At 41.4% G+C, this 121,560-nt stretch overlaps 3 protein-coding genes across 5 annotated transcripts; 1 reads left to right on the top strand and 2 right to left on the bottom strand.

The window, feature by feature from the left end:
* Positions 1-808: 808 nt before the first annotated feature.
* LOC128838984 (survival of motor neuron protein-like) lies at positions 809-14,591 on the bottom strand. 2 transcript variants are annotated; one of them, XM_054031570.1, is made up of 9 exons: positions 14,476-14,591; positions 14,089-14,160; positions 10,770-10,895; positions 10,185-10,385; positions 5,960-6,100; positions 4,991-5,062; positions 3,282-3,392; positions 2,243-2,328; positions 809-1,405 (listed from the first exon to the last, which is right to left on the bottom strand). In XM_054031570.1, exons 1-8 carry the CDS (start codon positions 14,527-14,529, stop codon positions 2,272-2,274), a joined length of 834 nt encoding a protein of 277 aa, XP_053887545.1. In that variant the 5' UTR covers positions 14,530-14,591; the 3' UTR covers positions 809-1,405; positions 2,243-2,271. The 2 variants fall into 2 exon arrangements, with proteins under 2 accessions (XP_053887545.1, XP_053887544.1); XM_054031569.1 differs by having other exon boundaries at positions 809-1,409.
* Positions 14,592-17,261: 2,670 nt separating this feature from the next.
* SERF1B (small EDRK-rich factor 1B) lies at positions 17,262-22,404 on the bottom strand. The gene is made up of 3 exons (XM_054032827.1): positions 22,285-22,404; positions 20,172-20,280; positions 17,262-17,526 (listed from the first exon to the last, which is right to left on the bottom strand). The coding sequence occupies exons 1-3, from the start codon at positions 22,289-22,291 to the stop codon at positions 17,454-17,456; spliced, it is 189 nt and encodes a 62-aa protein (XP_053888802.1). The 5' UTR covers positions 22,292-22,404; the 3' UTR covers positions 17,262-17,453.
* A 3,452-nt stretch (positions 22,405-25,856) lies between these two features.
* Positions 25,857-116,492, top strand: BDP1 (B double prime 1, subunit of RNA polymerase III transcription initiation factor IIIB). 2 transcript variants are annotated; one of them, XM_054032392.1, is made up of 42 exons: positions 25,857-26,245; positions 28,385-28,940; positions 30,142-30,251; positions 31,825-31,884; positions 32,476-32,616; positions 34,338-34,471; positions 41,335-41,429; positions 42,023-42,077; positions 43,044-43,187; positions 45,270-45,551; positions 47,249-47,420; positions 48,544-48,700; positions 50,262-50,344; positions 52,243-52,405; positions 57,655-57,755; positions 58,565-58,715; positions 59,254-59,339; positions 60,493-60,724; positions 61,230-61,426; positions 62,971-63,181; positions 66,243-66,436; positions 72,440-72,659; positions 73,605-73,741; positions 75,637-75,844; positions 76,644-76,828; positions 78,327-78,546; positions 81,130-81,347; positions 82,024-82,408; positions 86,470-86,595; positions 86,926-86,962; positions 88,360-88,443; positions 90,135-90,363; positions 91,533-91,696; positions 92,799-92,922; positions 93,673-93,856; positions 101,255-101,315; positions 102,887-103,085; positions 105,815-106,031; positions 106,938-106,980; positions 108,875-109,157; positions 110,752-110,998; positions 113,470-116,492. In XM_054032392.1, exons 1-42 carry the CDS (start codon positions 26,022-26,024, stop codon positions 113,593-113,595), a joined length of 7,245 nt encoding a protein of 2,414 aa, XP_053888367.1. In that variant the 5' UTR covers positions 25,857-26,021; the 3' UTR covers positions 113,596-116,492. The 2 variants fall into 2 exon arrangements, with proteins under 2 accessions (XP_053888367.1, XP_053888368.1); XM_054032393.1 differs by having other exon boundaries at positions 59,257-59,339.
* Positions 116,493-121,560: the final 5,068 nt, after the last annotated feature.

The raw sequence follows: 121,560 nt of genomic DNA on the forward strand, positions 1-121,560 counted from the left end.
TATATCAGCAACAGAATGATGTAATTATAACCTTGGCAAATCAAAGGAAGGCAATACATTTGCCCAAGAAATGGGAGCAGAGTTGGTTACTGACAGTTAAGTGACATTTTAAACATTTCACTACTCCAAACATGTAAAAGGAGTGTGTTACAAGTAGCTACACCATCTACTCTGACTGCATTTTGGTAGGCCTCTAACACGTTGCAAACGAAGGTGAGTACATGCTACTCAGTGAGAATTCTGCACCCCTGTGCACAGGCAGAATCCATGTTCCCCCCAGCAAAATTTTGTTTCCTTTGCAGAACATAGATTCTGCTGCAGTTATACCTTTCACCCACCAGGGTGGCTGTGGCACCAGAAGAGAGGGCACTCCTCAGTCAGGCCAGGTGAGAAGGCAGTGGCCAGACAGAGCAGGGCACAGGGGGCTGTTATGATCTAGATCAGGGGTCAGCAACCTTTCAGAAGTGATGTGCCGAGTTGTCATTCTCTGATTTAAGGTTTCGCATGCCAGTAACACTAACATTTTTAGAAGGTCTCTTTCTATAAGTCTGTAATATAACTACAACATTTGAAAAATCTTATTTACTTTACATACAACAATAGTTAAGTTTCATTTAAAATTAAAATGCAAAGCCCCCCAGACCAGTGCCACTGAAAATCAGCTCATGTGCTGCCTTTGGCACACGTGTTATAGGTTGTCTACCCCTGATCTAGATGGTATGTCTTTCCTTTATACATATGCCATCTAAAACATAAAAAAACCCATAACATTTAAGAAGCAAAATTTGTTAAAGTTTAAAAAAGCAAATTCAAAGTCTGAATAAATTTTATTTACAAACATGCAAAATAGTATAACAACTCATAAGTGAGCCTTCCCCAGCTCATCTGCTTTATGTTCAAGGTTCTGATCCTACTCATAGGATATTTAACGTTTAACATTTTCTATGTCACTAACTCCCACCAACAGTCACAATTACGTACATCACTGCCTATTTGTATCTAGGTTAAATATTTTGTACTTCTCAGTTCTGATCAAAATTACTTGGATTATAATTCAAATTACAAATTTAAAAATGTAAGATGCTACAACAATGCAGAGAGATCAGCATGTATATAACAACCACTTGTTTCGAAAGGGATCTGTACAGTATTTTTAAAATCCATAATATTAGCTTTTAATTGGGCAGGTGTCATTTTATTACTGCAGTGCTTTAAAGGCTGGTTGCCTTTAAAGTAGCAAAATAGTCATTCATACATTCTTAAGTCTGCTGTTGCACTAATTCATTCAGTTCACTATGAAAATGCAAGGGTTAAGTTAAGCCCAGTTAGTCTTCGTGATTTAAAAAAAATCAGATCTTCATATCAGCCAATGTACAAGTGACATCTCTCCCAGGGATATTTGTACCTGGCTTAAAAGAGAAACAACTGTTATTGTATAGGTGTATGCACATACTAATTTTTTTAAACAAGTATCACCTGCAAGTCACTATAAATCCTACTTGCCCTTTAAAGACAAGTCTGTCAGAGAAACAAGTAAAAAGGAACAGATGGCAGAGTACATGTTTTGCACTGCAATAAAGTGATTAATACTTAAGGGAGATCCTAAGCAAAAAGTTATTTCAAACCAAAGTGCCGATACTCAGCAATAAGGGGGGAGGGAATAAAATAAAAAAAAAAACAAAACCCACACACACAACAGGACAGAAAAACTCGAACTGAGCTAGATGTTAGTCCTGTCTTGAAAACCAAACTCAAGCACACTCTCTCCTACTCTACATGTATAAGCAAGCAATTGTTTCTAAAAATGTGTGTAGTGTCACAAAAGTCAGATTTGATCACAAACTCAACAGGTCTTCTGTGTCCAGGACTGATTAAGTTAGCAGCCCTTCAAATCATAGTGGAAGTTGTCAACAACATGGACTTAAATTAATTTTTAGTAAAAGCAGCCACATTGATTTCTCAATCACAAATCCCACCTTGGAAAGTACTGTAAGAGCCTATTCCAGCTCTCACCCACTATGTCTGGTGGCAAGTCACTTGCTATATTTTGACAGTGCCAGAGATTTTCTTCACTGATGGCCAAGATGACTAGAGGTCTTGGAACCCAAAGTTGCCCTTTTCTTTAAGGGACACTCTCCACAGCTAGGATGCAAGCTGCAATTCCAAACTGAGAAACTCAGTTTGGTCACAGACTGCCCACTGATTGCAACATTAAAACTTTAAGCACAAATACAATACTTACAATTGCTCAAGATAGTAAGTGATATTCAATTATTTAGGGTGAGGACATCTCTCCAAGGCAGCTTCCATTCGGCTCTGTTTTAAACCCTATGGGACACAGGATAGCACGAGTTTGTTATTCAAGTGTGAAGACAAAATAAAAATGAAGCTTTGCTCATCATGGTAAAATATTTTGGGCCAAATCCTTCTAATCTCTCTCATGGAAAGCAGATTTGGTTCTTTATAGATTACAGACTGAAGACAAACAACCAACATATAATATATTGAGATCAGGAACTAAAACTTAACTATTTGCTATTGTCTTGATCTGTGTCCCTGCCGAACAGCTTGAGAAATTTTTGCTGTTAAACCGAAAGTAAATAATGGAAACCGAAAGTACCAATTCCCAAATTCTGTTTGTTTAGACTTCAGTCCACATTTGAATATTAACAAGAATTAATCATCAAAGCTTGAAAAGTCAAATCCTTTCTACATTTTTTTTCTTCCTTTGCAATTATGCAAAAAGCAGCCCTCCACAACCATGGATTTTTCATCAGTGTGGCGTTCCAGCATGAGCTATCCATGTACCACAAACCCACCCTTCCCACAGGTCAGTAATGAAGTATGTTGATGGGGAGGGGGAAGGGGAGGGTTAGAGAATAAATTATCCAGTAGTAGTTAGAAAATAAAAGTCTTCACAAAACTAAATAGTGAACAAGTCCAGATTTACTCCAACCACACAATCTTTTCTTCCATTATGACAAACTGTGCATGCTAGGAGACTCCACTGGACTGGAAAGCTGCAACTGTTGATCTCAAATTATTTTTATATAATATATTTAAATGTGCAAATGTAAAACATAGCAAGTTCTCATTAGTTAAGTGGACTGATCTGCTTTTGCTCACAGAGAGACGGGAACACTTAAACAGAATGCCTTACAAGCTAGGTTCTCAAATTAGAGTAAAAGCTCCATAGAGAAAAAGAAACACCTACTTTTCTTAAACAACAGTAGAACCCAAAGCTAAACTACACATGCAACATTTCAACAGGAGTCACTTACCAGATAGTAGCCGGTGTGATAACCACTCATATACCAGGCTATTAACATACTTCCCAAAGCTTCCTCATCTTCAGGAGAATCTGGACCCATGGGTGGTGGAGGAGGAATCAACTAGGAGATTGCAACAAAACACTGTGAACTGGCTTTATTTAATTGGTGTTTATCTTACAGACAGGGGAAGTGAATGACAACAACCAACTCTGAAATTGACAAATAAATGAAAGAATAGAAATGCATTCTTGCACACGCTTCGAAATAAGATAGTTTGTATTTGTAAAGTAAACACCTTATTTACAAAGGCACATGTACCACTCCTCTGTATTTAGCTCCTATGATCAGCGTATCCACTGAGAGAGAAAGGGAAAAAAAACTTATTTTCCAAAATTCATAACACACTCAGGGCTTTTCTACATACAAAAGCTTTGACTGTACCCATACAGTTAAAACACTATAAATACACTAATGCAGATGCAGTTGTATTAGTATCATTATTCCCATAAGGGAAGGGAAATAAGATGCGTCAGTATAAGGGAACGTCGTATCTGTTGGAATTATTAATAAAATGTTGAATTAATATGGGAATTCAACAAACACCAATTTAACCATAAACTCCTTTATTAAATCCACAGGCCAAATGCCACTATATGTAGTTGCTCTAAACATGCCTAAAAAGCCTAACTAATAAGCAATTTATTACATCCAAAACAGTAACAACATTATAAGCATTTGAGCAAGATACTTACAAATGGGCTAAACCCAGGGTACTCAGACCCATATTGGTCAGCTCCAAAATAGGCAGATATTAAAGAGTTCATTGTTAAGAGTTTACTTTTTTATACACTTTAACTGAAGTTGGTAATTGGCAATGACGTCACTTGTTTGTTAAAGACCAATCTGAGACAATTCACCCTTATTTTGTCTTAATCAAGTAAGATTTACAAACTCCTTTCTTCCCAAGAGTTTTCCACCTCTCCTCTTTGCTGTCCAGTAGTTTTCCCATTGCACCTGGGTTCAGATGGGCTTTAACCCTGGTGCGTGGGTTGGGGAAGGGCTATGTTGGCTCATTTTAAGACACTTTTTTTTTTTTTTTTTTTTTTTAAATTTAAAACCATCTGTAGTCACCCCTCTCAGTCAGAGACCTTCTTTTTAGAAAGTTCCCCTAATATTATTAGCTATTCATTGAACCAGACATCCTCAATACTTTATTCCTTCTGGCCTTACCACTTATTATTTTCAAGGCCTTCCTTCTACTTGCTATTCAGGGCCTTTCTTTGCAACATAAACATTTCCTTTACCAAACTTAAGATAAGTATAAAATTAAAGAATTAAAGTTACTTATTCTACAATATCAGTGTAACTATTTCAGTAAAAAAAAAAGTCGACATCTAACTGAAATAGTTACACCAGTACAAAAATTCTGTATAAGATCTTATAACAGATCTTAATCCTTCTATCCTTATAAACTCCAGAATAGAAATTTACTCCCTGTGATCCTGAATACAAACCCCAGAAGCTGGGAGGAAATTTATAATTGGAACATTAAGATGGGCTTAACTGGAACACTGCTACTGGGCACATACACAGTACTGAATAGGTATTCATTTCAATTTAAAAGCAGGTATGTGCATACAGGTGACCAAGAAAGTCAGTTAGAAAAGTGGAGATCACAAATATTTGCCTTTAATCACTATTTTCCATATACCACTTACCGGTGGTCCTGTTGGGAATGGTGGGAGGCAGCTTGATAAGAAGGGTGGTGGTCCACTAAATTTTGGTCCAGGCTACAGTGAAATAATTGAATAGGAAACAAAATTTGGAATTAAAAAGGGGAAAGAAACCTTCTGCCTTAAAATATTATTATGCAACAGATCACAAAATTGCTCAAGCAAAGGTAGCAAGTCCCAATGACTTAATGAATCAACAGTATAGGAAAATGGGCCAGCTATAAATGATTCTTGCCAGTATTCTCTGATGTGAGCATCAGCAAGCCTAGCAAAAAGAGACAGTGACTTTCTTTATAGATATCACAAAAAGACAGGCTTGACGTTTTAATAGTAGTAATTTTTAAAACGCCTTTTAAAGGGAATCTGAAGTTGGGTGCGGCCATTAAAAAACTATTCATTACATCTAATATTCCTCTATCCAAGATATAACTAATCATATCTGGTCTAGGATACAAGCTAAGTTCACTCTGTTTTTGAATACTAAATTTACCATACCACACATTTTTACTACAATCACACTGTATCTATGCTCGTATTTAAAGATGAAATGATAGGCTCTTATCTTAATTTATGCTAGTTCTTCACATATGAAATTTTCTGGTCATCTTCCACTTATATTGCAATGTTCCTAAAATAAAGCCAATTGTTTTTATTTCAATTGCATTTCATATAGAATCTATTCTAGATTGTAAATACATAGGGTGACAATTTGACCCCAAAGAAGTCAATGGGAAAACTCCGACTACCAGGGTGTCTGGATTTCACTCCTACGGTTTACCACAGGGATATACATTAAAGTTCAAGAGTTGTTGTAAGAGCTTAACACCATGCCAATGTTGGAATTTAATGTCTAGAAGAGTGGTAAATACATTATTTTCTCAAAGCTGTGAAATAAATCATGTCTGAAGATCCTGCTCTGCTTCAGGCCACTATCACAGCTAGGGCTATGCTTACCCTTCCCAGGCCTGGTGGTGGTGGAGGTGGAAAATGGGAGTTCCAGTGAGAGGATTTTAATTTTGTAGAGTTGTATTTGTTTCCAGGTGACTGGGAGCACTTTTCACTTTCATCTGTTGAATACTGAGTTTCATTTTCATTCTAGAAGGAAAATTGTATTTTTAATTAAAACTCTGGTAGACGTGTTCCCAGGTTACACCTCCCATGTGTCTAGAGCAAATGTTAAACCAAATTCAGTATGAAACTTTTCACTAGGAAAGTCTTGTCCACATCCTCATCTTCCATCTTGATTTTTGCACCTTCCTATACTCTGCCACTGCTGATTCAAAAATGTACCTGCTAAGATCATCTTCCTGTTCTTTCATTTTGACCATGTAATCCCTTCTCTTTTTGAATCTCTCCACTGTCTCCTCCCTTTCTACCACATCAAGTTCAATCTTCTTGTCTTCACATCCAGGGCCCTTTACAGTTCTGCTCCTCCCCTAATTATTTGCTCATTCCTTAAGAACGGCCATACTGGGTCAGACCAAAGGAGAGTGACCAGACAGCAAGTGTGAAAAATCGGGACGAGGGTGGGGGTAAATAGGCACCTATACAAGATAAAGTCCCAAATATCGGGACTGTCCCTATAAAATCTGGACATCTGGTCACCCCTAGACCAAAGATCCATCTAACTCTGTATCCTGTCTTCCAACAGTGGCCAATGCCAAGTGTCCCAGAGGGAATGAACAGAACAGCTAATCATCAAGAGATCCATCCCGTTGTCCATTCCTAGCTTCTGGCAAACAGAGGCTAGGGAAACCATCCCTATCCATCTTGGCTAACAACCATTGATGAACCTATCCTCCATGAATTTATCTAGTTATTGAATTTATCTAGTTATTTTGTTAGTCCTGGCCTTCACAACATCCTCTGGCAAGGAGTTCCACAGGTTGACCGTGCGTTGTGTGAAAAAATACTTTCTTTTGTTTGCTTTAAACCTGATGCCTATTAATTTCATTTGGTGACCCCTAGTTCGTGTGTTATGAGGAGGAGTAAATAACACTTCCTTCTGTACTTTCTCCACACCAATCATGATTTAATAGACCTCTATCATATCACCCCTTAGTCATCTCTTCTTCTAGCTGGAAAGTCCCAGTCTTATTAATCTCTCCTTGGCAGCTGTTCCATACCCCTAATAATTTTTGTTGCCTTTTCTGAATCTTTTCCAATATATCTTTTTTGAGATGGAGCGATCACATCTGCACATAGTATTCAAGCTGTGGGTGTACTATGGATTTATATAGCAGCAATATGATATTTTCTGTCTTATTATCTATCCCTTTCTTAATGATTTCCATCATTCTGTTTGCTTTTTTGATTGGCGCTGCACAATGAGTGGATATTTTCACAGAACTATTCACAATAACTCCAAGATCTCTTTCTTGAGTGGTAACAGCTAATTTAGACCCCATCATTTTATATGGATAGCTGAGATTATGTTTTCCAATGTGCATTACTTTGCATTTATCAACATTGAATTTCATCTGCCATTTTGTTGCCCAGTCACCCAGTTTTGAGAGATCCTTTTGTAGCTCTTCACAGTCTGCCTGGGACTTAACTATCTTGAGTAGTTTTGCATCTGCAAGTTTTGCCACCTCACTGTTTACCCCTTTTTCCAGATCATATATGAATATATTGAAAAGGACTGGGCCCAGTCCAGACCCCTGGGGGGCACTATTTACCTCCCTCCATTCTGAAAATTGATCTTTTAACCAGTTACGAATCCATGAGAGGACCTTCATTCTTATCTTATGACTGCTTACTTTGCTTAAGAGCCTTTGGTGAGGGACCTTGTCAAAGGCTTTCTGAAAATCTAAGTACACTATACCCACTGGATCCCCCTTTGTCCACATGCTTGTTGACCCCCTCAAAGAATCCTAGTAGGTTGATGAGGTAGGATTTCCCTTTAAAGAAGACATGTTGACTCTTCCCCAACAAATTATGCTCATCTACATGTCTGACCATTTTATTCTTTAGTTTATACTATAATTTCAACCAGTTTGCCTGGTACTGAAGTCAGGCTTACCAGCCTGTAATTGCCGGGATCACCTCTGGAGCCCTTTTTAAAAATTGGCATTACATTAGCTATCCTCCAGTCATTTGGTACAGAAGCTGATTTAAATGACAGGTTACAGACTACAGTTAGTAGTTCTGTAATTTCACATCCGAGTTCCTTCAGAACTCTTGGGTGAATGCCATCTGGTCCTGTTACTTGCTTGTTGCATTGCTCCCTCATCCCCAGCACTGCCACCAGTTGTCAGCCTTAACAACCCAACTGTCCAGTTCTCCCACTCTTACCACCTTTTTCTAGTTTCATATACATCTTGGGAAGATTAATTTTGGTCATCTAAAATTCAGAAAGTGACTAAGACATTTTAATGCTGGGGCTATTTCTTAGCACATACACACACAAAAAGATCACTCTCTAATCTCATATGAAATCCTCCACATTTAACACTGAGCCCAGCATCAGCAAAAATAGTAGATTGTTTATGTTTTCTTGTAGAAAGGGCCAAAAGTCTGCAGTGTACAGAGAAAAAAAGACAACTGTTTCAGTCCTGACATGTCTAGTACCCCCCTAACAGAACTTCTTGATGTCCAACACTGCTGATTAGTAACTGAAACAGTATATTGATGTGTGTCTGGAAAGACAACATCTCCCTTCATTAAATGATTATTAAGTGAATCATTAAGGAAAAGCAGGGTTTTGCAGCAATCCTGCAGGTGAGAATTATAGTTTTGTGCAAGAATCATAGGGCCATATACAGTCATGGTATGGTAATAGTAATGCTACTACTACTCAGCACTTCTAAAACACTTTTCATCCAAAGCTCACAGAATACAGTAACTCCTCACTTAAAGTTGTCCCAGTTAACGTTGTTACGTTGCTGATCAATTAGAGAACATGCTCATTTAAAGTTGTGCAATGCTCCCTTATAACGTTGTTTGGCAGCTGCCTGCTTTGTCCACTCCTTGCAGAAAGAGCAGCCCATTGGAGCTAGCTGGTGGGGGCTTGGAACCAGGTTGGACCTGCAGCCCCCCTATCAGTTCCCTGCTCCCTTAAGTTCCCTGTGCAGCAGCCTCCCAGCAGGCTATCAATTGCCAGCCAGTTCAGCTGTCCCTCCCCACACTGCCATGTGCTGCTCCTGCCCTCTGCCTTGGAGCTGCTCCCGGGAGCCTCCTGCTTGCTGTGCAAGGTGGGTGGCGGGGGGGAGTGGTGCTAATGTCGGGGTGTTCCCTTCCTCCCGCTCCTGCCCCCCATCTCCATAGAGCATGGGGGGACACGACAGGGCTCAGGATGGAGGGAGCTTGCTGGCAGCAGCTGCTGTCTCTTGCTGATCTACTTAAAAAGGCAATGTACTTAGAGTGGGGTCAATGTACTTAAAGGGGCAATGTGCGTCACACACACACACACACACACACTGTGTGTCTTCGTCTCTCTCTGCCATGCCATCTCCCCTCCCTCCATTCGTGCTGCCTTGTAGCGTGTAAGGCTACATTAACAATGTATTCACCCTTGAGGGCTCAGCAGAGTGCTAGTTCAACATTTAGCAGTAAGGCATTCCCTGGGACTCTCTGACTTCACCACCTCAAACAAGCTTCACAGCAATGATCATTGCTATGTACAGTATTCAACTGTTTGTTTAAAACTTATACTGTGTATGTGTGTGTACACACACAGTCTTTTGTCTGGCAAAAATTTTTCCCCTGGAACCTAATCCCCCCCGCATTTACATTAATTGTTATGTGGAAATTGGATTCGCTTAACATCATTTTGCTTAAAGTAGCATTTTTCAGGAACATAACTACACCGTTAAGCAAGGAGTTACTGTACTCTACAAAAAAGGTTAGTATCACTATCCCCATTTTACAGATGAAAAAATTAAGTCCAGGAAAGAAAGCCACTAGCCCAAGGTCACCCAGCAAAGGAGTGGCAGAGCTGGGAATTGAAGTCAGGTCTCCAGAATCTCAGTCCAATGCCCAATCCATGAGGCCACACTACCAAACAGGCACCATATACCCTTACTTTCAATAGATTCATGACCATTTATACAAAGGATCACTTTTGGTTCACATACTCTTCTCCTCCTTCAGTTCTACAAGGGCAACAGTAATAGAACAAAAGTTAAAAGATTTTGCTTATTTTTAGTAGAATAGTAATTGTTTATATTTGCCGTCTCACCTCCCCGGCATTCTGCTCCTCGTTTTCTTTTTCAACCGTGTTGGGAAGAAGTAGATCAGATAGATTGTGCTCTTCCCTATTTCCATACCCAGTGTAAACAGCAACACAGGTTCCTCTCTTCTGATTGATCGAGGCAATAGTTGCCAGGTACACATTACCATCCTCAGACCAAACTGCATTACAGGCATCACCAACTCTCCACTGCAACAAAAGCAAGAAAGTCAAATCAACAGCTATATTTGTGATCCTTGAAAAATGTTTTCTCCAAGTGTAACTTTTCTCATCCTCAAGTGTTTCAAACATCTAAATGTTAACATATCCATCTACTATGCATACAAACTTTTGAACTAAATACTGCATGATGTGCCTCTCCTCACTAGATTATTCTTTGTATCCAATTAATCTGTTTCTAAAGTGGCCCCAGCAGAGCAAGAATTTATAAATCTTATTTACAATCTCATTGAGGTCAATAACTAAAATCTTCCCTTGATAACCAAATAAACCTCATGTTTTAAAACTGACTATGAATACGTGCAATACAAAAATTAACAACATTTAGTTTTGGTATTCAGTTTTTAAGATGACCTGCTTCAATGGTGCTGCGTTGCTTTTCTTCCTACTTCTGTTCTTTTTATTATTTTTTCTCTTTGTCCCTGAGCATTGTTCTTGTTTGTCTGAAGGCTCTGAACACTCACCATTCTTTAGAGCATTCTATAAAAGAAAAAAAAGATTCTATGAATTATATCCCAACATCTCAACTATGACGTGTACTCCCATCCCCCATCACAATAGCATCCAGAGCTAAATAGAGGATGCAGATAGCAAATTTCTCCAGTTCTGATCAATGGCATAATGGTAAGGGTGCATGTATTTATTTTGTCTATATTTCATGTTGTTGTAAAAAGGTCCACTAAACTTACATGTGTGTCTATAAGACAGATTTTAGCCCAATGTGATATTTGCACTCCTATGAGCAGTTTTCTACAATTCTACTTTTGAAAGAATATTCTTAACGAGATAGACTTCTCTACACTATGGGTGCTTCAGCAGCACAGCTATGGCGGTATAGCTGTGCCGCTGTAGTGCTGTCGTGTAGACACTTCCTACAGCAACTGGGAAAGGGTTTTTCCATCACTGTGGATCATCAACCTCCTCAAGTGGTGGTTACTCCGTGAACAGAAGCATTCTTCTAGCAACCCAGCCATGTCTATGCCAGGAATTAGGCTGGTGCAGCTATAGTGCCGACATGTGAATTTTTCATACACCTAAGCCAGAGGTGGGCAAACTACGGCCCGCGGGACCCTCCTGCCTGGCCCCTGAGCTCCTGCCCCAGGAGGCTAGCCCCCGGCCCCTCCCCTGCTGTTTCCCCTCCCCTTTGGTTTCCCCTCCCCTGCAGCCTCAGCTCCTCCTGCCGCCAGTGCAATGCTCTGGATGGCGGGGCTGCAAGCTCCTGGGGGAGCGCAGCTGCAGAGCCAGGGCCTGACCTAATGCTCTGTGCTGCACTGTGGCTTGGCTGGCTCTAGCCGGGCACCCTGGCTGTAGCACCACCAGTGCTCCAGGCAGCGCAGTAAGGAAGTGAGGTGTGGTGGTGGTGGTGTTGGGTTGGATAGAGGTAGGGTGACCAGACGTCCCGATTTTATCGGGACTGTCCCGATATTTCCTTGTTTGTCCCGCATCCCGACCGACGTGCGGTCGGGACACTGGACAAACAAGGAAATGCGCCGGAGCCTGGAAGTGCTCGCACCCCCTCCCCTGCCCCGACTTCACCCCCTCCTCCCCCGATTGGCTCCCTCCCCGAATCCCCACCTCTTCCCCGGGCTCACCATTCCCCCTCCCTCCACAAGCGCTGGAAGGAGGCCCGGGAGACTCAGAGGGAGCGCGGGGCCGGGGTGAGTAAGAGTCCGGCCTGGCCCAGTGCAGGCAGGACTCAGTTGGGTGGTAGTGAGAGGAGGGGGGCAGCCCACGGGGCCAGGCGGCGGCTGTTGTTCTCCCCCCCGGGCAGCGGGACTCGGGAGCAGCCTCTGCTGCAGCTCCCACTGCCGCGGGGGAGGAAGCGGCTATGGCGCTCCGCGGCTGCGGCGCCCCCGAACCCCCCCGAGCCGGGGCCTGCTGCAGGGACCCAGCAGCGCGCACGCTGCGCCCAGCCCCTGGCCAGTCGCGTCTGGGCTGCTGCCCAGCTGGTACTATCCTGCGGCGGCCCCGGGGCGGAGGCATCGGCAACCCAGCCCCGTTCGTTCCCCTGCGGGACCCGAGCGGGACGGGGGGGCTGGGGCCTGCTGCCCCCACTCCGGGGCCGCCGCAGGATAGCACCAGCTGGGCAGCAGCCCAGACGCGACTGGCCAGGGGCTGGGCCCAGCGTGCGCGCTGCTGGGTCCCCGCAGCAGGCCCCGGCTCGGGGGGTTCGGGCCCGAGCGCCAGAGCCGCAGCCGCCAAGCGCCATGGCCGCTTCCTCCCCCCGCGGCAGTGGGAGCTGCAGCAGAGGCTGCTCCCGAGTCCCGCTGCCCGGGGGTGAGAACAGACGCCGCCTGGCCCCGCGGGCCGCCCCCCTCCTCGCCCTACCACCCAACTGAGTCCTGCCTGCTCGGGGCCAGGCTGGACTCTTACTCACCCCGGCCCCGCGCTTCCCCTGAGTCTCCCGGGCCTCCCTCCAGCGCTTGCGGAGGAAGGGTTGTTTTTTTTTTTTGGCCCCGCCCCCTGTCACGCCCCCACCCCCCCCGCGTACCGATATTTGTCTTGGGTGATCTGGTCACCCTAGATAGAGGGCACAGGAGTTCGGGGCAGTGGTCGGGGGTGTGGATAGGGGTTGGGGTGGTCAGAGGGCAGGGAATGGGGGGGGGTGAATGGGGGCAGGGGTCCCCAGGAGAGGAGGGGTTCGATGGGGTGGCGGGGGGCAGTCAGGGGCGGGGGTTCCAGGGGCTGTCAGGGGACAGGGATCTGGGGTGTTGGATGGGGCAGGACTCCCAGGGGGGCCGTCAAGGGGCAAGAAGCAGGAGGGGTCGGATAGGGGGCAGGCCACGCCTGGCTGTTTGGGGAGGCACAGCCTCCCCTAACCGGCCCTCCATACAATTTTGGGAACTGTAGAGGACCCTTTGGCCCCGATCCTGCATGGAGGCACCTCCCCCCGACACATAGGGTTGCCAGGCATCCAGTTTTCAAGTGTAATGCCCAGTCAAAAAGGGACCCTGGCAGCACCAACCGGGCTGTTAAAAGTTCAGGCATCAGAGGCCAGGGCTAAGGTAGGCTCCCTGCCTGCTCTGGCTTCGTGCCAGTCCCAGAAGCGGCCACTAGGTCCTGTGGCCCCTAGGCACATGGGTGACCAGGGAGGCTCCGCATGCTGCCCCCACCCCCAGCGCTGGCTCCGCAGCTCCCATTGGCCAGGAACAGCAACCAACGGAAGCTGTGCCTGTGGGTGCGAGGGCAGCACACGGAACCGCCCATGCACCTAGGGGCCACAGGGCCTGGGAGCCACAGTAAGCACCGCCAGGACCCTGCACCCCGACCCCTCTCACACACCCAACCCCCTGTCCCAGCCCCAAGTCCCCTCCCACACCCAAACACTCTTCTGGAGCCCACACCCCAACCCCTGCCCCCTCAACCCCACATCCGCAGCCCCATTGCAGAGCCCGCACCCCCAGCCAGGTGAATGAGTGAGGGTGGAGAAGACCGAGTAACAGAGGGAGCGGGCGTGGAGCGAGGGGGCCGTGGTAAAGGTGTTTGGTTTTGTTTGTGCCATTAGAAAGTTGGCAACCAACCCTAGACGGGGGGAGTGGGAGCTGCCCCCGCGAGATTCCCCGCAGGCTCTGGGCCATACAGCGCACACGTAAGAAGTTTTTGGAGCAGGGGAAACGCATCATGGGGGTTCTGGTGGAACGGCTGCTAGCACAGCGCGGGAGAGCCGCATTACCTTAAATGACGCCACCGCTCTATCGTACGCCTTTATCAGGGCGGTGTCATCCCAGATGTCCGAATCGTCGCTCTGCGGGGGGGGGAGAAGCGGGGACAGGAAGTGTTACCACCACGTGCAGCACGCGCACGGCGCCGCCGCCGCCCCCGGCCGGGTCAGGCCGCGGCGGCGGTCACGGGGGCTAGGTTGTGGGGAGGGCGGACAGAGCACGGGGTAAAAACGCGCCCACCCCGCACGGCCGCTAACGGTCCACGGGGAGCAACCCCCGCCGCCAGGCCTGGCCCAGCCACGCGGCCCCGGCCTCACCTTGGGGATAACACGCCCAGTCCCTGCCCCAAGCACCGCGACCCCTGCCCAGGACGAGACCCGCTCGCCTCCCTCCAGTACCTGCCCGGCGCCGCGTTTAAACAGCACCGTCTCGGCCCCGCCGTGGCCTGCCATAGCAAAAGTTGGACGGGCCGGTGGCCTCCACCACTCAGCCAGCGCGCGTGCGCACCCCTTCACACTCCCGCCCCGTAGAGGGGTGGAGCTTGATTGGTTGCGGCAGCTGCCTACCATCGGCACGTCCCTTTACCAGTGATCCACCCCCTTGCTAGAGAGGAAGCGGACTGCCTGCTGCCCCCTCCCAGCCGCTCCCTTCTCCGCACGAAGAGCTACAGCCGCTTCCCCCAACCCAATCCCCTTGTCCCACAGCAGGGGACCTCCAAGGGGATGGAGTTTAAGAAGGGGGCCTCCAAGGCTCTTATCACCCCTTCCCTCATCCCCCACTTTGTGCCAGATCCTCTGCACCAAATGTGTAGGGGTAACCTGTTCATTTCCTATTTAAATGAACGTGGTTTCCCAAAAGGAGGCAGGAGTACAGACAAATTCACCCAGTAGGCTGACCAGACAGCAAATGTGAAAAATCGGGACGGGGTGGGGGGTAATAGGAGCCTATATAAGAAAAAGACCCAAAAATTGGGACTGTCCCTATAAAATCGGGACATCTAGTCACCCTATCACCTAGTGTCCAACTGCTCTTGTGCAGGACATTTTATTTTCTTCTAGAAGAACAGACTAAAGGCATTATTACCATAATGGAGTGCTCAAAGTGTATGATTTTAAACAGGGATAAGAGAGATGGAAAGGAAATGTAGGACAGTCTGAGGTATTCCCCCCCCCCCCCCCAATGTCAATAGAGCAAGATAGACATCTTAGCGCAAGAATCAGAGTCCAAAATTCAGGTTTCAGAGTAACAGCCGTGTTAGTCTGTATCTGCAAAAAGAACAGGAGTACTTGTGGCACCTTAGAGACTATAAATTTGTTAGTCTCTAAGGTGCCACAAGTACTCCTGTTCTTCTTTTAGTCCAAAATTCAGGAGATCAAGACAGTTCAGAAAATTCTGAGTGAAAGTTATGTAAGGAAATATCAGGTTTTGTAATTATGTAGAGATAAACTGCTTATATAAACCACTTAATGAGTGCTGTGGCTTGATAATGCCTGTTTTACTCCTACAAACATTTCCAGTTCTGAATTTTGCATCTGGCATGGTAGAAGAGACCTAAAATGAGTACTAACCCTATTTGTTTAGAATATGGGTTAATATTAATTTTACTGAGCATGCTTGTGCTATTAGTACTGCTGTCAACACTGCCACCCTTGCAAGCAGTCCTGAACTAAGCAAGTTTCGTTACACCATTTTTGCAGTTTGCAATGAAGATAGGGAACACTACCTCTCTGTATAAGGATGATAGCATGTGTACAGCTTTTTGTTGATACTACTTTGATAACACAAGGTCTTGGCCAATTATTGGCCTTTCTTTTATTGCCTCCCAGAAGAAATGTAAGAACAGTGGCAGAACAGGTGCAGATTATGCTATCAAGCAGTTGGATGCATGCAACTCCAACACAAATTACTGGGACCTGCACTGTCCTCATACCATTTGTTTATATTTATGCAGGGAAGAGGGAGTTTATTCAGATCTAGCACTTTTAAATGAAGCTAAACTTGTCTGAATTGACAGTTATCCTTAATAGAAGATCTGACAGATTGTGGAGAGCAAGACCTGAAATTAAGCTAACTGGTAGTTCAGACTACTTCTGATTTATTAATGTACTACATAGGAACCAAAAGGAAACTAGAGTTTGTATCATCTTTGAGGCACGCATCAAAGGCTGAAGGAGTGAAAAGTGAAAGTGGCATGACAATGAATAATTTTGCCTCCCCCACTGCATGCATAAATATATGGGTAAAAGTTAGTTTAAGCTCCTTGAAACCTACCTTACCTGCTCCCAAGAAAAGCCAGTTTGCCCTGCTAGTGTTTACCACAAAATCAGTTCATTGTCCCCAACAGACTCTGCCTTGCCTATGAAAGGAATCCCTGTTTAAGCTAATTTACCTTATTGTACATATCTACATTTCATCTGCATTTTGCATGGAGAATTGACAGTTAAAAATGCAGGTTTAAAAAAATTTGCCCTCCCATGATTTTTCTAAACAAATCTCAATCTCATTTTAATAAAAAAAAAAGGACTAGTTTTCAGATTTTTCTGAGCAGTAGTGGTTCTCCTGGACTTTCAGTTGAGGGTGCTCAGAAACTTCAAGAGGTTAGGCCATAGATCTGTGGTTATGAGGTTGCTGCCCTTCCCACCCAGACAATATTTTAACTAGGTGAGGCTAAACTAAAAGTTTACAGGCAGATCTACTGTGGAAAAGATTACAGTATAAGATTAAACAAGTCATGCCAGTTTTTAGTCTCCTGAAAGTTACTGTTTTGAAAAATTAATTTTGATAAATCTGCACTGTAAGATAGCTTTTAATTCAAGCCCAGTAAAAGGTTATCCGCTGTACCCCATTTCAGATTAAACAATACTTCATGCAACATTTTATTGTAAAAATAATTTAAAATGAGATTTACAGTTCAGACCTTTACAAGTTTGAATGCATTGTACAAAGGTATTGGGCTTTTAAAGTAGTGTTCCACTGTGAATGATTGTTATACTTTAAGGGTCATGAAGAGGGTAACCTGGTCTAACTGTGGCTTTAATAGTGTAGTCACGTAAGCCATTCAGTGAAGTCAACATTGTTAATAATGAAAGGTGCAGTTAAGCTATTGCGACCATTACTTAAACTACGCTTATTTGCATGCCTATAAGAGCGCTTGCAATTTTTTTGAAATAATTATTCCAGGTAACTTAATGAAGTCTTGGTTTATTCAGCCTATACTAACCAAAAATTCTAAATAAGTGCAAATTGAATAAGTCTGCAAGTATAAGATAAACATTTACCATTTAATGGTAGGCCACTTTTACAAACAAGTCTGATATTTTAGGCCCTATAACTTGGTGTACTGTAACATTTTAGGTCATTTATGTAGCCACACAGTTTATTTTGCTTCTGCCTGAAGAGTCTTCTTCTCATTAGCTGCTTTCTGCTTTTGCTGCATGATTTCAGAGTCTCTGTAAAAAGACAGACATTTATTTAGAAAAATACTGAGCTACTGAAAATATTCCTTGATTGTTACTATTAGGCTTCATCTTACTTCAATTCTTGGTTTTCAACCAATGGAACAAAACCAAATGCAACAGCATACAGTGGATCAAGACATTAAGCTTAAAAATGATCAGGACAATAGGTTGATAGTATCTGGGCTGATCCTCTGCAGGGCTAAGTTACCTGCCTGCATTTTACTACAATGAAAGAACTATTGATTTTTTTTATGTACCTGTCAACATTCCATTCTGGATGAACAGATATTTCCAAGGTAGCACTGAAGTTCTAGTCTGATACTTCTTCAGCAGAAGATGCATACAATAGAGGAATCCAAGCTCCAATATTTAAACCCAACTTGAGGTACTGATAATTTTGAGTTTGCCAATACTTGGCAGAAAATGGAAACCAAAGCCCTTTGGTATAGATATTCCAAAATCCAATTCACAGATTATGCTGTTCAGTCACATGAAATAAAGATATAGATATATAGCAAGCCCCAACAAAGATCACAAATCCTGTCTCATATGTTCTAATGAAAGTCAGGAGTCCGACAGCTTTTTACCTGGTTGTAACACACAGGGAAAGCATCTTTCAAACTGTAACCTTTATGTCAAGAGGATGTGTCTCTAATTTGACTGGCTCTGAAGCCAGCTATTTACTGGATCAGTTTAAATTTGAAAGTGTATTTGGAGGCAGTTGCTATTCAATTAAAGGCTGATTGCACACTTGATAGTTCTATAGTACAAGGTAGTACATTAAAGTACTATCATTCAAGAACACTGTTGTGGCCTTGAGTCATGTTGTGACCAGATTTCACACTTAATTGCCTGGATCTTAGTTTTTAGTACAGATTGTGTTTAGTGTGATGCTTCCCCAGGGTTCTCAGGATCATGAAGCACCTCACCACTAGCATGAAATAGTCTGGTCTGTACCTGCTGTCAATCATCTCCCTGACGACAACAGCCTCTGGCAGCACAAGCACTATCTTCCAGGCCTCTGCAGATCTTGCTCTCCATTCAGGTAGAGAGGCACATATGAATCCCTGAATACTTGGGAGTGTTCCCTGTAGTGTTCAACCCCTGATCCACTGAACACTTACAGAATTACCAGCACTGCTATTCTCAAAGGAACAGTACACACTAACATCTAAGATTCAACTGACGACCATCACTTTGCTTAACACCACAGCACTTAGATATAGCTACAAACAATACGTTTTTCAAAGACTATAGTAAAGTGGCAGTAAGTATTGGAAACAAAACAAAAACAATTAGGGCTGTCAATTAATTGCAGTTAACTCATGCATTTAAAAAATTAACTGCAATTAATTGCACTGTTAACCAATAGAATACCAACTGAAATTTATTAAATTGTTTTGGATGTTTCTACATTTTCAAATATATTGATTTCTATTACAACAGAACAGAAAGTGTACAATGCAAATATTTATAATACATAGTATTTTTCAATTCACCTCATACAAATACTGTAGTGCAATCTCTATCATGAAATTTTAACTTACAAATTTAGATGTACAAAAAAACTGCATTCAAAAACAAAATAATGTAAAACTTTAGAGCCTACAAGTCCACTCAGTCCTACTTCTTGTTCAGCCAATTGCTAAGACAAGACACTTTGTATTATATGTTGTAACTGAAATCAATACATTTGAAAAATGTGAAAAACATCCAAAAATATGTATAATATTTATATAAATAGTATTCTAGTCTATTATTTTACAGCACAATTAATCACAATTTTTTTAATCGCTTGATAGCCCTAAAAATTATATGCTTTTAAAAAACTAAATTTAAGTTATTCTTTAAAAAGACCCACACCCAAAGTAGTCCAGTATTTTCAACCAAACGCGGTTGAAACCCCTTTTTCCATGAAGGAAAAAGCACTCTCCTTTTACTCCCTCAATGAAGGATGCCTGGGCATCCCTTCTGTCTCCTCAAATATACTCAAGCAAACCTTTGATATGCACCTCACATAAAGGTTCTCTTCCCCCCCCTGTTTTTCTTCCTATTAGTTTCATCTTACAATCCTTCATTTGTATTCAGTTCAGATGAATGGTAGGGGGACCCACTGTGAATGAGGCAATACTCAATTTATAGATGAACAAATATTTCCTGTCTGTCTACTAGGTCAAGCTGCTTTTCAGATTGAAATGGCTAATTCCTTGTTTAGATAAGAAGAGTATCCAGGGTTTGGACTGTGCTGGTACACTGATTTATTGTCTGAACTACATGCTTAAAAAAAGTCTCAAAGCATGCAAGAGGGAAGGAAAATATTAAGAACGGCACAATCTGAATGTTTTGTTTTGACACCTTAAGTGAGTGGCTCGGGAGGTAGTACCACTTCCCTCCCAACAAGGAGGAAAAACCAAAGGACTACAGTAGAACCCACAAGGGCATTTGAGGCCCATCCAAAACAGATTCAAGCTCAAGAAATACTATGGGGAAGCCAAGTCTGAGTAACCTAAAATATGTGCAGATGTTCAAAATATAAATCAGTCTATTAGTATCAAGTAGGTACAGTTTATTTTCATGAGCAGAGCTTCTAGAATACCACTCACCCTCCTCTCTGACACCTGTGTACTAGAGCTTACCTTTGTTTTCTCTGAGAAGCAGACAAACTATCCTCTTTCCTTTTCCCCTTGAGGACCTCCTGGGTTTTCTTCATGTTTTTCTGGCGGGCAAGTTCACGCTGGTTCCCACCTACATAATATTCAAGTTTATATATGTGCTGTAATTTCCCTTCCTTACCTCCACTCTAAGGTTGTATTCTGACAGTAATTTGGTACCTTAAGACCAAAACCAGTGAAAAGCGTTACTAAAACTACCCATGGAGGTTTTCCTCTCAAAGTTTGGATCCAAAAGACAAATTTTGCAAGGCAAAACAGCAACTCTGGTGTAAAGCAAGGAGGTGCTAGAGCGTCCCAAATTTAACAGCTAAGAGAATTTAACATTTTCCCCTAACCTTGCTCTGAGAAACAGCTACATGTTTTTTGTTGAAGTGTTCCTAGGAACTTCAGTTTGAGGCAGATGTGGCATGGAAAAGTTCTGCCAAATATAAGCAGTTCAAGCTAAGTTACAAATAAGCTTGGAAGGATCAGATTTTTATTGGTGTCAGTAAATGTCAGTCTCACCACATGTATAAAGTGACAAACGTATTTCCAATGAGAATAATCAAAGATTAGGTGTGTAGTCTGATGATCATGTACTACAAGTTTTACATGTACCAGGATGCTAACCCTGGAAGTTCACTATATAATGAAAATGAGGACTGGTCAGTGTAGCAGAAAGATCTCAAAGCCTGCTCTGCCTCTTCAATTACTATTTTGAAATAGATAAGGGGGAAGTGTACCAATGCCCATGTTCATGTATTAGCAAATACTTTTGCTTTGAGGATGTCAGGGGTACAGAACACATCATCCATGCCCCTTTTTGACCTCAAGTTGTGCATACTATACAGTACCTCTTCATAAGTAGATTGAGACAGCTGTATCACTGATTGCATAAGCCTGCAACTTCCCTTTCAGGCTGGAGGGCACTTGTGTGAGGAAGTTGAGTTCTTAATTACCCAGTTCTTCCTTGAATGTGGATCACTACAGTGAATTTCAGCTGTATGTTTAGAAACTCTAAGCTGAGCTTAGACCATCTCCCAAATTAAGCTACAAAAACAGACAACTTCAGTAATGCTGAAGATTAGTTTGTTGCCAGGAGAAATGAAGAAGCTGCTCTAGAGTTTGAGAAAACTGTAGTAATGAACATCTCTGACTACTACTGTGATGTTGCCTCTATTAATTTTTTGCCATTAATATAGTCAAGTGGCATTAAACCCCCATCATCGGACTTTGAGCAACATGGGCGCCTGCAACACCTCACTGTACTGCAGCAGTTAACGTTATTGGCTTATTTTTTAGTTATTTCCATAAATAGGGAGGGCACAGTCTGGCAGTGGTAAATTCAGTATGGTGGGATTAGATGTTCAGGGGCCATTTAAGGGCATTTTATTTGTAGCCTGACAGCAACAATGAAACGTTGAGCTGCCGACCTGACTGATCAGCAACTCATCACAAACAGCCCTGCGAAGACTACCCAGGAGACTCTGCTTTGTTCCGAGTTGCCCACGTTTTTAAGGCTGGCTTTAGGGCCACCCTTTGGGGACCCGGCTCAAAACAGGGCCCATGTTTATAGCCACTGAGGTTTCGCTCCAGAAATACCCAGTTCTACAGGCAAGAAAAGGAGTCACCAAGGAGCGAGGTGGCAGGAAGACTGCCCGAGATACCCGAGTCCCGCCCGCCGCGTTAATCCCCCGCCGGGCCCCTTCCTGGGGGGCGCTCCGCACAACCGCTCGTTACCCTGGGGGCCGCTCCTGCAGTCAGAGGCCGGGTGGGGCCACTATGGCGCCGGCTCGTAGGAAGCCTGCAAGGCTCACGGGCCCCGGGGCCTGCCCAGCTCGGCAGGGAGGCGGCGCTGCCGGGCCGGGTGCGGCGATCGGAGCGGAAAAGAGGCGCCTGGAGCCTGAATTACCGGGACCAGCCACCATCATGCACGAACCGGGCCCGACCCAGAGCCAGCGAGAAGGGGGCATGCGCCGCTCTCACAGCCCTCCGCGGGGGCCGCGGCTCTAGCACCTAGGCCCGACAGCGGCCAGCGACGGCGCGGAGCCGGCAGAGCCGTTCCCGACAGGGCGGGGACACTCAGGTTGATACTCACGGGCCATAGCGAGACAATATCCCGGGCGGGACGCACCAAACCTGAGCCGCGACTACTTCCCCAAGCGCTCCAGCAACTGCCAGAACCTTCTTCTACCTCCCCCTCGGCGCCCCCACCCCAGACGTGGTTTATATGCTGACCGTCTCTGTGACGTCACAAATATGCAGGCGTCACCAAACCACCCCCACCAAGATTAGAATTAGTCGGAGCCTCTGAGCGGGGGGGGTCGTCAACATTGCGCATGCTCAGTTAGCAGCATGTCCGGGCTGCTGTGACTCTGAAGCTCTGGTCAAGTGAAAATTTCTCTAAGTTATATCTGTTTCCCTCCGGTTGTGGAAATCAGCGTTCTCACGATATTTAAGGCTGCGTCGAAGTTTCAGAATATTTGGTGTGGTTTCTTACCCCTTCCTCCAAATTCCGGGAGGCAGTAACGTCACATGACTATCTGAAAGCCACAACTTTTCTGTTTTGGATGCAGGTTTTTGTCCTGCCTGATGGCATAGAAAAGCGTGAAAATATGATCCCAGCACCCTAAATTCTCAAAAACCAGAAAGCAAATAGAGCTGTTTTGCGCCTTTTAGGGAACACTTGGGTCCTCTTTTCAAATTTTTCTCTTCAACCATGAAGGCTTTTAAAAAAATTAAAACTGTGATTCTTCATATAATCACAGAATTCCAGGTACGCAGGCTTAAAAAACACACTAAATATTGCAATAGTCAAGATAAAATGGTGAGTGATGGTAAATCTCTAAAATGTAAACTGGAAGTGACCAATATTTACTCTTCTTGCAATGTAGAAAATTATGGTGCTGTAACAGTGCCAGGTCCGGTCCTCACATGCTAAATGAGAACTCACAGCCAGGAATTCAGAGTTTCAGAGGAGGTCATTTTTGTTAAATTTGAGAAAAACAATATTTTAAAATCACATTTAATCCTTAAAAAGGTAATATAATTTATCTAAAACTAAATAGCAAAGGCCAAAAAACTAAACTTCATAAACCAGAAGCCCCACTTACATCATTGCAAATTATAATGTCTCTCTGGGCTGAACTGTCATCTGCTTGATTCTCAGCTCTTGGATTTATCATTATTAGAAATTTAGTACAAAATTAATTAAGCTGTTTTTGAATTATTAAAATATGAAAAACTGCGGTCCTCACCTTGTAATCACATCTGTGCAGGCAGATCCTTAAAACTATGCAGCACCCCTTTGGTTTCTGTGCACAGGCAGAAGGGTCTGTCATTCCTACACAGATTTAATTGTAAAGTTGGTACTTTAGGTCCCAAATGTATAAACATTTAGGCACATGATTAATTTCACTAATGTGAGTAGTCTCAATCAAAGCAATGGGACTGCTCACATGAGTAAAATTAAATAAATAAGTGCTTAAGCATTTGCAGGATTAACATCTATGCTGTTCAATGAGCTTTGCACCAGCAGATACTTGTTACTAACTGAAATCATGAAGGCAATGGGGCTCTGCATGGACACAAGAGACTGCCTGCATGGATCTTATTGCAAGCTCAAGATGTAAAATTATAAAGTATTTGGGTGCAGGGACTATCTCTTATTATGGCCCCGATGAACTCTGTGTAGTTGCCAGAGTATGTCCATGCAGAGTTCATAGCAAGAAAGAGGCCTATATGTGCAGAATGCCTGTCACAATGGTACCCTGAACCTGACTGAGGCCTGTGTACATGACTGTAATACAAATAAATAAAAGTAATTCCAAACTACAGAAAATCTTATTTATTGACTGCAGTATTAAGACTGTCACAACAATTATGGTCCTCAAGCAGCAAAAAGTTCCACGTGGGTGCAGGACTTTACTTATATGCAGGGCCGGTGTAACCACTAGTTGAACTAGGCGGCCGCCTAGGGCACCAAAAAGTGATGCCCCCCAATTTTTTTTACACTATTGCTCCCAGCGGGGAGAATGGGCCACTTGCAGCCGCATTAGCACCTACCTCTGCGGGCGTCCTGCAACTGTGGGCACGCAGAATTCATGCCCTGCAGATTTCTTTGCTTCCCCACAGAAAAAATGACTTTCTCATGTGGAAGCAAAGGGAAGCCACAAGAGCGGTCATGCGCCCACCCTCTCCCCACCCCCAGCAACACAGGCACATTGTTTTGGGTGCTCAGAGCAGCCAGCAGAGAGGTAAATGGCAGGGAGTGGGGAGCGTTGGAGATGGCCCAGCCAGTGGCTCCTACCCTGCACTGGGTTCAGGTGCTAGTCCTGGATGGGCTGGGGTTGAGGCCAGCCAAGACTTTCTCTTCCCCTGCAAAGAGCAGCTGGAGCTGAGTTACCCCCAGCCCCAGGAACCTCCCCTGGCTGCAGAACGCTCTGCACCCTCCCCATCTTCGCTTCCTGCCCCCATCACTCCTCAGCCGTGGGAGTAGGTGCTTCCCCATCCGTCCAACCCCATGCATCTGGACCCCACCATGCCCAGCCCCCCCAGCACCTGAACCCCCACCCTGCCGAGCCTCTCTCCCTGCATCCAGAGCCTCCATGTACCTAGATCCCCCTACGAGTCCCCCCTGCTGAGCTCCCTCTGCACCTCAATCCCACCCCTGCATCCAGACCAACTCTCACTGAGCCCTCCGCACCTGGACCCCCATCCCATTAAGCCCTCCCACCAGCACCCAGACTCCCCATCTCAGCCCCCAAAGCCACTTCCCCTGCTGAGCCCCAACCACCTTCACCTGGACTCCCTCTGCAAATGGAATCCCCCAACAAGGCCATGTGCATCCAGATTCACCCCCCCCATCTAGATCCCCTCATGCTAAACCTGTCCACACTTGCATCCTGGTGGACTTAGACTGACTCCCCATTCCTGGTGTGCATGGTGCAGAGCCCCCAGGATGTTTCTGGGGCAGGCCCAGCCCTTGTGCTGTCAGGTTCAGGTGCAGGCTCATCACTAAATCCATGTCAAGGAGGGGCGGGGGGCTGCAGGGTGATGTCCCACCTCCATGCAGCCAGTGGCCTGTGCTTTCTACTGCCACACCGGAGCCTCCACATTTACTGATGAATAAAATTTGCAGGACTTTAGAATATTGTGCACAGAATTTTTATTTTTTTTGGCACAGAATTCCCTCAGGAATAAGGTCAACTGCAAGAACTTGAAAACCCTGAATAAGAACCCCCTCCCTCCTCCCAAAATCAGAAGACTTGCTTACAAACGAGATTTAAAACAATATGCATTTTGGAAGCGCTATTTGCTTTCTTGTATGAGCTTTTTCAACTCTGTAAACACAAAGGCTAGAAACATAACATTTTGAAAGGAAAACTCAGATTCTCACATCAATCACAGACCCCCAGGCACTTGGTGGGGGGGGGGGGGGGGGGGAGAGGCTGTAACAAACAGCCCACACCCTGTGAGCCGTGAACTCGCGATACACAGCACTCTACGTCCCCTCCGGCTCTCCGTCACTTTGGCCGCAATCTCCGCTAGTTACCCCGCCTTCTGATGCGTCACGTGTGAACGTGTTTCCCCGCTGCGACCGGTCGCAGGCTGATGACGTTTGGCCGCACCAGACCCTGGGCACGGCGGGGAGGGGGACCCGAACCCGAACCCGGTGTGCGGCAAGTGACATGAGGCGGCGGCGCCGGAGGCGGGACACTCGGCTCTAGCGCTTCCCTGGCCGCGCGGGAGTGACCCCCCCGCCGCTCCCAGGGGCCGGACCGAGCTCTTTCCTCCCCCGCCTGAGCGAGGGGAACGGGGGAGCAGCCCGGCAACATGTTCCGCCGAGCCAGGCTCAGCGTGAAGCCCAATGTGAGGCCCGTGGGTAGGGGCGGCGGCCCGAGCGCCCCGGCGGCCCCGGAGCCGCAGCGCGGCCAGGATTCTGCCTCCCTGCCGGCAAGGCAAGAGCCGCAGCCCAACGCGACAGCCTCTCCCGGAGCTGCTGCCGGTCCCCGCCCGGACCCCCCGCCCCAGCCAGAGGGGGGACAGCAGGGGAACAGGTGAGTCCCGCAGCTCGCGATCTGTACTGGGCTCTGCGCGGCTCTAGCCCCACTAAGCCGCCGCTGGGCAAGTCTCGCTGTCAGGAGCAGCCCCAGCTCCGTGCAACCTGGGGGAGCAGGACCAGCAACCGCCGGGAGGGCGCTGCTTGGAGGTCTCAGTCCTGTACAGGTTCTCAGGTGCCTGGAAAGCTTTGGGAGCTGTCTGGTTACCATCATGGCCAGCAGCCTACCTGCCCTTGCGCTCTGCACTGTCCCTCACACCGCAGCTGCACGCACCGTGCTTGGAAGCTGTCAGGTGTCCAACGCCTTCTCCGTGCCTGTCTCCCTTTTTTTCAGGAGGTATTTTTCCAGTCTGAGGATTGTTCCCTCGTTGGCTTGGGTTTGCCGTGTTTGAAGTTGCGAAGTACATATTACTGCAGGATGAGAGGGCACTATTTGCTAGATCTAAGATAACCAAGAATGCAACGAGTGCCAGCCCTTGGTTTAGAAATAAATGGCTATATAGGTATTTTTTGTACATAATTATTCTTATTTTGTTATAGTCCCCAATCCTGCAATAAGCCTCACGTGGAGGAGCCTCCATTGAAATAAATTGATCCCTGCCTAGGGGCAGGGGTTCTTCTAGGTGGAAAACAATTCTGGATCGGGCCATACGTTTAATATTTATGGTTGAAGTTAGTACTTGGAAGTTTAGTATTGATTTCCCTAGGACTGAATAATTTTTTTATCAGTGCAGACCTTTTTCTATTATTATTAATCTACTATTTTATTGCAGTAGCACCTAGGAAGTTGTCATATCTGGTTTTCTGTAACACCTTAGGTCACTAGAGGAAATAATAAGAAAAACCATTATAATAATGATTCACTTTGGGACCAGATATTACCTTGATTTGCACAGTTCTCATTGAAATCAATGGTGGAGGTCTTCAGAACACAACTCAAGGAAAGTATACCACTCCTAGTTGTGTAACACTGACATTTGAGGGGTGCCATTAAAAAAACAGCAGCAGCAAACAGGTTTTTTTGTTGTTGTTTTTGGTACCAAAGTTTGGGTGGATATCTATTAATTAGAATGGGCAACACTTTCTTGGATTTACACCTAGAATTAAAGAAACAGTCCAGATTAAAATCATTAAATGTCACTTAGTACTGTGTCCATTTTAAAATGTCTACTTGACTTTACCACAGAGCTTGAAAAATATACCTGACATTTTGTGGGGTTTTATTTTATTCAGACTTGACATTCCTGATACTTTGAAAGTTAAAACTACAACCAGGGACTGACTTTCCAGGCCTTTTTTATATATCATGCAGAACCAAAAAAAAAAAGCACAATCCTCATTTTTAAAAAAATCTTTGCAGTTCCCCTCTGCTGTATCTTGACCAAGCAATGATCAGCAGTTGAGGCACTGGAGTGGCCTGCAGAGTTAGGAAGACAACAGTGCATTGGTTTGCACTAGGTTCATGTTGGGAATATTGTCTTTGCAACCTTAATTGTTAAAACCTTAGTTTCATTTTAAACCAAGATTGACATCCTATAGAAACTAATAGTACTGTACTCACCTAGGAAAGGGCTGCTGACTTTTTGTACACTTAGCATAGATCGTGAAACTTTTGTCAGTTTCACTCTGGGTTTTAAGGAGTTACACATACTTGAGGAATTTTTGAGTTGCAAATACTTAAGAGGAATTTAAATTAAGCCTTTTTCCTGACATCTTCCTGACACATTGTTGTTGCATCTGAGTTTATTAAATATTTTTATAGAATTTTAATTTTATGCATAAACTATTTTATTATCTGGTGATATATGAGTGTGCGTTGAGATTGAAGGTAAAGAGCATTTCATTAAAAAAACAAAAAACAGTCTGAATACTTAAATGTTAGTAACTATTGCTAAAAACTTGTTAACATTTTGATTTTTGGATATAAGAATCAATATTTTACGTAATTTACAAGGCACCATTCAATATGTCTTGGTTTGGTTAAGTATGGGTTCTTGAATAAGGTTCTCGGAGTAATACACTTTTTTTAGTACTATATTTAGGCTTTAGATGTGCTCCCCTCAATGCAATTTTAAAAGTAGCAAAACTGTCATTGTAAGGGATTTCAGGGTAAGATATTTGTTTTAATTTTCCACAGAGATGAAAGGACTGGTTGTGCAAATGATGATGGAGAAGCTAGGAAACCTGCAGATACACCTTTACAGAGAAGAAAACGAATATCCACTATGCCTAATCTGGCAAAACCCAGAGTTACACTTCCATCTGCACAACGTTCAGTATCAAAGTCTTCTCAAAAACTAGTACCTCAGTCTGTTACTAATGGTAACTCTTCACTTCAGAAGGAATCCTATCCATCAGAGAAGATTAATACAGAAAGCTCCCCAAAGTCTCCGATACTGCCTGAAAAGAAAACACCTGTCCCACAAGTGCCACAGTTTTCCCCACTTAAAAAATCAGTGAGCAAAGAGCCAAATGTGGGTGTAACTGCTCTCAAAAATGATGAAATCCTCCAGAAGAACACACTCTGCCCTCTCAAGGAGAGACCCACCCAAGGAAGACCCACACAAGAGGAAATGCCACATAAAAAATCCCCGCTAACAAAAGATAAACAAAAATGCTCAGACCGTGAAAGAATCCTCAAAGCTCAGAAGTTAAGAGAGATGCTCAAAGAAGAGCTTAAGAAAGAGAGGATGGTAAGGTCCTGCTTTGGGAATTTTGGGCAGAGAGGACACAAAAAGGGGAATCAACATTTGCCTGATCCCTGTGGGTCAATTCCAGTATGTAATCTACGGTAACTGATGTCAGCAGCATTGTGCTGGCAGCCTATGATGGGGTTTAGTAGCTCTTGTCCTATCACAGGAGTGAGTGTTCTTTTGTATAAAAAGGATTTACTTATTTATTTTTGGTCGTGGTGTGATTCTACTAGTGGACCTTTATGTGACATAATAATACTCCTGCTAACATGCCAGCCAGAATGCTTATTATTTTAACTATGTATTTTTATCATTGGTAAATACAGTGGGGGAGCTGAGAGTTGGGACAATTGTGTTCTGTACTCAGCTTTGTTATTGACTCAGTTCTGTTACCTTGGACAGCTCACTTCACTATATTATTCTGTTAACCAATATCCACCATTTTATAGTTGAGCAATCTTATAGGGATGTTAAAACACTTAACTATTAAACCTCATGAGATTCTAATGAAAATTGAATTCAGCAGCACAATGTAAGAGATTTGTATATATCAATAGAGAAGGTACATATGAGAAGGAAAAGAGGCAACAGCTTTCCTTTCGGTGGATAAGTCAACTTGAAAATTAGTCAATTTAAAAAAAAAAAAAGTGGTTTCATGTACTATAACAGGTCCTTAATCTCCCTGCCAACAACAATAATACTACTTTTAAAAAAGCCACACAAAATGGCAGGGAGTTCAGGAGCATTCATAGTGTCTGAAACTATTTTTATCTATTTTTAATTGACGGTGTTCATTTTTAGAAGTTGAATTCATCATTTATATGAAAACCCAACAGTTGCAATCCTGTGCAAGTTCACTATTTGTTTTATTTTGAATTAGGCAAAGATAAAATATCTAAAGTGTCTCACGCTCCTTGGTTTGACACACCTCAGTCCTTTTAGCTCTGATACTAGACCATGCATCCAGTGTGTCTTGGCTTCTGGGTCTACACATTCATACTCACACAGAGCATTGAGGTCTCTTGAAAACCCAGATCAATTAAGGTTGATGATGTCTTTGAGAAAAATGTACATTGTAAAAATCAAAAAGCTACTATAATGTTAGAGAAAAATTAGGCCAGGCACATATAAAAATAAATATTTATTTTTATGTAGTGTGTGAGTAAAGAAAAAGCTAAATAAACGTATCTTTGGTATGTAGAAAAGATGGAAAAATAGACCAACAGTAATTGAAGGGAAAACTCCACCAGATCATTCCAAAATGACTATGAGAGACTTGATATACTACCTGCCAGAAAACAATCCTATGAAGTAAGTACAGTTCTTTTAACAGTAAATTGTTTTTGTCTGTGTATACTAATTTTAATCCTTGTGAAATGTATTATATTGACAGCCCTGGATATGGAAGTCCTGTTTATCCATAGAACAGGTAAAGCATGGACAGTGGCAGTGTAAGCTTCTGAATGCTGTATCACTATTACTTGGTATTTGTATTGCAATTGGGATTAGAGTCTCATGTTAAGTTCTGTACAAACATATGGAGACACAGTCCATACCCTGAAGTATTTCAATGTATATAGACAAGTAATAAGTGAAGTATGATATAATCAAATCTGTGTGTATACATGAACATACACTTGAATTTTTCCCAATTGTAGATTAAATATTAGCTGCTCTTCAATGTAGCCATCGTAAGTTGGCTGACTTTTTTAATAGGCATCATGGCGGAGGTGTGTCTTGAGAGGGTAGTGACCGTATGCTATCAACTTATCATAAGTAAGGTTAAGATTTTGTCATGGTTATTTTTAGTAAAAGTCACATACAAGTCGTGAGCAATAAACAAAAATTTATGGGAGCCCTGATCTGTCCATATCCTTTACTAAAAATAATGGGGGGGAAAGAGGGCTGGGCGAGGAGGGGAAGGAATGACACCTGGATTCCCATTGTGGGGACTAACAGCTCTAGCCCCACCATCGTGGGGGCACAGCTCCCAGCTCCAAACCCTGCTGAAGCCGTGGGGTGGGTACATGCAACAATGCCTCTGGAATCTGTTGAAGCCGAAGGGGTTGGGCACACTGCCCTGGCTCCGGCCATGGGGGACGGAGTAGGGTGCACGCCTCCGGCCGCGCTGCTGACAGCTAAGCCGAAGTCGTGGCAGTCCAGTGAAGTCACAGAATCCATGACCTCCATGACTAAATTGTATCCTTAATCATGTGTAGTGTGGAACAAGGCACAAAAATAATGTGTCAAACCTCTGGCAATATAATCCCTACCTGGAAGGACTAGCTTTAGGAGTAGTAGGGTAGGTAGTTCATTTTCTGTGTCCATTGGAAGTTTGGCATTTCTGCTTGCCTTGCTAACATTGTTGCCAATTGTGTTGGTAGCAGTGGCACTGTTAGCTGTCCACTGGTAACTGGGCTGAGATCAAAGAACTCATGGTATCTCTTCATGGAGCAGCAGTGTGTGCTACATGGATATGGTTTCTAATGCTCACTAACAAGTTCCACAGTAATAGGTCTATATAGATCTTGCTAGCACGAACTAAAAATACCCTATTGCATTTTAGCATAGTACTACGATATTATGTAATGGATTCGGACAGATGATGTAAAGTCAGGTGATGTGAAGTGACAACAGGTTCTCTATCCCATTACTAATTCTCCTGAACTATTCATTTCTAGAACCTTAAGTTGCTCAAGTCACTTAGCAGTATATACAGATTGTGAAATTAGATGATGCACTAGCATGATATAAAGAGAGTGCCCTAGCAAAGATGGTTTGCCTTCAGATTTAGAACAGATTTTGGGGGTGTTGGTTTTTTTTTTCTGTTAGTGTAAATCTATGTATCAGTGAATATTGTCATATCTCTAATATTCATTAATAGGTCTTCGCTGGCAGAAGAAAAGAAAACTGAGAAGACTTCTACACTGGTCCAAATGAAAGAGTAAGTCTTTGTGTCTCTGATACTTAACGTCAAAATGCCTTTTGTTGGAAAAGAAGTACATTTTATGTATATGTAATGCAGAAGGGTTTGTCTGGTTCCTAACTTACTGTTGTGATAAATTTATTCCTTTGTTTTAAATGAATTATTTTAGATAGCGGGAAGATGGAGGAGAAATGGTAGTCATTAGATAAATTGTCCAGGAGCAGAATGTAGAAATCAATCTGTTCACTCAGATTTCTTGAGACAGGTTAGCTGTGATGAGTATCTTGTTATTCATGGTAATAGGTTGATCATGTTACATTTGTGTTTTTTTAATCTTTATTATGACAGGGAGTACTTGTAATTCAAGGAAAGTTATTGTTGCAGCCAGTTAACATCATGTTTGGTGTTAATTTTACATGCATCCAGCCAATTGACATTTTCATATATCAAAATATAACTGATAAAACATTAATCTGAAGATCTATAAAATTGTGGGGTTTTTAGCTAGGTGACTGAATAATGTAGGGGGTAATCTAGCAGATACGTAGCAACCAGAAGAAAATGTTACTTGTGTGTATGTGCTGAAGTGTTAATCTTTCACAATTGTAGACCAGAAGAGATACGTGCTCCTGATCATGAAGATGAGGAGGCTGAGACTGAGCCAGAGGAAGGGGAGGAGAATGATGGTCCTCTTCTAGTTCCTCGAGTGAAAGTAGCAGAAGATGGTACAATTATTCTGGATGAAGAAAGGTAACTGATATTCTGCAACTGACTCCTGTACTATGTGTGTCTGATGAATTACTATCTGGTTTCCAGAGTGGTTAACAATGTAACTCCTGCTAATCGAGTTAACTATCTGGCTTCATAATTTTACATAATACCTTAGAATTTAGTTCAGAGGTGGGCAAACTGTGGCCCACAGGACTGTCCTGCCCAGCCCTTGAGCTCCTGGCTGGGGAGGCTAGCCTCTGGCACCTCCCCTGCTGTTCCTCCTCCCCTGTAGCCCCCGTGCCACCAGCACTCTGGGTGACAGGGCTGCAAGCTTCTGCCGGCAGCGCGGCAGCATGGCTGGCTCCGACTGGGCGGCGCGGCTGCCAGTCCTGATACTCTGAGCAGCATGGTAAGGGGGCAGAGAGAGGGGGTTTGGATAAGGGGCATGGGGTCCCGGGGGGCGGTCAGGGGACAGGGAGTAGGGAGTGGTTGGATGGGGCGAAGGTTCTGGGGACGGGGAACGGGACGGTTGGATAGGCGTGAAAGTCCCGGGCGGCCTGTCAGGGTGTGGGGGCATGGATAGAGGTCAGGGCAGTCAGGGGACACGGAGTAGGGGGGATTGGGGTGAGGTCCGGAGAGGGGCAGTTAGGGGCAGGAGTTCCCAGGAGGGGGTGGTCAGGGGACAAGGAGCAGAGAGGGTTGGATGGGTCGGGGATTCTGAGGGGGGCAGTTGGGGTGGATAGGGGGTGGGGGCCAGGCTGTTTGGGGAGGCACAGCCTTCCCTACCCGGCCCTCCATACAGTTTTGGAACCCCAGTGTCGCCCTCAGGCCAAAAAGTTGGCCCACCCCTGATTTAATTCCGTGTTGGATAGCAAATTAGGGCTATACACAATGCATCATTACAGGGTCAGGATTTGAGTTATTACGGGAGCTTAGGGATGTCCTGGAAGTGGAATTTGGAACAGTAAAAAAGAAATGAAGAATTTCCCATACGTGACCTTGCAAAAGTGTTTTCTTGTAAAGTTTAAGACTAATTGGACAAACAAAAATTGAGACATTGGACTCTTCATTACATTTTACTTAATGTATATGTGTTCCATATTTCTAAAATGTTAGAGTGAATGTAATTACAGTAGAACCTCGGAGTTATGAACCCCTTGGGAATGGAGGTTGTTCGTAACTCTGAAATGTTCATAACTCTGAACAAAACGTTGTGGTTGTTTTTTCAAAAGTTTACAACTGAACGTTGATTAATACAGCTTTGAAACTTTACTGCAGAAGAACAATGCTGCTTTTAACCATTTTAATTTAAATTAAACAAGCACAAACAGTTTCCTTACCTTGTCAAGTCTTTTTTAAACTTTCCCTTTATTTTTTTAATAGTTTACATTTAATGCAGTACTGTACTGTATTTGCTTTTTTTTGTTTGTTGGTCTCTGCTGCCTGATTATGTACTTCTGGTTCTAAATGAGGGGTCTGGTTGACTGGTCAGTTTGTTTGACTGCTGTTCGTAACTCTGAGGTTCTACTGTATGTAATTTAACTAGGTTAATATCAATTCCCAATATTCTCTAATTCATATATAAGAGAGATATTGGCATGGTAGTGAAACATAGTTAAATTGATGGGAACTTGCAGTATGGCAGGAAGAGTCTTAATTCTCAGGTTCTCAACAGACATAAAATGTGGTTCTCCAGGTTTTTATTGCCCCAATGACATTTCTGATGTCTGACCATTCCTGGGTTGCTTTCTTCTTTTCAGTTTAACTGTAGAAGTTTTAAGAACAAAGGGGTCATGTGTCGTAGAAGAAAATGATCCGATCTTTGAGCGTGGCTCCACAACTACCTATTCCAGCTTTAGGAAAAGTTTTTATACCAAGCCGTGGTCAAATAAAGGTAGGTAGATTTTAGTGTCAAGTTTTGAATCTGTAGAAGACTAAGCCCTGATCCTGCAGACACTTGCATACATATATTACTTTACACATGTGAGTAGTCCCATTGACCTCAATGGATCTATTCATGTGTAAAGTTAATCACTTATTTAATAGCTGTAGGAGAGGGACCTTAATGAGCAGAATTCTAGTTTGTGCTGAACATAGGCATACTCAAGAAACCCACACCCAGTGAGATAATGGGCTGGAAGCTGGTTGCCACTCCAGAAGTGGAAATGCCACTCCAATGTGCCTCTGACAGGAGAGTCTTTATGGGACTAGGGACCAGGTTGTATAAACTGCATATTAAATCACGTGTGCTTCCTAATCCGGCAGCAGTTATACACACAGCCCTTCCAGCATGGTTTAGAATAGATGGTGTGAGGAATCTGTGCATCGGGCTGCTTTTTGCAGTGTATATGTGCACTTATGTTTTGTGGGTGCAGAACACTATGCTTATGTCTACCAGAATTTGGCCATTATTATTTGCCGGCATTACAATGTGGTAGAGATCACTGTGTGTGAGAACACTTCTCAAATCTTTAGGTGGAAGATTGTGGAGTTTCATTCCTGATTCTCTCATGAATTCTTTGGAATACTGCTACTCTGTGTAAATAAAGAGCAGTTAAAAAATACAATGTTTTGTTATATTTTGTGGTTGCATTCATAAAGAATAAGATGAGAATTAAAATTCATTAATTAATGTTGATCTAGTGTTCTTGGCAGAATTAGTGAGATTAGTGTTTGCTTATTTTAAAAATCTAGATTGTTTTTTGTTGACAATTGATATAATAGTAGTAATAAAGGTATTTAAGAAAGTAACACACAGCATAACTTAAACCCAAAATGTAACAATTCTTAGTATTCTTTTAATCTGAGAACTCTAAAAATAACATATTTCCTAAGGATTAATTCTCCATTGATACTGAGACATAAACAAAAATAAGCTTGTTAATTGAAAATGAAGGAAACTTCTAAATGTTTGTGAAATGCAAGAGAACAAAATTGTTAGGGGAAAAGCTGTATTTTTAATTAAACATAGTATTATCAATACTCCCGTGTGTGTACAAAATACAACTATAAAATCTCAATAGTGATTGTAAGTAATTACATATAAAATAAGCTAAACCTCAGGAGAAAAATATTTTCAACAAATGTGCTAATGAGTGGTTATTCAAAGGCCTGGTCTACACTATGACTTTGATTCGGATTTGGCAGCGTTAATTCAAATTAACCCTGCACCCGTCCACACAACGGAGCCATTTATTTCGAAATCAAGGGCTCTTAAAGTCGATTTCTGTACTCCACCCCGACGAGCAGAGTAGCGCTAAAATCGATTTTGTCAATTCAAATTAGGGTTAGTGTGGCCGCAATTTGATGGTATTGGCTTCTGGGAGCTGTCCCAGAGTGCACCATTGTGACCGCTCTGGACAGCAATCTTAATTCGCATGCACTGGCCAGGTAGACAGGAAAAGCCCCAGGAAAATTTGAATTTCATTTCCTGTTTGTCCAGCGTGGAGAGCACAGGTGACCACAGATAGCTCAGCTCATCAGCACAGGTAACCTTGCAGGCCGATAATCGAAAAAGAGCACCAGCATGGACCGTACGGGAGGTACTGGATCTGATCGCTATATGGGGAGAGGATTCAGTGCTAGCAGAACTTAGTTCGAAAAGACGGAATGCCAAAACTTTTGAAAAAATCTCCAAGGGCATGATGGAGAGAGGCCACAATAGGGACTCAGATCAGTGCCGTGTGAAAGTCAAGGAACTCAGACAAGCCTATCAAAAAACAAAGGAGGCAAACGGTCGCTCCGGGTCAGAGCCGCGGACATACCGCTTCTACGCCAAGCTGCATGCAATTCTAGGGGGGGCCGCCACCACTACCCCACCTGTGACCGTGGATTCCGGGTCAGGGATAGTCTCATCAGCTACACCTGAGGATTCTGCAGATGGGGAAGAGGAGGAGGAGGACGAGCTTGCAGAGAGCACCCAGCATTCCGTTCTCCCCAACAGCCAGGATCTTTTTCTCAGCCTGACTGAAGTACCCTCCCAAGCCAGTATCCAAGACCATGACCCCATGGAAGGGACCTCAGGTGAGTTTACCTTTTAAAATATAAAACTTGTTTTAAAAGCAAGCGTTTTTTAATGATTACTTTGCCCTGAGGTCTTGGGATGCATTCGCGGCCAGTACAGCTACTGGAAAAGTCTGTTAACGTGTCTGGGGATGGAGCGGAAATTCTCCAGGGACATCTCCATGAAGCTCTCCTGGAGGTACTCCAAAAGCCTTGCCACAAGGTTTCTGGGCAGTGCAGCCTTATTCCGTCCTCCATGGTAGGACACTTGACCACGCCATGCTTGCAGCAAGTAATCTGGTATCATTGCCTGACAAAGCCTGGCAGCGTATGGTCCCGGTGTTTGCTGGCATTCAAGCAACATCCGTTCTTTATCTTGCTGTGTAATCCTCAGGAGAGTGATATCGCTCATGGTAACCTGGTTGAAATTCGGGGGCTTAATTAAGGGGACAGAGGTGGCCATTCCTACTGGGCTGTTTGCCTGTTGCTGAAAAGAAATCCTTCCCTGCAGTTAGCCAAGCGCAGGGGGGGGAATTGGCCCTGAGCTTTTCGCGTTTGGCTAACAGGGATCTTCCCTGTTACCAGCCACGCGGTGGGGGGAGGGATAAAGCGATCATCCCAGAGAATCGGGATAAAATCACGGACCCAGGGTCTGAATCACTTGTCCCAAAGCTGCAGGTTTACCTGAAAACCGCTCACAGTAGTGTGCTTGTCTTTAGCACTCAGATGCCCAACTCCCAACGGGGTCTAAACCCAGATAAATCCGTTTTACCCTGCATAAAGCTTATGCAGGGCAAACTCATAAATTGTTCGCCCTCTATAACACTGATAGAGAGATGCACAGCTGTTTGCTCCCCCAGGTATCAAGGCTGTATCCCCACTTTGAACTTTAGGGTACAAATGTGGGGGCCTGCATGAAAACTTCTAAGCTTAACTACCAGCTTAGCTCTGGCCCGCTGCCACCATCCCAAAGCTAATTCCCTTCCCTGGATAGCCTTGAGAGACCTTCACCAATTCCCTGGTGAATACAGATCCAAACCCCTTGGATCTTAAAACAAGGAAAAATCAATCAGGTTCTTAAAAAGAAGGCTTTTAATTAAAGAAAAGGGTAAAAATCATCTCTGTAAAATCAGTATGGAAATGGGGGGGGGGTGTTAGTTTGTTTTCTGCTGCTGAAGGTTAACAGGAAAACCGCAGCAGTCAACGGGCTTTGCTTCGTATGTGGGAAAGGAGGGCGCAGAAGCCGAAAGACAATGGCTTACCATGGCTGCATGCAAGCTGAATTCTGTTGCCCGGACCTGCGTCTGTGATCTCTAGCACCAAAGCCACAGGCACTCAATATTAAGATGGAAAATGCGACCTTGTACTGAAATCACATGTGCTATGTAATGTGAATATTGTTTTTCACTATGAAAGAGCATAAGCATTGTTCTGTAAAATGTATCATTTTAAAAAATTCTCTCCTTTTTTTTCAACCCTCCCTTCAGCAGCTGCAAATTTTTCAAGCCTCCCTCCTCCGTCCCGAAGGCTATCTCAGATAAGGCGGCGTAGAAAGAGGACGCGAGACGACATGTTCACGGAAATAATGGAATGCACCCGCAATCAAAGAGCTCATTTGAATGAGTGGAAGGACACTGTATCTAAATTTAGGAAAGATGACAGTGAACGTGAGGTGATGAGGGACGCTCGAGATAAGAGGTGGCAGGCTGCAACGCTGGGGCTGCTGCGTGAGCAAACGGACATGCTCCGGCGTCTGGTGGAGCTTCAGGAACGGCAGCAGGATGACAGAGTGCCGCTGCAGCAGCTGTATAACCTCCCTCCCCCCTCACCATGTTCCATATCCTCCTCACCCAGACGTGTTAGAACGTGGGGGGGGGGGGGGGGGGGGAGAGGCTCCGTGCACCCTCCAACTCCACCCCAGTGGACAGCCCAACCAAAAGGCTGTCATTATATTGGATTTGTTCAATGGCCTTTTACTTCCCTCCTATCCTCCTCCCAAACCTCACCCAGATTACCTTGTTGGTTCTCTCCCTATGTTCATAATCACTTAATAAAGAATACATGATTTTTAAACGATAGTGACTTTATTTCCTTTGAAAGAAAGCTGGGGGAATGGGGAGGGTGGGTTCCTTACAGAGAATGAATGAGTCAATAAAGGGGGCGGGTTTTCATGAAGGAGAAACAAACAGAAATTTCACACTGTAGCCTGGCCAGTCATGAAACTGGTTTTCAAAGCTTCTCTGATGCACAGCGCTTCCTGGTGTGCTCTTCTAATCGCCCTGGTGTCTGGCTGCGCGTAATCAGCAGCCAGGCGATTTGCCTCAGCCTCCCACCCTGCCATAAAGGTCTCCCCCTTACTTTCACAGAGATTGTGGAGCACACAGCAAGCAGAAATAACAATGGGGAGATTTCTTTGGCTGAGGTCAGAGCGAGTCAGTAGCGATCGCCAGCGACCTTTTAAACGGCCAAATGCACATTCTACCACCATTCTGCACTTGCTCAGCCTGTAGTTAAACAGCTCCTGACTCCTGTCCAGGCTGCCTGTGTATGGCTTCATGAGCCATGGCATTAAGGGGTAGGCTGGGTCCCCAAGAATAACTATTGGCATTTCAACATCCCCAACGGTTATTTTCTGGTCCGGGAAGTAAGTCCCTTGCTGCAGCCCTTTAAACAGAGTAGTGTTCCTGAAGATGCGAGTGTCATGAACCCTTCCCGGCCAGCCCACGTTGATGTTGGTGAAATGTCCCTTGTGATCCACAAGTGCTTGCAGCACCATTGAAAAGTACCCCTTGCGGTTTATGTACTGGGTACCCTGGTGCTCCGGTGCCAAGATAGGGATGTGGGTTCCATCTATTGCCCCACCACAGTTAGGGAATCCCATTGCAGCAAAGCCATTCACTATGACCTACACATCTCCCAGAGTCACTAGCTTTCGTAGCAGCACCTGAGTGATTGCTTTGGCTACTTGCATCACAGCAGCCCCCACAGTAGATTTGCCCACTCCAAATTGATTCCCGACTGACCGGTAGCTGTCTGGCGTTGCAAGCTTCCACAGGGCTATTGCCACTCGCTTCTCAACTGTGAGGGCTGCTCTCATCTTGGTATTCTGGCGCTTCAGGGCGGGGGAAAGCAAGTCACAAAGTTCCAAGAAAGTGCCCTTACGCATGCGAAAGTTTCGCCGCCACTGGGAATCGTCCCACACCTGCAACACTATGTGGTCGCACCAGTTTGTGCTTGTTTCCCGGGCCCAGAATCGGCGTTCCACGGCTATAACCTGCCCCATTAACAGCATGATCTCCAAATCACCGGGTCCCGCGGTTCGATAGAATTCCATGTCCATATCCTCATCACTCTCGTCGCCGTGCTGCCGTAGCCTGCTCCTCGCCGCCTGGTTTTCCAGGTTCTTGTTCAGCATAAACTGCACGATAAGGTGCGAGGTATTTACAATGTTCATGACCGCTGTCTTGAGCTGAGCGGGCTCCAGGCTTGCCGTGGTATGGCGTCTGCACTGTTCACCCAGGAAAAAGGCGCGAAAACGGTTGTCTGCCGTTGCTTCCTGGAGATGGGGGAGGATATACCCAGAACCACCCGCGACAATGTTTTTGGCCCCATCAGGCATTGGGATCTCAACCCAGAATTCCAATGGACGGAGGAGACTGCGGGAACTATGGGATAGCTATGGGATAGCTACCCACAGTGCAACACTCCGGAAATCGAAGCTAGCCCCGGTACATGGACGCACACCGCCAAATTAATGTGCTTAGTGTGGCTGCATACATTCGACTTTATACAATCTGTTTTCCAAATTCGAATTATATAAATTCGGATTAATCCCGTAGTGTAGACATACCCATAGTCAAAAAATGGTATGATCTGCAGAAGCTAAATTATTGGTTTAGAACATGCATTATTTAACTTCAAAGTATACTGTTCACAAAGGCATAGTATAGAGGGAATTGATTTTCCAGGTGGTTAAAAGCTGGTGTGAATGTGAAGCGCTTGATAACCACAGAAGCAACTTATTTTGAGTAAGCTCTTAGAACATGAACTTTATTCCTGATACATGATGATCATTTTTAATTACTTCAGTGTTTATCTTCCTGACTTAATAGCTTACTTTTTGACAAAATTACATTGTTTAAATTTTAGAGAAGAAATCTTCTCCAAACTGCTCTTTACTGGAGTGAATAGTGTTAGTAGTACCTGAATCACCTCTCCCTTCTTCTTAAGTCATGACATGAGGAAAATATTTTTCAGGAGGCATGCTGTTATTTAGTGTATTCCACTGTGAAGGGTGGGGAATCAGAATAATTTAAAGCTTATTGGATATATATTCACTTATAGTAATTAGCTTGATATGTTTTCCATGTTGCTAGATGCTCAGAAGCTACACTGATGCCGTAAGTACCCAGAGAAACATTTATTCAGCATTCCTCAGTAGTATCAAGATGCTTTACAATGTGATGAGCAGAAAAAGTATAAAATAAAGCAAACTCAAATAAAAATAACTTTGAATACAGGGGTAGTTGGGTGAAATGTAACGGCCTGTGGTTTACAGAAGTTCAGATGATCCCTTATGGCCTTAAACTCTGTGAAACTATGAACTGGAATAATGGTCTGGTTTGGAATTTAGCTCTGTCTGAATATATTGGGTATACATATTTTTTTTACTCTTAAATGTAAAGATTTTGGTTCATGTAGTAAAAAGGATGATGGCATTCAATACTTACTTGTGTATGTCTATTTTTGTTACAGAAACTGACATGTTCTTCTTAGCTATTAGCATGGTAGGAACAGACTTCTCTCTCATTGGTCAGCTGTTTCCTCACAGAGCAAGAACAGAGATTAAGGTAAGTAAAGCAGAGAATGATATTACCAGTGCAATTGTCAGCATTTACTTTTGTTCTCAACCTCTTGCATGCTGTTTAAACAGTATTTTAGTATTAATAACTTTTGATGGTATATGGTTCGGGGGTAAAGTTTGTGGTAACAGTACATTTTCAGAATGTAGTTAATATCCAGAGTAATATGTCTGAAATGGATAAGGTGCTTCTTGATCTGATACAAATTAGTTAAACTTCCCAATTTGAAGTAGATACATTTGTAACTCAAACCAGTGTGTTACACCTCTACCCCGATATAACACTAATTCAGATATAACGCAGTAAAGCAGTGCTCCGGGGGGGCAGGGCTGCGCACTCTGGCAGATCAAAGCAAGTTCGATATAATGCAGTTTCACCTATAACACGTTAAGATTTTTTGGCTCCCGAGGACAGCGTTATATCAGGGTAGAGGTGTAGTAACAACTTTATGTCCTTGTGGGCAATGTTTTCACTAACTAAAGGAGTATTTTATCCTAATTTGCTACCTTTTATATCTGTAGTACTGTAACATTTGCTTAGTGGAGAAGGATTAATATAATTTACAATATACATTTTTTCAGAACAAGTTTAAACGTGAGGAAAAAGCAAATGGATGGAGGATAGATAAAGCGTTCAGTAAGTTTTTACTTAACACCTAATCAGAAAAATTTAGTTATGAATATGTAATTTTTTTTGCTTTAGTTTGTTTGATCCAATAAATTAATTCTACAACAGGGTGTTTGTTTGTAATACTTAACATTTAGAGGTTAATGTAGTGGTTAAAGTACAAGACTGAAAGTAAAATTTTTAGCTTTTAGTCACAGCTCTGTTGTTGATTTGGTGTCTAATTTGGGCTAAGCATATACTTTCTCTGTGCCTCAGAGTCTTTCTGTGAAATGGGAAGTAATATTTAACTATCTCACATGTAGGATCCATTAGTTACTAATTGTAGAGCACTCTGAGAATCTTGAATGACAAGTGCTGTATAGGTACTATTGTTACTTTCATGAAATGTCAGGGTCTACTTCATTTAGCACAGTGATATTGTGATGCAACCTGAATATTTGTTGTTTTTTCAGAATTTTCCAAGCGATTATGTGAAACTCTCTCTTGAGCTGTGTCTACACTGCCTCTTTCAGCACTAAAACTTTAGTCGTTCAGGGGTGTGAAAAAACACACCCTTGAGTGACAAAAGTTTTAGCGCTGAAAAGTGCTAGTATAGATAGCTCTTTATTGCCAGGAGCTGCACTCCCGGCGATAAAGCTACCACTGCTTGTTCAGGGTTCGTTTTTTATTGCTGGGAGAGCTTTCCCATGGTGATATAGCATGTCTGCACAGCTCACGTCACAACCTTTGTTTTAAAACTAAACTTCTGCACGCCTAATATGTTACCTCTGGTCTCTGCAAGCTTTCTGAAAGCTTGCAGAGACCAGAGGTAACATATTAAAAATAAACTGACTAGTCATTAAACGTGCAGTATGGAAAGTGGTGGTTGGGCATGGAAATCATAAATGAACTATTTGTTTTAAGAAAGCAGAAGTTTGAATAACTTTATTAACTGTGAAATATTACCTTTTATATTTCACTCTTTTAATTGGACAGAGGAAAAGCGACCATTTGACTTTGAATTCTTTGCCCAGTTGCTTGAGGAGGTACTGGCAGATGAGAAAAAGAGGAAGCAAAAAGCTACTAAAAGACAAAGTTCAAAAGAGAAGAAGCCACACAAATCTCGGAAAAAGCAAAAAGGTACTTAATTTAAAATTTTCTGTTCAAGATAGTAATATGGAACAATACTGTTCTAGTGCTTCACTATTGGGTCATTGAACAAGAAAAAAAATCCTCTAAGAAATGTCATACTTCACTGTTCTGAACAGATTTCTTTCAGGCAATGGGAGACTTGGGTGACATCATTGGATTCCTAAAAGGACTTTTTTCAGTTCTTAATTTGCTCATTTAGAGGATAGTATTAGCCAATTTCTAGAGAGGTATCTTGTATGAAATAAAATTGTACTCCTTATCCAGGTTACAGTTGGTTTGGAATCTTGTATTTCTGTTTTGGAGTATTTCAACTTGATCTGTTAATAAATATCTTCATAGGGTGCTCACAAATTCACTTTAAGGCTTTGCCACAGGCATTGAAAGCCCTTCATATTGATACACTCTTATTTAGGTGATTTTGATTTCTCTAGATCCAATTTCTCATGTTGCTATAGTTTTGACTTGCCCTCACCCACTATAAATTTGCAAGTATAATTCTCTTTAGTGAGATTCATATAGCTGGCTCACTTTCTCAGTTTAAAATATAGCGTAAGATTTATTTTCTTGTTACTCTTAATCTTTTAATTTTTTATAAAGTACTTCAGTGCTTGTGAAAAGAATTTCATTAATTTTTATGCATGTTTTGCTTTAGCAGTAGTGTAAAACTATTTATAGTTTTTAAATGTAATTTTGTGACTCTCTGAACTGTCAAAAGCTGTTTCAGGAAAAATGACATTGAGAACAATATGTGAAAAGTTTTTACAAAGGTGAGACTGTCTAGGAAGTAGCAGCCAAAAAAAGTAATTCTTAAAGACCATTGTTGTCTTTAGAAATTTACTTGCCTGAAATTACTAGATAAGATTATGAATATGAGTTAATGGAAATCATGCTGTCTTTTCCTACCTGGTGGATTTCACACCACATGTAAAATGTTAAGTTTTTAGTTGTGGGCTAAAAAATAAACCTATTTTGTACTTAACGTAGTATAAAAGGCATGTTTCTTTACTCTTGTGTTGCACTTTGGATTTGTCACTTATACTGGTGGGGAGGGGAATGGCAAAAATTAGTGTAAAAATATTAAAATGCAAAGTAAAAACGGGTTTCAGAGTAGCAGCCGTGTTAGTCTGTATCTGCAAAAAGAACAGGAGTACTTGTGGCACCTTAGAGACTAACAAATTTATTTGAGTATAAGCTTTCGTAGTGGGCTGTAGCCCACGAAAACTTATGCTCAAATTTGTTAGTCTCTAAGGTGCCAAAAGTAAAAACAGTTACTCATGGTGTTTAGCACTGTATACAAATCAATATTTTTGCAGTGATTGACTATTGGTATTTCAGAATGTTTTAAAAAGAAAAAAGTAATTGTCATTTTTAGAAGCTATTTCCCAAAACCAGAAAACAATCTGCCTAGAAAGTTTAGGTTCCTAATACTTCTGAGTACTGTAGTATATAGTAAAAGTAATTAGATAAATTCTTTGAACTACCATAGCATAATATGCCATATGTAGCCACAAATTAAGCTCTACCCATGATAGTAGGATTTTTTTCCCCAGGAAGACAAGTACACCTCTACCCCAATATAATGATGTCCTTCGGAGCCAAAAAATTTTACTGCGTTATAGGTAAAACCGCGTTATATCAAACTTGCTTTGATCCGCTGGAACGCGCAGCCCTGCCCCCTGGAGCACTGTTTTACCACATTATATCTGAATTCATGTTATATCGGGGTTAGAGATGTATCTACTTTTCATGTTGTAGTAAAGTCAGTGTAACTACCCAACTTAAAAACCACAAGGACAAAGCGATGTGCATTGAGTACAGAATGACATTTTTAACAGTTTCAGATTCAAGGACTGTCCCCCAAATGTGTGTTGCAGCATCAGTTAACTGGTGCTGAGACTTGATTGCTTCTGGTTGGTTGTTTGCCAAAACATTTCTTTAGGACTCTATTGCTATATCTGACAGCATATTGCCATGGATAGATGAATGCACCAGACATTGATAATGGAAAGACCTTTGAGATTCCTAGTTTATAATGCTAGTATTTACCTGGAACTGTACTGTCTTTGATAGCTAAAGTCAGTGAAGAAGCAGATAATGACCTGGAAGATCCTCAGGGTATCAGAATTTCTGATGCAGAAACAGAAGTGGATGCTGGGACAGCTGAGAAGGAGAATGAAGAATCTCTGAGTGTCTCTGAACAGACAGAAGAACAGATTATATTGGAGCCAGTGACAACCAAGAAGAAGAGGAAAAAGAAGAAAAAAGATGATTCTGAACTGGAAGTGGAGAATCTGGCTGAAGAGGGAGCTGCCCCCACAAAACCAGCTAAGGGGGGGAAATCCGGCAATAAAAGTAAGATTAAAATGCTTAACCATAATCCATCCTTCTGCTGTTGGCATTGTCCCAGTTTGTTGTGCGTTAGCTACCCCGTCGGATTATAAGCCTCAAATTTTAGCCTATAGAAGTACTTGATGTGTTCTCTTTGGGCCTTTGTATGGTATAAAAAATAACATGTAGGTACTATTGTTGGTTTGGAAAGGATGGTAATTGTTTTCATTCAACTTGAGTCTAACAGTTACCATCCTCTCTTAGTTTACCTGTACCCTCTTTAATCCACCTCCTTCTCGGAAGCCTGGGAGAATACACAGTCTTTGCAGTGTGCTCTGAAGATCAACAGACCATTGGGGGAGAAAAGCCCTCAACTAAAGCTCATTTCTCAAAAAATGCCTGGCAGCCAGTCCCCTCTCTTTTTAAACAGGAAGGCGCTTAGCTTCAGTACCTTGGTTGATATCAAGTGCCATTTACTTCATATGGAGAGAGTTCATCTCTTTGGTACCCAGGACTCCAAACCATTTAAGGTTTTGAAGTGAAAACAGATTGAATGACATATGGAAACAAATTGGATCTTTCATTGCAGACCTTGAAGCACAGACATAATTTATGAAGCACCTCTAATCAAGAGCGCTACCACTTTCTGGACTACCTGACGTTTCATGGTGGTCTTTAGATATAACTTCTGATATCACATTACAGCAATCCAATCTATTATGGAATATTGTTTGGTTTAAACCACTGTGGTCGCACAGGTGAGATCTCAGCTATGTTAATAAACAGTATGGATCACCCTCGAAAATGTAGTTGGGAAAAATATATCATGAATTCATAAACCTTTTGGTGAAAATTTTATGTCCTGTTTCATTTTAAAGGGCACTGTCAGGTAGTTTTGGCCCCAAATCTAAAAAATTTTAAACACATCTTCAAACAGCCCCCATTAAAATATTTTATTTTTAAAAAATCCACCTAGTTTTTGTTGAGATGTAGAAATTTTCCTTAGAAGTGTTTAAAACTTTGCAGCATTATTATGTGAAAATTGGATGGTGAAACTGCCTAGAAGTTCCAAACTGAATGGGGTGCAAACCAGTAAATTAAATCTAAATTTTTTTAAACCTCTTTGACTGTTGATTAATGTAGGTAAAGAAAATGTTTAAAATTTTAACCTGAATTCCTTTTCAATTTACTATAAATTACAGTATAACCTTTATAATTACATAAGCCTACAACTTGTCATGGAAAAGGTAGCGTCATTTTTGGTAACGGACAAGTGACATCTGTTCAATTACGCAACCATTATTTAAAACAAAATCTCCAAACGCAATATTGTTTTCTTTGTAGACTTCAAATTTTTCTCAGTTGGAAGAAAGTGACTTTCTTTTTCCTGATTGTAGCAACAAATCTGAATTTAGCCCAAAGTTTCAAACTTTAGCTATCTATACCCATAAGTCTGAACTTTCATAGTGAAATGATTTTTTTTTTTTGGTTGCCTTAATTTTTGAGGTTCCCAGTCAGAAACACTTTAAATGCTAGATTTTTCTGAAATTCAGGTCCCTCTCGGGTGTCTCAAATTGGTTCTCAAAATAACTTCTAAAATTGAAGCCCTATTTTTGTTGTGTGTATTGGTGTTTTCTCTTGTGGATGTTTTGGAATCTGTACCTAACATTACCAGGCATTTTCTGGAAATACATATTAAACACTTAACAATTTGCTAACAGAAAAAAATGCAGTGTCTGGTATGAACAGTGCTAATCGTACTGAATGTGGGGAGGAACTGGATGTTCATAATCAAGAAAATGTGGATGAGACTCCTGTCCTGGTGGAGCAAGAATCACATTCCTGCTTACAACTGAATGATAAAACAGAAGAAAATGATCTCAATTTAGCCAGGTAACTTTTGCTACAAACACAGCAAGAAATGGTTTGATTTTTAAAATTAGTTTTGTTTTGTTACCATCACATTCATTGGTGAAGATGGACAGGATCTTTGGTTTCCATGTGTTGTCAAGCTTTTCCCTCAAGGGTGGTGGACTCACTTGCTTTAATTTTATACCTGCAACATGATCCTTCCCCTGAAAGCCTCCTCTTAACTTAATACAAATTAATGCTAAACCCCCATTTAGTGATTTTTTAAATCCAAAATTTCTCTCATTTTTTGGGATGTACGTCAAGACCAGTGACTTATTCCAAACCTTTCCCTAAAGCTTTAAGAAAAATGTGATGGTACCACGAAAATAGAGCTTAGTAACATTACCGTTGTACTTTGTGGCGGGTGTGGGGAGAAGGGGCGGGTTCTGTACACTTTTTACTATAAAATGTGTCTTCTGTAACACTTGTGGGGAAACAAAACTATACTTAGTTTCATACTGAGTTGAAACAACCAGGTTTTCTGCAAAGATGCAATTGTTTTTGGTCATGAACTTTGAGAAACTTTTTTACAGTATATAGCACTTCACTTTGTGTCACTAATTTCCATGTTTACTAAGGAGATTTTCTTATCACCGTTACACAGATATTTTTGATGTTTTGTAAATGATGAGATATTTGTGGGAGAACTATAACACTTTTAATAAGTCTCTGGGTTGAAGTACAACTTCATTGTGTTGATGAAGCTCTTCTTGATATTCTCTGTTCCATATTAGATTTTCTCCATAAAATGAGAGAGTTCCTGTAGCCAATTCAGAATATTCAAAAGCTTTTTTGCTTTTAAAAGAATTCTTCATCTGTAGTGCTTAAAAGACATTTTATTAAGATTAAACCAAAGCTTTTCAGAGCTTCTGTATTTGGTTGCAAGAACTTTTATATAGACAAAGAGAATGAAGTTGGCAGTCATAAAATTTGGCAGGTTCAATAGAATGCTTAAAATTTCTGCACATTGTCCGGTTGGGCAAATGCACAGTAATAGCACTGTATATTTAATAACTCCATAGTGCAATTTGATCCTGCAGCCCTGATTAACTTGTGTGTGGAAAAAGTACTGATGTTACATTTTCTCTGAATGCCTTATTTTCAGCTTTCAAGATACTAGTGCTGGATTAATAGAAACTGAATCTTCTGAACCAGAAACTCCAGATATCATCTCTGGGTCACAGGATTGGCAACCTTCAAAATCTCAAGCTTCAGGTACCAGAAATGAAAAAGGAAATGGTGAAGAGACCAGTGAAGCAAAGGTACCTTTTGTTGTTATGGATCTTTTTGGTCTCCAGTAATCCTTCTCACATTACTAGTAGCATTCACATAAAATAAAGATTTCTTTGATAAATATCTCATAACATACTCATATACAGCTCAGCACACAAAGTCATTAAACCTGGAAATATCACCAGAAGTTAAATTAGTTGCCAGTCAGTGGGATAAATTATTTTTATTGGTTTTATTTTAGTAGACCAAAGTGATTCAAGGAATATCATGTTTGGATTGGGTTTATCTCATAGTGCAAAAATTTAAAGGTGCTGTTTAAACTGTTCATTAGCTTTCCAAAACAAAGACTATGAAGGAGAAAATTCCACTATTAAAATTCAATGTTTTCCGTTGTCTTGGAGCCCAGTCCTGCAGGGACTTGGTACCATGTGCTTGCTAGAATAACTAGGAATGCCTGTCTGAAGGAGTCCTTTAATATTTTAATCGTTCTAAGACAAATAATGGTCTTGTGGCTGAAGCCTGGGAGGGGTCAGGAGATACTACCTATGCTACCTTGGGGAAGTCGCTTAAACTCTTGACCCTCAATTTCACCATTCATTTATATTTAAAAAATAAGTAAACTTCCCCATTTTTACTGGGAGGTTGGCTAATTCTAATCTTTGTGAAGCACCTTGAATTCCTTGAGTAGGAAGAAATACAACACTCTTCTGCCTCAGAAGAATTGAAGTGGACAGAATAGCCTAGACTCTGTAATGTGCCTCAGTCCTGCCTACAAACCAGAACTAAGCAGATATGTTTTCAGCAGGGCCGGCTCTGGCTTTTTTGCCGCCCCAGGCAAAAAAGCCTCCCCCGGCCCCCCGGCGGGGAGCGCAGCAGGGGAGGGCGCCAAGCCTGGCCACGGCCCCGCTCTCCCCGGGTGAGCGCTGCCCCCTCTAGGTGCCGCCCCAAGCACATGCTTGGAGGGCTGGTGCCTGGAGCCGGCCCTGGTTTTCAGGCCAACTAGCTATGACAATATATTGCTATTGTAACAGGAAGGACAGCCTTAAGAAAAGCCTGGAGTCTCAAGTCATCACAATCAGAATGCTTATGTTACGATCAGTAATGTTTTTACGTTGTAGATTACATGTGCTGTGGTTAAGTGAATTTAATTTGATGCATAATGAATCTCCTTTGCAATCTGAAAATGTCAAACCATTCAGTATAGGAAATACACCCCTTTGAGGATATTTATGTGATGAAACAACTGTAGATAAAAGGAGAAAAATAATTTTATGTAGCAGAAATGCTTTTGTTCTTATATAATAGGTAGATTTTATATTTTGCTATATCTGTTGATCAAGAATAATTCCCTTTATCATTCTTGCTTTTTGCAATAATGCCTAGTGATCTCTGGTGGAAAGATTATTTAAAGCCTACAGCCAACATAGTTAAAATTGGTACTAGAATCTCACTCATTTGATTTAACTGAAAGATGAAAGAGAAGCCTTGTTTTCACTTTCATTTGACACCAATATTTAACGGTCTTGTAGCAAGAGTTTCTTCACTATTGCAGGAATCAGGAATTCTAAATATTACTTTGTTTCCACATAGAACAATGAAGTATGTGATTTATATAAACCGGATGAAAAGGAAAGTACAGCAGGAAAAAGCCATGATTCTAAATCTGAAACAATGTAAGTAGTTATTCTGCCTAGCAGTAATATTCTACTGAGAGTTAAATCTATATTTCTCTAATTTGGGGGTGGGGTAGGTATGTGTGTTATAAAATCTGTTCACATGGCACAACAGGTGGTCTTTTGTTCCTCTTTATTTTAAAAATACTTCAAATAGAACTAAGTTTCTGTTGCCAAAGAATGGTGCTTATAGTAAACTTCAAAATGTTGCATAGGGACAAGTAAGTTATTTTGGTTTTAATGAGAGTTACGGCTTGTGCAACTTAGGCCTGGTCTACATGAGGGGTGTGTGTGTGGGGGGGAATCGATCTAAGTCACACAACTTCAGCTACGTGAATGAAGTCGACGTACTTAGATCTACTCACCGCGGTGTCTTCACTGCGGTGAGTTGCTCTCCTGTCTACTCCACCTGCGCCTCTCGCTCCGGTGGAGTACCGGAGTCGACGGGAGTGCACTCGGTGGTTGATTTATCGCATCTATACTAGACGTGATAAATCGACCCCTGGTGGAGCGATTGCTGCCCGCCGATCCTCCGGGTAGTATAGACGAGCCCTTAGTATACCAAGACCTTGGGGGTTCATTGTCAGGATAATAGCGCTGAATGAGTAAGGGGTGAGGATTGAATTAATCTAGTATGTAGTAGTGTACTATTCAGATCTTCTGATCATTATGCCATACTACAGCATACTAACTTCCTTCTGCTGTCTCCAACCTAGGGCCTGATCTACACTAACCCCCCAATTCGAACTAAGATACGCAACTTCAGCTTCGTGAATAACGTAGCTGAAGTCGACGTACCTTAGTTCGAACTTACCACGGTCCAGACGCGGCAGGCAGGCTCCCCTGTCGACTCCGCGTACTCCTCGCACCGAGCAGGATTACCGGAGTCGACGGGGAGCACTTCTGGGTTCGATTTATCGCGTCCAGACAAGATGAGATAAATTGAACCCAGAAGTTCGATTGCCTGCCGCCGAACCAGCGCGTAAGTATAGACAAGCCCTAGGACTACTGCCTTTTTCGTGTTTTGTGTCAAGCTGCATTAGGATTGTAACTGGAATTTAATCAAACACACAACAGTATACAAAACTTATTTTTATTAAACAGCGCAACCTTAAATGCTTTGATAAGAGAAGTTTATGTATCCAGAACATGTTTCAAATTTACAACTAAAGTATTTATTAAAGGAATAGAGGAATTAACTGTAGTCAATTAAACTGATTATTTCAGGTAAGCCTGAGAAAATTTTCAAATATGCCTAAGTGAAAGTCTTGTCTAAGTCTCCTGAAAATGAGAGAGTCTCCTAAATTACTTAGGCTGACCTATTGTGCTATATTTATAAAGCTTGACCTCAAAAGTTAAATGTTTTCCACCTGATTCTTTCTTTATATAGGAAAGCAGCCTTTAATTCTGAGTTTTTAATAGAGGTTCATGGATTCAGCATATTTTTTACTTAAATGTTTTAAGAGATTATGAGTTTAGGCCTTAACATATTTTGTGTTAAATTCCGATTTCATTTTAAATAGGTTTATTTTTAAAAAGAAAACTTATTATAATTCAAATAACCATAAAAATAATTTTTTACTTTTCAAAAAAAATATTTTTTTATCCACCCTGGAACTGTTACATTTTCTAATATTCTCTTTGAAGGTGTGGCCCCATACAGTGCAGAAAACTAGTAAACTTATGAAGAGTGTCCTTACACACTTACAAAAGATTCTGTACTTTCAAGAAATAAAGCATACTCACAAATGGCATAGAACACAGTAATGATTTCTGTCAGTTACTGTTTTATTGTATGTAATATGTAGATAACATGTTTTTGGAGGATATATTTGATCATATAAAGTACTGAATTTCTTTGCTGTGAATATTATAAGCTATTGTTTTTGTATCTTAAGGGAAACTGAAAAAGCTGCTGCTGGAAAGCCATCCGTGAGAGGACGCCTGCAGAGACCTAAACCCAACTTAGCAAGGGCATCTGGAAAGACAGAAGCAGCAGTCCAAGAGAAATCTGAGGTCAAGAATTCTTCTTCAGAGCCTACAGAAGGGGCTGAAAAAATGGTGGGGAGCAGCAATGTTAATTGCAAATGCTAACAATTTCGTGTTATATCCACTTGTAAAAGTTGATCTCCTAAACCTTGGTGACCTATTCTGTGGCTCATCTGACTACTTGTATAGCAATTGCTTATACATAGATGATCAAGTCAAGCATGTTGGTTTTAGTGATTAGCAGCATATCTGATTACTTCATATCTGAAGCAGTTGAGCTTTATCCAAAGAGGGCATGGAATGTCAAAACCAGGGGATGGACTTAGTGGATCTCTCACAAGATAGGCTATGTTTGAAGCTTGTTCTTGGCACCTGGATGTGAAATTGAGGTTCCTTAGCGGAATTGTCCCAAAGCGGTGACTTGAACTGAGATGATGGCTCGGTAGATTAAACACATTTTTGAATAGGGGTAGATGTGACATGTCTTGCACCTTAAGGAGCAGATTCTGCAAGGTGACTTGTCACCTAATGTCAGGAGGGTTGATATTGGACAGAACAGGCAGCCAGGCCAGGTTAGTTGGTTAATGGTACCTATTATATGCATGGTTTCATGTAGCTGAGTGTCTGTTAGTCCTGTATGAAAAGAGCTTACTGGAGAGTAATACTCTGCTACAAAATAGCATAAGGCGAAGCCCAGAGTTTGTGTTTGTACATTAGCTCTCAAGGTAGAACCAGCTAATTTGCTGATATGGTTGTTGGCTGTTTTTATTTTCAGCAACATCTTAGTAAGGCATTCCTGGGAAATCAAGATGTGATCCAGTGTGACACCCAGATACACTGGCTTTGGGTCATTGTCCAGCCTGTGTCCATTCGGGAAGATATTGAGCTGTTTGTTGGCCTTTGTGTGGTATAGAGGAAAGCAACTGAATGCCGTCTTTGTTGGTGATAGGTTTAAATCTCCATCTTTTATAATAGTGAGCCATACCTTTCATATTAGCATTCGGGACTTCTTCTGTGTGACTGAAATCCTGGTTCTTTACTGCCAGGCAGATTAGTGTGAATCTAAAATGCAGTGATTGGGAAGGTTCTTTCAAGTAATTTGTACATACAACTTAGTAAAGTGATGGGGAAGTAGTAATTTTGCAAGTCACTGGGCATTTTCAGGTTTTGGCAGGACTATTACTTTTGCTCTCTGCTAGATCTTGGGTATTTTATTCTTGTGGGTGACGTGAGTTAGAAACATGGGTAGCCATTGTCTGCTAGTTTTCCCTTATTCTTCAGCAACTTGGTGGAGTTGTTATCAAGGCCACAGGCTTTACCTGTTTTCAGTGTTTTGATTGCCCATTCTATTTCATCTGTAGTGAAAGGCTGGAAGTCTTTTCAGTATCAGGTATACCCTCTTTGTATTGCACCATTTGTTCTTTATCTCTCCTTCAAACTTTCTGTCCTTCATCCATTTCTGCGGAATTTGTCTGGGGGATAACAATACTATGTGGAGAGACTGAACAATGGCATTGTGCTGGAGGCTTCTGAGCAGCACCAAGTTTTCTGATTAGTGCCCAGGCTTTGCTGTTGTCTCTTGATATGTTTAGTTCCATGGTAGATTGCTCCCATCTTGCTCTTATAGAAGTGTTCAAGCTGTCTAAAAGATGTGTGGTGATGTCTGGATTGCCACGTCTTCAGGTTGCTTGAGGAGTTCTGCAAACTTGTCATCTAGGCAGGGAATATAGGTCTTATAACTCAGGCCGTACTTCATTTGCGATATTGCTAAAATTGCGGATCCTGCAATATTAGGCCTCCATCACAATTTTGATTTTAATTAGCTTACTTTGCACAGTCTACAATTTTGCATACATTTTGAGTATGCAGTTAGTATTGTACTTATTGAGGTTGCAGGAACAAACCATCCCGATGTGTAGAAAGAATAGTAAATATGGCAGGCGACCAGCTTGGCTAAACAGTGAAATCCTTGCTGATCTTAAACGCAAAAAAGAAGCTTACAAGAAGTGGAAGATTGGACAAATGACCAGGGAGGAGTATAAAAATATTGCTCAGGCGTGCAGGAGTGAAATCAGGAAGGCCAAATCACACTTGCAGTTAGCAAGAGATGTTAAGAGTAACAAGAAGGGTTTCTTCAGGTATGTTAGCAACAAGAAGAAAATCAAGGAAAGTGTGGGCCCCTTACTGAATGAGGGAGGCAACCTAGTGACCGAGGATGTGGAAAAAGCTAATGTACTCAATGATTTTTTTGCCTCTGTCTTCACGCACAAGGTCAGCTCCCAGATTGCTGCACTGGGCAGTACAGCATGGGGAGAAGGTGACCAACCCTCTGTGGAGAAAGAAGTGGTTCGGGACTATTTAGAAAAACTGGACGTGCACAAGTCCATGGGGCCGGATGCGCTGCATCCGAGGGTGCTAAAGGAGTTGGCGGGTGAGATTGCAGAGCCATTAGCCATTATTTTTGAAAACTCATGGCGATCGGGGGAGGTCCCAGATGACTGGAAAAAGGCTAATGTAGTGCCCATCTTTAAAAAAGGGAAGAAGGAGGATCCGGGGAACTACAGGCCAGTCAGCCTCACCTCAGTCCCTGGAAAAATCATGGAGCAGGTCCTCAAGGAATCAATTATGAAACATTTAGAGGAGAGGAAAGTGATCAGGAACAGTCAGCATGGATTCACGAAAGGGAAGTTGTGCCTGACTAACCTAATTGCCTTCTATGATGAGATAACTGGCTCTGTGGATGAGGGGAAAGCAGTGGATGTGTTATTCCTTGACTTTAGCAAAGCTTTTGATACGGTCTCCCACAGTATTCTTGCCGCCAAGTTAAAGAAGTATGGGCTGGATGAATGGACTGTAAGGTGGATAGAAAGCTGGCTAGATCGTTGGGCTCAACGGGTAGTGATCAATGGCTCCATGTCTAGTTGGCAGCCGGTTTCAAGTGGAGTGCCCCAAGGGTCGGTCCTGGGGCCGGTTTTGTTTAATATCTTTATTAATGATCTGGAGGATGGTGTGGACTGCACTCTCAGCAAGTTTGCAGATGACACTAAACTAGGAGGTGTGGTAGATACACTAGAGGGTAGGGATCGGATACAGAGAGACCTAGACAAATTAGAGGATTGGGCTGAAAAAAACCTGATGAGGTTCAACAAGGACAAGTGCAGAGTCCTGCACTTAGGACGGAAGAATCCCATGCACTGCTACAGACTAGGGACCGAATGGCTAGGTAGCAGTTTTGCAGAAAAGGACCTAGGGGTCACAGTGGACGAGAAGCTGGCTATGAGTCAACAGTGTGCTCTTGTTGCCAAGAAGGCTAACGGCATTTTGGGCTGTATAAGTAGGGGCATTGCCAGCAGATCGAGGAACGTGATCGTTCCCCTTTATTTGACATTGGTGAGGCCTCATCTGGAATACTGTGTCCAGTTTTGGTCCCCACACTACAAGAAGGATGTGGAAAAATTGGAAAGAGTCCAGCGGAGGGCAACAAAAATGATTAGGGGTCTGGAGCACATGACTTATGAGGAGAGGCTGAGGGAACTGGGATTGTTTAGTCTCCAGAAGAGAAGAATGAGGTGGGATTTGATAGCAGCCTTCAACTACCTGAAGGGGGGTTCCAAAGAGGATGGAGCTCGGCTGTTCTCAGTGGTGGCAGACGACAGAACAAGGAGCAATGGTCTCAAGTTGCAGTGGGGGAGGTCCAGGTTGGATATCAGGAAAAACTATTTCACTAGGAGGGTGGTGAAACACTGGAATGCGTTACCTAGGGAGGTGGTGGAGTCTCCTTCCTTGGAGGTTTTTAAGGCCCGGCTTGACAAAGCCCTGGCTGGGATGATTTAGCTGGGAATTGGTCCTGCTTTGAGCAGGGGGTTGGACTAGATGACCTCTTGAGGTCCCTTCCAACTCTGATATTCTATGATTCTATGATTCTACTAACATTCAATGGCTGTAAAAAGCTAACGTGACTGGACTTGATTTCTATAGCAGTTGTGTTTAAGACTTTGTCTTCTGAATTTTATATTGTACCAGTTCCCTTTTTTTTTTTTTTTTTTTTTTTTTTTTAATGAATGTAATATAGTTGTAGCAAAATGTCTGGCTATCAAAAAAAATGAGCAGGCATAACACAATACTTGAGTGTTTATATTGTTCCAGCAATTTTTTTAAACAAATAAGTCTACTCTTGCTTTTTCCAAATTACCACTATTAATAAAGGTCCATTATTATTTTTCTTCTACGATTTTCCATGCAGCTCAGCTGCAATTGTTTGAAGATCATCCTGCAATTCATGTAGGGCCTTACAACAACCTCTTGGAATTTACTGCATGTAAGTTGCTTCAGTAGAGATGTTGTGTGGGATACAAGCTTTGTGAATTGTGTGAAGCTGGGCCAGGTTGCTTTCTGATCGTTTCAGCAAGGGTTAATATTGATACTTACGACAGGTATGGTTACTTCAACTTTGGTAAAAATCAGACTATGCTGACTATGTGGGAAGTTTTTCATTATGCTGCTTATAGCTTAAAGTAGGTGATGGCTTGTGCTGGTGATCCAGATGAGGTCAGGGGAGTAGTCTTGCTTCCATCTGGGAGAATGAAAAGTACTCTGTTTGAATTATGGATGAGGTGAAGACCATAGACTGAAACCCAGTCCGAAAGGTCGACTCCATTTTGATCTGACTCTATATCTCCAGGTATTGTGTTGGCTTTTAAAACCTGTCAAGCTGTGGGAGCTTAGGAATAATATTTGGGGGAGGGCAGGGTTGGTTAGCGTGCATGTACCCTTTTGCCATTCTGAAATGATACTCTCTCAACATCAGAGGTCTGAATTAGATTGGAGTGGTTCCATGCCAGCAAGATCTGCTCTAACATAGGTAGCGTGGCCCCATTTGCTATACAAAGGGTAACTCACGAGGTCATAACCTGTGGTGTTAAGGCAGCTGGCAGAAAGTGAGTTGATGTGTCTCCTGAAGACAGATTACGTCCATTTATGTTTGGAGGCTAGGGACTGGAGAATAGAACATTCAGCAGATAAGACCTTCAGCATTTAGCTGAAGGATTTTCAGGGATGGGACAATGACCAAAGCTTCTTGATCATGGTTAAGATCTCTGAGATCACTTGAAAGTCCATGCTGGCCAGGATCTGACATGTTTAGTTGGTGCTTTGGTTTCTGTTAACGAAGCAGGATACTTCTGGGGTATACAGTGGGAATGTAGCTGCATTATACCCCATCTGACCACTGACTTTGCAAATCAAATTTGACTCAAATGCTCTATCTCTCATCTCTCTGTCCTCTATATAAAAAAACAAATATTTTTTTTATTTTAATTCAGTGTACCATGGAAGCTGGTAACACAGCTGAAGGTAACACAGCTGAAATCACCAGAGATGAAACCACAGGAAGAGAAATCAAAGCCTTAGAGACTGAATCCCAGTGAGTATTCAGAGATCAGTTTATCATATCGTCTTTGCTTTAACTCTTAACTGTTTACTGCAGTGTCTTCTAGTTTATTGCATACAATGGTCTGTTGTAGTCCTTCCATAGGCTGGTCTGATGAACTATGATGGAAGTGCAAACTGAGGAGACAAGTGTGAATCCTTAACTTGGCTTCTAGATTTCCTAGGACAATATGGAATGACAATATCATGGAAGTGTTGCACTCCTCTCCTGGGAGGCTGAAGAGAGCCAGACTTCATACAATACCAAACCATTCTTTTTAATTCAGAAGTTTTATCAATGATGATTTGAACCTTACTGGGGGGGGAAGGGAGGAGGAATTCAGTGATAAGATGTCCAGGGAGGAGGAGTTGAAACTACACAGGGATTAAAAATAGACTTTCATAAAGGTATATACTTTGATTCTTCCCCACATTCCACAGCTTGATGCCTAGCTTCTGAAGATTGGAGCAGGAACTATAGAGAGTAAGCCACATAACTCTGTTACAGAGTTTGGAAGACCTAATGCTAGTGGAAGGGGCCAAAAGACTGACTACAAATATTTCAACAAGTGGATCATAGGATTTTCTATAGTGTTTCAGATAAAAGCGGCTTCTGCACGTCAAAGAAATGTACAAACAGATGCAAAAAAACCAATACCCCAAAGGATGTGTATTTAAGATCCTTTTTTAATAGAGAAAATTGTGCAGGTCATTGAAAATCATCTTTCTTATGTCCGAGATGACATTAATAGGCTTGATGGCACAAATGCTGATTCTGAATGCCATACTTTTTTTCTTGTTTAGAGAAAAAGCTGTTACTGAAAAAGCAGCAATGAGAGGGCGTCGGCAGCGATTTAAACCTAATGTAGTAGGAGCATCTGGGAAAAAAGAAGCTCCTGTCCAAGGTGAAGGAAAGAACAAAACTCCTCAAGAGCCTGAGGGAGCAATTGAAAAGGTATTTAACAGAATAAAACTAACTGGAAATGATAAACATTTGTATTTTGTCAAGTGGCTAGAAAAATAAGCCTCTATACCTAATCATGTTGTTGTTTGTCCTTTTGTTGCTGAGTGTAACCAGAAGTCTCAGTCAACAAGCCGTGTAATGGATTTTTGTTCTACGTTTATCGCTTATATTGTGGTAGAACCTGGAGGCCAAAATCCGGTTGCGAGCTTGATTGTGCTAGGCACTGTACAAACTTACAGTAAGTGACGGTCCCTGCTCCAAAGAGCATACCATCTAAAAGGGTAGATGTTGGCCTGTTGGACATAGTTCCCATTAGCTTTCACAGTGCAGTGGCCTCAAGATGTCTTCTGTGACTGATATGAAGACATCTCTAAGGTCCTCTGCTGTGTAGGACATATCCATACCTTAACCTACAAACCTGGTATCTTTTAGGCTCAGCTATTATCAGTTCTAACACGATTGTTTATTACATCTTTTATATAGCTATGACAAAGTTTAAATTTCTTCATTTTAATTTTCTACTCTTCAGCAGAGTACTGACCAAGGTCACACACCTGACAGTACCAGAGGGGAAACTACAGAAAAAGATGGGAGGATCTCAGAGACTGAATCTCAGTAAGTTTGTACAGAGCAGGGAGACGTATCCTGCTATTTTCAGCTCTTTCCCTGCCTTCTCCTTTCTGATAGTGTTGCAGAGAATGGTGAATATAAAAGCTTTTACTCTTAAGTTATATTTTTGGCAGTCTTTTCCAACTTGCATTTTTATAAGTGGAACAGACAATGTCACTGCTATTCAGATGAAATTTCGTGGACTGTTTACAAGGTGCAGATAAGATAAATGCCAAACAGTTGAAGGAAAAGCTAGTCCCTTCAAAGAAAACAAATTGAATTGCTAAGTGTAAAGCAAGTTACAATCATGGATTTCTTATATTTTTATATGCAGAAAATAACAGGATTTGACATTTACAAGGGTAAGAAAATTCACACTTAAAGTAACATATTATCTGGCATAACTCCTCGTGTTTCAAGGCACAAGCTAACTGCAAACTGTCTAGGGCTGGGAAGAAATTTCCTATACTGCGGGCAGGTTATTCTGTTTTTTTTTTTTTTTTTTTAAACATAGTTTCTTGCACTTTTCTTCCTCAACCAGAATCATGATGTGTGTAATGTGTCTCCTGTGTGGTGGTGTATGTTGTAGGAAGAATGTAAAGTAGTAAAAAAAATGAAACAAATTCTTAAGACTCAATAAAGGATATGGAGACTTGAAGAGATGGGAAGGTGAATAAATAAATTGTAGCAGGAAGAAATATTCAAACTTTCCGTCAGAGAAGTGAAAATCGGTCTAGGGTATATAATGATGATGATTATACACTTTAGTTGCTTTTTAAAACTTTATGCTCTCTGTAAAACTATGCATCAATCTTATTATACTAATGTAATCATGTGCTTGGAGTAAGGATGTAAGAAGGCTTATTGCTGGCTAAAAATATGTAACTCTCTCATAATGGCAGGGCAGAGGATGGAGTTTATCCATGCATTCTATAAAAATGTTTGCAATTGAACATTTCCAACTTAAATTTTAGTAGGGTCAAATGTCGTTTTAGTCTAGAGTATATAATTTTAACTTTCATTAAATTTGCAATAAATAATGTGTCTGTGTGCCCGTGGTTGTTAACAAACTGAAGAACAGTTTGCTATTAGATTTGAAGGCCCCCCTTTAGCTTTCAGAAATCTGGGACATTGTTATTTTGAATGTGTGCCTTTTCAGGTCTAAAGAAATATCCTGTTTACAAGAAGGTGGCAAACAGAGTGTACTTAAACCAGCACCACTAATGAGGGCTCGAATACAGAGGCCAAAACCAAATGTAGGAAGGGCAGCTGGAAGGCAAGAAGTATCAGCAACAAAAAAAGATGTAGAAGATGAAAAAATGGAAGTTGGAGAAGCAGTGAAGAGTTTGATACATTGTGAAAACAAAAGTGGTGCACTCCTCACCACAGGGGTAAGTTTCTTTCATCTGAGCTCTAACACTTCTTTGCAGCTGCATGGGCATAATTCTTGTGGTAGCTTGCCTTTTTAAAGGTGACCTGAAACTTGTTAGGATCTGAATTCAAGGACTTGGAGATTCTGTGTTTCTACCGGAGCAATAGATTACATCCCAAGAATCTAAAGTGCCGCGAGTTGCATTCCTTATTTTGTCTGTGATAACAGCTATAAACTGGGAAATACAGAATCCAAACTCCTCTCTTTCAGAGACATGAAAGACAATTTGTAATATTTTAAATCTAAACAAATATTAAGGGTTTGGAATCTTAAATAGTTGTCTTTATTTTACAAATACCTAGTGATAGTATTTGTTGTGTCTCTGAGTGAGGGGAGGCTTGTTTAAAGGTATGTTAAATGTTAAATTGCTTTTGCAAAATGTATGTTATTTTTCATTACTTTCCTTCCTACAAAGAAGAGCTTTTTCAAATCTTTTTAATGAGTGAAATTGTTGTTCCTTTTAGGATGCAACAGGTAATGAAGACATCCTGCTGTGTTCTGAGATATCAGAAAAAGAAGGCACCGCAGGAGCTGAGAAGGTGGTCTCAGCGCATGTAAAACAGCGTTCCCAAGAGAGAAACTTGGGATCTGAGAGTTGTGAACAAGAAAAGGAGTCATTTTCTGTGGATGATTTGGAAGATGGTTCAGATTTTGGTACAGGGTAAGTTTAAGTGAAGGAAAGGGAAAATGCAGAAGCATTGGGTGTCTCCACAGAACTAACACATTAATCTTCGAATTCAGCACTCGCATTTAGAATCATCAAAGTAAACATTAAACTGATTTTTAACCGAGCATATCTAGCAGATCACTTTAATGTTGGATTTTTAAAAGTAAACCTGAAAGCAGTAGGATTTCAGACAAGATGGCTAATAACTAGTTCCCCTTTTATACATTTTATTTCTTTTTAAAGCCTAAAAATTCCTTTTTAAAGTGTAAATGCTATAAAAAAGGATCTTGGATTGTGAGTCCAATTTTCAAACTTAAAGATTTTTATAGGATGCCCGGAACCTGTAGGTGTAGACTTCAAAACAGTTCTTACCTATGAATACTTAAGTACTCATTTGAACTTTTAAAACATGGAATTTGAACTTGCTTTTAAGATTGAGGTGCCACATTTTGAAAATTGGGTTTAGCTCTTATATGAGGTTTTAGATACTGTGAGACAGTTAAACTTGTAGTGAATGATACATTCCTCATAAAATAAGACTCAGGGCTGTATTAATCCAAAAGTTGCTGCTTTTAGCAAGTTTCAGAGTAGTAGCCGTGTTAGTCTGTATCCGCAAAAAGAACAGGAGTACTTGTGGCACCTTAGAGACTAACAAATTTATTAGAGCATAAGCTTTCATGGGCTACTGCCCACTTCTTCGGATGCATATAGAGTGGAACATATATTGAGGAGATATATATACACACATACAGAGAGCATGAACAGGTGGGAGTTGTCTTACCAACTCTGAGAGGCCAATTAAGTAAGAGAAAAATTTTTTTTGAAGTGATAATCAAGCTAGCCCAGTACAGACAGTTTGATAAGAAGTGTGAGAATACCTACAAGGGGAGATAGATTCAATGTTTGTAATGGCTCAGCCATTCCCAATCCTTATTCAATCCTGAGTTGATTGTATCTAAGTTTGCATATCAATTCCAGCTCAGTAGTCTCTCGTTGGAGTCTGTTTTTGAAGTTTTTCTGTTGTAAGATAGCCACCCGCAGCTCTGTCATTGAATGGCCAGACAGGTTAAAGTGTTTTCCCACTGGTTTTTGAGTATTATGATTCCTGATGTCAGATTTGTGTCCATTAATTCTTTTGCATAGAGACTGTCCGTTTGGCCAATGTACATGGCAGAGGGGCATTGCTGGCACATGATGGCATATATCACGTTGGTAGATGTGCAGGTGAATGAGCCCCTGATGGTATGGCTGATGTGATTAGGTCCTATGATGATGTCACCTCTTTACTTGTCCACCCATTATTTTATAGTTTTGTCATGTGCTTGCTTCCTTCTCATATTCCTATTAACCTTTGGCAACAACCTAAGTAATTGGAAGCTGCGGATTGCATGCTTAGCTACTATATTGAGGAATGCCTGTTTTATAGAGGGTCATGTGTTAGTTTCAGTTGCACTGTTGAGTGCTTTACCATGTGTGGGACCTAGGCTATATGGTTGTCGCCTGTATTGCTTCTTTACTTATATTTTTTGGTCTAACAGAGACGCCAGTTCTCAGCAAGAAGAAGAAGTGGCTGTTCAGACAACACATCTGTTGAGGAATCAATTTCAGAGGCCAAAATCAAATTTAGGAAAGGAAGCTGGAGGAGGGGAAGTGCCAGGGGTGGATAAAGATGTGTCAGAGGACAGCACTGAAAAAGACAACAGTTTGATACAGTGTGACAGTAAATGCAGCATGCTTCCTGACCTAGATGTAAGTTTGGATTTTTTAAATTAGAGCTAAGACTTTGGGGGTGTCTTTAGAAAGCTGCATTTATGTGTATTATTGTAGGTGCAACTGAGGAAAAACATTGGCAGAATTTTTACATAGAAGTTTATCCTTGTTGAACCAGGAAACCTGTAAAAGCTTAAAAAAATAAAAATTTCCATTTAGTGCTGTATGAAAATGTACTGTGAAGAACAAGCCTACCGTGGCAGAGTAATAGTTCAAATAGTCAATTATTTTCCATCATTAGCAGTCCAGGTATCTGTCTTCATTCTTGCCATTCCTTCTGCTCAGAAGTCCACTCAGCTCAGAAACAATAGTGTTCAACATCCCTGTGGTGGGAAGAACATCTCAACAGCCCAACACTGTGGCATTTAATTTCAAACGGGGGAACTATGCAAAAATGAGGGGGTTAGTTAAACAGAAGTTAAAAGGTACAGTGACTAAAGTGAAATCCCTGCAAGCTGCATGGGCGCTTTTTAAAGACACCATAATAGAGGCCCAACTTCAATGTATAGCCCAAATTAAGAAACACAGTAAAAGAACTAAAAAAGAGCCACCGTGGCTTAACAACCATGTAAAAGAAGCAGTGAGAGATAAAAAGAATTCCTTTAAAAAGTGGAAGTCAGATCCTAGTGAGGCAAATAGAAAGGAGCATAAACGCTGCCAAATTAAGTGCAAGAATGTAATAAGAAAAGTCAAAGAGGAGTTTGCAGAACAGCTAGCCAAAAACTCCAAAGGTAATAACAAAATGTTTTTTAAGTACATCAGAAGCAGGAAGCCTGCTAAACAACCAGTGGGGCCCCTTGATGATCGAGATACAAAAGGAGCGCTAAAAGACGATAGTCATTGCGGAGAAACTAAATGGATTCTTTGCTTCAGTCTTCACGGCTGAGGATGTTAGGGAGATTCCCAAACCTGAGCTGGCTTTTGTAGGTGACAAATCTGAGGAACTGTCACGGATTGAAGTGTCACGAGAGGAGGTTTTGGAATTAATTGATAAACTTAACATTAACAAGTCACCGGGACCAGATGGCATTCACCCAAGAGTTCTGAAAGAACTCAAACGTGAAGTTGCGGAACTGTTAACTAAGGTTTGTAACCTGTCCTTTAAATCGGCTTCTGTACCCAATGACTGGAAGTTAGCTAATGTAATGCCAATATTTAAAAAGGGCTCTAGAGGTGATCCCGGCAATTACAGACTGGTAAGTCTATCGTCTGTACCGGGCAAATTAGTCGAAACAATAGTTAAGAATAAAATTGTCCGACACATAGAAAAACATAAACTGTTGAGCAATAGTCAACATGGTTTCTGTAAAGGGAAATCGTGTCTTACCAATCTATTAGAATTCTTTGAAGGGGTCAACAAACATGTGGACAAGGGGGATCCAGTGGACATAGTGTACTTAGATTTCCAGAAAGCCTTTGACAAGGTCCCTCACCAAAGGCTCTTATGTAAATTAAGCTGCCATGGGATAAAAGGGAAGGTCCTTTAATGGATTGAGAACTGGTTAAAAGACAGGGAACAAAGGGTAGGAATTAATGGTAAAGTCTCAGAATGGAGAGGGGTAACTAGTGGTGTTCCCCAAGGGTCAGTCCTCGGACCGATCCTATTCAACTTATTCATAAATGATCTGGAGAAAGGGATAAACAATGAGGTGGCAAAGTTTGCAGATGATACTAAACTGCTAAAGATAGTTAAGTCCAAAGCAGACTGTGAAGAACTTCAAAAAGATCTCACAAAACTAAGTGATTGGGCAACAAAATGGCAAATGAAATTTAATGTGGATAAATGTAAAGTAATGCACATTGGAAAAAATAACCCCAACTATACATACAATATGATGGGGGCTAATTTAGCTACAACAAGTCAGGAAAAAGATCTTGGAGTCATTGTGGATAGTTCTCTGAAAATGTCCACGCAGTGTGCAGAGGCGGTCAAAAAAGCAAACAGGATGTTAGGAATCATTAAAAAGGGGATAGAGAATAAGACTGAGAATATATTATTGCCCTTATATAAATCGATGGTACACCCTCATCTCGAATACTGCGTACTGATGTGGTCTCCTCATCTCAAAAAAGATATACTGGCACTAGAAAAGGTTCAGAAAAGGGCAACTAAAATGATTAGGGGTTTGGAACGGGTCCCATATGAGGAGAGATTAAAGAGGCTAGGACTCTTCAGCTTGGAAAAGAGGAGACTAAGGGGGGATATGATAGAGGTATATAAAATCATGAGTGATGTGGAGAAAGTGGATAAGGAAAAGTTATTTACTTATTCCCATAATACAAGAACTAGGGGTCATCAAATGAAATTAATAGGCAGCAGGTTTAAAACAAATACAAAGAAGTTATTCTTCACGCAGCGCACAGTCAACTTGTGGAACTCCTTACCTGAGAAGGTTCTGAAGGCTAGAACTATAACAGAATTTAAAAGAGAACTGGATAAATTCATGGTGGTTAAGTCCATTAATGGCTCTTTGCCAGGACGGATAAGGAATGGTGTCCCTAGCCTCTGTCTGTCAGAGGATGGAGATGGATGGCAGGAGAGAGATCACTTGATCATTGCCTGTTAGGTTCACTCCCTCTTTGGCACCTGGCATTGGCCACTGTCGGTAGACAGGATACTGGGCTAGATGGACCTTTGGTCTGACCCGGTACGGCCTTTCTTATGTTCTTATGTAACAAAAGTGCTATCATAAAATATCAAAGAAATAATCTACAGTAATCTCCAGTTCAGTTTTAAAGCAGACATGGGTCGTTCCCCTGAAGTACAGGACTCTAATATTAAGCTGTTGTGTTGGGCCCCATGCCAGTTATTGCTGACAGACATTTAAATTTCTGTATGTCTCAGTATTGGGCAAAAATTGGGGCTCTTCATTTGTGGACACTGGACAGCCATGGGAAAAATTTAGACAATGTTTAATAGTAATCTTAATGAACTTTGTGTCTCTTCTGCTTAAATTATAAGTATATTTTTTTCAATTGTGTAGCATAATATATTTGAGTGTTTTAGTTCAGATGTTTACTCTCTTAACGTGTCTTTTAGAAAGCAGCAAAATGTGAAGTCATGCCATCCTGGCAGTCATTAGAAAAAGAAGACCCTGTAGACTCTCAGGAAGTATTTGCAACCCCAATAAGCCTTCAGTCCCCTAAGAAGTTTTCAGGATCTGAGAGTGATGAACAAAATGTGTCTCCTCCATCTGCAGATAACCAGGAGAAGACTTCAGCTGTTGCTGCCAGGTAAAGGTTCTGTTCCTTTGTTTTATTTTCTGAAAATAATAGTGAGGGAGTTACAAAACTAAATCAGTCTCCAGGTTTTCAACTGGCTAAGAAAATTAGCTAGAAGTACCTCTTTACATCAAACTTCTTTATTTTTACCTAGTAAATGCTGAACTGTCTACTAATTGAATTATTTCTACCCTAAACTTAGAATGAGTATATATTAACTTCTGGGTGGTAAATGTGATATCTTCAGTGGAATGACTTACCTCAGCATTTTCATGAAAGTTGGATGTACAGTAGAACACCAGAGTTATGAACACCAGAGTTATGAAGTGACTTGTCAACCACATATCTCATTTGGAACTGGAAATATGCAATCAGGCAGCAGGGACAAAAAAAAAAAAGCAAAGTACGGTACTGTGTTAAACATAAACTACTTAAAAAAAGAAAAAAAGTTTATTTTTTTGTTGTTGGACAAAGTAAGGAAATGGTTTCTGTGCTTGTTTCATAAGAAAATAAGAATGGCCATACTGGGTCAGACCAAAGGTCCATATAGTCCAGTATCCTGTCTTTTGACAGTGGCCAGTGCCAGGAGCCCTAGAGGGAATGAACAGAACAGGTAATCATCAAGTGATCCATCCCCTGTCACTCATTCCTAGCTTCTGGCAAACAGAGGCTAGGGACCTAGGTTTCACCTATAACACGATAAGATTTATTCCTACTCATTTTGGTTAACAGCCATTGATGGACCTATCCTCCATGAATTTATCTAGTTCTTTTTTGAACCCTGTTATGGTCTTGGCCTTCATAATATCCTCTGGCAAGGAGTTCCACAGGTTGACTGCGTTGTGTGAAGAAATACTTCCTTTTATTTGTTTTAAACCTGCTGCCTATTAATTTCATTTGGTGACCCCTAGTTCTTGAGTTATGAGAAGTAGTAAAATAACACTTCCTTATCTACTTTCTCTACACCAGTCATGATTTTATGGACCTCAGTCATATCTCCCCTTAGCCGTCTCTTTTCCAAGCCGTCTCTTTTCCAAGTCCAAGTCTTGTTAATCTCTCCTCATACGGAAGCTGTTCCATACATTTTGGTTGCCCTTTTCTGAACCTTTTCCAATTCCAATGTACTTTTTTTGAGATGGGTTGGCCATATCTGAACACAGTATGCAAGATGTGGGCATACCATGGATTTATATAGAGGCAACATGATATTTTCTGTCCTCTTATCTATCCCTATCTTAATTATTCCCAGCATTCTGTTCGCTTTTTTGACTGCCGCTGCACATTGAGTGGAGGTTTTCAGAGAACTATCCACAGTGACTCCAAGATCTCTTTCTAGAGTGGTAACAACTAATTTAGACCTCATCATTTTATATGTATAGGTTGGATTATGCTTTCCAATGTGCATTACTTTGCATTTATCAACATTAAATTTCATCTGTCATTTTGTTGCCCAGTCACGCAGTTTTGAGAGATCCTTTTGTAGCTCTTTGCTGTTTGCCAGGGTCTTAACTATCTTTAATAATTTTGTATCATCTGCAAATTTTGCCACCTCACTGTTTACCCCTTTTTCCAGATCATTTATGAATATGTTGAATAGGACTGGTCCCAGAACAGACCCCTGGGGGACACCAATATTTACCTCTGTCCATTCTGAAAACTGACCATTTATACCTACCCTTTGTTTCCTATCTTTTAACCAACCCATGAGAGCACCTTCCCTCTTATCCCGTGGCAACTTACTTTCCGTAAGAGCCTTTGGTGAGCGACCTTGTCAAAGGCTTTCTGAAAATCTAAGTACACTATATCCACTGGATCCCCTGGGTCCACATACTTGTTGATCCCCTCAAAGAATTCTAGTAGAAATCATGCCTCGCTAATCCCTTTACTAAAACCATGTTGACTCTTCCTCAACAAATTATGTTCATCTGTATGTCTGACAATATTGTTCTTTATTATAGTTTCAACCAGTTTGCCCGGTACAGGCCTGTAATTGCTGGGATCACCTCTGGAGCCCTTTTTAAAAACTGGCATTAGATTAGCTATCCTCCAGTTATCTGGTACAGAAACTGATTTAAATGATAGGTTACAGACTACAGTTTAGTAGTTCTGCAATTTCACATCTGAGTTCCGTCAGAACTCTTGGATGAATGCCATCTGGTCCTGGTGACTTATTGGTGTTTAATGTATCAATTTGTTCCAAAACCTCCCCTAATTGATACCCCAATCTGGGACAGTTCCTGAGATCTGGCACCTAAAAAGAATGGCTCGGGTTTGGGAATCTCCCTCAGATCCTCAGCCATGAAGACAGATGCAAAAAATTCATTTAGTTTCTCCGCAATGGCCTTATTGTCCTTGAGTGCTCCTTTAGCACCTCGATCGTTCAGTGGCCCCACTGGTTGTTTAGCAGGATTCCTGCTTCTGATGTACTTTTAAAAAAAAATAAAATAAAAAAATAAAAATAAAAATTTGCTATTACTTTTTGAGTCTTTCACTAACGGTTCCTCAAATTCTTCCTAATTGTATTTTTACACTTCATTTGCCAGTGTTTATGCTCCTTTCTATTTTCCCCACTAGGATTTGACTTCCACTTTTTAAAGAATGCCTTTTTTCCTCTCGCTCCTTCTTTTACTTTGTTTAGCCATGGTGGCTCTTTTTTGGTTCTCTTACCATGTTTTTTAATTTGGGGTATACATTTAAGTTGAGTCTCTATTACGGTGTCTTTAAAAAGTGTCCACGTAGTTTGCAGAGATTTCACTTTTGGCATTGTACCCTTTAATTTCTGTTTAACTAACCTCCTCATTTTTGGGTAGTTCCCTTTTCTGAAATTAAATGCTAGTGTTGGGCCACTGTGGTGTTTTTCCTGCCACAAAGATATTAAATTTAATTATATTATGGTCACTATTACCAAGCAGTCCAGCTATATTCACCTCTTGGACCAGATCCTGTGCTCCACTTAGGCCTAAATCAAGAATTGCCTCTCCTTTGGTGGGTTCCAGGACCAGCTGCTCCAAGAAGCAGTCATTTAATGTGTCAAGAAACTTTCTCTGCATCCCATCTTGAGGTGACATGTACTGAGTCAATATGGGGATAATTGAAATCCCTCATTATTATTTTTTTTATTTTAATAGCCTCTCTAATCTCCCTGAGCATTTCATAGTCACTATCGCTATCCTGGTCAGGTGGTTGGTAATATATCCCTGCCGCTATATTCTTCTTATTAGAGCATGGAATTTCTATCCATAGAGATTCTATGGTACAGTTTGATTCATTTATGATTTTTCTTCATTTGAGTCTATGCTTTCTTTCACATACACCTCTACCCTGATATAACACGACCCGATATAACATGAATTCTGATATAACGCGGTAAAGCAGTGCTCCTGGGGGGCGGGGCTGCGCACTCCGGCGGATCAAAGCAAGTTCAATATAATGCGGTTTCACCTATAACGCGGTAAGATTTTTTTGGCTCCCAAGGACAGCGTTATATTTTGGGTAGAGGTGTATAATGCCTCTCCCCCACCAGCACAACCTGTTCTGTCCTTCCGATATATTTTGTACCCTGGTATTACTGTCCCCCATTGATTATCCTCATTCCGCCAAGTTTCTGTGATGCCTATTATATCAATATCCTCATTTAATACGAGGCACTCTGGTTCACCCATTTTATTATTTAGACTTCTAGCATTGGTATATAAGCACTTTAAAAACTTGTCTCCTTTTAGCCGTCTGCCGTTGTACAATGTAATTGAATGGGACTCTTTTTTTATTTGGCTGTTTCTGATTAGACCCTTCCTGTATTTTATCATTTTCTATCCTTTCGTCCTCACTAGGACATAAAGTTTTTCTATTAATGGATCCTCCCCTAAGGGATTTCCGAACCTCGTGCTCCTCTGCAGCTGTCGGCTTTCCCCCAGCTCTTAGTTTAAAAATCTGCTCTACGACCTTTTTAATAAGTAACAGAGGGTCCTGTGGCACCTTAGAGACTAACAGAAGTATTGGGAGCATAAGCTTTTTCCACGAAAGCTTATGCTCCCAATACTTCTGTTAGTCTGCCACAGGACCCTCTGTTGCTTTTTACAGATTCAGACTAACACGGCTACCCCCCGGACCTTTTTAATGTTAAGTGCCAGCAATCTGGTTCCATTTTGGTTTAGGTGGAGCCCATCCTTCCTGTATAGGCTCCCCCTTTCCCAAAAGTTTCTCCAGTTCCTAATAATTCTAAATCCCTACACCATCATCTCATCCACGCATTGAGACTCTGCAGTTCTGCCTGTCTGACTGGCCCTGTGTGTGGAACTGGGAACATCTCAGAGAACGCTACCATGGAGGTCCTGGATTTCAGTCTCTTACATAGCAGCCTAAATTTGGCTTCCAGGATCTCTCTCCTATCCTTCCCTATGTCACTGGTACCTACATGTACCATGACCACTGGCTCCTTCCCAGTACTACACATAAGTCTATCTAGATGTCTCGAGAGATCTGCAACCTCTGCACCAGGCAGGCAAGTCTCCATGCGGTTCTCCCGGTCATCGGAAACCCAGCTATCTGTTTCTAATTATCGAATCGCCCATTACTAATGCCTGTCTCTTTCTAATAGCTGGAGTTCCCTCCCCCAGAGAAGTATCCTCAGTGCAAGAGGATACCACAACATCATCTGGAAGGAGGGTCCCAATTATGGCATTGTTTACCTCTGCTCCAGTTAGATGCTCTCCTTCCCTGGGACTTTCATCCTCCTCAACAGAACAGAGGCTGTCAGACTGGGGGTGGGACCATTCTACTGTGTCCTGGAAAGTCTTATCTATGTACCACTCTGTCTCCCTCAGCTCCTCCAGTTCAGCCACTCTGGTCTCCAAAGCCCGTACATGGTCTCTGAGGGCCAGGAGCTCCTTGCACCGAATGCACACGTACGCCACCTGCCCATAGGGCAGGTAATCATACATGCTGCATTGGGTGCAATAAACTGGGTAGCTGCCACTCTGTTGCTGGACTTCTGCCTGCATTCTCTTTTTACTCCTGCAGCTGGTTCCTTTGTTGTTGTTTTGTTTATATCAAGGGCGTGTTTTTGTCTTTTAAGTTTAAAGAATGTTGCATTCTAGCCACTGCTCACACTCCCCCAGAGAACTCCCTTGCAAAACTCCCCTGTTAGCTGCTCCAGTTCATTTAAATTAAAATGGTTAAAAGCAGCATTTTTCTTCCTGCATAATAAAGTTTCAAGCTGTATTAAGTTAATGTTCAGTTGCAATCTTTTGAAAGAGCAACCATAATGTTTTGTTCAGAGTTATGAACATTTCAGACTTGTGAACACCCTCCATTTCTGAAGTGTACTTAAGCTATAACAGAAACTCACTCATTTGCTTTTGTATTGGAGACCTGTTGAAAATCACTACAAACAAAGCTAATACATAAGACAACTATTCTATAATGGATGCACGGAGGTAATGAGGCTTCTCTAATGCCCTTCTGCAAAATTTCTGCTGAGGTGAAGAGAAACTGCAATTTTTTTTGTTCAAATTACTATCTGCTATGGCAGAGGTTCACAACCTTTTTCTTTCTGAGGCCCTCCAACATGCTATAAAAACTCCACGGCCCACCTGTGCCACAATAACTGGTTTTCTGCATATAAAAGCCAGGGCCGGCGTTAGGGGATAGCAAGCCAGGTAATTGCCTGGTGCCCTATGCCACAGGGGCTCCTGCAAAGTTACATTGCTCAGGCTTCAGCTTCAGCCCCGCATGGCGGTGTTCAGGGCCATGGGCATCAGCCCCATGTAGTGGGGCTTCGGCTTTATACCCAGGGCCCCAGCAAGTCTAGTGCTGGCCCTGCTTGGTCCCCCCCGAAACCAGTTCACGGCCTCCCAGTTGAGAACCACTGTGCTATCGTATTTGTTTAACATCTGCACTGTTCGAGAAAAACAGAACAGAAAGACTTTATTGATACAGATGTAACTGACTTGTGAATACTAGTATTATGTCTCTGCGTTACAGAGGATTTCAGATATCATGTTGCTTTTTTCGCAGGCTCCACAGCAAACTCATCTCTCAAGGAGAAAGTAAACCAGCCTCTCTTCAGCCAGCCCAGCTAGTGAGGAGCCGATTCCAGAGACCCAAGCCAAACATAGGAAGGGCAATTGGAAGGAAAGAAACACGAGCAACAGAAAAGGATGAAACTGAAAAAAAGACTGAAGTTGAGCAATCAGCTCTGCAAAAAGATGAATCTGCTGGCATCCCCTCCACTGTAGTAAGTTGTAGTACAAGTAAACCACTTCAAGGCATTTTCTTTAATATTTCTCAAAAAGGCGTATAATGCAGCAGTTAAGTAGCGAACAGATTGAAGCTTAGAGGGTATAATATGGTAAACCCTTACCAAGTTGAGCTATTACAGACATTACAACAATGAACTCTTTAAAATCTATTTATTTTTAATAAATAAAAGCCTTATTATGGAAAACGAAGGGTATGGTTTTGGTTGGATTTGCAATAGAAGGAAAGATTAGGCACAATCAAGTAACTCCTGGTTGGGCTCATATCAACTACTTAAAAATAAGGGTTTTGCATCATCCTTCCTGGTTAAATAAACTCCATGTTGGGGAAACTAAGTGAGGGAGGCCAGAAAGGCAAGGAAGGGAACAGCAGGAAACAATCAGTTCTTACATACAAAGCTACATTCTATTCTTTAAGCTTTTAGTGGCACAGCACTACTGCCATAGAAGTAAGACTATGCCTGCTGACTTTACCATAAGCTGGTTAACCTTAGGCAAGTCACTTAGTACCTTCCTACCTCTGTTTAAGCATCTGTAAAATAGAGGATATTTAGCTGCATTTTGTTTACTGATTCTTAGGTTTTGTAACTTGCAATGAAATACTCTGAAAGGCACTATGTGCAAAACAGCATGCCCAAAACTTTCAAACTTGGGTGTCTATAGTTAAGCTCTTAAATCCCTAAGGTGCCTAAATATGGATTTAGATGCCTACCTGTGGGCACTCAAATTTTAAAATTCTGTCCTATGATTGTTTTTCTGCCTGCTCATTAATGGAATTACATGCTCAAATAGATTTCATTTTAATATTTACAGAGAGCCTTAGTTTCTGTGATTTTATAAAATGCAATCCTATTTTAAAACATGGGACATTTTAGTACTTGTTTGCAGTACATGACCAGTATTGATGATAGTTATATTTTCAGCACAAGCCAAAGGGTGAAAATGAAGCTGTCTCTTCTGAAGCTTCAGGAGATAAGTTGTTGGGTTGTGAGAAACAGATGCCAGAAGGAGAATCTCCAGTGCCTGATATTTACCAAAATGTGTCAGATGAACAAAGCAGGTGAGCTGAAGTTTAGGAAACAAGTTTGAAAGCTTTTCATGCAAACATTTACCTATTGTACAAATAAGATCTCTGTGCATGTATCAGTACCTTTCTTCCCAATGTTTTCCAATTCTCTCTGGTCCTTTATTTCAGTGCTAGCATCTAACATTTTTATTCTGTGGCTTTCTTTAGTTGAGCCCAGGTGCTTGATATTGTTTCTCTGTGGGGCTGTCTTGTATATATTTGAGTTCAAAGTTCTTTCGTACCAAGTTTTGTCTTTTCCAAATGGTAGTTTTTTCCAAATGCATATAAATGTCTAATACATTAATATTTGCATGTTTTTTCAGATAAGATTTCCAGTATTGTTAATGGCAAAGTCCTTATTTGTTTCCTCTGACCCAATGTATTCTTATGTTATTAGTCTAGGTGAATGCAAGTACTAAGTATGTTTGGTTACTGGTTTCCCTGATGCTATTAGTGTTGCTAGCAACAGAAAAACTAAAGTTCCTGATTACATAAATAACTAAAATAGATAGATCTTCAACAATTTTATGCCTCTTATAGAAAAAGAATACCTCCAAAAATACTTACTTTAAATACATCTTTTTTCAAACCACAAGAAATTCTACAAACTTTTTTAACATTGCAGAAACACTAATTCTTTAAAACAACTTTCTTAGCCTTTGCCAGCACTTGCAAGGCAACACATTCTATCCTTGGAGTCAGGGAACAATGCATGTGGTTGTTCCTTTTGGGGATTCCAGAGGAAGTCACATTTTTCCAGCACCCACAGGCAAGGGGAATCTGTTGGCTTGACACATGTATCTTGATTGGGGGAGAGGGGAGGGAAGTAAAGTAGTAATGGTGGGATTCTAGAGACCCACCATCTTTCAAATACCTTGCTCCTGCCCTTAATTATTACTCCTTTGTTACCTCTTCTCTTTTATTTATAAGAAATTCAGAAAGATTGAAAACCTAATCTGAGTACCACTGGAACCAGAGTAGCTATAATGAAATGCCCTCACTTTCCCTTCTTGTTATTGATGCACCTCTATGTTAAAAATGAAATAACAGGGCACTAATTAACCTGAGGTATTGGGGTTCTTAGCTCCTGATCAATTACAAGCAAAGGGGTTGGACTAACAAAATAAATTTTGGAGTGCTTCTTTCATTGTGGTGCTTTTTAAATCATTGCACAATTTCAAACATTCTAAATTTTTATTGGCAATATTGCAACCTTTCTCATCACAGGAGCAATACATGGATTTGTTTACTTCTTATTTTTAAATTAAGACGCATAAGGCACATGTTGTTAGTTTCTATTTACAATTGCAACTTAATGTTGTTAGTAGACATTATGAATTAACATGAAGTATTGTTAGTGTCACAATTTAAGACCAAGTTATGAGGCCTTCTCACCCATAACCCTTAGAATCAAAAAAGGGTTTGCATATAACTGATATATTCAGGTAGAAGTATTGTCACACAAGCATAGCCAGGATTTAAATATTTAAATTCTGGAAATTAGGTATCTAGAAAGCCAGAATTTGTTGATTCCCTTCATATCGCTTTTTTTAGGCTTGGGCTACTTCCTAGTAGTATGAAAATAGTTAGCAGTGATGTGTATGACACACAGCAGAAAAATAATAGTAAGAAAAATCTTGACACTGGGCTTTGGCTATATTACATATTCAGAGTTATTCCCCAAATGCTGAAAACTAGAAACTGTAAATGCGAAAGGAGCACATTTTCCTGATCTTAAACCAAAAGGCACAGCATGGAAAAAATTTGTAACTCTTTTGTATAAGTATTGATTTTAAAAAATCTGTTAACAATGAGTGCAGTAACAGGTTCCATTAATTGTAACCATGTGACATTTTCTGTTTTTAAATCATTGGCACTGAAAAATCCAGTTCCCAAGAAGATAAGCCATGTGCTATCAAACCAGCACAGCTAAAGAGGAGTTGGTTCCAGAGGGCTAGATCAAACCTGGGAAGGGCATATGGCAAGAAAGAAGAGCCAGTGGCAGAAAAAGTTACTGCTCCAGTTGAAGGGGAAACAGGAAAAGCAGAGGAGAGCCCTTTACCACATAGGGATTCTGATGTACATCTCTCTCCAAAAGTGAGAATTTTACTGAGATCTTTTTGTTCATGCTTATTGATACCTGTCTTTTATCTGCAGCTTTTATGAAGAAAATGCTTAAGTAGGCTAATAAACCCACATACTAGGCATGAATTAAATCATTTTTTTATCCTTATGCATGATACTTACAATTTAATATAAATCACTCAGGAACACAGAACAAATGCCTAGATGTTTATTAAGCAAATGGTAAGATTTATCCTGTTTCTTTACCTAAAAACTAAAGACATTTTGAAATTTCAGATATTTTCATGACCCTCGATGTTTAAAATGCACAGGCATTTTAAATGCATTACAGACTATTTGTTATTGCCATGTTTTTATTCAGAGACCTCTAGTAACTGATCAAAAAGAAGAGTACTGGATGTTTTTTATTCTCCCCAGTGGTTCTCAAACTTCTGTATTGGTGACCCCTTTCATACAGCAAGCCTGTGAGTGCGACCCCCCCCCCCCAATACATCAAAAACACATTTTAAAAAAAATATTTAACACTATTATAAATGCTGGAGGCGAAGTGGGGTTTGGGAATGGAGGCTGACAGCTCGCAACCCCCATGTAATGACCTCACAACCCCTAGTTTGAGAACGCCTGTCCTAGACGTTGCCTTGTCTTTATTGAAGGAATAGCAGCAATGACTAGTTACCGTAAGATGCTTAAAGCCTTTAGAAAGAAGTTCTGATTCAGATTAATTTATGGATAATAACTCAGAATGCTTTTTTGTTCTTTAAAAATACCATATTTAATATTAATATTTTTGCTATTCTAAAATAATTTAAAGGCTGAAGTGGATTTGGCCCAAAAAGTTGGTTCAGATTCCTGTGGGGTCACCTCACCAAAAAGAAGCATTCAATCAGAAAAACTTTGCTCCCTTGAGAAATCTTTGAGCTGCAACAATCAGAGCGATCAAAGAAAGAGTTGTATGTCTACAGATGTTGAGAGCAGGCTTCCGAATTATTCTGAAAGGTAACGTTCATATTTCATAAATGAATGGTCTTTAAAACACTGTTGTACTAAGCCATTTATGTTTAAAAATTGTAAGTATTATAAAGCTTTATCAGTAATATATAACTTTGGTTATGGCAGGGGTCACCAGGTGGCACCATTACATAGTCTTAAAGTTTGTTTTCTTGCAGTGCGAACAGATTTTTAATCTTGGAAGAAAATTGCCCTGATAATATTGTTTAGCTTTGGTTTTGTTTGTTTGTTTGTTTGTTTGTTTGTTTTTCCCTGTATGTGTCCCTTTGGTGGAGCTGTGGCAAGCAGCAAGGAAGTTTATTCTCTGCCTCGATGTCACCAACTAGTCCACTTTTTGAGGCATAGTTATTCTGTGAGAACCAGGCATGGATGTTTAGGCTTAGGCCTTTGAAAGTTGGGACTGTCTGCATGCCATTTGTGCCCACCTCTGATCAAGGACTGTGTATATATAAAAAGAACAAGTCGTATTCATGCTATATCCAGATTCACTTATTTCTTCTCTTGTGGGATGTTGACCTGCAAAGCCCTGACATCTGCTACCATTGCTATTACATTAATTTTGCCAACCTCCTTGAGTAGTTTAAGGATTTATTCCTTGTGTTTGAAGAGTCATTTGTAATCTGTATAGTTCTTAATATAGCCAGACTGAAGGACCACTTCTTGGCAGCCTCTTGGCCATAGTGACAGCAACAAAATCAGAGGTAGGGATGAATGCCAACCTTTCATTTTATCCAGTTCATCAGATTTCTCATAACCTGATTTGATTACTTTCTGAATTCCTGCAATGTTATCCTGCTTCTGTTTGCCATAAAATATTACTCCACTGGCAAGTGTTGTTTGCTTTAAGTCATTAGACAGTGCATCATGCCAAGATGAGATTTTTCTCTACATCAGTAACGCGTACCTCTGTATTAATTTGGCCAGACCTTGGATTCTTTCTTTTTCTAATTGCAGAAACTTTCCAATCTTCAGAATCATCAAATCAATTTTATAGAATAAGTTCAGGTTCTTCATTACCAATACCCTAGTATCAGAGAAGACTTTCCCCTCTTCTGTCCCAAGAGAAACAAATGATGATAATAGGACATCTTTTCATCCGCTATCTATTTGTTCGGGGGGGGGAGGAAAAATCTCGACTTGCACTTGGGTTAGCTTTGGGCACCTTGAGCACACAGTGGCTTGTCCTCTCCTGCACCCCCCCCCAAAATATTCCACTTGCACTCAAAAGAGCCAGTACTGCCAAAAAGAAAACTGAAACATCCACCACTGAAAATGATGTGCAGGCAATTTCTCTTTTCATATCTTCCTTTTCCTCTGAGTGGACTTCTTAAAATACTGTATGCGATTAACCTTTATGGGAGTCGACTTTTTTTTCCTGGTTCACATTGTGCAGATGTTACATATAGTTAGGCTAGTACAGTAGATTTGCAAAAGCTATTTTAATGGTCAGTGACTACTAATATGTACAATCATAATATTTTCCTAGGTCCAGTTCTGGAGAAGAAAGTAAACCAAGTGCTATAAAACCTGCACAGCTAGTGAGGGGCCATTTACGGAGGCCAAAGCCAAACCTAGTTAGAGCAACAAGAAAGAAAGAAGCCCTTGAAGAGGGAGAAAACACAACTGAGGAAAAGACTGAAGCTAGAAATACAGAAGAAGGTCTGGTATCATGTGGTATAAAATCAGAAAACCTAACCTCATTACTGGTAAGTACTGAACATCAGATCTAGGTCAGCCTATTATGTCAGTGAATGAATTCTTTTCTTCTGCTTTCTTCTTCTTATGACCTATGGATTTTGCAGAATCTACTTTCTGGATATCAGGGGTTAAATTGGTTCTTTGAATCTCATTGCCAGTGGTGAATAGATGTAAAAATAACGAGCACAAAGCCTACATAGTTTAGAAGTATTTTAAAAGAAAATGTTTCATCTTTTATATTTTACTGCATTACATTTTGATTTGCCATCAGTGACTTCATTCACTTAAATATTCCTTAATTTAATTACCTGCAAATGTAAATAAGTGTTTTTTACACACTCAACAATACAAATAAAGGCAGCTGTTCATAACCACAACTGCTTAAAATCAGTATGTATGCACACAAGGTCTTTTGTGACTTATATATTAAATATTAATGAATGTGGAACTACATAATTCAGGCAACCTGTTGAGGCTTTTATTTTTTATTTTAATTTCTGTGATAGCACTGAGCTGACATAGGATGCTTCACTCTATTTCAGTTGTCTGCAATGTACAACTCAAACTTTTTTTATTTCCTCCTCAGTATATGGTTCTGTCACAGCATGGCTTGCCCTTGTAACTGAAATAGGTCCGGTGCCTCTGTGCCAGTTGGGCCAATTAAGGGGGCAGGGCTGCATCTGGGTCTATAAAGGGTCAGTGAGAGATCGGGGGGATGGGGTGTCAAACTGGCTGAGAGAGCTAGGAAGCAGGAGCAACAGAATTGCTAGAGTCCCCTGGAATGGGAGACAGTGAGAGCCTTAGATGTAAAGGGTGAGCTGAGTGCGGGACTGTTTTGATACATTTGGACAATAAAACTTTGTTAAAAGAGACTGTGGGCATGGCAGAGAGTCCTTAGCAAGCTGAAAAGAAGCCCTGCTGTTTGACAGATTCACTAAATATTTTGGGCCTGTAAATTATTCCAGCCAAAGGCCTGTAGCTGATGATGTACAATTACTGATACATGTTTAAAAAGTGAGATGTTCTTACTGAACTGAACCAACTGATGACTAGTTGAGATTGTGATTTACTGGATAAAGTGAAGATTATTCTTTCACCCCTAATAATTTTCTGGGTTTTATGGTGAAGGTTTCTCAGGGAACTTCAATGGCTAATGGGTTTTTGCCATCATCTCAGAAGAACAAGTTCAAGGGTTCTATGTCAGCAGAGCTCCTGAAGGAAACAGCAACAACAAAATGCTAGGAGGGGCCACTTAATGTAGGGATCTCTCTGCTCTAGGCAAACTTTCTGGTATGTCTGAATGAGGAAAGGTTTTAAAAAAACAAAAACAAAACCAAACAAACAAACAAAAAACCTGGGCATGTTTAGTCTTCAGAAAAGAAAACTGAGGGGGAACCTGATAAGTCTTCAAATACGTTAAGTGCTGTAATAAAGAGGACTGTGATCATTTGTTCTCCATGCCACTGAACATAAGACCAAAAGTAATGGACTTAATCTGCTGCCAGGGAGATTTAGGTTAGATATTGGGAGAAACTTTCTAACTATCAAGGTATTCCAGGTATTAACTAGCCTTCCAAGGGAATCCCCATCAGTGGAGGATTTTAAGAACAGTTTGGACAAATAACTGTCAGGGATGGTCTAGGTTTACTTGGCCCTGCCCCTTTATAGGGAGCTAGGCCTGATGATTTCATGAGGTCCCTTCCAGCCCTCTGTTTCTGTGATTCTACTGTTCTGTTTAAGCTACTTCATCTAAATTGCTGCAGAATTCTCTCTTCATTTCATGCAAGGGCAGAGAAGAAACCATCCTTCATTCGCCTAATCCCACTGTCTTTGCTTTGTCAGAAAATACAAGCAGTTTCCTCTTCCTAGGTGGATCTAGAACAAGTGTAGACAACCTATGGCCAACGTGCCAAAGGTGGCATGCGAGCTGATTTTCAGTGGCACTCACACTGCCTGGGTCCTGGCCACTGGTCCGAGGGGGCTCTGCATTTTAATTTAATTTTAAATTAAGCTTTTTAAACGTTTTTAAAAACGTTATTTACTTTACATACAACAATAGTTTTAGTTACATACTATAGACTTATAGAAAGAGACCTTCTAAAAACGTTAAAATGTATTACTGGCACCTGAAACCTTAAATCAGAGTGAATAAATGAAGACTCGGCAGATCACTTCTGAAAGGTTGCTGATCCCTGATCTAGAAAGTGTGTAGGCCCTGAGCAATCTTCCTGATTGCTGTAGTTAGACATGGGCCACCACCGGTGTGGCAATTAGCAGCAGTAACATGAAGTTGAGTACGAAGGGTTATACGGCTGTACAAAAAACCCCAAAACACAACTCGGAGCAGTAGTCAATAGTTATTTCAAGTGCTCTTCTGGTTCAGCTGGGCAGCCAGGTTAGCTTAGAAAAAGGTTGTCTAAGAAAGAAGCAGAGGTTACAGTTTTGGATTTTGTTCATGAATTTGACTAATGCTTTTTTTTTGGAAAGGATCTATTTAGAGATAATGGAAAACTCTTAATACCATTAGTATAGCATTGTCCATTATCAAATATAAACTTACTTTGGAAGTCATTGTCTTCATGTCTATTTAGCACACATCTGGTAACTTAGTGGAAGTTGCATCCTCCACAGAGGTTTCACGGAAAAAAGAGTCTGCAGACAGTATTGAGGCAGTGCTTCCTAAAAGGAGCAGGCAGTCCTGTAAATTCCAGTCTCCAGAGAGATTGTCGGAGAGTGAAAGTCAAATAGAACAAGAGGAAGATTCTCAGCCTCTTTATGCTCAGGAGAAGACCTCAGACAAACTGATAAGGTGAAGTAACTAAGGGTTTAATAATGATATTAGCCCAACTAAGATCCCATAGTTAAGTTTTTCACTTTTTCTGTCTGCCCACTCTTCTGATGTGGGGTGGATGGGGGTGTGTGGGCATGCACACTCATACTTTATTCCCCAGATGTTTTTTCATGGATGGAATTCTCATCTTAAAACTCTTGACCACTTCTGTCACCCATCTGTACTTGAGTCTTTCTCCTGCAAAGTCAGTGTGGAGAATAGGCTCTTTCTTGACTAAGCTGCCTGCTGAAGGGTTCACAGATTGTAAAATACACATGCGCGCACGCACTCTTGATTCTCCAAAATAAAAAGAAACAATCCCCTCCTCGCTATTGCCATAAATTACCAGGTCCTTTAAATTTCACTGCACAGCAGTTTTCCAGAATTTCTGACTGAAGTTAAAAGATAAGGAAACTAATTATATCCACAATACAATATCAGTACTTTGAACATTCACAAAGGAATGGGAATGCTGACCAAGGGAAGTACTGATTTTATTTTTCCCAGTGTATGATCGTAATTAATTATCATGTCTCAACACTGATCATAATCCCAATTACCACGTGAGTTCACTGCGACTGTAACATTAATTCCTTTTTATGTTTAATATTGCTACTTTACTAAAAAGTGAATTTCTTTTTTTATATCCATTTAGAAGGCAGCCTAGAAGGTCATCCGAACAGGCAGGCCTGTCAAAACGTGTATCTGAGCTAAGAACTTCTTCTGCCTCTGAATGTGAAGTTGATCGCTGTGAAAAGGGAAAACCACGTCGAAAGATTAAACCAAATATCACCAAAGGCAAAGGCTTGAAAACGGCCCACAGCAAGAGATCTGGGAAAGAACATGGGAGTTCAAAGGTAACCTTGGTGACCCTCCGAGCTTCTCAGGAGGAGGATGAAGATGATGCAGATGAATTTGAGCTGGATGATGAAGATGAATGTTTTTCACCAGAAGAAGTAAACAAAGCTCCAGTGTTTGTTCCTGTAGGTCTTCGATCTCCAAAACCTATTCCTGTCCAGATTGAGGAAACCATGGAAGAGGTATGACATGTTGACTTGTTTTGTAGAGTTCTGGTGTTTTGGAGTGTAGTCTTTCCTTTTGCCACCAGCTTTTCTCACACTTGCCTTCGCTTGAGTTGTAGTACCAATAGCAAATTTATTTTACAGACATGTTGTGGGTCAGCAGTTTTTCTGTTTTGTTTAATTGACAAATGAACTGGTGATGGAGTGGCATTAATATTTGTGGCATGTGTTCTTGGTTCTGGACGAGATGCACAGGCTGCTCAAGGAACTTAGCCTAAAGCCCCGTCCTGCAATGAGTATTGTGTGGGAGGCTCTGGGTGAGTCCCGTTTCATTCAATTGGGCTCTCTGTGAGCACAGGAATCCACCTTTGCAGAGTACATTGCAAGCTTGCGGCCTAAGACAGAATGGATGCAAACATTTCAATTTCATGTTTGAGTGTCAGAATCAGAGCAACCTGTGTTCTTCTGATTGCTCTCTCAAGAAACATATCTGACCATAACAATCTTGTCTCATGACATTATACATATTTACATTCTAATTAATGTGTGTATTGCACTAAGAAAAAACTGTTAAAAGAATGTTAAGGTTGCAAAGTGAAGCACCCAAAATTAGAAAATGCTAGAATTAAAGTTGCCTGTGCAGTCTGAATTTGGGCCCCTTGAGTAAGTTCACCATAATCATCTTTAATTACATGACCACATATTATTATTTTTTCTAGGCTTTTAAAAAAAAAAAAACCCACAGAAAACAAATTCTATCATGTCAAACCATTGACACTCACATGGGTTGGAACCTTTAGAGCTACATCATAACTCTCTGCCACTTGAGCTAAGAGTAACTGGTAGCAGTAATAATCTGTCATTCTCCGCGGACCAACCACTAGAGGGAGATGAGACAGAGAGACACTTTGTCACTGGGTTTCACGTGTACTTACTGACATCAGAAGAATGTTGAGACTCAAGAATCTTTTTGGTTCCATTCTAGATTCTGGAGGGAAGTGTGCTCCAGTGGTCATGGACCTTTCTGTCCCACTCCCTCATTGACCCCTTCTAGTTTGTCCCTTCCACCCTGTCCTTATCTCAGTCCCGTTTCTCCTCCTCCCCTGGCTCTTCATCCTAGTTTTTTTGCTCAGTTTCCTGTCTTGCTCCCTTGCTCCTTGTCCTGATCCCAGGTTCCTTGCCCAGCCACTCCCAGACTTGACCCCAGCTCCTTCTCCCAGTCAGTCATCTTTCCACCACAGCTGCCAATTGTTTTGCTCTGCAAGTCAAGTCTTCTTCCTTCTTCTCCTCACTTCTTTGGCTTCTTGCACCCCCACCCTCCTTCCAAAAAAATGAAAACACACCCACAAAAAATAAACCACCACTCTGACTCTTGTTCCCTTTGCATTCAAGTCAGACTGTTTCCTTCTCCAAGTTGCCTGGGAGTAGGAGCAGTAAGAGCATAGGAGAGACTCTCTTAGCTCTCAGTTGTGTAGCCCAGAGAAGCAATTGCAGAGAGAGCCCTGCTCAGTCCCTGCAACACTGGGCTGGAGCATTCTCAGCTGCTTTGTGGGGATGGTGGATGCATGGTCCGGTTGGCGCACAAGAACTCTGAGGGAATGGAGTATGCTCAGTGCAGACAGAACAATTCAGAGAAATTAGCTGCCAGATTCTAGCAAGTGTCTACTGAGCCTGTGCAGATGGAAATTTTTCTTAAGTTTATAGCTTGGCCAAATTGAGCAGGTTTTCAGTACAACAGCAAAAAGCCTTTCCTTGACTCAAAGGCAGTCCTTGCCAAATTTCAAATCCCTGCTTCAAAGTGTGGAGGTATAAGAGCTTCTCAACAAAATGGTTATTTTTTTTAACCTGTCAAAACTGTGTTTTTCCCGAATCTCATTCTCTGAAATGTCTGAATTATTTTTGCTGAAACTTGTAAAATCTAAATAAATTTCAGCCTGGGGCAGGCACCTAGCATGGAAAATTTCATCTGGAACAATTAAGTTTAGCAGAGTCATAAGCCACTGAAAACCGGGTCTTATAATGGGAAATTTTGGACAGCCTTAATAATAGGCGGTTCTACCAGCTCCACCTCTAATACATAGTACTGTTGCCCCTTATCAACTCAAGTAACTAGTCAAACTTTTGGGGCCCTGAGAATGTTCCATTTTGGAGTAGAAATTGGTTTTGGGTATTTTTTTATGCATTTTTGTTTATTTACAGAAAATGCACAAATTACTGTTTCTCTGAACACAGAAGGAACCAAGAACAAAATAAGTAGTTCCTTAGACTTTGTCTACACTACCGCTTTTGTCAGCAAAACTTTTGTTGGTCAGGGGTGTGAAAAAACTGACTGACATAAGTTATACCAACAAAAGTGCCAGTGTGGAAAGTACTGTGTTGGTGGGAGATGCTCTCCAGCCGCCATAGCTACCGCCTCTTGTTGGGGGTGGTTTAATTATGCCAATGGGAGAGCACTCTCCCGCTGGCATAGAGCAGCTACACAGGAGACCTTATGCCGATGCAGCTGCAGTGGTACAGCTGTCTGCTGTAAGGTCCGTAGCATAGACATAACCATAGTTTACAGCCGCAAGCCTCTTTAGCCAACGCCAGACCCAAAAGTGCTCTCTCTAGTGTTTCCCAGTCTCACTGTGCTTACGGGCTGCTGCTTGTCTGTGTCCCTCTCCACCCCCCCTTTGGGTTTTCTTGCCTGTTCTCAGGCCTTGTCTACACTGCCACTTACAACTCTGAATCTTTCTTTGCTTAGGGGTGTGAAAAAACACACCCCGGAGCAATGCAAGTTTCAGCACTGTAAAGTGGCAGTGTAGATAGTGCTACAGTGCTGGGAGCTGTGCTCCTTGTGCTGGTGGCTATTCCCCTCGTGGGGGTGGTCTCTCTCAGTGCTGGAGCCGCGACTATCCAGCCACGTTCAGGCGCTTCCACGGTAGTGCTTTAACATCGGCTGTGTAGACATACCCTCAGTTTCTGTGCGTTCTGCCTTTCCACCACCCCATCTCACCCACCCACCTGGACACAATGCCCAGTGGAACCCCCCTTGCCCACATGGTGCTTGTTTCTATTAGGTCTTGTTGTAGGTGTGGTCCCGTAGTTGTAAGAAACACTTATCTTAAGTGAAGAGTGGGTGCACAAATCAGTTTCGACAAATGTTTTAACTCAGTCCATAACAAGGTTTTGTCCAGCTCATAACAGTATTTTTCCCTTTCAAGTCAACTGGTAAATTCCAGCGGGTTAGGAATTATTCAACTAAATGTTTTTTGTTGTTGTTGTTGTTGGAAAATGCTGATTTGTCAAAACGGAAACTTTTTGAGGAATCGTATTAGTTTTGGGAAAACTTTTTTGTCAGGAAGGTTTCTCAGCTGCAGGATTAGTGAGAGAGAACACCCCCTGAATAGCCTAATTCAGAGCAGGGTCTGGAACCTGTGTCTCCTACATCCATATTTAATATGTTGTCGAGTTCAAGTCCATGCACTGAATTTTTGGGCAGTCTGAATTGATTCAGATCAGGGACTTGAACTTGGTACTCACCTGGGATGTGGGTTTCCTCTTGATCTTTTTTTATTCCATATACATTCTAACATCCTTTGTATTCCTGCTAGGGTTTTATCTGAGATAATCTCAGAAAGATTTTGAAACAAGAAAGAGACTATTGGCAAAATGTTCATTTTCACTCTGGCTGTTTTTCCCAACCAAGAAATTGTATACTTACACCAGCATCCCAGATCCTTTGTCATTTGCTGATGTTGTGATTTGACATTAAAATCATAGAGCTCTTCTAGGTTATTTGAGATTTGAATTCACAGGTATCTTATAGAATTTGTTGCCCATTTGTACCCAAGTGTTTTCTGGAGGAATGACTTTTCAGAGCCTGGCAAATTTGCAGCTAGCATTTCAGATTTGGCATAATTTACTTTAAATCCAGACACTTTCCCAAAATCATAGATTACTTTAGATACTAATTTTAATATTTGGTTTAGAAGAAAATAGTATTATATCATGTGCATATACAGCCATTTTCTTGTGTTCCTGCAAGTTTTAGACAGCTTTCTTTTTTGAATAAATAGGAATAACTTTGATTTTTGCAGCTTGAAATATCTGTGAATGTCCCAGATGTGCCCTGCATTACTACTGCTGAATATCTGTCTCATGATTTAAATGTGGTTGTCCAGCCTGTGATGCAGAGAGATGAAAATCTGAATGCCTCACAAATTGTAAGCATTCCTTTTTAGTAATATGCTTAAGGTTATATAGTATGTTTAATTTTTATAGTGTTAAACATCAGAGCCCATGTAAGATAGTAATAGTATGGCATAGTATAGTTTAATAGATGGGCATGGCATGAGCAGGAAGTGTGCAAGTTTTCTTTAGATGGCTTTGTCAGTCCAATGTTGATGCTGTACAACTCCATTCAATCAGAGCAGATTGCTCATGCTGAACTTTGCAGTTGAGAATTGGCCACTGGGGACTAAGTTAACATTGAAGATTAATTTTATTTGGGATTTTGGCTGTATTTGACAGATCATTTATATCTTTTCTTCAAGGAAGTGACTACACATGAAAATCCAGAGACTGACACAGGTAAATACAAGAGACACTTATTTTTGGAGACAAGAGACACTTATTTTCTCTTTCTCCAAAGAGAAACTGCTGAGCTCCAGTTCATTTGCAAATTTGACACCATCAGATCAGGATTAAACAAAGACTGTGAATGGCTATCCAACTACAGAAGCAGTTTCTCCTCCCTTGGTGTTCACACCTCAACTGCTAGCAGAGCACCTCGCCCTCCCTGATTGAACTAACCTCGTTATCTCCATACTGATTTATACCTGCCTCTGGAGATTTCCATTACTTGCATCTGAAGAAGTGAGGTTCTTACCCACGAAAGCTTATGCTCCCAATACTTCTGTTAGTCTCAAAGGTGCCACAGGACCCTCTGTTGCTTTTTACAGATTCAGACTAACACGGCTACCCCTCTGATACTTATTTTTGGGTGGCCCTTTGTCTTAACATAGACCAAGCCAGCCAACCGTGAGTTGATGAGGTCTTATACATAGTTTTGGAGGAACTGTGCTAACTGACTACTTCTTCAGTGAGGTCCATCAGAAAAACCAAGAGTTACAAGACTGTTGGCTTACATCCAGATTGTGGCTGTCCTGTGCCCACTCACTCCCATGCACTGATTACCCATGCTGTTGGTAGCTGTGCTAGGGGAAAAGCAACCTTTTCAGGGGCTTGAAACAATGCCTGGAAGGTACGGAAATGGGCAAATCCATGGCTCTGGTACCAATCACCATCACTCTCACAGACTTGCCAGCCAGCACATACTATGGGGGAAACAGGGAAACATCATGACTGAGTCAGAAATTGCTTCCTGGTCTGCTCCTAGAACAGTAAAATATTTTTTTCCCATTGCAAAAAGCCCCAAATGGATCCATTGGTTTTTAGAATTGCATTTTGAAACTTTGCTAAGAGATGGCTTTGTTTAAAGATAAATAACCATTTTCAGTGAAGAGGCAAAACCCTACTGGAGTTTATGGGCTTATTTCAGTGTGATGGCTTTGGAACGCAGAAATGTTGTATCCTATGTTACCAAGTAGTGGAAGATGAAAGAAGGGGAGGTACTGTCATCCAGTGGATAGGACACAGAAATGAGTCATAAGACCTGGGTCTAGACCCAAACATCTGTGTGACCTGAGCAAATTGCTTCCTCTGTCCATGTTTCCCTCTCTATAAAATGGGAATACTGCTGCTTACTCAATGTTTGTAGAACACCTTTAGTTTAATGGATGACCATCACTATGTGTGTTAAGTATTGCTACTAATATCTGGAATCCCCAAGAGGAAACAAATTGAAAAAATATGTTTTGTTTCAATTTAGCAAAGACAGTAACATCTGCTTTTTGATCATGTTTTAGTTAAACTTCTAAGGAAATGACTGTGCTTGTGATTTTACATGTATGTGAACAATTTTGCAGGGATTAATGATGGAAGCACTGAAGCTGCCATGACATTACTTGCAATGGGAGATCCAATGTTTCAGTTAAAAATAAGCACTCAAGGTATGATCTATTTATTTGCCAAATCCTTCTGTGTGTGTCTTGGGTTCACTTGTGGGTTGGGGTTTGGGTAGAGGTCATAATAACCCTTCCTTCATATCCTGTCACTATAGCAGCAGGTCTGGATTCTTCCTTAGTGTTCAGTATGAAAGACAGGAGGATGTATTGGGCCATGATTCACTATCTAGCAAGGTAAAGTGGTCCAGCCCCTAGCCAAAATACTGCCAACTGCATTACATGCTCGCCAGAGGTGCGTAGAGCTCTTTTTCAGCGAAACACTGATCTGTACCTCATCACATGGAATACATGCCCTGATCAACTCATTTCATACCGGCAGTATGACTCTTGAACATAATGGGCATTCAGCACCTTTTTTTCTCTGCTGTCCTCTGTTTGTACCACTAAGAAGGATTTTGCAGGTGTGTATGTGGATATGTTCACTGCTATGTATTACAGTTACTTCAGACTCAGGCTAATAAAGTACTCATGCCACCATACACCCAGATGAATCATTTTATGATTTAAAAATTTAAGTCTAGGTCATTTTATTGTCTTACCTTTTCTGAGATAGATCCAGAACTTGTTCTCAGGTTTGGTCTCTTGCTTAGAGTTAGCAGCAGTTGGCAATACTGCAGAGGAGGAGTGGGGGAGCAGAATCAAAAAAATTTTTTTTTAAAAAGAAGCCAGTATAGATGGCAACACCACTGCCACCCATATTGAAAGAACTGTTGCAGCACTATGTAACCGTCACTGGTAGCAAGGGGGCGGAGGAAGTAAATTAATTTTCACTTCAGCCTTCAGCTCTTCATAGAGGTTCAATTGGCTGCTGAAGCTTTAGGAAAATTCTTACTGAATTCTTACTGTTCTTACATTTTATCCATTGAAAGATCAGTTCTTAGTTCTTTCTTTGATAGGACACTCAGGTTGTTCACCTAAGTGTTTTTGTTAATTTTTAAAACAAAATTGTACAAAAAACAAATGGTGATTCAAAGGTTGAAGATTTGGTATCCTCATCCAGTCTCTTTTGGGAGATGAAACTTGATCTATTAAAAGCATTTGTTTGAGAGGTTTGTTTGTTTTTTTTAAAGTATTAAACTAGTACTAAGATTATTTTCATTATCCCTGAATCCCCAAAACCTGGTTATGCTCAGTAGTGTGATTGGTGCAGCTGAGACATAAATATCAAGTCACTCTATACCCTGGAGAGCTTATACTCTAGAAAATAAACCTGGAAAGACAAGATATGCTAGAGGAGATCCAGAAAAAGCATTAGCCCCCTAGATTTTTGTATTGTGATTCTTTTTGTGTTTTGTGTAGGTCTTACAGAGACTAGTGTCTCATGAGTCAGACCAGTGGAGAAGAGCCAGGCTTATGTGGTCCATAGTAGTCCATCATCTGTTTTGTCTTACTACTTTAACCAGAAAAATTGTTTTCCATTCTGTTTAGTTATACTGTTAAACCATTGTTTATTAACCTGGCATTAGGTTGACTTTTAACATATGTAGAGGTAATCCTTGCACTCTAACCAACAAAAAATCTAGACTTCAAGATGTGCTTTTACCCAGGATTTGAATTTGTATCTCTGTAGAATGCCGTTATTCAAAATGAGGCCTATGGTTGATCTACCTGTAAATGGCTTCATGTGGAGACATAAAACTTGCATCTTTTTAATTATGCCTTTATTTTTAAACAAGGAAGGACACAGGTGTTTCCTGATCAAGATGAATTGCACGTGGCTGATAGCCTCATAAACCAGCCTAATACAGAGCAAAATGCGGCCCCAAGTAATCAGTCACTTTCTTCACCTACTAATAATGAACTGGTTCCCTCAGAGGATGGAAACAAAGTCATTCTACAGGACCAAAGTTCTGGAAAAGAAGCAAGTGTAGAAATTTTTTTTAAGGAAGATGCTGCACCCAGCAGGTTAATTTCACTGTTTTTCTTTAATCTTCCCCCCCAGTGATCCATTCTCTGACAGGGCTCCCCTTTCAGGCTTCTGCCACCATACTTTTAGGTTGACAGGTAGTCTTGTTTTAGCTATTACAGCTCATAGGTTATGTAGTTCCACTTCATATGGATGCCTGTCCTTTTTTCTTCCCTTTTAAATAGGGACTTTATGTTTAGGTTAAAATAGGAGTGATGGAAATGTACAACTTCCAATTCCTGAATCCCCATTTTAAAATAAGGATATGCTTGAAAAAATGAATTTTAAAACTTACCTCACATGTCTGGCCATTATTTTATCTGGCCTTTTTTTCTGAAGACTTTGTGTCACTGGTCAGACAAAGGCCAGTGGTTTAAATTTCATTGCTTCCTGTCACTTGTCATGCAGCTTAAAGGCTTTCAGGTGGCCACTGTACATCTATAACTAATAGCAAAAAAGGCTTCTGCCATAGCTAGAGCACGTGGCTCTGCTCTGCTTTCTGTTGTGGAATATTGTTTAAAGATGAACTTCAAGTTAATGAAGTAACTCAATGAACTTATTTTCAAAATGCAATTGGTAATCATGTCAGCTTGTTTAGAAAGTTCATTTTTTTAGCTGCTTGCAAAAATGATCAAACGTAGGTTCCCTGCAAAAGTTTAAGATCTTTACATTGAAGCAAAACCTGACAGTGCTAATGTGTAACTTCACCTGCTTGTTTTAACCCAAATTGACCCCTCCAAAAATCAACCCCCAAGCCTTCAAAATTAGATGACCTACTTCTACTTTAAGGTTAAATTTAATCAAAATATTACATTTTTTAAAGATTTCGGTTGCAGAGTTAAAATTCTGAGTTATCTAGCTGCTGTAAACCTACTTGTTCTGGTCCTTGTTGGTCACTATGATTACAGCTGTACTCAGGCTCCAGTCACTCAAAGTTCTCCCAGTTCAACTGGTCTTTCTGCTTCTCTTCTTCCTGCCAGCCTGTTCATTTTTCCTGCTAACTCCATCACTACTCTTGTTCATCGGCCCAGCTGCCTCCCCTCCTCTCCTCCCCCCACCATTACGGCCCTCATTGCTGGTATTAATTTCTTCTTGACACTGAATTCAAACACATTAAAGAATGGAAAGGTTAAGTTACATTTTATGGTGTTTTTCTATTTCTTTGTAGTGATCACCCTGTGCCCAAAGTGAATAGTACACCAAGGTTTGCAAGATGCAGACTTCCTAAGCCTAAACCAAATCTTAGCAGAGTACTGGGAACAAACAGGAATGTTCATCAGAAATCTCTTAGTCCAAATGCCGATGTGGAGCAATTCAAGCAGGTTCAAAGTGGTGAGCTTCTCCTTTATTTCCAAGCTTTAGAAAATAGGAGTCTAAAGTTAGGCTCCTAAATATGGAATTAGGAGTAGATCTGGGTGAATCACCTTTTTTGATAGGCTGGCATATCTGAAAAATTGGATAAAAAATTGTGGGTCAAATCAAATCCAAAAATTTCAGTGAATCAAAAATTAGTTTGGGTTCTAATGAAACAACGTATTTACAGGCATTTTTAAAAGGTGAGGAGGCAGCAGCCTTATAACTTTTAGCCCAGTGGTTAGGGCATTCACCTGGGAGAGAGGAGACCTGGATTTAACTCCAGCTTCAGAGTTTGGATTTGAACCTGACTCTCTCCCATCCCAAGAGAGGTCCCTTAACCACAAAGCTGTAGGGTATTCTGGGGTGGATTTGTCTCCATCTCTTCCTTTGAAGCTGTTCCATGTTGTAAAAACTACCTTAATAGGCATTGGGCCAGACAGAGTGGGTAAGAATAACTCTGCAGCCTGATGGTTAGGGCACTGATGTGGGAGACATAGGTTTGAATCCATGCTCTGAATCAGGGACTTGAACCCAGGTCTCCCTTCACCCAGGTGAGTTCCATAATCCATCGGGCTAAAAGTCAGAAGGTGGCTTTCTCCTCCTTCAGTCATTTTAACTCTAGGCCAAATTTTTATTTCTGGATAAAACTATTTGGCACATTCATGGCAAATTTGCAAATTGTTTCAGATCAATTGAAACTGCATTTTTAAACTATTTGTCTGAAATATTTTGCCCAACTCTTCTTAAGAGCCTAACTTTTTAGGTGTCTTTTTTTCTGAAAATCTTGGCCATACAACTAAAACAAATTGAAAACTCAGCTTCCTGTTCATGTCTACAGGCATGCATCAACATTTCAACTGCAGAGTGTCCAACTATTAAATTCCATACCTGTCTCTTGTTCTTGTATCTCTTCTTTAAGTGTAACTATATTTGTCTTTGTAGTATTTTTGTAAGGAGTCCCATAAGCTAATGCATACATGGTAGTGTAAAGCATTCAAACAGTAAGTCTTCTTGCTGTTGGTAGCAAAATATTACACACAATAATGAACATGATTTAATTTAATTTTTAAAATCTTAGAGGGGAAAGCTCTAAGAGAGACCATAGAAGAGCAAGATGTAGATTTAGAATGGAAGGTCAGACCAGCTGAGAACAGTTCTGCAGATCTGCAGAATTTTGGATCTGGAAGCACAGACCTTGCCGAGTAAGTAGATAAAGTTAACATATGAAAAAATCCTTTATTCATATGCTAATTGGTATGTGTCTTAAATGTTTTGGACTAAATTTTCAAAAATGTGAATTTCAAATGGATGCATAACACAGGGAGATGTACGTACAAATATACATTTAAATTGTGGGAAACTGGCAATGGTGTCTGCAGTTGTTTTGGATGCACGACTTTAGTTCCACAGTGTGGCAGGGGGTTTTTGGGTGTTTTTTTTTTTTTTTTTTTAAAGGCCTTTATGTACTGAATATTCTTTATGTAAGGCTAATGGAATCAAAACTTTTATTTGTATGTTTGGCAGAGTAGCCACTATTGAGTTCCAGAAACTGAGAAAGCAACTAGGTCCATTTTTCTGATAGATACTTCGGATGAAATTTATGGAGGTCATGGTTCATCTGTGGGCTGTTTGACTGTGCTTGCAGCTAATGTCTCACTTTGGATGCCTTGTGAGACTGAGCTAGGAGAGGTTTTGTCAAATAAGGCATTCCCTAAAATATTTTACTCTTAGGAGATTTCTGTGGAGATTTTTAATATTTTTCCTTAATAGAGGAATCTATTTATGGTATAAAGTGTTTGTTTTTTGTATGATTTGTTTTACTTTTTGCATAAAGGAAATATTTCAGCACACAGTAGCCATAACAGCCTTGCGGACTGCCTGATTTACCCCATGTCACAGTATATGTTACATATTCTTTAATTGGTTTCAAATTAACTGTATACATTTTTCAGGACAGAAAACAAGACAAGAGAGACTTGGGAAGCTTCAGTGGAGTTAAAAACTCCTATAATATCTCCAAAAGCAGAGATTTTCCTACCTGGGCTAGAGAATGATCCTAATCAAATTTCTACTGGTGTCCTTCCTGAAAATAAGCCTGAGCTTATGCACAGCTTGCATGAAGTTCAGTTGACACAGGTAAAAAGAACTTGTATTTTTTAAAACATGTGATGTATTAGAAATGCCTGATTTTGTAAGAGTCTGTAAAAAGAGAAGTTATTTGGAGAAACTATAAAGAAGGCAATGACATTTTTTTTTTTTTAAGTTTACATCCTTTCTGGGTAACTAAGTGAAATTTAATGGCCTATGGTATTCAGGAGGTCAGTTTAGATGAAACTGGTTAGTTTCCCTTCTGGCCTAAAAAAATTCTATGAATCCTAAATCACTTTTTCTTGATCGGATAATTTAGCCCTGAACTACCATAATATGCACATACATAGCATAGATATGCAATGTTGGGATTTGCATGCATCCATAGATATGTCCACACAAATATCCCAAATTGTGCTCCCCCTTTGAGGTGTGCATGGTTAAGTTGTGCACATTTGATTCTTTAGCCTTAGATTGTACTTTTAGTTTTGCCAAAATGCTATTATGATCAGACTTGCATTTCTATACCTACTTTCTCTCATTTTATTAAAAATTATTATTGGCCTTTTTCTGGCAGAATTTTGATTGACAAGGTGGGTGAGGTAATATCTTTTATTGGACCAACTTCTGTTGGAGAGGGAGACAAACATTCAAGCTTACACAGAGCTTTTCTTCAGGTCAACTTGTCTGTCTCACCAACAGAATTTGGTCCAATAAAGATATTCCTTCCCCCATCTTGTCTCTTTAATATCCTGGAACCAACATGACTTCAACAACACTGCATACAAGCTTTTAGATTGTACTTTCATGCTATTAATTGTCTAACAATTAACAAACAAATGAAAAAACCAAAACCCTCCTAGTTATTCTTAGGGTATGTCTACACTACGAAATTAGTTCGAATTTATAGAAACCGGTTTTATTGAAACCGGTTGTATACAGCCGATTGTGTGTGTCCCCACATAAAATGCTCTAGGTGCTCTAGTCGGCGGACCGCGTCCACAGTACGAGGCTAGCGTCGACTTCCGGAGCATTGCACTATGGGTAGCTATCCCACAGCTATCCCACAGTTCCCGCAGTCTCCGCCGCCCCTTGGAATTCTGGGTTGAGATCCCAATGCCCGGATGATGCAAAAACAGTGTCGCGGGCGGTTCTGGGTACATGTCGTCAGGCCCCTCCCCCTCCGTCACAGCAACGGCAGACAATAGATTCGCGCCCTTTTACCTGGGTTACCTGTGCAGACAACATACCATGGCAAGCATGGAGCCCGCTCAGCTCAGCTGAGCTCACCGTCACCATATGTCCTCTGGGTGCCGGCAGACGTGGGACTGCATTGCTACACAGCAGCAGCTGCTAACTGCCTTTTGGCGGTAGACGGTGCAGAAGACTGGTAGCCTTCATCGGCGATCTGGGTGCTGGCAGCCATGGGGCTTGCCTTTTGGCAGTATATGGTGTATTACGACTGTTAACCGTCCTATTACAAGTCGGGTCATCGCACATTAGCAGAGTCTTCCCCGAGCACCCGATCGTGCAATAGGCCTGAAGACCATCGTCATACACTAACTGCCAAGCGCCCAGTATTTGCTGCCAAGCACCCAGAAAGATGCCGAGGGCTATCAGTCACGCTGCACCGTCGTCTTAAGATGTAAAAAATAGATTTGCTCTGTATTCATTTGCTTCCCCCTCCCTCCGTCAAATCAACGGCCTGCTAAACCCTGGGTTTTCAGTTTAATCTTTGGGGGGACCATTCTGTGTGACAGTTGTTTGTGTTTCTCCCTGATGCACAGCCACCGTTCTTGATTTTAATTCCCTGTACCTGTACGCCATGTCGTCACTCGGCCCGCCCTCCCTCCTTCCCCTAGTCCGTCAGATACTACTTTCGCGCCTTTTCTTTGAATTCTGGGTTGAGATCCCAATTCCCGGATGATGCAAAACAGTGTCGCGGGCGGTTCTGGGTACATGTCGTCAGGCCCCTGCCCCCTCGTCACAGCAACGGCAGACAATAGATTCGCGCCTTTTTACCTGGGTTACCTGTGCAGACAACATACCACGGCAAGCATGGAGCCCGCTCAGCTCAGCTGAGCTCACCATCACCATATGTCCTCTGGGTGCCGGCAGACGTGGGACTGCATTGCTACACAGCAGCAGCTGCTAACTGCCTTTTGGCGGTAGACGGTGTAGCATGAGTGATAGCCGTGGGGCTGGCAGCCGTAGGGCTGCATTGCACCAGCCCCTTGCCCTTTGGTAGGCGATGGTATATTATGACTGGTACCCATCGTCGTCGTACTGGAGTGGCTGTCAATCATGGCCACCTGGGCAGACATGCTACTGTTTCGATGATGATGGCTACCAGTCGTAGTATACTATTTTCTGCCAATTGCCCAGTATTGTCTGCTAAGCACCCAGAAGAGGCCGAGGGCGATGCTGGGTGCTGGCGGACGTGGGGCTGGCAGACGTGGGGCTGCATTGCTACACAGCAGCAGCCCCTTGCAGATGATGGTATATTATGATTGGTATCCATCATCATCATACTGGAGAGGCTATCACTCATGCTGCACCGTCGGCTGCCAGCTTAAGATGTAAAAAATAGATTTGTTCTGTATTCATTTGCTTCCCCTTCCTCCGTGAAATCAACGGCCTGCTAAACCCAGGGTTTTCAGTTTAATCTTTGGGGGGACCATTCTGTGTGACAGTTGTTTGTGTTTCTCCCTGATGCACAGCCACCTTTCTTGATTTTAATTCCCTGTTCCTGTACCTGTACGCCATGTCGTCACTCGGCCCTCCCTCCCTCCCGCCCTCCCTCCTTTTCCTGGTCCATCAGATACTACTTTCGCGCCTTTTTTCTGACCAGGCGCCATAGCTAGCACTGGGATCATGGAGCCCGCTCAGATCACCGTGGCAATTATGAGCACTATGAACACCACGTGCATTGTCCTGGAGTATATGCAGAGCCAGGACATGCCAAAGCAAAACCCGGACCAGCCGAGGAGGCGATTGCAGCGCGGCGAAGAGAGTGATGAGGAAATTGACATGGACATAGACCTCTCACAAGGCACAGGCCCCAGCAATGTGGAAATCATGGTGTCACTGGGGCAGGTTCATGCCGTGGAACGCCGATTCTGGGCCCGGGAAACAAGCACAGACTGGTGGGACCGCATCGTGCTGCAGGTATGGGACGATTCCCAGTGGCTGCGAAACTTTCGCATGCGTAAGGGCACTTTCATTGAACTTTGTGACTTGCTTTCCCCTGCCCTGAAACGCCAGGATACCAAGATGAGAGCAGCCCTCACAGTTGAGAAGCGAGTGGCGATAGCCCTGTGGAAGCTTGCAACGCCAGACAGCTACCGGTCAGTCGGGAATCAATTTGGAGTGGGCAAATCTACGGTGGGGGTTGCTGTGATCCAATTTGCCAGGACAATGAAAGACCTGGTGATATCAAGGGTAGTGACTCTGGGCAACATGCAGTCAATAGTGGATGGTTTTGCTGAAATGGGATTCCCAAACTGTGGCGGGGCCATAGACGGAACCCATATCCCTATCTTGTCACCGGAGCACCAAGCCACCGACTACGTAAACCGCAAGGGGTACTTTTCAATGCTGCTGCAAGCCCTGGTGGATCACAAGGGACGTTTCACCAACATCAACGTGGGATGGCCGGGAAAGGTACATGATGCTCGCGTCTTCAGGAACTCTGCTCTGTTTCGAAAGCTGGAGGAAGGGACTTTCTTCCCGGACCAGAAAGTAACCGTTGGGGATGTTGAAATGCCTATCGTGATCCTTGGGGACCCAGCCTACCCCTTAATGCCATGGCTCATGAAGCCGTACACAGGCAGCCTGGACAGGAGTCAGGACCTGTTCAACTACAGGCTGAGCAAGTGCCGAATGGTGGTGGAATGTGCATTTGGACGTTTAAAAGCGCGCTGGCGCAGCTTACTGACTTGCTCAGACCTCAGCGAAAAGAATATCCCCATTGTTATTGCTGCTTGCTGTGCGCTCCACAATATCTGTGAGAGTAAGGGGGAGACCTTTATGGCAGGGTGGGAGGTTGAGGCAACTCGCCTGGCCACTGATTACGCGCAGCCAGACACCAGGGCGGTTAGAGGAGCACAGCAGGGCGCGGTGCGCATCAGAGAAGCTTTGAAAACGAGTTTTGTGACTGGCCAGGCTACTGTGTGAAACTTCTGTTTGTTTCTCCTTGATGAACCCTCCAAACCCCCCCCGACCCGGTTCACTCTACTTCCCTGTAAACCAACCACCCCACCCCACCCTCCCCTCCCGCTTGCAGAGGCAATAAAGTCATTGTTTTTTCACATTCATGCATTCTTTATTAGTTCCTCACAGAAGTAGGGGGATAATTGCCAAGGTAGCCTGGGATGGGTGGGGGAGGAGGGATGGAAAAGGACACACTGCATTTTAAAACTTTAACTCTTATTGAAGGCCAGCCTTCTGATGCTTGGGCGATCATCGGGGTGGAGTGACTGGGTGGACGGAGGCCCCCCCACCGTGTTCTTGGACGTCTTGGTGAGGAGGCTATGGAACTTGGGGAGGAGGGCTGTTGGTTACACAGGGGCTGTAGCGGTGGTCTCTGCTCCTGCTGCCTTTCCTGCAGCTCAACCATACGCTCGAGCATATCAGTTTGATGCTCCAGCAGACGGAGCATTGACTCTTGCCGTCTGTCTGCAAGCTGACGCCACCGATCGTCTTCAGCCCGCCACTTGCTCTTTTCATCCCGCCATTCATCCCGCCACCTCTCCTCTCGTTCATATTGTGCTTTTCTCATCTCCGACATTGACTGCCTCCACGCATTCTGCTGTGCTCTATCAGCGTGGGAGGACATCTGCAGCTCCGTGAACATATCGTCCCTCGTCCTACGTTTTCTCTTTCTAATGTTCACTAGCCTCTGCGAAGGAGAAACATTTGCAGCTGGTGGAGGAGAAGGGAGAGGTGGTTAAAAAAAGACACATTTTAGAGAACAATGGGTACACTCTTTCATTACAAGGTCGCATATTTCGGCTTGCAGGCAGCCATGGTAGGCCACAGTGTTTTGGCTTTTTTAACCTTCTTAACATGCGGGAAAGGTTGCAAACAGCAGCGCATTTCCCATATCAAGGATGAATTGAGTTGTCCATTTAAAATGGGTTTTCAATATAAAAGGAGGGGCTGCAGTTTCCCGGTTAACATGCGGCACAAACACAAGTAACCCCCCCCCCACACACACACACGATTCTCTGGGATGATCACTTCACCCCTCCCCTCCACTGCGTGGTTAACAGCGGGGAACATTTCTGTTCAGAAGAGCAGGATCGGGCGCCTCTGAATGTCTCCTTAATAAAATCACCCCATTTCAACCAGGTGACCATGAATGATATCACTCTCCTGAGGATAACAAAGAGAGATAAGGAATGGATATTGTCTGCATGCCAGCAAACACCGGGACCATACGCTGCCATGCTTTGTTATGCAATGATTCCAGACTACGTGCTACTGGCCTGGCGTGGTAAAGTGTCCTACCATGGCGGACGGGATAAAGCAGCCCTCCCCAGAAACCTTTTGCAAACGCTTTGGGAGTACATAAAGGAGAGCTTTCTGGAGATGTCCCTGGAGGATTTCCGCTCCATCCCCATACACGTTAACAGACTTTTCCAGTAGATTTACTGGCCGCGATTGCCAGGGCAAATAAATCATTAAACACGCTTACTTTTAAACCATGTGTAATGTTTACAAATATTTACAAAGGTACACTCACCAGAGGTCTCCTCTGTGCCCTGAGGGTCTTGGGTGAGTTCGGGGGTTACTGGTTCCAGGTCCAGGGTCACAAACATATCCTGGCTGTTGGGGAAACCGGTTTCTCCGCTTCCTTGCTGCTGTGAGCTACCTACAGTACCTCCATCCTCATCTTCCTCGTTCCCCGAACCGTCTTCCCTGTGTGTTTTTCCAGTGAGAGAGTCATAGCACACGGTTGGGGTAGTGGTGGCTGCACCCCCTAGGATCGCATGCAGCTCCGCGTAGTAGCGGCAAGTTTGCGGCTCTGCCCCAGACCTTCCGTTTGCTTCTCTGGCTTTGTGGTAAGCTTGCCGTAGCTCCTTAATTTTCACGCGGCACTGCTGTGTCCCCCTGTTATGGCCTCGGTCCTTCATGGCCTTGGAGATCTTTTCTAATACTTTTCCATTTCTTTTACTGCTACGGAGTTCAGCTATCACTGGTTCATCTCCCCATATGGCGAGCAGATCCCGTACCTCCCGTTCGGTCCATGCTGGAGCTCTTTTGCGATCCTGGGACTCCATCACGGTTACCTGTGCTGATGAGCTCTGCGTGGTCACCTGTGCTCTCCACGCTGAGCAAACAGGAAATGAAATTCAAACATTCGCGGGTCTTTTCCTGTCTACCTGGTCAGTGCATCTGAGTTGAGAGTGCTGTCCAGAGCGGTCATAATGAAGCACTGTGGGATAGCTCCCGGAGGCCAATAACGTCGAATTCCGTCCACACTACCCCAATTCCGACCCGCAAAGGCCGGTTTTATCGCTAATCCCCTCGTCGGAGGTGGTGTAAAGAAACCGGTTGAAAGGACCCTTTAAGTCGAAAGAAAGGGCTTCGTCGTGTGGACGTGTCCAGGCTTAATTCGATTTAACGCTGCTAAAGTCGACCTAAACCCGTAGTGTAGACCAGGCCTTAGTTTCTTAAACCTTTTTACTTTGGTTATTGAATATACAGTACTTCAATCTAATGAAGGGCATTTTAGAGATCCAGTAAATTGCCAAGCTCTTGACTTCCTTCTTGATGCTAGCAGGGACTAAATTATCACAGCTCTTTTGCTTTGCCGTTTGCCAGTTGGTTCAGAGCTCAGCTGACAAGTGGAACCAAGTGCAGGACTGAATGTGCCCTCACAACACTCCTCCCCCATCAAGAGTGCTATAAAAACTATTTTTTAGCAACATAATCTGCCATGAAAGGGAAGGGGAAGGAGGAAGAGTGACTAAGCTCAATGTTTTTCTCCAAGCTCCAGAGTGTTTCCGTAATAGGTAGGGGAATTGATGCTCTTTGCACTGCTGAGCAATCCATTATATGAGTCAGCTTTGCAGGGTTGTGCTGTAGGAAAAGTAAACTCTTTTTTTTTTTTTTTTTTTTTTTTTTTTAACAAACCATTTCTAGAGGGAATGAAGATAAAGTACATATAAGCAGAACACACAATAATGCTTATAGTTAAATTACCCAAATGTTTCCAGTCCCCATCATCTTTATGTCCTTCCATCCTAAATACTCAGCATAGTTTAGAAAAAAAAATCAACACAATCTGGATAGGGTGTGGTTAAATTACTCTGCATTGTTACTCTAACACTTGATAAGTATTTACAAAACAAAATCAAGAATTTTTCATAAAACTTTTGTTCTGTTTTCTAGAGTTGTTCACCAGGCTTGTTAATATTTCTTTTGAAATACTTTTTCTAGGCTGAGGCAGTTACACAGGAGTTTCAACGGCAATACATAACCAGCACAAAAGAAACTTCAGGTACAGTACATGAATGGCCTAAAATAGCAAAGCAATACTTGCTAGCCCAGCTAGGTGTAATATTAAGTCACTGTGTCTCAGAACTGCTTTTTATAAATTTTTTTTTCATTTGTGTGTGTGTGTGTGTGGGTGTGTAAGTAAAAATAAAATGAAAACAAAATTAGTATGGTAGAAGTACTCGTGCAAAGATGGATCAAGAAATTAAGAATTTTCTATGATAACATTGATGTAATTGATCTTTTATGATTTGATATTAAAGTAGCTTGTGTTAGTGATGTGCAGATAATTGATTTTTTTTTGCTATTGTATATTTAAATTCATGCCACAAGTCACTGAAGAGACTTAAGTTTTGAAGCATTTTTAGATGTTGCCTCAGCAAGCTTACATATTTGAATGCAGCAGAAGATATTAAGTGGATAGAACAAACTAAGATGAATAAAAACAAAATTCAGAACCAGTACAGTTTAAATAAGAAAAAAAAATATCTCTGAATTAGAAATCTGAGACACTTACTTTAAAGGAATTAGTCTCACTGCTAAGGTTGTAATTTACACTTTCAAAATGAAGGCATATGTGACTCCAGGCTCCTTATCTCATTGTGCCTTGTTATTGCAGAGGTCTTGCAGTAGTGAATCATCTTTCAAAACACATTAACTGAGATAAAAAAGCAAAGTGAATTAAGAGTGGAGTAGTACTTTTAAATGAACAAAAATCAAGGAGTTTCTGCATTATATTAGAATTGTAGCTTTTTTGTATAATTTAGATTTAATTTTCAGTCTTTTCCTTCTAAGCCATTCTTCACAAACTTTGTTTGGGATACTCTAAATTTAGTGATACATTAAATATACTACATACAGCATGCTAATAGCTTGTTACTGTATAGTTCAACGTGAAGAGCTAATTGGACAATGCTGATGTCTGCTAGATTTGGAAACTAATTCCTTGTTTTTAATTGTCTTGTTAAATTCATCCTAACTGGTGGCAACTGGCTGCTATCTATCTGTTAATGTTTGACAGTTGGAAAAATCATATGGACTTGTAGAATGTTAGGACTGATGCCCAATCCTTCTGTAGCAGTGTACCATCACAGGTTGTCTGTGGGACTAGAACCTGGGATTTCTGCCAAAATAACAAGCTTCCGCTGCTTTCACTAAAGGAGTAATTGTTAGCTACTGGTGGTGGTATTAGGTTCTTTTCTTTGTGGATAATGGATGATTTGACTGATTTAATTAGCGTAGCACAAACTTATAGAGCGTCTGCTTATTATCGTGCTCATCTTTCCGAGTGAAGAATACTGGCTGGGGCTCTCCTCAGACACAAAACACAGCTCTCAATCAGCTAGAAGGATCACTGTGGAGCGATGCTAGGTTCCTCCCTTCTCTCTCTGAAGAGGCCAAGCATGTTTCCACGATACTCCCAGCCTTTTCTGGCTTGAGAAACAAACACTGTGACAACCTAACACTAATTGTGGAGAAGGGCATGATACAACACACGACTGCTAGCATTTAAATAGTACACTTTAAATAGTAGGGTTTAATTATCTGTTTCTTGTCTTCAACATGTTTTGGTAGTGAATGGAAGTGATAATGAATATCCAGAGGAGGCGGAGGAACAGACTTTTATTTTAACATTGGTGGAAATTCCAGCTGACTCGAGAGAGTACCATGACGCATCTATGTCACTAGAACAAGCTTTGGAACCATTGCTGCCAGCCCCCATACTTCTCACTCCAGTGAATACAGGCTTAGCTAATGTGATGGAAGAGCAGAGGTAAATGATCAATATACTACAAGATAAATATGCATTTATTTCTGAGCCTCTCAGGCTAACTTATTGGAGCCTCTAAAGTTAAATACATTGGAACTAACTAAAAGAAGAAATGCAGGAGAAACCACTACCTGGCTCATTTATCAGCCTCACTAAAACAAGTGAAATGTGATCGTGATGCCGTAAGCAATAAATCAGTTATGTAAATCTGCTATGTTTTAATTTTGTTAAATATTTTGGTCATGTGCCAGCAGCACCATAGTTAGTTTCATCTGAATTTTCTTTTAGTGGGACTCTTGTAAAGTATAGTTCTATATTGACTTGAGTATTTCTGGTGAAAAGTAATGGAAATTATAAATCTGAGCACCTTTATATTTTCTAAAGTACTTTGGATTCCCTAGCTAAATCACTTTTTCCAGATTTTTAAGGTCTCACCTTTTTTGGAATACTTCAGTGAAAATGACAGAACACGATAAGAATTCTTTGTTTTAATTTTTTCATTCTGTTGATTAATAATACTTTCCTAGAATAAAGACAGACAAAAATATTTAACTGATGTCAAACTAAGCTTACAGCAGTACAGGAAAACAACAAAGGGTTTGAGTATGCCTATTATATTGATCTAATACGGGGTGGGCAAACTTTTTGGGCCGAGGGCCACATCTGGGTGGGGAAATTATATGCAGGGCCGGGGCAGGGGGCTGGGGTGTGGGAGGGAGTGTGGGGTGTTGGAAGGGGTATGGTGTGCAGGAAGGGGTTCAGGGCAAAGGATTGGGGCAGAGGAGGGATGCAGGGTGTTTGGGGGGCTCAGGGAAGGGGGTTGGGGTACAGGAAGGGTGCAGAGTGCAGGAGGGGGCTCAGGGCAGGGGTTTCAGGAGGGGCTCAGGGCAGGGGTTTGGGGTTCAGGAGGGGTGTGGGGTGCGGCAGGGGGTTGGGGTGCACAGGGATGCAGGGAGCTCAGGCTAGGGGGTTGGGGTGCATGAGGGATGCGAGGTGCAGGCCAGGGGGCTTAGGGCAGGGAGTTGGGGGGTGGGATGTAGGTGGGGTTCGGGCACCGGCCCGGCGCCACTTACCTAAAGCGGCTCTGGAGTGGCAGCAGCACACACCGAGACTGGGGCAGGCTCCCTTCATGCCTGCCCTGTCCCCGTCCCACTCCAGGAAGCGCTGCGGCCCTTGGGGGCAGGGGGGGTGCAGGACTCCGGATGTGCTGCCCTTGCTGCACCCTCAGGTACCTCCCCCAAAGCTCCCATTGGCCGCGGTTCCCTGTTCCCGGCCAATGGGAGCTGCGGGGGGCGGTGCCTGTAGGCAAGGGAAATGCACGAAGCCCTCTGCCCCTCCGCCCGGGGGCCGCAAGGACATGGAGCCGGCCACTTCTGAGAGTGGCGCGGGACCCACGGCACTACGGGGGGGCAATCCCTCAGGCCGGATCCAGCCCGCAGACCCTAGTTTGCCCACCCCGATCTAATATGACAGTGCATATTTTCACATCACAGTTGTTGAAATAGGTCTCACATTTCCATGAAATATTGCAACAAAAAGTACACATAGTAAGTTACAACAATATACTGTAAGTTAAGAGGAAGGGAAATCTTCCTAAGAATAACATAGTAATACACTTTTAAAACTTTGACATGCTTTCTTAATGTATAGTTCTCTTTCCATGTCACAGCATGTGTGAAACCGAGCTCTTAGGCATTGAATTCGCACTGTAAGCTCAGCTGTTAAGCCTGCTCCTCTCTCTATTGAAGATCCTCCCCCTCAAGAAGGAGCCTCAGCCATACAGCTCTGGAGCTCCTGCATCAAGGAATTACTGCCTGTTTGGCCCCTTGATGATGATAGGCAAAATTATTGAGGGCCTGTAATGGAATATGTCTCTCAAGTCCACCTGTATCCTTGTAGGTTCACCCTGCTCCCTTAATTCCCTTCTGTGGCAGGCCAATTTTGTCCTGGTTGTTCCACAGGACTATCATCCTCCCCCAAGGGTGTGCAGTGGAAATCTAATAGAGACGAGGCTGCAAGTATAAATACCTCAAGCATCTAGAATACTGTAACCATTACAGTAAAATGAAGTTAATAGTAATGCATGGATTGATTTATGTTCTCACGGAAATGGAGTTTAATTATATTTGACAATTGCTAACATGATTATAGCTGTATCTTTTATCTACTATAATTGACAGGAAGAACCCCATTCCCCTTGGTGATCAGGGATAGTACAGCAAAATGCAGATCTCAAAATACATGTTTTATTAAAAACGTAATTGTTCTTTTCTACAACTCGCTGGAGCAAAAACATCTTCTAGTATGTGATATTTCACATACAAGTCACCTACTAACTCATAGATGTGTTCATATATGGAACACTTAACAGGCATATTAAGGAAAATATGCTATTAGACTGAGTTAAATGAAATGTACAGTTCAAGCAGAAAATGAAATAAAATGTTAAAAGAAAAGAACAAGACCTTCTTTAAAAAGACTGATAGAAGATGTCATGAGAATTCCTAGTTCCTTGTGGTTTTAAAAAAACACAAACTTGCAAGGCTTACCATCTAAATGATAAAAACCTAAAAGGGTTTGAAGCGGTACATGTTGTAGATAAGAATATAAGCAAAGATTTGTGTCTTAATCATCTTATAACTTTTATACACTACACATTTGATTTTTAAATTTAATTTTTTAAGATAGTAACTTTTCACAATGGTAACTTTGACATGTATTTATAAATACAGCAGTGGATCACTGACCACTACAGTTGATAAAGCTGCTACCTCTTTAGACAACTGTACAGGAACAGAAGGACTGCAGAGAGCATCAATAGAGACATTTACTAATTTGGATCAGACATCTTGGAAAAGGCATGCTATTGATATTGAAGAAAGTGACACTCCTCCTGCCAAGCGAACTCCTTCTACCTCAGCAGAGGATAATCTGGCAAATACTTACAAGGTCAGATACTAATTCAGGAAATACCGTTTTATGCGTACTATGAGAGGTATGCATTTGAAGTGTCTAACTGACTTCAAAGTTATGACTGTATTAACTAGATTAATTACCTCATTTGAAATTTTGCCAAGAAGTTTTCAGCAGCAAAATGGAAGCTGTAAGTTGCTTTTTGTTTCAAACAGTGGGAATCCTAAATACTCTTTAGGTTCTAGTTTCTGTATTCACTTTGTTGGGTATACTCATGGGCCCCTTTTTACTTTATATGCTTGCTAATAGTTTCTGTGCGTTCACCAACTTTCACTTTTTTTGATGGTGCACTTGCAGCAGGGGAAACTTCAGGCATATGCTGGTCACGTGGCTGTCTTGTTTCAGAGAAGAGAGCATCATGATTCTTGGAGGAAATTCATTACAGGAAAAAGCTATGTGGCTAGAAATATCCCCACCTCTCTTTACTGGGGCATTAGCCACAAAATGCTAGCTGCAAAGGGAAGCTGGACAAATTTCCCATACTGTGAGGTGACCAAATTATTGGGAGTGACTTTCATGTGTTTTTGCTATTGAATACAATATGTTTTGTGGTGTGGGGATCTCTACACTATGTTGTCAAGGACTCCAGTGAGAACCTTGAGAATTCTCCCACCTTCCTTGCGTTTACGCGCTCTGAACTTGAGGTCCCTGTCATGGCTATCTGGTAGTACCCTCAAAGCCTGCTTTTCAGTCAACACTAGGGGTCACAAGTGACATGAGGTCCCATCACATTCCTGAGTGTTGAAGACCTTTTCCTTCCTATTATTTGTCCCTAGTTGATTTAAGATCTGTAAATATGTAATAATCTTATTTCTGTACTAACTTTCACTGTGCTTTTTCTTTGAAGAAGAGAAATTGACTTTTAAATGTTGTTTAATACAGGAGTCTTCAGTTAAATCAACACATGCTCCAAAGAAAATTGCTGGTAGGTGAATTTTTTGAGATCTAATGCATATGGAGTCTCTCGTAAATGGTAGCCAACATTAATTGCCGTTTTGCTAACTAATCCTACCTGTGGCAATGTATTCATAAGGGGAAAATTGTCTTCTATTCAATTTAATTGCCAATTACCTGCATTGGGATTAGGTGTCTGGCAAAATTTTGTATATTCATGTTATAATTCAACTGGCTTCAAAAACAGAACTATAGTTGGAGCCTTAAATAAGATGATTTTCATGAATTTTAAGAGCTGCCTCTTATTTGTACATTTCTGAAAGTAAGATTTTTTTTTTTTTTTATGGTTGGTGGGTTTAAAAGAAAAACAACAACCAAAAAATTAACCAGCAAAAGATACCTCATATATATTGAAGTGACTCCCCATTCAATGTACTTTTTAGAACTTGTGCATAAAGGCCTCAGATACAGAGCAGAAAGAATTTGTTGTTAATTAGCTGACCTGGTTAGGGATTTTTGCTGTGACCAAATTTAGAATCTGTCTAAAGAACATATCTCTCTCACGTTGATTGGTGCAGTCTTGTTCATACTGAATTATTGTCAATTAGAGGAAGAGTTGTTACATTGTTATTTAAAGATACTGAAACAAAACTGTAAAGTTAGCTAAACAAGGGAGATCAGAATACTAAGCTCTTAAATTGGCAAAGATTTATTTTACTACCAATTTTGCTGTTTTCTGTTTGGCAAATATGTTTCCGCCTGTTTTGAATGGAGCAATTAACCGATGATCTGTATTATGCCAAATTATCTTTTTGTGCGTTTGCAATTCTAACCAGATCAGCAGAGGTCTTGTCTTACCTGCTATGAAGTTCCAGGAGAGAGAATGCAAAATGTTTGTGGGACCTTATAAATATAGTGGAGATGCTTTCTTTTTAATATTTCTGTAGTTGAATAAAGAATCTGGATAATACAGGGCTTGATGTGAAGCTCATTAAAGTCAATGGAAACACTTTCAATGACTTCTGTGGGCTTTGAATCAGGTCTACAGCTTGCATGCACAAAATGCATCATGTCAGGAATGATAGTCCCCCTCTATACAACTTACAATAGTGATTTTATTTTTGGTCACCTTGTTACTAAAAATATGTGAACATGTTGGAAGGGATTCCAAGAAGATCAACCAAAAAAAGAACAGGGGACTGGAGGGACTGACGGATGAGGAAAGACTAAAGAAACCAGATATGTGTAGTTTCTTAGTTAAAAGGCTTTAACTGAAAGAAGGATTAGCCTACAAATATTTGAAGGATGGAAACATCGGAGACATAATATTTGAGCTAATGCAAAGGGGAGGGATGTAATTGTAAAAGAAGTGGAATGAAATTGAGGGGGGAAAAATAGTAGATTGAATATCAGAAATTTCCTGACAGTGAGATCTGTTTAGCTCTTTGCACTTCTATAGGGGATTTCAGAGTACTACTTTAAAGTTGTGCAATAGTCTCCCAAAAGAAATTATGGGAGCCCATATCTTGGAAAAAATCAGGGTGATGGGGCCAAGCCCTAGAAAGTATAATAGGGAGCATTCTGCCCTATCAGAAGATGGATTGCATGACCTAATTGATCTTTTCCAGTTCTAATGTCTGTGTGATCTGGTAAGGTTTTCAGGCCCAAAATATGAAATATTTTAAAAAATTAACTATTATCTTTTGAGAAACTTAGCTTGCTCACATTTATTTAAATAACAAACAAAAATAACACTAGTGTCAATTGTAATGCCCCAAAACACTACGTCTTTTAATACCACCACCACACTAGTTTGGACCATGATGTAGAATACTAATATTATAAAAATATTAAGAGTATAAGTTCAGTCAATGAAAATTGTAAATTTCCCATTTATGCTTAATATTATTTTTTTTCACTTAAAGGGAGAATTTCTGAAAAACTGAAAACTTCCAAGAAGAAAAAACTACCTACCTCTATATTTGTATCTAAAACTGAAGAAAGAGGGCAATCTGAATCCTTTCAGAAATTAGGAACTATACCAGTTGAGGAATCGGCATGCAAGTGTTCAGATGAGTTGGTGTCTGGAATGGACCATGAAGGAAAAGAAGAAGCAAATGAGCAAGAAAGTTCTATGGATATTTGTGAATCTGGATGTTCAGGACATGTTGGGAGCACAGCTGCCCTTTCAAGAAGCCCAATACTAAGGTATTTCTAGAACATTGGTTCTCAGCCTTTTCATTCTGAAGACCCCCTTCTTATCAGGACTCACACATGGTGATCCTTCTACTTAGCATTGTGGGAAGAGCAGGATAGATGTAATCCCAGGTTAAAAACCCATACACTAGAACATTGTCCGTCCTTTTCTTCAGCAAAAAACTAGAAAGGATCAGCTTTGGAATTTGAAATACTCTAGCCATGGAATGGTAACAGCGTAGTTAATGGTGATTCATGCTGTCGCATGCTTTTCTGGCAATATGCCTCAGTGAACAGATTGCTTGTGCCTATTAAGTATTTGGCTTCTCTATTTACACAGCCAACACAGCTGCCTCTTGTGATGTAGACTCTGTTCACTAGGATCTGGACTTGGGAAAACCAGATTGGTAGCTTTAATAAACCATTTATTTTAATTGCCCCATCCTGTGCTGTAATATACTGTATAAACATATCTGTTTCTTTGAATTTTTCAGTTAACTAATAGTAGTTAATACGCTCAGTGTGCTCGTTCTGTAAAGCTGTATTAAGACACGTCACTGCCCCACAGAGTGTACAGTCTAGACAACAAACAGAAGATGCAACATGACTTTTATTCCTTCGTATGTTCCTTCTTATATTTTTTAATTTACCTTTCCCCTTATATTTTAGTTCTATTCCTCTAAGCATCACTTATTTACTCACCATTTTACTTTTCTTACAGTCGTACATTTTTTGTAACCCTCTACTTTTCCCTGTCCTAGTAACATTTACCATTGCCTACTGGCCCCTGATGATTTCTCCTCTCCTCTCATATCATTGTGGTGTGTGGGGTTTAGTTGCTTATTTGTATTCCAGTGTCAACCACAATATGTAGGTGCTGTCCATACATAGAAAAAGACAGTCCCTGCCTTAGAGATTACAATCTAAAAAGTGACTCTGGGCCTTTGCCCCAACTTCTTGGTTCTTGAATTAACATTAAGTAACAGTTCACTGTGATTGGCTGTGCTGATGTTGGTAGAGTGAAAATCTGGTGCTGTTCCTGCTCCAAGGAGTGTCTTCCTTCTGTATTCTGGGACGCTTTCTAGGTTGCCCTTGGGAGAGTGGGATTCCTCCCTCATGTGGTGCATTAGAGGAGGCGTGGGAAATGACACATGAAGGAATTCCCTGCTCCTTTGTGGGTGAGAAGCTGTGCCTAAAGATCTGGGAGCTTATATTGGCCACTCTTGAGTAGTGAATGGTAGGCTCCATCTCCCACACTGTGCTGGTGTAGAGACTGTTGAAGGCTTTTACAGCTCTACGGGGAGCTTTCTCAGGTCTGTGCTGCTTAAATAATCTGGCAAAAATGTTGATATTTTCCAATTCAGAGAATAAAACCCAAAACATATTAAAAAACCAAAAACAAATTCTGGGGTTGATTTAACCTATTCCAAATTATTTATTTTAGAATGTTTTAATCATCTTCGTATAATTTAGAAGTGTTTACTACTAGATTGTAAATCAAACTCTCATTGAATACAAACAATATTTCTACTCCATTTTCATTAAGCAAGCTGCAATATTATATAAACTGTGAAACTTTATTGTTAATTTTTGTTGTTTTGAATAGGGCTGGCCGAAGACCTCTGGGATTTTTATCTTTAATTTGCAAATCAAGTAATGCTGAACCTGGAGAGGGTGCTAAGGGGAATAGACAGAGACTCCAAAAACCTCTCATTGCTGCCTCAAAGCGAAGTCTGAAAAGACCCACTCCATCTGCTGAGAACAGTACAGACACTCAAGAGTCCTGTTCTCTTCCCTCTACAAGCATGTTGACGTCTGCTGAATGTGAGAATATAGGCACTGCTGCAGTTCAGGTACATACAGTTACCTCTGAACATCATGTCTGTATGAAATGTAAAGCACTACTAGGAGACAACCACGTGTGTGTGTGTGTGAAGTGATCACTGTGACATTCTTTTATAGATTTGTGGACTCTTTTTGCTTATCTGTATGCTGTGAAGCTGAACAAAGGACTATGTTGAATGATAGGAAAAAACCAACCATAATTACGTCAACTTTTTAGAATGTTGGAGAGTCCAACATTTCCTCCAATAACAGCAAAGGCATCTTCAATTTTGGAATTAATGTTTCATTTTATATGAAATTTTATTTCTCCCAGTTTCTGCCTTCACTTCTATCTTAAATCAGGAATCTGAGGTCACTGCTTTGAGCACATAAGATGGAGAGCAGACCCAGGGAGCTGACCACATATGTCTCTAAAAATTCCCCATTTGCTACTTTACCTAAAGGAGCCAGCTGTGTAGCTTTATATTTCCTGCAAAGTGTAGGGGGGAGCCATAACTGAATGGTTAAAAATGCAGCTGCTTGATTACATTCCATCTCATTTGTACTGTTTATTTCCTCTCCCTGAGGAGGAGATGGTGTTTGTTAATATTAAATCTCCCCAGATTCTCTGTTCTGATCTCTTGAGGTCACATTACATTTTCCACATTAAGCAAAACTGAAACAGGACACGTATCCCAAAGTGTCTGCACACAGACTTGCACCAAAATAACAAAGATTTAGTTATTTCAATGCAAGTTTGTGTGTAGACCAGACTGACTGCCTTGCACTTTAAAAGTGTTTGTGTATGTTTTGACCATAACTTCCAGAAATGTGACTCATGTGTCTGCCTCAGAAATGACCAGGTCTGGCTGTCTGTGAGATAAGATTTCACCATGACCGTAAATGAGTCAGTCCCAGAAAGATCTGTTGATGGCTCATGGTGACATCTGTTATACCCTGATATGAAGCCAGCTCAGCCTTCAAAGGCCTTAAAGTTAAGACCTTAGGTTTGATAACAAGACTATGTGCTTTCGCCACCAGCTGCAAAGGTGACAGGCCATTAACTTTGTCCTATGCCACAGAAGCAGAGAACTAGATCCCTATGTCACACACAAAGATGACCTTAGTGTCTAAGCACATGCTGCTGGTGTGCTAGACACTCATTAACCAACGCATCACCTTTTGCTGAAGCACCAAGCTCTGTCAGTGACAAGAGAATGAGTCGTTAGCTGATTGTGTTCAAGTCCTGGGTACAACTGGTCAGACTTCCAACTAACCTAGCACCAATAGCATCTATGCCACCAATAGTCCAGAAGACATAGCCTTGATGAGGCAGGATGTGTATAGATTTGCTGTCCTAGCAGCTGATTGCCTCTGTGGTTTTGAGATCTGGGTGGTCCTTGGTACGTTAAAGCACTGAGCTGTCTGCAGATGAACTATTCTATCTTCAAAATCGTAATGAAAATTAATGTTAATGTTTGTAAAGCACTTTGAATATCTAAAACACAAGATAAGGATAATTGTTTGAAACCCCCATTAAATCCCCAATAAATTGTTCCCAAAGGTGGTTTTGAAGGTTTGCCTTAGTCACTTGTCCTGCCAACATTTCCCACAAACTTGAATGTCCTTCCTGACAAAACTGTGTATGAAAAGGTCCCTAGGCTTTTATTTGGAAATGCTAAATCTCTCAAAGTCCACACAGCTTTTATTACTTGACACTATGTTGTGCTTGTTTCCAAGAGAACCATATCTGATTGCATCTTGCTGCAGCAGCCTGACATCTCTGTTTTGAGGGTTATGTCATCTCATGTTTTTTGAGAGGCATGTCTGCTACATGTCTGCCTCTGATTTATATATATCTATGAAATTTGCAAAGCAGCCACATGGTCTTCTCTAAAAGGAAGAGGAGTACTTGTGGCACCTTAGAGACTAACAAATTTATTTGTTAGTCTCTAAAGTGCCACAAGTACTCCTGTTCTTTTTGCAGATACAGACTAACATGGCTGCTACTCTGAAAAATGATCTTCTCTGTACGAGTTTACTTACCACTGTTGCTTGAGATCAAATTTCCATTATTACTTTAGCAGAAAAAGCATGTGAACCCCTCCTGTGAGATTTTGTAGATCTATGCTCAGGGTATCCACTCAAGAGTAGGATTCCATTACGTTTTATATCTTTAAAGAATAATTGTTACAGGTAATAGCTTGATCAGTTAAAATTAATCTACCTGACCAAGTAAATGAATATAAGATTTGAAGGATGGTTGTACTACAGTTTACTTGGTGTATCCCAAATTATTATCTGAAACAATTTTGCTTGGGGAAGTAATCTTTATTATGTTGGTTGTGGGAGGCCTATTGCTTTTACATTTTAAGTGAGTGGTGAAACTTACCACGAGACTCTAGTTTGTACACAAGATGAGGCATAGATGCATGAGAAAGAACAAATCTCAGTAGATGTCAAACCTGTAAATGCAGCCTTTTTTTTTTTTTTTTTGTAGGCTTCTTCGGGGTCTTCTGAAAAGCAAGCTTCCTATACTAAACAACAGGAGAAAGAAGAGGAGCCAACCAGAATCTCAGAATATTTTTTCAGTGATATCTTTATGGAGGTGGATGATTCAGAATAAACCTCTGGGATCCAAGAAAGCAGTGTAACAGCAGAACTGTATATAGATGAGTTGCTGTGAATTCTCCTTTGTTCTTCCTTAGTCCTAATTTATTACCAGCCTCACTAATGGAGAACAACAAGCATTGTTGGAAGACAAAATCAGTTTTTCTCATTCTGGGCGATCTGAGCATTTTCAAACATTTAAGAACTAGATTGGCATGATGAGACTAAACGGTAGCTGTTGGCTTACACTGTAACTTTTCAAGATGCAGATGCTGGGTGCATGACTAGTTTCTAGAAGTGCAATGAATGAATGACTATCCACATGACAATATCCCTTTAAATCATAATACTGAAGCTTGTGGGGCTGGTTATAAAAGTCATTTGCTATACTTCTTTTTGTGAAGTTCCACTCCAGGAAGGAGAATTAACCTTCATATTTATCTCTATAGATAGAGAAGCAATTCTAAAAGCTTAGTGTAGTAAATACATAGAAATGTTTTTTATTATCGGCTATTTTATAGTCTTCTCCAAATTATGTATTTTTGTAATGACAAATTCACAGGTACATAAGCTTAAAGGCCCTGATTGAAAACAAAATATCTAATCCCTTTTAAATGTACAGAGATAAACATGAGACTGTATTTATTTAATTTTAATTTATTAGAAGATGCTATCCCGTTAATCCTTTTTCATCTATCTGATTTGGGGGTGAGGAAAAGATTAACGTATCTCCCATTGTAAATGCTGATTTATTTCTAAATTAAATATTTAATACAATAGGCTGGATTCTGCTCTTGCACTGTCTTTTATATACTCAGGTAACTCTATTGACTTCAGTGGAATTTCCCTAGTATAAATCAAGAGTAACTGCGAGCAGAATCGAACCCAGAACAATTGAGTGAGGATGCTTTGAGGATTTGCTACTTTGAAACTGTTAAGTTAGAATGGTTTTCCTCATGTTTCCTAAGTTTTGTTCACTAGAACAGTGTAACTTAGTTTTTAGGGTGATATTAGGTTGGTCACGTGAAGACTAATTTTCCACTTATGTAATAAGGAAAAATTGCCATGACAAGGTAACAGCGTCACATGGTCTCAATCTTAAAATCAGGCATTCTTCTAAAAGATAAATATATTTTCATTCTTAAAGTCTTGACTTCTTGAAATGAGTAGGTAGATATTTTAAATTAGACTTAGATAAAGTCTGCATTTTTCTCCTTGATTAAATGTTCGCCACTGGAGACCAAGGATACAGAATAGACTTTCAGAACATGGGATTTACATAATGTCACATACCTCAAGATGAATATATCCCTAATTATGTTCCTTAACAGTTCTGAACACCCTTTCAAACCAGTTATTTTTTTACTCTAGCTTCACTTGCCACAGGTCAGTCAGAAATGCATAGTACAGTATATGTTTGTTTACCTTAAGGTTGTGCTTCTACCTTTAATTTGTATTTTGTGAATGGGTCTTGCCAAAATGAAAATGATTCTTAATGGGAGAGTAATTTAAAATATTTTGCTAAATTTGGTATTCAAATGATTTTTTAAGATTCTTTTGCCACCCTCTGCAAAGAAATATCTACTCTGTAGAGCTGGATGGTGATTTACTAGCAAATCCATAATCATTATAATTAGAAAATAAATTATTAGATTTCTCTTGAATCACTTGCTGAGACTTGAATTTTTATCCTTTCAGAAGTTATTTTTTGACTTGTAGCTTCTAAAGGTGCCCTCAAGACTGGAACAATAATCAAAAATAGACCAGCTATTAGGAATCATTAAAGTAGAAGCCCAGATCACTTACTTTATAGCAGCTAAATGTGAGAAACAATTACAATTTTAATGCTGTGGTGGAAAGGGAAAACTATCCTACAATAGAATGGTTTTCCCCTGTTTTTCAAGTAAATGACAACTTGAATTTAAAAAATAACTGTACAAATGGATCCAATCACATGTCCAGTTTCAGGCCAGTGTCTCATGGTTTGACTATTTCATTTTAACTTGAAATACCCATTTTTATGTTTTTTCTCCTTCTACTGTAAACATTGCAGTAATAGATTAACATTGTATACATGTAGCTAAGGCTACTGTACATTTTGTAGTCTGGTTCTTGTATGCCAGTGGTCCCCAACCTTTCCGTGTGGCGGGCGCCGGACTACTAGCCGCCGAGGAGTGTGGCCACCGGACAAGCAGCCGAGAAGCAGCAACACCAAGAAGCGTCGCCGCCGAAATGCTGCCAGTAGACGGGTGCCATGGCACCCGCGGGCACCACATGGGGGACCCCTGTTGTATGCAAATATTTTGTTAGTTATTGTTACATGGGGCATGTTGCATTTTAGAATCAGGTAAACCAGTTAGATCAGCCCCATTAATATGTTCTCAAAATTGATTTGTGGAGGAGGAGGCTATAAAATAACGTACTCTAAGTACCTACTAAAGTGGTAAAGATTCATTCATAGTATTTCAGATGCAATTCAAATGACAAGGCAAAAATAATTTGTATTTCATAAATTATAAAGAGACGACAAAATGTATGGTGCCTTATTTATCCCTAATAGACGGAAGGGACAACCGACCTTGTTCTTGTTGTTTTTTCACAGCAAACCATGTGCACTTTGTTATCAATCTCTTTTGAATCCCATTTCTTTAGAGAGATAAGATAACGTGTGTTTTCCGTGTTGGATGTGAAAGTTGTATAAGTCATAGTGATGGAAGGAAACAGAACAGCATCCTGTGTTAAGTTCCACTGATCAATGGTTTATCATTTCTATTAAGATGTGGTAAAGGACTGTTTTCCTTGAAGAGTTCTTTGACAAACATCCTATGTAATGTTGTTCATGTGTAAGCTTTCGGGTTCAAAGAAAGCAGTCTGTTCTATATGTAAATTATGTGAATAAATACTTTTATATCACTTGTGTATTTGATCTTACTTGAGTTGTCTTCACAAAGCTTTTAGCAATAAACAAGTTTATAATGAGCCAAAAGAATAAACTTTTAAAGGTAATGAGAGTTGAATGGCTAAGATTCCCACATTAGCATTAATGCTATGTTTTTCCGCCTGTTCACCCTTGCAACATTTTACTTACATTATTGTAATAGTGAGTGAGTAGATTTTATTCCTTGAGTGGCATATTTAAAACAATGTTACAAAATTGCTATAAATTACATTTAAAAAAATTTATTTTGAAAACTTTAGTTTTTCCATTCACCGCTTAATTTAGAGCCTGATATTTCTAGTATGAAAAATGTTCCAGTGTTTTCTTCATGTAAATACTCTAGACCAGTGGTTCCCAAACTTGTTCCGCCGCTTGTGCAGGGAAAGCCCCTGGCGGGCCAGGCTAGTTTGTGTACCTGCCATGTCCACAGGTTCAGCCGATTGCGGTTCGCTGCTCCAGGCCAATGGGAGCCGCTGGAAGCGGTGGCCAATACGTCCCTCGGCCCGACTAACTTTTCATTAAAATTACAAAAATATTAGGGGCAGATCATGTCCCCAGGCCCTTCTAAAGTGGTTTTTTTTGGGGAGGGGGGGAAGGGGGGGAAGAGAGGAATGTGGAAGTCCATGCTATAAATTTATAATCTGATTTTGTATAATTCCATCTGAAAAATTAATCATGCAATAACCTTTTTTTTAAGCACTGGACTGTACTCCAATAGTTCTGTAACAATGTTACATTTGGGCATATGATAATCAGTATAGGGAGAGGTAGATACTTTCAATCTTCTTGTAAAAGGACTTCTATCTGTGGAAGTCTTGCACGTGCGCACACACACAAGACTTCCAGATAATATATATATGACTAAAATACAAAAAGCAGCTGAAACGTTTCACTAATTTTTACCATACTGAATTACCAGAGCTACAGTATTTATATTTAAGGGATTGTCCCCTCACGCTCATTATCTTATTTACTCCTGCAACAAATTTATAATGCTGCATTTTTATAACAGTCATTTCTGTAGGAATAAACAATATCAAGGTATTCTTTCTCTTCAGGATAAAACTGAAAAGAACCTTATTCAAACACATCTTCAATAATAAAGGAAAAAACAGAAAAATACTGTCCGCAATATACATTTACTTTATTGCAATGTGAAACTAATTCAGTTTACTACAAGTAGGAAACAGCCTCTTTTTGGAAAATCAGGACCCAATTGCCAGTTGAAGAAAGCTTTTTTCCAATACTGGACCAGAGATATCAGTAGACAATAGATTTATACAACATCTGCATTTACCTGATGGTAACAGAGAAGGTTATTTGCCAGTAGGATAAGTACTAGGGGGGTCAGTGATAAACTGACTAACCTACACAGGTTAGAGGAGTGTGTGTATAAACTTAGGGAGAAGGCTCTCTTAGTTATGTCACAAGGAAAGCACTGATATCCTTTAGGTGCTACTGAATTCCTGCTCCACCATGACCTTCCTCATCCCCTTTGAAACACTACTTTGGATAAATATCCTAGTTTTAAGCCTGATCTACACTACAAAGTTAGTTTGATGTAAGCTGCCTTGCATTGACCTGGTTGTGCACATATCTACATTTAAAGTTGTCTCCCACTGTTGTAAGTGCCCTATTATGCTGACATAGTAACCACCTCCTTGAGTGGCATTGAGCCACAGTTGATGTACGTAGGTCATTGCAGTGTGAGTAGACACTGCATTACCTGTGTTTACATTAACAGTCCTCCAGCCACTGTCCAACACTGCCTGACACTGACTACTTTGGTCACAAATGTGAATTCCACTGCCCAGAGACATGTAGACCAGAAGCCTCCCTCCCCCCCTTAAAACTCCTGTAAATTTTTGAAATGCCTTTTCTTGATTGTTCAGTGAGCAAGCATACCCAGCAGCTCTCCATTGTGTGCAATGGCCCAGCTGCCCATGGTAGCTAGGCACTCCAGTCGTGTTCCTGCCTGAACAAGAGAGAGATACTGGATCTCCTGGGCCTGTGGGGAGAAGAGGCTGTGCAAGCACAGCTCTGAACCAGCCATAGAAATGTCAACATCTACAGTAGATTACTCAGGGGTGCAAGAAAAGGGTTTTGACAGAGACGAGCAGCAGTGCTGCATGAAAGCCAAGGAACCGTGGCAGGCATTATAGAAGGCCAGGGAGGCCAACCATTGATTTGGTGCCAAGCCGCAGACCTGTTGCTTTTACAAAGAGCTGCATGCCATACTTGGCGGAGACCCTACTACCAGCCTATACGCCACTGTGGAAACCTCCAAGAAGCCCAAGTCACAGGCCTCTGCCACAAACAGCGAGGAGGAGGAGTATGGGGGACAGATGACTAGGCTGTGCCACAAGCCAGGACCTCCACTGCAGTAAAGCCAGTCCCTGCAATTGAGCACTGGTGAGCCAGATGCAGGGGAAGAAACCTTGGGTAAGTGTTTAAATTTATTTCCCATTACAGTTATGACTCCCTGAACTTATTAGGACGCAGCTACCAATTTTTTTTCATTAATCTACTTGTACTAGAAAAAGCAGTGGTCCAACAGAGAGGTAGAGTTATCGGCTTTTCATTCCCCTTTACAGTTATGGTGGGGTGGAGATGCATACAGAGCAATTTATGTACCCAGGGATGTCCTTTGAATCCTGAGAGATCTCGATGAAACTTCCATGAAGGTACTCTGCAATCCTCTCCTAAAGGTTTCTATGGATGAGAGCCTTATTTCTTCCTCTGCAGTAGGACACTTTCTCACACCATTCATCAATAACTTCAGTAGACACCTGTGATGCTAGCAGACCAGATGCCAGCTCATGTCAAGGCCCCATTCCTCACTGAAAGCTTACAGATGCATAGCTAGGAACCAGTCTTGCTTATTAGATCTTAAGTTCATAAAGATGTGTTTAGTGTTTTATAAAATGCTTAAGGATGCTGCATGTATTGTTCTCACTCAATACCCTGTTATAAAGTGATAGCAAGTATTTGCATAGTCTGTGACTATGTAACTTATCAAACAGGGAAAAAGCCCTGTGTAATGCAAATGATGGTCTCTAACAAGATGTTAAATACTGTTCGTTAAACGCAAATGAGCCAGTGTGCGAGATCAATGATCAGACTTTAAATGCATTCCTCCCTCCCTTTCCCCCATGAAGGGACCTGTGTGGCAACTGTTGTAGTCAGTTTGGTTTCTGTGAGAGGCTATAAATATGGACACAGAAAAATTCTTCATTTCTGGACTGTTTGGCTTCTAACTGTGCAGAATAACCAAGCAAGAAGACAAAGATCCCTAGAGTTACTCTGCACAGCCCTAAAAGACTTTTGGGAAGCTGGCAGATTACTACATCTCTGCTATTGAAATTATAGAATGACTCACCTGTACATATATTTTTATTTGCTTTAATCTCTCAATAACTCTCATTCCTTTTTCTTAGCTAATAAAGCTTCAGTTAGTTTAGTACAGAATTGGCTACCAGTGTTGTCTTTGGTATGAGAACTAGGATGCAAATCGACCTGGAGTGACTGGTCTCTTGGGACTGGATGTAACCTGAATACTTTGATTTTTTTTTCTTTTTAATAGAAGTGACCATTTATCACTAAGCCCAGCTTGCCTGGGTGGCAAGGTAGACTGGAGACCCCAAGAGGACTGTCTGTACTCCATGGTAAGATTATTACAGTGACCCAGGAGTTCTGGTTAAATTTAACTATAGAACATACCACCAGTTTGGGGTTTCTGACCTGTTTTTGACAATCTTCTCTGAGATAGGCACTCATGGTTGTGAGCTACTCCAGACAGCATGACACCATTGCCTTAAACAGGCTAGTGACATATGAGCCTGGGCAACTTCGGGATGCAGCAGCAGCTGTGCTTTCTCTGCCTTTGTCACCCCCAGGGGTGAGATATCAGCTAAAACAACCACTATCACTAGAAAATGTTGCCATTATTCAGTCCCAGTACCCTATACTCAGTTTCATGCATCCCAGCAATTCCCTCTCCATTTCCCTCCCCACTGGCAGGTCACAGTCACCATGGCTGTCAGCTGTGTCTTAATCAAGCACTCCAAAGCAGAAGGACCAATAAGCATATCTTGTTTCACACTTTAGGGGATCAAGACAAGGGGGGATTTATGAATCTTAAGTTTTGCTTTCTGTACATACTACGTTGACAATGATATCTCTGCGTTTTATCTGTAGCTGCAGCCATTGCAGCCTCGAGTGGTACACCTTCCATGTCAGCAGAACAACTCATCCACATGAGGAGCAGAAAAAGGAGGATGCGGGATGACATGTTCTTTGCTGCATCAGAACTTGAACAGGTGGTCTGGAGGGTGAATATTGGAGACAGCCTGGAAAAGGAAAGAGTGGAGAGGAGAGAGGCCCACGTTCCAACAGAAAAAGGAGAGGGCAATGGAGCTTCTCTGTCAACAAATGCAGATGCTGCAGACTCTTGTGGACCTCTAGTTTCAACAATCTTGGGCTCAACTGCCATTGCAGTTGGTGGAGAACTTCAGCATAGCATCTCCTTACCCCTTCTTCAGCATTCCACATGGCCGCAGGGCCAGCACACCTACCCCTCCCACTCCACACAGTGGGAAAGCATGGACAACCACAGCTTCACATACACTGACCTGTGAGAGCCATGGTTGAGGTATGTGTTGCTACAATGGCCATCAATTTTCCTTTCCCTTGTTTATTAAGGTTCTAAAAATTTAAGTTAAAATGTATTTGTCATGCTGTGTGGAGTGGCTCACAACTTAGTGTGCCAACCTTAGGGCAGCCTGTCAGAAAAGGGGGCAGATACCCCAAACTGGTGGTAAAAAGAAGAACAGGAGTACTTGTGGCACCTTAGAGACTAACAAATTTATTAGAGCATAAGCTTTCGTGGACTACAGCCCACTTCTTCGGATGCATAGGTGTGTTAGTCTGTATCCGCAAAAAGAAGAAGTGGGCTGTAGTCCACGAAAGCTTATGCTCTAATAAATTTGTTAGTCTCTAAGATGCCACAAGTACTCCTGTTCTTCTTTTTGCGGATACAGACTA

The sequence above is a fragment of the Malaclemys terrapin genome, chromosome 6 (genome assembly GCF_027887155.1).
Source record: "Malaclemys terrapin pileata isolate rMalTer1 chromosome 6, rMalTer1.hap1, whole genome shotgun sequence".
NCBI classification, from domain to species: Eukaryota; Metazoa; Chordata; order Testudines; family Emydidae; genus Malaclemys; species Malaclemys terrapin.

Excerpts from the sequence above, each read along its gene's own strand:
- SERF1B (XM_054032827.1), bottom strand. Across the intron at positions 17,527-20,171 it reads GCTTCTCAGAGAAAACAAAG|AGACTCTGAAATCATGCAGC; the intron begins GTAAGCTCTAGT and ends GTCTTTTTACAG.
- LOC128838984 (XM_054031570.1), bottom strand. The coding sequence starts at position 14,529 with ATGGCAGGCCACGGCGGGGCCGAGACGGTGCTGTTTAAACGCGGCGCC. Across the intron at positions 14,161-14,475 it reads TTAAACGCGGCGCCGGGCAG|AGCGACGATTCGGACATCTG; the intron begins GTACTGGAGGGA and ends CCCCCCCCGCAG. Across the intron at positions 10,386-10,769 it reads ACGCAGCACCATTGAAGCAG|TGGAGAGTTGGTGATGCCTG; the intron begins GTCATCTTAAAA and ends CTTTTGTTGCAG.
- BDP1 (XM_054032392.1), top strand. The coding sequence starts at position 26,022 with ATGTTCCGCCGAGCCAGGCTCAGCGTGAAGCCCAATGTGAGGCCCGTG. Across the intron at positions 57,756-58,564 it reads GCCTTAGAGACTGAATCCCA|AGAAAAAGCTGTTACTGAAA; the intron begins GTGAGTATTCAG and ends TTTCTTGTTTAG. Across the intron at positions 101,316-102,886 it reads CAGCACAAAAGAAACTTCAG|TGAATGGAAGTGATAATGAA; the intron begins GTACAGTACATG and ends ATGTTTTGGTAG.